This window comes from Trichosurus vulpecula, chromosome 3 (genome assembly GCF_011100635.1).
Source record: "Trichosurus vulpecula isolate mTriVul1 chromosome 3, mTriVul1.pri, whole genome shotgun sequence".
Lineage (NCBI taxonomy): Eukaryota > Metazoa > Chordata > Mammalia > Diprotodontia > Phalangeridae > Trichosurus > Trichosurus vulpecula.
The window spans coordinates 170,412,924-170,557,102 of record NC_050575.1 but is presented as its reverse complement, the minus strand read 5'-3'; the positions used below and the strand labels follow the sequence as shown (position 1 = coordinate 170,557,102).

Sequence of the window (144,179 nt, the reverse complement as noted above, 5' to 3'; positions counted from 1 at the left end):
CTGTCCTTTCTGGCCCCCCAAAACTATAGAATCGATTATTCAGGCTTCCTATACATTAGTTAATGAAGTCACTAGCCCAAGGTCGCACAGCCTGTTCAGTTCATTTAAACTAAACTTTCTATTCATGGTAGAATATAAGCTTCCTGAGGGAAGGCATTATTTCATTGTTTGCTTTTGCATCCACAGTGCCAAGAATAGCTCCTGGCACATACCAATCACTTAATAAATATGTATTGATTGACTGATGGTGATAGACTGCATCTGAAAACTCCCTACCAGGGAAACTGTCCTTGCTCCCTCCCAGCCACCAACCTCATCCAAAATTGTGGCTAAAATGGAAATCCATGCATCAAAAGGCTGTAAATTTAGAGCTTGAAGGGACCTTGACTGTCATCTAGTCCTGCCCTCTCTTCATTTTTCCGATGAGAAAACTGGGGCCCAGAGACTTATTTCAGGTCACTTGCAGGGCAGGCTGGGATTCAAAACCTATGTCCTCTGGTTCTGACTCCAAAACCGACATCCTCTTTCTGCTGTGCTTTTATTTATTTATTTTTGGTGCCTCTAAGTGAATTTAGAATTCATGAATGTATGGGAATGATTAGATTAGAAATCATTTAAATCAAGTGTCATGTGCTTTGTGCCAATCTTCATTCTCCTCTGATAGGGGATTCATTGGAATGGTCACAGTAACACGCTTTCACCACTTGTCCTAATAGCACGTCTGTGACTACCGATATCATACCCTTGAAGCACAAGAGCAAATTGAGACCCTGTTGAGAGTAGAGAAAAAGCCTCAAGTAACAGTCCTGTGTCCTTAATAGAGCAGACTTAGAACTTTTGACTGTTCCAGGAAGAAGTCAGCAGGGTCAAAAGTAGAAAGACCTCATTATAGAGCTTTAAATTATATTCTGGGATCCAGTTTTGAATTAAATCACAGGGAATAACATTTAGAATATGCCACTTCCAAACATCCCTGACGTTTATAATTCTTGGGAAAAACAGAATAAAATATTGAAATAGGAATTTCAGTTAAGTTTTATTTGCTCCTGCCTTTGTTCCAGCAGGGTTTCCTGAGAATACTTGGGAATCGTGAAGAATCCTGTAGAGAGTCCAGGTGGTCGACAAAGGTTATCTTCCTACCCTGCTGTGTCTTTTGCAAAATCAAAAAACTCCTTCCCTATAACCTCTCCTTCTGATTGTGGCAGATGCCAACTCTTTTCACAGAGTGGCTGAAATGCAGGTTGGGGGATGGGGAAGAGGATGACAATTGGCATTAGGTTGGAAGGAGTCAGGAGTGAGATTTAGAAGAAACACGTATCAGATTAGTCTTCGCATCAATGCCAGAGCTGTAAGATATCTTACAGACCGTTGTGTCCATCACCCTCATTTTATATACGGGCAAACTGAGGGCCAGGGGTAACATGGCTTGACCGCAGTGAGACAATTGGGATTAGATCCCGTTCCCTGACTCCCAGTCCAAGGTACTTTCCATTAGAATGTGGCATTTCCTTCAGTCAAGGATTTCTCCTGATTCTTCCTGAGGAGAAACCACTCAGATTCTTCTTTCTCTAATAAATGCACATATCTCTGACCTCAAAAGACCATACCAAGTAAGAAAGTGCTGCTCTTGCATTTCCTATTAATGTGCCTACTGGGAACTGGGCCTTCCTTGCTTACCTGCTGCAATCCATCTCTTTGTTACACACAAGCTGCCCTGCAACCAGGGTTGGTAATTACCTTCAATGCTTTCTTGACATTACTTAAAGCAGATTTCCTTCTGCAACCTGTGGCAGAAAAAAAGGGGAGGCTCAGCACTTAGTCTCACCTGGTTTTCCAAGTCCTTGGCATCTCTTTTATGCCCTTATGTTCTATTTTCTATTATAGTTATTGAGGAATTCCCTGAACAACTTGATGAGTTCATAGGGTGGTAAGCTTTTGTTTGCAATTTTGATTTTATCTTCCCACTGAGGGTATGGACATATTCCTCGGCACCTCCTAGAGTAGATATTTAACTGATGGGGAATGGATTCTGTGATTCTGTGAACTGATTGGCTCAGACTCTTGTGGGATGAGATACCTTTTTATAATGGCCTATTAAAGGAAAATAAAAGACCTATGGGCCCTTTTTTATCCATTTCATATTATCAATGAGACCCTGAGAGAAAAGCAGCACTAAAGAGAATCTGGGCCCAGAGATGTGGTAGAAGGAATTCACGATGGCTGCCCTGGGGCTGAGGTACCCGGTTGAGACACACATACTTTCTTCTAGTCAACATAGGAGGAGAGTTCCTAAACTATAAGGCCCTGGTTTCAGCCTTAAATAGGTAGAGTTATCACCTCCCAGTCATGTGGCCTCTATGGAGAGAGGAAACAAGTTTTGTTTTTTTGAGAAATTTCAAGAACTCTTGAACTCTAGGCTCCTAGATAGAGGAAGGGGCAGTTTCTGGACAGTACTGAGTACCTAAAGGCCAGACTAAGGAGTAGATTTCTTGGGCAGTATACTCTAAGAACTTAGCATTCTAATGAGAGAAGGGGTATTTCCTGAGCATTTCTGGCCTTTTAGAGAGAGAGATTTGTGCATTTGGCCTCAGAAAACTGAAATATGGGAGAACAAGGTATTTGGCCTTTTCCCACCTCTTTTGCCATGAATTATTTGGATGGAGCTGGTCTAATAGCTCTCTAGAAAAACCCAAGTTTGCTTTCTTTCTTGGGAAGTGCATTCCCCCAGCGTATTACTCTAAGGCTGAATGCCAGTATAGCTCTTGGGGAGTGGAAGAGGGGCTCATCAGAATGTCGGTAGTATGTTTCCCTCTTCTAGCAACTCAAAGTTCATTTCCAGCCCAAAGAGAATCCATAACACAGGATGGTATTGTGAATTTTTTGACATTTAGACCCTGGACAAAGGTGAGATGCACCAAAGAGTGAGAATAATATTGATTGTTTATAAGTTACTGTATTTCTTATATTAAAAAATTTGGAGTATAATAAAGGCTGTCCTCTACTGAATATATGCATTGTTATTTTAAGCATTTGGATGGGATCTAGGGACCCTGTTAGCCATATCAATAGAGTGCTACATACAAATTATATTCTGAGAAATCCCAGAGAGAACTCTGGATGCAGGCAACACAAGCCAAAAAGATTTGATTTGGAGAGTTGCCCTCTCCCTGGTGCTGGTCCATGAGTTAAATAGTCATTTATTCCTGTGTCATTTAGTCTAATTAAATTTAGAAAGCATTTATTAAGCACCTACAAAGTACAAGTACAAGGCACTATCTTAGGCACTGGGAATACAGACAAAAATGAAACAATTTTTTCTACCCTCTAGGAGACAAATTCTACCAAGGAGATAGAATATGTACACAGATAAATAAATACAAAATGTTCCCAAAGCAAATGCAAAGTAACTTCTGTGCTATATTCACCATATACTCTGTAAGTTATAGGAAAACAAGGACTATGCCTTATTTATCTGGGTATTCCTCAAGCACTGCATACAATGCCATGGACATAATCATTTTGACCAAGTTCTAGTTAAGAAATTCAATGCAAAAAATTCCTATTAAATTTTATCCCATTCTTGGAGAGGTTTCGCCTAAGGAGGTACAGAGCCTTAGGGCAAATCACACTAGACATCACCTTCCTCTTCCCCACCCTCCCCCACACACACATCCCTTGTGTACAGCTGAAATCTGTATTTAACCAGACTATGATCTCCCTAAGGGCAGGGGCTGGGTCTTTGTTTCTCTCTTTCCCCCTCCCTGCCCGCTCCCCCCCTGCCCCAGTCTCTAGCACTTATTAAGAAGAAGGAAATTGCCCCAGAGGCCCATAGATGATAGTAAGAAGGACCTGGGCAGTATGGAGCAAATTTTAAAGTCGATGTAGTGACTGAGTGATGGCAGCCAAAGGTTCAAGTCTGAAAGTGCCAATGGGGAACAAGAAACATGCCAACTCTTTCTCCTGACCCTGTGTGTGCAAGGGTCGGAGAATAGGAGGATGCCTTGAAGAGGGTGCCAACAGGTGTACTCTCTGCAGGAGAAAGCTAAGTTTTAGTGAACATCCAAAGATGGAAGGAATAGGAGAGGAAGAGGGCTGAGATCATAGGATCATAGATAAGGAGCTAGAAGGAACTTCAGAGGTAATTGAATTCAGCAGCCTCATTTTATTGGTGAGAAAATTGAAGTCTAGAGAAGGGAAGAGAAGTGCCCAAGGTCACACAGATATGAGTCAGGATTTGAACTCAGTTCCTCTGACTCTAAAACAAGGGATCTTTTTATTGCTCCCAAACAGAAGAAAGCTATTGCCAGGCACCACAAAAAGGGACTAGTAAAAGGCTAGGACTGAGTTTGATGAGGAAGAAGAGGAGGAAGAAGGTCATTAGTGGCAAGGTACATTCACTAAGGATGCCCCTCACTGAACCCACATTGATTCTGGGTATCCATCTTGGTGTGGACCCACAGGTCAGGCAGCTTACTCTGTGTGTTTGGGGGTGAGGGGATAGTGCAGCTTGCCCACCCTACTGGGAAAGCACACGGAGAGAGGATATGACAGTTTCAAGACCCCAAGTGGTTATAGTTTGCAGGTTGAAAGCGGGTCCACATATGCAGTCCAGCAGCTGGTGCTCAGAGGCAAGAAATACCTTCCTCTAGGGGAATAAACAGGTTCCCTAGTTAAGGATTCTAGCACCTGGGACATAGCACTGTTCACCTTATGCTAGTTCTGGCTCTGATCATTGAATTCCAGAACTGGAAAGAATCTCAGAGGTGATCTAATCCAGTATCTCACCCGATTTAGGAATCCCTTTCACAGTGGTACAGACAGGTGGTAACCCAGCCTCTACTAGGACATCTTAACAATTACAGCTACCCAATAATGGAATGACAGTGAGCCTATCAGCAACACGGCAGGTCTAATTGTTAAGGGCGGCTAGGTAGTGGAGTGGATGGAGCATGGGACCTGGAGTCTCGAAGACCGAAGTTCAAATCTAACCTCAGACACTTACTAGCTACGTGACCCTGGGCAAGTCACTTAATCCCTGTTTGCCTCAGCTTTCTCATCTGTAAAATGAAATAGCAGACCACTCCAGTATTCTTGCAAAGAAAACCCCAAATGGGGTCACAAAAAGTTAGATGTGACTGAAACAACAGAACAACAAAAATTGTTAAAATATTCTTCATATGCATAGGGTCATCAATTTGGAGTTAGATGGGACCTCAGAGTCACCTCATCCAACTCCTTTATTTTATAGAAGAGAAAATTGAGGGCCAGAGAGGTTCAAAAGTCACAGAAGTGAGTGAGTAGCCAATTCAAACCCAGGTCCTCTGAATCCAAATCTCCTTCCACAATGACTCTGTGCTTGAATGTCTCCACTGATGGGAACTTAAGACCTAGGGGGTCACACACAATTATTGGACAGCTCCAAGTACTAGAAAGTCCCTTATATTGAGGAAAACCCTGTCTCCCAGCCATCAGTCCTTGTTAAACCCTCTGCAGTCACATTGTCTAACCTCTCTTCCACATGATGGTCCTTCAGATATTATTGAAAGTAAATGAGAATGACATCCTCCAAGCATAGCTGCATTTTGTAATGCCTATGAAAGGTGAGAGTATTCATTATCCATTTATCTTTGCAAGGAGACACCATGGGGATTATGTAATTAAACTGCGTACATGAAGTTGCCATAGACTTCTTGTCCAACTTAGGTACTCATCATCTGGCAAAAGTGGGTCACACACTTGACTCCCCCTAGTTTTTGAACTTTTGCAAAAAAAAATTCTGATGAATCTTGTCCAAGTGAGCTCAAGGAGCAATGGTGAACTTTTCTCAGCTTTATGATCAGCACATTTCTGTAACAAAATACAAACCTGGAGGAAGAGGTTCTTGTATTTTTCCTTGTCACTTTTAGACACCAAATTTCTCCCTATCTTCTGAGTTCTGTTGGTGGTTTGTTGGTGGAGAATTTAAAATCATAGAAACATAATGCCACACCTAGAAGGTACCTTAGATCACCTAGTTTAAGCCTCTTATTTTACAGAAAAGGGAACTGAGGGCCACATCAAGGTAAATGACTTGGCAAAGATCACACAGTCAACTTATGATACTTAGGATTAGGACATAGGTCAACTGGCTCCCAGTCCTGAACTCTATGTGAATAAATGAATGAATGGAAACAGCATTTATTAAATTCTTACTATGTGCAAAGCACTGTACCTTTAAACAGTGATGATACAAATAGAAAAACTAAGACAGTCCCTGCTCTCAAGGATTTCACCTCCTAATGGGGGCGATACCATATAAAGGTGTTTTTATTTGCAAATGAAGTGGTGATGCTCCATGGTCCTGAGCTGCAATGGCCAAAGCAAATGATAATACATCTTCTTTAATGTCTTTTCCATTGATAAAATCAGATCTGTTTCTGATGTTGAACCGTTTGGCAGTACCAAGGATTTTGTCGATGGGAACTGTCTTTCCCGAGTCTTCACGAGCTGTGGCTGCTGAGGAGGTTGGGGCTGAATGAAGCACCTGTGGAAGCAGCTAGTTCTAAGGGCTGCTCCCCTGATGGATGGTGGCTTCAGGAGCTGGGCTGATTGCAATCGAGAGAGTGTTCTGTGGGGTGCTGCTTTTCCTGGAGTCATTGGCCCTGGGGTCCTGAGCTATCTTCACTGGGGTCTGATGAGAGGTGATGGTAGAAGTGATGGGGATGGTTTAACCTGCCTGGCATATGCCCCCTCCTGTCTCTCCCTTAGGCTGACTTGCTGCTTCAGCTAGGCTATCTTGTGTGCCCCATTGGTGACAGATGGTAGTGGGTGGAGTGGGGTTGGTGGGCTCCTTCTCTATTATGCCACTCTGACTGTCACCATGTAGGCTGTGTGGAGCCCCTCCAATGAAGCAGTGTTCTAAAAGAGCCCTTGAAGCCTTAAAGGGTCCATGAGTTCTTCTACGACAACATGTGAGATGCCCTTTCTCTGCCACACCTCCTGGATCTGGGTGTAGGGGATATCTCAGGTGAGGACTTTTGCCAAAGTGTTTACATATATCATCCCATTTGATCCTCATAACAGTTCTATGAGGCAGGTGCTGTTGTTATCCATGTTTTACAGGTGAGTAAACTGAAGCACAGAAGGGTTAAATAATTTGTCCAGGGTTTAGTAATAACAATAAGAATAATAAGAAGTCAGTATTTGAGGGAGGATTTGAACCCAGGTACTCCCAATTCCAACTCTAGAAGTCTCTACATCCCTTGGGGTCTCTGTTGTCCAATGGTCTTCCCTAGTGGGAATTTTGAGGGCTGTGGGGAATCTGGGTCCAAATGCCTCCCAGTCTTGTCCCACTCCCAATCCCTTGTGCTCAGATATGCAGCAGGGAATGCCTCGGACTAGGATATATGATTACCTCTGTGGAGGGTGACTGGACCAAGGAGAAAAAAATCAATAAAGTCAGAGGAGACAGCGACTGCCTTAGAGCTCAGCGATATTGAAAACATGCCAACCAAAGTCTCCTGAAGGAACACACAAGAAGCCTGCTATTGATTTCCCTTCCCTGCAATGTTCCCTGCCACACCATGTTCCCTGCCACACCGCAATGGGACCCTGAGTCCCAGAGACGATAGGACCTGACACGATTTTTCCATTCTCCTCCACGTTGCATTGGAAGGTGGAGATCGGCCCTCTCTCTCTGTTCGGCTAACAAGCAGCTCAGGTGTTGCCTGGCCTGGGAAAAGGATTGCCCTTCAGGGACAGAGGTTGAATTAGCTCCTGTGTCAGTTCCAATGGGAATTCAACACCAAGTCCAGCTTTTGAGTCTTCAAGGGATAAAGAATTAATGTGACCATTGGTGCTGTCTTGCTGTGAGCTGTCCCTTGGCCACCTCCCCAAGCTCTCAGCCCATTCTGCCCTGGGACTTAGGGAAGCCAACAGCCCCCTGGAGGGTATTGTGTTTCCACCTGTCTGTTTCCACCTGGACCTCTTTGGGTGGGGCCACTGCCTCACCACTCAGGAGCATGACATTTCAAAACCATACAGGAAATGAGGGCGATTATTTTTTACTTCCCCACAAACAGTCAGTGCTTCTGGCCTTGGTGACAATTTATTAAACCCTTATACTATCCCAGATAAATGGAACAGCTGAGTCATTTTGTGCATGGAAGCCCTGGGGACACAAACCAAGGTGGCCCTTTCAAAACCACGAAGGAAGTTCGCTTTGTCAAAACCTCAAGAGTGGTGCTCAAAGGGCTCCCCAAGGAGAACCTTTGCATGGATAGAATAAAGCTTGGTCCCCACCTGTCGTCATGGCAATTGGGAACACAGCCTGTTCATCCTGCCCCAGGCCATCAGGCAGAAGAAACGCAGCCTTTCTTTACTACTTCTTAAGATCAGTTGAAAGGTGCCTCTCAGACTCCCCAATCCAGTACATCGCAAGGTGAAAATTTCTAGCTGTTGCCCCCAAATCCCTAAAAATAGATTTAATGGAAAGGGGGAAAGACCACATCTTAAGTCAATCAACTATTATTTATTGATCACACAGTGATGCAGTGAGCAGAAAAAACTTTGTCTTCTGATGCCTGCTCTCAGCTCTCTGCTTATTTCTTTTTTATTCTCCCTTGGGACCTATGGTGTGGAGGAATTCCTGGTGAAGACACTATCCACCAATGAAGATCATCAATTACTCTTCCAATTAGTCTAAGTTCCAGTTGTCTGGGTCATGGAGATGGGAATGAGCAGCCCAGTATTCCAATGGCAGCATGGGTCAGAGGTCAGAGGTCAGAGGTGGTGGCTAACCTCGGCCTTCAAGACTCTCAGGCCAGCTCTGCGTCTTCAATGTGATGCTCCTACTCTCTCTGTTCTCATTACTCCGAGTAACCCTAGTTATTACCCTGGGCCTGAGTTCACTGGTCCACAAAATGTCGAGCTTGGACTAGAATCACAGGCCTTTAGAGCTGGAAGGGACCTTAGTGATGATTTCGTCTCATCCTTTCATTGATCTTATTACATTGACTGACTTATATAGTGCTTTAAAAACTGACAAAGTACCTTAACTACAGAACCTCGTTTGAGTCTCGATGCAACTCTTTGAGTTTGCTATTATTTTCATCCCTGTTTTATAGGTAAGAAAATTAAGGCTCAGAATAATAAAGTGAATCATCCAAAGTCACACAGCTCTTAAGAAGTGTCCTAGGCAGGATCTGAATCCAGGACTTCCAGACTCCAGCCTCAGCATTCTGGCCACTCTACCACACATTCTCTCCTTCTCTCTCTCTCTCTCTCTCTCTCTCTCTCTCTCTCTCTCTCTCTCAATTAATTTATTTTTAGTTTTCAACATTCACTTCCATAAGTTTTAGGTTTTCTCCCCCTCACTCCCCAAGACGGCATGCAATCTGATATTGCCTCTACACATACATTCCTATTAAACACATTTTCACATAAGTCATGTTGTTTCTCTAGGCTTTTTGCATCCCTTGGCTTTCCCCCCCTCTTGTCCTTACGCAGTTCTTTCCTCTGCCCACCCCTCAGCCTCCTCACGCCCTATAATAACTTAATTAGATTCCATTTTCCTGAGCAGTCGAAGAATGAATCAGCAACTTTCTTACAAGGCCTAAATTTGTCACAAGCCCCCAGGTGGCTTTGTGCCTAATCCTTGGGGAAATTAGATTATGGGATTAGAAAAGGAATCAGAAAAGTGACTTCTAAGCTGTTCCCATCTTCCTGGAAGGGCACAGGGAGTCCTGAGTCCCTGCCATACCCCTTTTTCCCTCGGGCTGAAAGACACAGATGGTCTGATATTACTTCACCTTATTTTCCCTCCCTCTGGCATTCCCTAATGCCCCTGCTGCCGGCTGTTAAAACACAAGGTCACGGTCATGTTATTGATCGCCTTGGAGCAGGGATTGAAAGACCTCGAGGAGGTTCGGTCAGGTTTTTTAAGCAGGCAGGAGGTAGGAAGGGACAAGCAGAAGCTGGCAATTCAGCGTTTCCCTTTCCACGCACCAGGGTTTCACTATAGATCAATCAGGGCTTATGTTGCTACAACTTGTCAGGTGAAAGCCCAGGAAAGCAGATGAAGGGGATTCTGTGATTAATAAGGAGGGTGGATGCGGGAGGGGGAATGGGAGAATTTTTCCTCAGGCAGCTACAGTAGAGCTCAATCTGCTTGTACCTGGGCTGCTTCACCGAACCTCCAAGACACCTAGAGATTGTAGCAAAAGTTTGGATCTGGGGTGAGAGACTTGAGGTTTTCTGGTTATTTGTCTCAGTTCTTCCTGTTGCCTTAAATGGTCCCTGGATCACAGATTTTCAAACCCTTCAATTTACAGGAAAGGAAACAGATCTAGAAAGGTTAGGTGACTTGTCTGAAGTCATGAAATTAGTGAATGCCAGGGCCAGGATTAAACTCGGGGTCTTTGCTGCCAAATCTAATGCTGTACCACACTGCCTCCCCAGATAAAGAGGCCTGGGCTCAGCCAGGGCAGGAAAAGCAAATCTTTTGATGTTTATCTAAGAAGTACCCAGCCAGGGGCTGTGCTTTTCCCAACTAAGTAGCATGGGGTTTGCAGCCTGGGAGCTCCAATTGCCAGTGAGAAGACTGAGAGCACCATGGCCACTGAGGCAGAGACAGGTGGGTAGGCCTATGGAGCGAGTTAAGGAATCTAGTGCAGTGGATCGACTTCTAGGGTTGGAGGTGGGAGGAGCTGGATTCAAATCCTCCCTCAAATACTGACTGCCTGGGTAATTCTGGGTAACTTTCCTCGTTTTCCTCATCTGTAAAACGTGGATAATGGCAGCACCTACCCCACAGAACTATTGTGAAGATTAAATGAGATTATGTACATAAGCATTTGGCAAACTTTAAAACACAATTTAAGGTCAGCTTTTTAAAAAGCTGGTATATTTATTATCACCACCATACCAGCTATACCCAGAGCTATAACTAGCTACTTTGGCACCTGCAGGAAGCAGATACATTTTTAAGACAAATTTAATTTGTGAGCATATAGGAAGAAAGCACTGTTATTTTAAATAATTATTCTCCTTACCTAGGGACTAAACCTTAAGTGCTAGAAATGCTTCTGTATTATTGAAGGAATTTAAGTGCTATTAACATCTTCTAAACTTTGGTGCCCTTTCCCCACCCTAATTATGTCTTTGGCTATACTCATGAACGATGGCCTTCACCCCTTAGCTAACCCATTGACATAACAGAAACTGAGGAAGAAGCCAATGCAGAAGAGTAATGAGAAGTACATGGACCTTAGAATTCATCTGATCTAACTTCATTGATGTGTCAGATAAAGAAACTGAGACCCAAAGAGAAGGCCCTTGCTCAAGAACACACAGCTCAGTGGCAGAACCAGAAATCAAACCCAGCTCTTCTTTTTGTCACATCGCAATAATAACTAATTTCTAGAATAGTTGAGGGGCAACTAGGTGGCGCAGTGAGTGGACAGAGCCTCAGGCATGGGATTGGGAAAACTCATCTTCCTGAGTTCAAATCCAGCCTCAGACCCTTCCTATGTCCCTGTTTGCCTCAGTTTCCTCATCTGTAAAATGAGCTGGAGAACCCCTCCAGGATCTTTACCTAGAAAATCCCAAATGGGGTCATACGGAGTTGGACATGATGGCAAAAATGACGGAACAACATTGTAGTCGAAGGTTTGCCAAACACATTCCTAACAATAATCCTATGAGGTTGCTAATAAAGACACATTATTACCCCTGCAAAGCTAGGACCTGGATTCGGGGAAGACCTGAGTTCAAATATGACTTCAGGCACTTTCTAGATGTGTGACCCTGGGCAAGTCACTCATCCTCTATCTGTTTTAGTTTCCTCAAATGAAAAATCCAGATAATAATAATATGTACTCCTCAGGGCTGGTGTGAGGATCGAATGAGATATAAAATAAAATGATTGGCATAGTATGTATCTGGCACATAGTAGGTGCTTAATGTTTCCTTCTTTCCTCCTTCCCTTCCTTCTTTATACAGAAGGGGACACTAAGAATCAAGGAGGTTATGTAAGTAACCCAAGATGACAAAACAAACAAGGGACAGAGTCAGCACTGAACTGTCTTCTGATTCTATGACTCTAATGTTCTCCTTGATGTAGTGCTTAATCTCCCAAGCAGGGGCAAAGCCAATGATTCCTTTCTCATCCCTCCTTTCTTCCCTTACCACCTCCTTCATCTGTAAAATGAGGGTATAATAAAATGAGGATAATAGTGCCTACCTCCCAGGGTCATTGTGAGGATCAAGTTAGTTAATATTTGTAGTGTGTCTACCACATAGTAGGTGTTGTGTAAATGCTAACTATTATTTTCAGGAGGTAGCTAGGTGGCTCAGCAGATAAAGCACTGGGCCTAGAGTCAGGAAGACTCATCTTCTTGAGTTTAAATCTAGCCTCAGACATTTATTAGCTGTGTGACCCTGGGCAAGTCCCTTAATCCTGTTTGCCTCAGTTTCTTCATCTGTAAAATGACCTGGAGAAGGAAATATAGCAAACCACTCCAGTATCTCTGCCAAGAAAACCCCATGTAAAGTCATGAAGAGTCAGACAGGCCTGAACAACAATATTATCTTCAGTATTATTATTATCATTGTTAAAATGAGGTAGTCAGACCAGCCGACCTCTATGATCCATTCTATGTCTAAATGTAAATCTATGATCCTACTAAGTTTTAAGTTTATTGCATTTTCTTTTGTAGTGAGTTCTCCCTCTGGAGCTCAATGTCCTTTTATCTTTTCATGCTACCTATCATTATTTGTGCTGTCTTCTTTTCTCAGCACTTCATTCTCTTCTCTTCCCCCAGGCCAATTTGGCTTAAGACCCAACAGCCAAGAATCAATTCTTGGAATGTTTTCATATTCCTTGCCTAGGAAGGGGTAGGCACTGATAACTAGCACTGTTCTCAAAGAACCCACTACTTCTGGCCTCTGCATGATGGGAGCAACCTGTACCCAAAGGAAGTTAGGCTACTTTTCCCCCTAAAAGACAGTGAGACTGTCATAGATACCTAATTGGTCCAATTACTAAAGTCTGAACCAATAATGAGGCTTCCTGGTTTCCTAAGTAGAAAAGCCCAGCCCACAAAGGATTAAGTGCTCTTCAGGCTTGAGATGCCCTCCTAACTGAGGTTCCACCACCCTGACAAATTGGGCAGAGAGGAGCTATGCCCAATTCAATGCTGCATCCTTCACAAATATCCTTTCATGCTTTTGTTAGGAAAACTCCTTTTTGTTAGATGGTCTAGGAGCATCTCATTTCATTCTAGTCCCAGGAGTGAACCACTGGACCAGCCTGGGGTGGGCCTGGCAGATAACCTTGACCATGGTTAGGTCTATGGGGATTAACTCAACTCTTTTGCCAGTTGAACTTAAACAGCAAGGTGTGTTATTTGAGAGCCATAAAAACTACCCACTCCTGAATACTTTTCCCTGGCCAACATGCCATGAATAAAGCTGGACTCCTCGAAAGCCATCCTCATCTGTACTTCTGTGTCTTTCTCTCTTCTCCTCTTACTGAAATTCTATTCATCGAGTTCAAACACCATCTACCGCAGGAAGCCATCTTTGACTACACCAGCCCTCATTGATCTTTCTGTCCTCTGAGCTTCCATAGCACTTAAAATTATGCCATTCAAATCAGTACTTAATTACACCCAGTCATGTATTATTTATCACTGTTTCATATGACTTGCTTCCTTAAGTAAGCTACTTAAGGGTAGGGAGCATGTTTCATAATTTCTGTTTCTCCACAGTGCTTAGGGACATACAGTAGGCACTTAATAAATGTCTGTTGAATGATTAGGTAGATCCCACTTGTCAACAGGATTCTCCATGGAAGCTTTGTATATAATGTGATTTTTAAATATCTCTAGGTTTCTAAAGGAAGGAAGAAAGGGAAAAAAAGAATTGAAAGAAGACAGGAAAAAAGAAAGAATGAGTGGAGGAAAGAAACAACTGTTTATCAAGCACCTACTATGCACCAGGTGCTTGTGTGAAGTGCTTTATAAATTATTTCATTTTATTCTCACACCCCTACGAAGTAGATGCTATTATTATCCCCATTTTACTGTTGAGAAAACTGAGATAAACAGAGGTTAAGTGACTTGCCTAGGGTTACACAGCTAGCAAGTATCTCAGGCCAGATTTTAACTCAGGTCTTCCTGACTCCAGGCCCAGTGCTCTCTCCACTGTGCCAACCAGCTGCCAGATTACCAATATATAGCTGTTAATTTTGTGATCCTTTCTTGCCAAGCTCTCTTATATGATAACAGGTAATAGCTTTGTTATAAGTTATGGAAATTTGTTTGTTCCTTCCCACCACCCCAATAGATCTTCTGCCCCCTTGGGACTCTCCTTCCTTCTGATTGAAGAGGAGGAAGGAAGACATCTCATCATTTCCCAGCTAGCCCAAGCCTCCTGGGCCTCCCCCCTCTCAGTTCCTTTTTATGTGCTGTCTTCTCCCATTAGATTGTGAGCTCCTTGAGGTAAAGGACTGTCTTTTGCCTTTCTTCGTATTCTCAGAGCTTAGCCTAGTTCCTGGCACAAGAAGGTACTTAATAAATGTCTATTGATTGACTGGTCATTATTAAGGCAGAATAATGGGATCCCAATCATTTATAATAATGAGTTCAGTGTCTAGGTTACAAAGAAAATCTCACTAGGTGATAGATGCAGTAGGGTAATGGTTTAGGTGTAGGGGTGGTGAATGAAGGTTTCAGTGCAGCTGAAGGATCATATGTCTTTAAAGCCTTTGGAAAAGGCAATCTCATAAGGGAGTTGTGAGATTCAACAGAGCTGTAAACCATAATATGAAAATAATAGAATTCTAGAATCTTAAAATCTGACCTGGAAGAGACCTTAGAATGTAGAATGTCAGAGCTTGAAGGGGCATTAGAACATAGAAAACTAGAGCTAAAGGAAAGTTCAGAATTTGCAATGTCAGAACTGGAAGGGAACTTAGAATATAGATGGTCAGAGCTAGAAAGGATCTTACAGATTATTTAGTCCACCCCCCTTGTTGTATAGATGGGGAAACCGAGTCAAAGGCACCTATCCCTTGAGGAGCTGTTCATCTTCAAAGCAAAACAATTATTAGCTTTTCATGAAATGTTCTTATTTGTTTGCACGTCAATAAAAGCTGATCATTCTTATGGTTGAACTTCTGTTTATGGTTAAAAAAAAGTTGATTTCTTCTCTCCCCTCCCCCCTATAACCAGTGGAGTACGACAAACCATCTTGGAGCTGCAATTGAATCGGCAGAAGCTCTCTCATTACTAGCTTGCAAAACATAATTACGGATGTAGAATAAATTACATGTTAACATGGATGATTACTCCCTGTTTCTCCTGCTATCATTAAGCAGCTGAATAATATGGCCAGATGCTCTGAAACAGACTACTGACTTCAGAGCCGACAACACCAGAACCATAATGGCTCTACATATTAGACACTGAAAGAAAAACAGAGGATTAATTTCAGCACTTAATTAGAGTACCTCTAATCTTTCCCCCTCCCAGAGCCTCTCCCCCTTCTCTTCTTAATTTTTCCCACATCTGCTTCCAGGACATATCTTTCTGGAAGGGGGTGGAAAGGGTGTGATATATGTCTGTATTTATTTCTGAGAGATGCCTTTTTTAGGTCCTTATCTCTGTTGGATGCCCCTCCCTGCCACATGCTACGTTTGTTGCTATGGAAGGAAATCATCCACATTTCTGCTCTCCCCTTCTCCCAAGTTAACTCCCATCTCTTTGCCCCAGTTTTACTTTCTTAGCGATTTAATATTTTTGTTTCCAGAGAAACAAAAGATGGATGTAGCCTGGATTTTCCAGGTAGCCTTTCCTTAGACATTTGGAGCTGGAAGGAACCTCAAACATCATCTTGCACAGTACTCTCATTTTAAAGATGGGGAAACTGAGGCATGGAGAAGGGAAGTAATTTACATAAAATCATATAGCTGGCTAATTGGTGGCAGAACTGAGATGAGAACCCAGGTCTCTTACTCTCACCCCAGAGATCTTTCTGCTACATTGTATGACCTCTCAATGAGCAGGATGAGGGCTCCTAGATGTCATCCATGCCAGCTAAGAATATATCCCCTGAAGAAATGATTCCCAGAACAGCTTTGGGATCCAGTAATTGCCATTAGGGAAGTCTTAATGAGGTGTGGGGGTGGGGTGATGCTGGCATGGAGGTGGTCATCTAGTGGAAACAGCTGTCAGATTCAGTCTCCACTCTACAACCCATTAAATGTGCTAAGTCCCTTAGTCCCTAAGTCTCTGGGTCTTTTCTGTTCCTCCAAATCTCAGTTCTAGGGTCACCTCCTACAAACGGCCTTTCCTGATTCCCCCAGCTGGTCTTACCTCCCACTCCCAAGTCCCATGTACTTGCTTCATATATATTTTATATTTACTTATATGTGCACATGTTATTTACTTTTATAGAATGTTAAACTCTCTGAGGATGGAATCTATTTAATTTTCGTCTTTCTGTTCTGGGCATCTACCACAATGAATGGCATTTTTAGTAGATGCCTAATAAATGTTTGTCAGTTGAGTGAATTCACAGATGTGTAGAGAAATAACGCAATAATAACCCATGCTCAAGAAGTAGGATAAGAGATTTTTTGGCGGGGGTGGGGGGGGGGGATGAGGAAAGGAGTCCATACCCTGTAAAGATAAGTCTCTTTATGGAAACTTTTTCCTCTGCTAAAGATGAGCAACTCATCTAAATTTAAAGTCTTAAGAGTGTTACCCAGGGCACTGAGAGGTTAAATGACTTGCCCATGGTTACACAGCTAATGAATGTCAGAGGCAGGGCTTGATCTCAAATATTCCTGACTCCAAGATTGGCCTTCTAGTCACTAAACCACATTACCCCTCAGCGTATGAGATATATACGGCCTCTACTATATTGGATGTATCCTCTATGTAGGTCCTATGGAAGACCATTGCCAGGAAATAGGATTCAGTGATGTACAAACACATATAAAGAAATTTGCAAATGTTAAAGCACTATATAAATGCTAGCTATAATAATAGTTATGATGATTACTGCCATAATCATTATTATATGAGAATGAGAAGATATGGCTAGGTTATCATCTACCTAGAGGAAGGGAATACACACAATGATGACATCATGGGCCCATCCATCATTGAACAGAAGAAATTGTAGTTATGAGGATTAGAGCAGATGAGATGAAAGGTGTAGTGTCAATTCCCCCTCCTCACTCCACTCCTTTTTATTTCTCATATGTAAAATGAGGGAGTTTTGCTCTATCAATGTTTCCCAACTTCCAGTCCATAAACCAGCAGACATACCTATAGCAAATTCTTTTCAGTTCACAAAATTTCTACTATTACATTCCTCCTTAAAACTTACAAGCTCAAACAAATGGATTATTTCTTCTCCATATTTCTGACTATCCTTGGTTCCCCATCCATGCTCCCTGAGACATTCAGAGACACGAATGGCACTGTAATTGGAGAGTGCAGACTGGTCCAAGGTAGAGAATTTAAGTTCATGTTGCTATGTTGTCTGGGTTGTGAATTCCTAGAATGGACAACTTCTAACTTCCCTTTCAGCCCTTTCATTCTATGAATTTATAGGTAAATACATCTCAGGCAAAAAATTCTCTCCTAATGTGATCTCTGTCTCTCTCTGTGTCTCTGTCTTTATCTCTGTCTCTCTGTCCCTCTCTCTCTGTTTCTGTCTCTCTCTGTCTTTCTCTGTCTCTCTGTCTCTGTCTTTCCAACCCCAGTCTCTTCTGTTTCTCTCTCCCTGTTTCTGTCTTTGTCATTCTCTCTCTGTCTCTGTCTCTCTGTCTCTGTCTCTCTCTCTCTCTGTGTGTGTCTCTCTCTGTTTCTCTCTCTCTCTGTCTCTCTCCATCTCTCTCTCTCTGTCTCTGTCTTTCTCTCCAACCCCAGTCTCTTTTGTCTCTGTCTGTTTCTGTCTCTCTGTCTGTCTGTCTCTCTCTGTCTCTCTCTCTCTGTCTCTGTGATTTATCAATCCGGGAGGATCTACATCTTTCTCCAATCCAGATGAGCAAGTGTTATGCAACCTATAGAAAAATCAAGTGACTTTCCTAGGGTCTCATAGCCAGTATGCATCAAAGGTAGTTCTTAAGCCCAGATCTTCTGGTGGCTCCTTGCCCTGCCAGCCACTACAGTATCAGGATCATTATTGTTTTGTAAATGCTAAAGCACAAGGCACACACGTGAGCTCGCCCCCATGAGCTTGCCCCTGTTTGCATCTTTAAGGTGTCCAAGCCTGGAAGCTCGGAAAACAAAGCCAATTCCCTAAATCACGCTAGTCTGCAGTGTGTGCAGTGGGCGAGCTTCTGCCTGAATTTAGAAGGCAATCAATTTATACTCAGAAGGAGGAGGACGATCTCTCCTCTGAAACCTCTCCACTAGTTCGCCAGTAAATGTTCGCCAGTTCTATAATGGTTCTAGTAGCCAGTGTTTTCTATTTGCCATCCATTTTATGACTTAAGAATGAGAAGGAGCATGCATATTTCTCCCCGTCAGGAAATCAACAACCCAGGCTCCCGCAATCAATTAAAAAACCACATTTTGCTGACTGAAAAAGAAGCCAAGATGTCACCTTCAGAAGGTGTGTTTTTACTGCGGGGAGTTCAGGGCTGGGTGCCCCAGCAGCCTGAAGAGATTCCCAATCAGTTTGCTGAGGGGTTGAGAAATGACGGCTGGTTGAGCACAGCCAGATGGTTCCAAAGACGGGCTCTGCTGCCCCTCCTTGTGGCACCAGGGCAATGATCAGGAGAACACCGAGGTTGCCTGTGCCTCAAGGGTAGTGCTTCCCCTGTTTAAGCTTCAGTTAACTCCTCTGTAAAGTGGGTACAATATTACCTCTACTACTTAGCTGTTGTTGTGAGAAAAGCGCCTGGAAAAATTTACAGTCATTTAGAAATGTAAATGGTCAACAGTATTATCATGTGTGTTTTTAAACTATAGAGAACCTGCCCTGCGTGAGTGCCTGATCCCCATGATAATTTACTCCACTGTGGCTGGGCTTTTCCCCCTCTCTAACACACCCTTTACACCCTTCCCTCTTGGTTCTATTCATATTGTTCGGGGAATCCTTTTCTTTTGCCTATCCAAATTCTGACCAGCTTTTAATACTCTCTTTAAACCCCACTTCAGTTCAATGAAAGAAACATCATCTATTAATACCATATTATGTGCAAGATATTGCACTAGGCACTAAAGGTAGAAAGACAAAAGGAGATGTTTCTTCCCTCAAAGAGTTTAAATTTTGCTGGGTGAATGTAGCAAAAAAAAGTATAAAGCATTGTAAACTGAGGCAAGAGAGAGCACTGACAGCAGAAAGGATCAGGGAAGGCTTCACAGAGGAGTTGGCTTCTGTAATGTTAATGTGATTGAAGATCTTCTCTGCCCATTAATAGGCCTCATGTGTAGCCCAATAAGGGAAACTTGATTAGGGGAGGCTTGTTGTATAGAAAGGCCCACATCTTTTGCTAATTTCTAATTAGGCACAGGGTCACAAGAGTTGTAATGTGCTCTGGCTCTAAAAAGGGTAAATATATACTCTGAAGTTAGCATTTTGCTTTGGGGCTTACTCACTGGAAGAATATTTGTGTGATTTGTCCAGATGAGATTCTGGGTAGTTATTAAGGAGCCCCTCTGGCTTTGAAAAACCCAGATGTTGGTGCTTCTCTTTCTGGTAACTACGTGTGTATTGCTATGGTCAGACAGTTAGAAGCCCTGTCTGCTGGTCTTTATTTCTCTGTTTGTAATTGAGGCTTGTAATTTCTGTTTGTATTTTCTCTGAAGTTCAGGGTGCTGACTTTCTCCTCCCTGAACTAAGGGAATGATATATATGTTCAATTAAAGTAAGATTGTTGAACCCTTTAAAGTTGCTTTCCTTTAGAAAAGCAAATCAAAGAACTTATGCTAGCAGCCCTCCTGTGCTGGTGTTATTGGTCATACACCTCCACAGCAGCTGCAAGTAGCATTGTTGTTACAGCACTTTAGCTGGGCATTGTAGGAAGAAAAGAATTCTGAGAAGGGGAGAGATGAGGAGAGAGTATACTTTAGACATGGGGGGAGAAGGTAAGGTTGAACTTTTGCCTTTTTTTGTATCCCCAGTACTTAGCATTGTGTCTGGCATATAGTAAATGCCTAATTAATGACTGTTTGCTTGACTTATGTGAAAGCACATAGGCGGAAAAGTGAGTGTATTCAATCTGCTGCCAAGTCCTGTTGATTTTCCCTTCAGAACAACTTTCTTTTATACACCCTTCTCTCCTCTTACACTGCCACCACCCTGGTGGTGGCCCTATACACCTTGCACCCAGACCGTTACCACAGCCTGCTGGTTTGGTGTCCCTGTCTCAAGTCTCTCACAGCTTTAGTCCATCTTCTGCAGCTATCAAAAGGAGCTTCCTAAATTCCAGGAATGTCCAAGTCACCACATTATTCAATAAACTTCTGTGGCTCCCTATTACCTCCAGGATCAAATTATAAAAATATCTATTTGACTTTTAAAGCCCTTCATACCCTGCTCCTCCTCACTCCTATACATCTTTCTAGTCTTCTTACATCTTGCTCCCTACTTCCCTCCATGTACTCTAAGATCCATTGACATTGGCCTGCTTGCTATTCCTCACATGGGACTCTCCCTCTCCCCTCCCACTTTTCACCTCTGTCTCCTGGTTTCTCTGACTTCAAATTTTAGCTAAAATCTCACTTTAGACTGTGAGCTTCTTGAAAGCAGAGATTTTGCATGAGGGCCGTTTTCCATGCTAGGGAATGTTCAGAGCAAAGGTTCAAAATATAGGAAAACTAGCATTATGGGTAAGAAGCAGAAATAAGGAAAGCTTAGCTGGACAGTAGAATGCAGTCTAGAGCATTCAGGAGGAGGAAGTGATTATCAGTCAGTCAATAAGTATTTATTATGTCCTTTCTATGCACCAGGCACAAAGCAAAATGGTGGGGATATAAAGATATGCAGAAACATGGTGCTGACCCTCAAATACAGCAGCAAGATCAAGAAGAGTTAGGGTTAATAAAAGACCATTGGATTTCTTAGAGAGAACAGTTTGAGTCAAGCAGTGAAGTTATAAAACAGACTGCAAGGAGTTGAAGAGTGGGTGGTGACGAATTGGGGGCAATGGGTGGAGATGATTCTTTTTAGGAGATTGTGAAAGGGAGGAGAGATATTGGATAATTGCTTGAGGGGATGGCAGGGTCAAATGAGAATTCTGTTAGTATGGAGTACCCTGGGCATAGACATTGTAGACATTAAGGAAAGTGCTAGTGGATTCCAAGAGATTGAAGATAAAAGAATGAGGGAATAGTCAATGGGGCAAACTTCTGGAGAAGGCATGAGGGGATGAGATTAAGAGGGGTTGATATTGCCAAGGAGAAGAGTTGCCATTTCCAGATCATCTCCATGCCATGCCACCTGCAGCTCAAGCCTCTTCCTACCACCACAACTCAAGATCCCCCTCTCAGCCCCTTGGTTCTGACTGCTGAGCCTTCTCCTTATTTCACCTAATCCCAATTCTCACCATACTACTTCCTGGCCATCTCCATGCTATGTTGATATCCATGCCTTGTCCCCTCAACTCCTCCCCTCTCCTTCCAACTCTAGCTCTGAGAACACTAATTAACTCAACTCTACCATGCCCAGCAAGGAACTGTCTATTAATGACCTTATAACACCATTCACCATTCCTCTGATTGCTAGTCTAAAACACTCTTCTCTAGCCACCACTCTCTTATACATGTTATCCTCCTTTATTTGAACAGGAGCTATGCTGCATACTTATATTTTTATTCCCAAGGTTTACACATTATGTGGCAAGCATTTAATATATGGTAAGTACTTCATATTTTTTTCATCCATCCACTTATTCCATTTCTGACACTTACTAGCTATATGACATTGGGCAAGTAATTTCTAAGTTTAGAAGGTTCTAGGAGGATAACTTCTAATGCTAAGCCTCAGTTTCCTCATCTGTAAAATGAGCTTAGCCTCTGTGACTTCTAAGTTCTCTTCCAGTTCTATGATCCTAGGTGAAGATGAGGTGGTGTGAAATGTAGAAGTGAGGGGAGAAAGCTCCTGCCACAAAATCTCAGGATTTTCAGTGAAGTATAAGGTAACATTCTCTATTGAGAAGATGGAGGGAGGGAAGTGGTTGGTGGTTTGAGAGGAGAAGGTTTGGAAGAGTCACTGTGGAAAGTGTGATGGAGGAAAAAATCAGAGAAGAGTGAGAGGCTTGGTGGGCAGGAGAGAAGGCTCAATTGGGCATAGATAGCATCAAGCTATGGTGGGCCCAATCAGCACAAGTGTGTGATTTCATCCTTAGCATTCAGTAACAGGCACACAAAAGAAGGCTGGGGGCACTGATCCGGGGTCTTAGGTATGGAAAGGGATGAGTGAGGAGAAGACAAGAGCCTCAAGGGGACAGGATGGTGTAAAGTTGAACTGGTTAACTAAAGGGTCAAGATTGAAAAGGGGAAAAAGTGTGATCAGAGCCAGGGAGATGGCCTGGGAAAATAGCGAAGGATGGAATGATTGGAAGCTTGGGTGATAAGGAGCCATGGGTCTCGGAAATAGGCTGAGGCATGGTCAAAACTGGTTATGGCCAGATAGAGAGAGAGATTTCAGAGTTGTGGATCGTGGAGGTAGAACTCTTGTGGGGGATGAAGGGATCAGGGGTACGAGCATCCCTGCATGTGACTGAGGTGGAGGGAAGGAGCAGAGATCCTAAGAGATAAGGAGGTGAGTAAACTGAGAAGCCAGAGAACTTGAGAGGACAACAGTATATAAGCTGAAGTCCCCAAGGATGAGGCTCCTCAAATGACAAGGAAACAAGGCCCTTTCCTGTCCTAGCTGTTCTTTCTAGCTTATCCATGCCTTTTTCAAACCGAAGTACTCAGAAGTGAAGAGAATACTCTAGATGTGATGACCAGGGCACAGAAGTGTAGATGGATATTATCTCCTTCTTCCTGAAAACTATCAAATAAGGGGAAGTGGAGAAACATTCCAGGCATAGGGAGGGGCCGCCGGTGCAAAAACATAGAGGTAGAAAATACAACGTAGTATATAAGAAATAGTTTGGCTGAAATGTGCAGTGTATGAGAGGAAATAATAATTAGAATTTAAATAACACTTTAGGCAAAAGACTGGATGATGGTGACTCCATCCTGTGGTTAAAGATAGTTTTATCCTTGACAACCCATTCTGAGTCATACCCTGTTCTCCATGACATGCTTGTGTCATGGGACCCCAGCACTCAGTGGTTGCCAGATCCTACCACAAGGCCTCTAACTCCAGCCCTAAGGCCTTTCCGTATCCATTTCATTGATGTTTAAAACATTCAACTTGAAGGTGAGTTAACCCAATCCTGACCATAGCATCTTGCACCCAGCAGATGCTTAATCAATGCTTCTCTTGGAAGTGAATGAAAGAAGCCCCACATTTTACAGATCAAAGAATAAAGCATGGAGACTTGTCCAGTCAGGAAGCTGATTAATTGAAGGCCCCTACTCTGTTCCAATAAGTCTATTTGATATGATCCTAAGTTCTGTGTATCTGGCCCCAGAGCTGTGAGCTGCAGATGTTAAGATCACTTGTATAATCACGGGAAGCTGGATGGAGGTCCTCCACCCTTGTTTTTCCTTGTCATGATGGCCAAGCCCAGTGTGGCGGAGGTGACTCAACTTCATGGAAAGTCCCCCAAAATTATTTTTGTGCCTCTGGACCATTCTCTCTTGTCCAACATGAGCAGGTGCTCATCTTGTGACCTTTTTATGATCATCTTTTGACCACCCAGTCGGTGGAGATATTCCTTGCTTTGTGACTCTGCTGATATATTGCTTTGCTTATTTTAGCTTATGTGTCATATGTCAACCAATGAAATTATTCTGTATCTGGTATGGCTGCTCTTGAATGTTTACATATCAAACCCTATAAAAATGGGGTCCTGGAAGGAGGGGGCATCTCAGATCGTGAGAAAGATCTGAGGTCTGCTTTGTTAGAGAGGACCATGGACCTTTTAATAAAGTGCCATCGGCTCAGAGCTCTACCTCAGTTTCTCTTATTGTAGGCTGGCTAATTTTTATCCCCACACCACCATCTCACAAATCAGGGACAGGCTTTTGACTCTCAGTAGAGGAGTCAAGCTTTCTTTCCATTGTACAACTGGAGAATGTGTGTTGCCAATAGAGCACCAGTGTTATTCTCAAGTTTGAAGAACCCAAGATTTAAAAGGCATAAGAAGCAATGGCCTCCTTTCAGAAGCTCTGCTCCCTGGAGCTTGGGCTCTGGGCTCTAGCAATCACCATTGCTATAGATGTCACCACTGACCTTCACCCGGCAGCTGCATGGCCTCTTGCCCTCTTTGTTAATAATACGTTCAGCTCTAAGCCACGTTTCGGTTCCTCAGCCTGGACAGATAGTCCCCAAACACAGCCTGTTAATTTAGCCTTATTTAATTTCAGCAGCAAAGAGATGATTTTTACATTGACTCAGGGGGACACTCCATGTATATGGATTGGGAGCAGAGAAATGTGTGGAGATTAAATCCATCAGAAAAAAAAATAAGAAAAGCTTAGCCAAAGAGCAGCAAGGGAGTTAGAAAACATGGAAGTATTGAAAGGGAGTAGAAACATTCTTTTGTTTCAGCCTCGTCCTCATTTGGCAGAATCTGTGCAAATGATATTTTGACCAAGTCTTGGTTCAAGTAACACAAAATCAAAGGGAGATTTTGATTAATTTGGGGATTATTTCATTAACTTTACAATCTTCTTCACCATTGCCATTCTATTCCTCCTCCTCCAATTCCCTGTTACCTGCTAGGCACTATACTTAAAACGAAGACTATGAAAATGTATAAGACACTATCCCTGTCCTCAAGGGACTAATCTAATGATCCATATAGAGAATCAAAGTGAATTCCATTTTTAGTTATACCTAAATTAACTCAGTTTGGCTGATCAAGGACCCTGAGAATGCCCAGTTCTTAGCCATCACATTGGGAACTCTGTAGTACCAAAACATATACACAGACTCCATGCCTCATATCCTTTTCTTCCTTATCCCTACCTCTTAAAATTCCTGCTTTCCTTTATGATTCTTAAGGGACTCCTTGCACAAGAGTCTTTTCTTATTCCTCCCAGCTGGTAGTGCCTTCTCCTTTAAGATGACCTTGTATCTACTTCATATATGTTTTATACACACACATGTCTTTGGCATATATGGACGTGTGGGCATATTGTCTTCCCCTCTAAGATGTAAGCTCTTTGAGAGGAGGGACTGTTGTGTCCCCAGCAAGAGTGCATAGTAGGTGCTTAATAAATACCTGATTCATTTACATACATACAGGGAATCTCCGAATTAGAAGCAACCTCAGAAGTCGTATAGTCCAATCTATACCTAAGTAGGGATGCCTTGAGATCTGGATGCATGGCCCAAAGTTAGACCTCTGGGCTGGTTGACAAGGACTTAAGGTATTGCCCCTTCCTCAACTGATTGGTCAAAAAACATTCTTCACAGTAGATGGAAGACCCTTTCCTGGGTGTCATAGGAGATGTGGAGATGAAGCAGATGTAGCCCCTTCCCTCAGGGAGCTGACATTTTGACTGAGGAGACATGTACTTGAAAAGATAACTAACAATACTAGGCATTCAATGGATCGAACATCTATTAAGCTGCCTCTGTGGACTATATGCAAAGGGCCAAATAAATGATACAGTCAGAACTACAGGAGTGATAGATAATAACAAACCATTATCACAATGAAGAGGCAGGGCCATTGAGCTTTGAGAGGAAGGAGGCAACAGCTGCTGCCTCAGTAATACTCCTGCTCCAAGGCTCCCTAACATCAAGACATAAAAGCAGAGAGCAGAACAGACCTTAAGGCTAGTGTTCCTACTTCAGTATTTATACTGTAATTGTAAAATTGAGTGTGAGTGAGGCAGGAAGGAGAGCCTAAGGGCCACAGGAACCTGTCATGGAAGAGTTTGGGGACTGCTTAGTTGGATGGGACTTTTCAATGGGTCTATTTGTGATCCCATGTCTTGCACATATCCCTAGCACAGAACCGTGTTTTAGGCTATGCTTTAAGGTAGTTAAGCTCTTGGTCACAGTGACCACCAAAAGGCTGAGCAAGAATAAGTCCAGAAAATCTGCAGTTGCTGAATCTTTAACAACACTCATAAGTACCCTCTCTCAGACATGTTTGCATCAGCGGTTGTAGGACTCAGTCAGGGGTTTATGGGATGCTGTGGGGGTGGGGTGGGCAGAAAAAGATTAAAAAATGAATCCCACCCTTGTTGCTCCTGATTAGAACTGGAAAGTCTGAGATCTCAGACAAAGGCCTGATTCAAGACAAGAGATTCAGGCATCTCGGTTGGTGCCCGAAGCACCAGGACTTCAGACACCAGGCCTATTGGAGAACTGAATGAATATTACACAACTGCTATGGATTCTGGCTGTCTTTATCCCACAGGAACATCTCCCGACACCATGCCTTTGCACTGGATATCACCCCCCCCACACCGCACATCCCCACCCCTACCCCTGTGTTTGCAATGTTCTTTAGTTTCCCTGGCTTCCTTCAACACTCAGCTCAAATCTCAAATTTCTGCCTCGCCTACCACTGCTAGTGCCTTCCTTCTGAGATTACCTCCCATCAATACTGTATATGGGACTGCTAGGTGGCATAGTGGGTAGAATGCCAGGCTTGAAGTCAGGAAGACCTGAGCTCAAATTTGGCCTCAGAAGCTTACTAGCTGTGTGACCCTGGGCAAGTCACCTAACCCTGTTTGCCTCAGTTTCCTCATCTGTAAAATGAGCCAGAGAAGGAAATGGAAAACCACTCCAGTGTCTTTGCCCAGACAACCTGAAATGGGGTCACAAAGAGTGGGACATGACTGAAAAGAGCAAGCAACAAAAATGCTGTATACATTGCATATAGATGATTATTTGCATGTCATCTCCCCCATTAGAATGTGAACTCATTAAGAGCAAGGACTCTTTTTGCCCTTCTTTGTATCCCCAATGCACACCACAGTATCTGGCACAAAGCAACAGCTTAATTCATGTTTGTTGTTTGACTGACTGACAGCTCAGTAGCAACAGAACTGGTAAATTTGTGTCTCCGGTCCCTGTGAATCAATCAGGCAGCCTCGTGAAGCAAAACACACACACACACACACACACACACACACACACACACACACAAATATAAAAAAAGAAAAACCTCACCCTTTCCCCCCTATTACCTCTCCCTGATCTCTGCCCTCATCAACTCAATCTTCCACTAGGCCAGTCCCTTTCCTCTTCTGCCCACTCTTTCTGTTAGGCTTTCTGGAATCCTGCTTTTATTGTTAACGAACATTCTTTCATCCTGGATTTCTCCTCACACCTTCCATCTTGCATTCACAGAATCCTCGCTTCCTCCAGAAAGCACCTTTTCCATTGTTCTTTTCACCTTTGCTTATTTCCCCCAATATACTGGACTGGGAGAAGGAGCTGGAATACTTGATCTCCACTGCCATTTCTAGACTTTTCCTCTGCTGCTATCACTAGGGAAACTCTCCTCCTGTGAGTTCAGTTCATCTATTTAAATCAGAAGTTCATGGGTCCATGAACTTTTTGAAAAATATTTTGGTAATTCTATTTCCATATAATTGGTTGCCTTTGAGTCCTACACATTTTTCAATGTATTTTAAAGCATGATTCTGATAATATTATTCTAAGAAATACTCTGAGAAGTCCATGGGCTTCACCAGCCTCACCGGGCTGTGTCTAGGATACAAAGTTATAAGCCCCTGCTATATCATCCCTTCCAGATTCGTGTTGTTTCAATCTTACAACCTTCAGATTCAGGATACAAAAAGTTCTGACAGGTAAGAGAATTGGGGGGAATCTACTAAGATGAACTTCAGTGGGGAATAAAGTTAAAGTATTATACTTTGGTTCAAAAAAAATCAGTGTCACGAGGAGGAGGTGGGAGAGCCATGGTTAGACACAATTTTACCTGAAAAAAGACCTGAGGGTTTTAGTGCATTGCAAACATAATATGACTCAGCAGTGTGATGTGGCAGCTAGAAGAACTAATGGGGTTTTGGACTGCTCTGAGAGGCATAGTTTTTAGGAATAAGGAAATAATAATATAGTAACTCTGTACTTCTGTGCTCTGGCAATCTCACATCTAGAATATTCTCTTCAGTTCTGGGTACCACAGTTTGAAAAGGGTATGGATAAGCTGCAAAGGACAACTAGATGGAGAAGGACCTTGTTTCCTTGTCATTTGAAGAGCCTCATACTTGGGGACTTCAACTTACATACTGTTGTCCCCTCCAATACTCTTGCTTCTTGGTTTACCCACCTCCTCATTTCTTAGGATCCCTGCTCTTTCTGTCCACCTCAGTCACATACAGGGATCCTCGTACCCTTATCTTCATCCCCCATAAGAGTTCTGCCTCCATGACCCACAGCTCTGAAATCCTTCTATCTGGCTGTAAACTCCTGCTCTTCCAGTTTTGCCTGTGCTTCAGCCTATTTCCTAAACCCATGGCCTCTAGTCACTCCTTCACACCCTGTTTTCCCAGGTCATGTCCCTGGCCCTGATCTCACTTTCCTCCCCTTTTCAATCCTGGCCCTTTAGTTAACCAGTTCAATTTTACACCACCCTGCAGCCTTGGGGCCCTTGTCTTCTTGTTTTCCCCCCACTTATCCCTTTCCAAATCTCACCCCACATCACTATTCATATCTATACCTGCTCATCGGTTCCTATGAAGTCAATTCCATGACTCCAAGGCTGTGTGAATAGTACCCAGTGAAAAAGAGTAAATTCAAGGAAGAAGGTAAGATTTTCATCAGTGAATAGGAGATAATCTCCATCTCTAATTTGATAGATTTGTGAATACATTTTCCTTGACAATGAATTTATAGAAATAGACAGAAATAAGCTATAAATTTACTCACTCTTTGAAAGCCAGTCAATCAATCAGTAAGTAAATATTTATTAAGAACCTACTAAGTACAGGCACTGTACTGAGGATATGACAAAAAGCAAGTCAGTCCTTGCCCGTGAGCAGTTCACAATCTAATGGGGGACAGAGCATGAAAAGAACAATGTGCAAACAACCTATATACAAAACAAATAGAAAGCAATCACCACAGAGAGGGCACTGGAATTAAGAAAGATTGCAAAAGGCTTCCTGTCAAAGGGAGGATCTAAGCTGGGACTTGAAGGAAGCCAGGAGGTGATGGAAAGGAAGGACATTCCAGGTGTGGGTGACATCCAGAGAAAATGCCCAGAGATGAGAGATGGAGTATTTTGTTTGAGCAACAGCAAGAAGATCAGTCTTATTGGATCATACAATACATGGGGGCAGGGGTAGAGTGTACGAAGACAGGAAAGGTAGGTAGGGGCTCTGCTCAGTTGTGAAGAGCTTTGAATAGCACTCAGAAGATTTTGTATTTGATCCGGGGGGTGAAAGAGAGCTGCTGGAGTTTATTGATTATGGGGATGATTATGGGGATGCTTTAGGAAGATCACTTTGGTGACTGAATGGAGGATTGACTGGAGTGGGGAGAGATTCAAGGCAGACAGACCCCCCAGGAGGCTAATTTGATAATCCAGGTGTGAGGTGATGAGGACTTGCAGCAGGGTAGTGGCAGTAGAGAATGGGGCATACGTGAGAGATATTGGAAAGGTGGAATTGACAGGCTTTGGCAACAGATTGGATAAGGGGGAGGTGAGAGATGGTGAGGAGTCCAGGATGACATCTGGAATGGGAGGCTTAGAGAACATGACTCTTAGCGCTTCTTCCAGTGGGACAAAGGTAAGCAGCAAAGGTGTATGGGGTTCCCTACTGAGTAGCTACCAGCACCACCCCAGGGTTAGAAGTAAAATACCTTCACCTTATCTTACCACCCTCAAACTGTCATATTATTTCTCTCCTCTTTTAGAGTTAAACTCTAATAAAAAAAATCAAATGAACAAAAACAAAGCTCTCTCTATATGGCATCTCTATTTCTTCACTGCTCACTTCACTTCTGGACCGTTTGCAAATCTGGCTTCTGACCCTATCACTTGACTAAAATGGTTTTCTGCAAGGTCACCAGTGATGTCTTAGTTGCTAAATCTAATAGCCTTTTCTGAGTCCTCATTGTTCTTGACTTTTGTGGAGCATTTGACACTTCTTTTTGGATACTCTGTCCTCCCCAGGTTTTCATGACATTTCTGTCTACTTGTTCTCTTGCTACCTATTGGACTGATCCTTCTTAGTTTCCTTTGCAGTTATTAACCATATCTTACCTTCTTCTGTGTGTGGGCATCCCCCAGGTCTCATTCCTGGACCCTTTTCTCTTTCTTCTCTATATTTTCTACTTATTTTATCATCTTGCATGGGTTTATCTATCTATTCATCCATCTTTTTTCTCCTCCTTCCTCCCTTCCTTCTTTCCTTCCTTCCTTCCTTCCTTCCTTCCTTCCTTCCTTTTTCTTTCTTTCTTTCTTTCTTTCTTTCTTTCTTTCTTTCTTTCTTTCTTTCTTTCTTCCTTCCTTCCCTTCTTTTTCTCTTTCTTTCTTTCTCCTTTCTTTCTTCTTTCTTTCTTTCTTTCTTTCTTTCTTTCTTTCTTTCTTTCTTTCTTTCTTTCTTTCTCTTTTCTTTCACCTTTACATGAAGTGTCATAAGAGTCTCCCAATTGGCTTCCCTGCTTCCAGTATCTCTCCTCACCAACTTTCCCTCCACAAAGGTGAAAAAGTAATATTCCAAAATGACTGGTGTGACCATATTTTTCCCCTTGTTCAAGAAGCTTCACTGACTACATATTGAATCTGAGATAAAATATACCCCCCATTTGATATTTAAAGGTCTTCATAATCTGGCTCCAATTTAATTTTCTGGATTGATTTCCCATTACTTCTCACTCATCCAAGTCAAACTGGCTTACTCTGTATCTTGGAACCCCTAACTCTCTTCACAGATCATTTCAAGGGTCACTTCACGCAAGAGGCCTTTCCTGATTCTCCTGGTTGCTAGGGTCTCCCCTCTTCACTCCCCTCAGTTACTTTGTTTTTCTTACAAATATATTTGTATTTTCTCATATGTATACGTGTAGGTTTTCCTCAGTAGTATATAAGCTCCTTAAGGGCAGAGTCTGCTTTGTTTTTGTATCTTCAATGCCTACCATAGTGCCTGACATGTAGTAGGTGCTTTATAAATGGGTTCTTTGTATTGTGTTGAATTAGGTAGCTCTCAGATGAGTGGGCATGATATAGCTGACAACATTTTACCCAGACAGCTATAGACCTTTGTAGCTTCACTTCTCTGAGGAGGGGATGTTCTCCTCTGGATCTTATTCTACCTGGCAAGAGAGGGAATTTCAGGGATACCACAAAAAACTCTACTCTGGAAGAGGAGGAGTATTTCAGGGCCCTCCAATAATAGAAAACAAAGTGACTCCGAGGGTGGAAAAGCTTTTGTAGGTAAAGGAGTTTTCTCTGAGAGGGAGACCTTCAAGGACCTCTCTGTACGTGCTGCCTGAAGACAGGAGGAACATCTGGGCTCAGGGACTCTAGGACAGAGCACACGCAATGTGCTTCTCTACACCATATTAAATCCAGATAAGGTGGCTGTTGATCTCCTAGATGACCCCAGGCAGCAGCCCTGGTAATTGAGCCTGTAGACAGTGATCTATTGGTTCCTCTCCATGCCCTTACCAAATGAATATGACCTAGGTACTAGAATTCCAAGGAATGGTTTTGATTCTATTGCCAAAGAGTGGATTATTCAAACACCAACCCGGAAACTTAGGCTTTCCCTGTTTTTATTTGTTACCTATAGGAAGAGATGATCTAAAGACACTCTTTAGTGCCTTTAGCAAGATGCTTAGCAAGATACTCTTTAGTATCTTTAGCAAGACACTTAGTTTTCTTGTCCTTGCCCTGACTCCCTGATTTTGGTAGCACCTAGCTTTTGTAGGATGTGAAGCCAGAAAAAAACCTTAAAGATCATTTGGTTTGATCCAATTTTGGCTTAATTAATTTTACAGAGAAAGAAACTGCTGGTCATAGCAGGGAATCACTCGCCCAAGAACACACCCACAGTAAACAGAAGAACCAGGCTTTGAATGCGGCTCTCCTGACTGCAGGTACAGTGCTGTTTCCATTATCCTATGCTGACCTCTTGAATTTGTATTTTTAAAACCTCATCTGGAATCCTCTAGCAAATGTATTTTTGGAAACCAGGCTTCCCAGAATAAGCACAGATAGAACCCCTTCTCCAGTCAGAACCCTGCAAAAATGATGAGTTCCGATGCCATTTTAAAACCTCAGCCCAGCTATTGAGATTCACACGCATGGCCTCAAGTTGCTGAGCTGCAATAAAGTTTAATTGAATGCCTCCTTCCAGAGAGGACCTTCCTGAGTTAATGTCAGCTCCTCTGAATGACCCGATGAAGTCGTAGTTTTTCTCTTTTATTATGGCATGCCACAGCCAATTTAGGTGGAAAAGGAGATGGCTCTAAGTGAGGGAAATGGGCTCCCATGCTGATAAGAAACCCTTTAACGTTTAATTAAAGGAGACAGTGCCTGACTAAAAAGGTAACTGGTAAATGGTAAATTTCAGAAATGGGCAGATAGACAGCCCCCTTTTTGCGGTGTCTCTTTTGTCTGGGGGGTAGTCGTAAGGTCTACAAACACAGATTTGGGCAGAGAACAAAACAAAATTGTTTTTAGTCTATCTTGGTACTGAACACTAATGTCCTTGAAGTAAGGGGACCCTGGAGAAAAAGAGATAGAAACAAAAGGAAAGGAGGAATAACCTGAGAATTCAATGAACAAAACTGGAGCACTGAGCCACATACAGCCACGACATCATTCTTATTTTCAAGCCGTTAGCAGGAAGGAAGCAATCAATAGGGACATTGCTATTTCTTTTCACAGCATCAGTGACTAACAGCTGGTGCTGTGGGCCTCCCCCTTGGGGCTTGGCATAGGAAGCAAGAATAAGGCCTCGGGAGGGATGAAGCTTTAGGCCTCCTGGCTCTTTGGGGGAACCTTTGGAGAAGTTGCTGAGATACCTCCCAGCAGACTTTTCAGAGAATCATAAGATTTCCAGCTGAAAGGGACTTAGGAGGGAGACCATGTAGTCCAACTCTTTCACGTTAGAGAGGAAAAAAATGAAGGGCCCAGAGAGGGGGAAGCAATTTGTCTCTCCTGTGATAGGGGATAAAGTAAGGACCAGAAGAACTGAGATATGAACCCTTTCCTTCTGATTTCAAATGCAGCTCTTTTGCCACTATCTTACATATTAAACTGCCCAAACCCAAGTCTCTGTTGAGAAAGGGTGACCAATTAAAGGTTAAGAGGTCTGTGTTTGGGTCCTAGTTCCGCCAATTCAATTCTGTTCAACAGACATTTAGAAATATCTGCTCTGCTCAGATCCACTGGACAAGATAGATGCCAAGATAAATAAGAAATGGTCCCTACCCTCGTGGAGTTTACAATCTGTTTGCAGTGACTTCAAACAAGTCACATCACTTCAAAGGCCTCCAATTTCTTCCTTTGTCAAGAGGGGATAAAAATTCCTCTACTACTTAAATTGTATGGCTAGTCTGAGAATCAGCTGAAAGAAAACCCTATTTAATTCAACAGGCTTTTATTAAGTGCCTACCATATACAATGACAAAAATTAGAAATGGTCCCTTCCCTCAAGAGACTTATTTTCTCCTGGGGGATGCAAATAATTAAACAGAGAAGTAAATGTAACACCCTCTCTGGGGTACCCCACCCCTAACTCAAACTCACAGGTTGGTTCCCCTAGGAAGCAATTACCTGAGGTCCAAGGTACTCTCTGGGTCCACAGTACTAAAACTATAACTTGAGTCCCCATCAGTGTGTTTACCTTTAAACACTCAGCCAGTTGACACAATTAACTCAAGACAAATGCATTTTTAAAAATGTCATAAACTTATAAACCCTAGATACACTCTTCCACAAATAAACACAGCATCCATGAGAACAGTGAGCACACAAATAGAGTATACTAGAAGAGAGCGACAGTAGTAGAGAACACTACTTGCCCTGCAGGCCCCGGATTTTTTCCCCTCTTTTTATGTTGTCCTCATGCTATGGTCCCTGAACACAGCATTATCTGTTTGGCAGATCACTCTACTGGGCTTCTGGGGCTCCTCTTCAAGTCTCAACTTGACTCTGTAGTTGGACCCTCTAGACCTACTCCATACTCAGCATGGTATTTCACAGGTGAATTGCCCCACCAAAAAACATCTTTGTTGATGAGAACAAAGGTTAGGGAAATTCTTCCTCCCTTTTGCCCCATTCCCCAGACTCTAAAAGAAGTTCAAAGTAAAAGATAAAAAGTGATTCCCCTTTAAGAGTTGGGGTCTTCCTCCACAACTGGCAATCTTCTTGATTGCCAGAAATGATTTCCAATGTTCAACCAAGCAACTCTGGTTTTTGCTTTCTCCAGAGCTGACAAGATTGCTTTTTAAAAGCCACCAGGGTTGTGGCTCATCCTTTAACCAGCCAATGGCTATTTGTTCCATAATTCCATTAGGTTTGATTGAGGAACTTCTTCATACATTTCAAAAAGGCCAAGAAAGGTAAATAGTTCTCTATACTTCCTTTATACTTTTTTTACAAGAAAAATTGAGGAGGCCGTAAATGCTAACAATTAATGGAATCAGGAAAGGCTTCATGGAGGAGGTGGCATATGAACTGAGTCTTGAAGGTAGCTAGGGAGGCTAATAGGTAAAGGCAAGGAGGAAGTACATTTTCAAGCATAAGGGACAGTCTATGTTAAAGGAAAGAGGATGGAGATAGAGCATGGAGTTCAGCAAGTAGCAAATAGGCCAATTTGGCTTGAATACAAAATAATATGAAATAGGCCTGGGAAGAAGGTAGATTGAAATTAAATCATAAAATGCTTTGAAGATGAGGAATGGATATTTTATCCTAGAACCAACAGGGAAATATTGAAAGTTCTTGTCTTGGAGTATGGTGATAAGTGGGAAATTATATGGTCAGACCCATGCTTCAGGAAAATTATTTTGGTGGTTGTGCAGAAGATGGATTAAGAAAGGGAGAAACTAGAAGTGACAAGTCCAGTTGGAAGGTTGTTAAAACTGTCTAGGCAAGAGGTGATAAGGATCTGAACTGGATAGGATGGGGTGATCATATGGGTGAAGAAAAGGGAGTAGAGGTAGTATCAAGATTACCTGGTAACTGAATGGACATGAAAGGGTGAAGGGGAATAGAGCTTCAAGAATGACCCTAGAACACTACAGAACCTCCACAGTGAGATCTACAGCCATTAAGAAAACATCAGCCTAGTCATCTACACAGGAACAAACAAGTCGATGAAGAATAAATATTGTCTGGCCGGTGACAGGCAGCTGTATTGGCAGGATGTTGAATTAATCCATCACTCCACCTATCTTGGACAAGCATGGAAGACAATGAATTGAATAGGAGGTGGAGACCATCTGGATCGTTTGGGGGAAATTACTCAGTGTTCTCAGTGATCCCAAGTTGCTTTCTGTTGCTGAAGTTCAACTTTTTAATATAGTGCTCTTCCCGTAGTGCTATTTTGCCACAGATCATGGAATGCCACAGTCTCAGGAGAATAAAAGTCTTAGATGACATAAAGGACAATGAAATGCTATCTGCATAGTGGGTATAAGCTGGGTGAAGCAGATTACCGGCAATGATAGGTACAAGGAAGTGTCATGGAAGACCTCATTAAATATATCGACGACCGGATAAAGAGGTGATCCAGTCAAGAATGAGTGATAATAGAGGGACCAATAGAGTTTTGCACTGGTATTAACAAAATATAAAAACTCGGAGGAAGGCCTCTAGTACATTGGATAGATTCTGTATGGAATATTTAGAAAAAGATATGGACAACAGTGGTATAGGAGAAGGAATGGATAGGTTGCTTGTCTTCTACACCAGTGGTGGAAATACTCATACCAGTAGATCACAGAGTGAATGAAGTATAGAATCATCCTTATCACAGTATCTATAAAATGCAAAAAAGAACATTATGAAATGAACCTTTTTTCAATCTGGAATTTTGCTTTTAAAAGTGACAGAAATCTCTGTCTCTGGGTCAAAGTGACCTAGAGATTGCATTGCTAGGAGCACACTGGAAGGAAGTTGAAGACAGAAAGAAAGCCACGACATACAACAAATATTCAACACTAGCATTTTTTTGAACACTTTAGCAAAGAACTGGAAATAAAACAGATGCTCATCATGAGGAATCACTGAACAAAGCATGGTGTGAGAAGATAATGGAGTACTACTGAACTAAGAAATGATGACTATGAAGAATTCAGAAAAGCATGAGAAGACATAGAAGTTGATACAGAGTGAGGTAAGAATAACCAGGAAAATAACATAAGCAATGACTATAACATTGAAATTCTAAAGAAAAAACAAAAGCTTGTGCTGTGTAATTATTAGGACCACGTCTGACCCCAGAGAAAAATTAAGAAACTCAACTTCTCTCTCCTCTTTGTAAAGAGAGCTGTGAAATACTACATACACTGTCAGCCATGGTTTATATGGTGGTTGATTTTACTGAAATGTTTTTTTCTCTTTTTTTAATCTTTGTTACAATTGATGTCCCTTTGGTTGCAGGTAAGGGATTTGCTCAGAAATGAGGGTGATGTATAAACATGCATAGAAATATCGATAAAAATAAGATTTTAAAAACTTAAATGCCCCCTTTCTTCTCTGCATCAGTATACTAATACTTTTTTTTAAAGAGCCTCCATCTACACTTTAGAATTAAAATACTGCATGCATGTTGGAGAGAAATTATTAAATAGCATATTTTATCCTGAGGTCTTAAGCACCATCCTAAGAAATTTGCCATGCTGCAAATGCCTTTAGGCTTTGTGAGGTGACAATGCTCTTTAAGGTAGGACCCAACTTAGAGTTGTGATCAAAGGAAACTGTGAACAATCCTCTGTGTGGGGGGGCAGTAAATTATGCTTTTGTCACATTCAATCTCGCTCCCCAGTGAGAGAAGAGATGGTAAGATGTGGATTTATATGGGGATATTCTCCAGAAAGCTTTAAACTTGATTTCCATTCCTACTCTAGGACATTTTTATAGAAATTAAAGGTAAAAGGGACCTTAGGGATAATCCCATCTAGCCTCTTCATTTTACAGATGGGGAAACTGAGGCCCAGAGAGAGGAAAGTGCCTTGCCTTTTTTTATTTCAATTTTATTTTCAGATCCACGACACAGATCTTTCTCATTCATGTATCTTTGGGGCTTGTTGTTATTATTCAGTCATTCAGTTGTGTTTGACTCTTCATGACCCCATGGACCATAGGGCTTTCTTGGCAAGGATAATAGTCTGGGCAACACAACACACACCAACTCTCTTTTCAGAAGAGAAGATTTTAAGGCACTTGAGAAAACAAACAAGTGGATCTGTTTTGCTGCTCCTTAAGAGGAATACTGTACGCCTTCCCCAAATTAGCATCACAAATCAACACAATTCAGTCTAAAAAATAAGCAGCATTTTTAAAGCTGCGAGAGGTAACAACTGCTCTTTTGGGAAAGCAGGATGTGAGGAAAACCCAAGGCTCCTGTACCCTGGCAGTGGGTCATGCCATCAGCCAGAATGCCAAGTGAGGTAACAAGTGAGGTAGAAACTTTTTGACAAGAGCTTGGAATGAGATTTTGTCCAATTCTATTGGACTGAATAAGACCCAAGGGATGTTTCAGACCAACGAAATACCTGGTGTGACCCCAAGGGCTCTCTGAGCACATTAGCAGGCCAGTCAGCTGATACCAAAGGGCCTCAAGGCAGCTTATGAGGAGACAGAGGAACATGGTGATGGTGGTTCAGCATGGAGTCAAACCTCAACTCTGGATAGACGTCACTCTTTAATATATCTTAATCTTTCTGTAACTACTGATATGCATCCAAAGGAAAACCATTGGAAAGTAAGAGAAGCAACAACAATCATTATCCAAACGTTTCCCACAAGTCACGGAAATGTGAGCTAAAGGACCAAAGAGTGAGCAAAATGGCTACTCTCTGCTGCTTTTCCTTACATACTTGGAGGGGATAGCGAGCCACAGCAGGATTTGCTGAGGGAACATAGCTCACCTGTGGCACTGGGCCGGGATTCAGAGCATCATGGATTCAGGGCGAGGTGCCATATGCATCCATCTGAAGTAGAGATTATTGAAACAGGCTCAACTTGGGATGATGGCTGCAGGGATCTGGCATAATTACACAGGCAGTACTTAGCGGAGCCAGGATTTGAACTCATGTCCTTTGACTCCATATCCAGGGGTTTATCCACTTCACCAGTCTTTCTCTTCTTTTACCAAACTGGTACATGGATACAAGATTGTAGTTAGGATTGGAAGTCTTAGGGTTGGTGGTTGTTTATGGCTAGAATTAAAAAGGGTCTTAGTCAAGATTGGGAGGATCTTATGGTCAAAAATGAGGCAGATCTTGCTATAAACATTAGCATATCTGTAGTTGGGAATATGGTCATGATTGGAAAGGGTCATGATTTGGTCAGAACTGGGAGCTGTTTATCATCAGGTTGGGGGGTTCTTGGTCAATTAAATTCAACAAGCATTTATTGAGTATCTACTATGTGCAACATATTGTTGTAGGTGTTGAAAATACAAAGACAAAAAAGAAGCAGTTCCTGTTCTCAAGGAAATTACTTTCTAGTGGGCACAACAGACAAAGATATAAAAGGTATGTACAAATTAATTTGGGTTGGACAAAGAACATTAAGCAATTGGGTCATCAAGGTAGAGAGGATGTTTGTGGTCTGGGTTGGGGAGGTCTTTGTTGGTGGTTAAAGGTATTAATGGGTGGGACTAGGAGATTTTTGTTAGGGTGGGGTGCTTGTGGTCAGAGTTGGGGGGTGTTTTGGCCAAGGTTGAGTTTTAGTGGGATTGAGATTGCAGTGCTCTTCATCAGGATGGTGGGTATTTGTTGTAAAGTTTGAGTAGTCTTGGTCACTGTTGGGGCTATTTTTTTTTACTAGGCTTAGGGGTAAGGATCAAGCACAGAGCAGGGGGAAAGAGCGACATACAAAGTCTGTAGTAGTGATTGGGGTAGCTAGGTGGCACAGTGGATAGAGTGCTGAGCCTGGAATCAGGAAGACCTGAGTTGAAATCTGGCCTCAGATATTAGTGGCGTGACCTTGGACAAATCACTTAACCCTGTTTGCCTCAGTTTTCTCATCTGTAAAATGAGCTAGAGAAGGAAATGGCAAACCACTCCAGTATCTCTGCCAAGAAAACCCCAAATGGGGTCACAAAGAGTCAGACACAACTGAAAAATGGCTAAATTACAACAAAGGATTGAAGGGAATCATGTTAGTTCCCTTTCTCCCACCTCAAGCTCTGGAACTAATTTCTCACATCAGACTCATTTTTTCTGTCCTGTTGCTCCCAGAGGTCTCATAAGATAATCTTAGGCTGGGATGTTGTACTTGTAGGAGTATGGGGACAAGTGACCTGGGTTTAAGTGAGGGAGCTTTGCAAACTTTAAAAGATGATATAGATGCCAGCTATTATTATTAGCTTCAACACATACCAGATGTGGGCTCTTGTTTAGTTAAGCTACTTAACCTCTTTAAGGCCCAGTCTCACTGTCTGTGAAATGGGTATAACAATGCCTTCAAAGCCAACCTTACAGGGTTATCTCGAGAGAAATGCTTTGGAAGTCTGAATGTACTAGAGAGAAGGGAGTTATTATTCCGTCCTAAATTAGTATTAGCTTCATAATCCACTCGCTATGGTTTGGCTTCCTGATAATGAAAAGGCTCTGAGCCACTTGAGATACATTTCCCACCCAGCAAGATATGACCCAGGGCTTCAGCAGCACTGACTCATCAGTATCTGGAGAAAGTACCCTTATTGTTCAAAGAACAGCCCTTGACACAGCAGCTCTGACATACTATTCTCATGGCCCTGTTCTCTTTGCTCATCTGGGAAAGAAAAGGCAGGTGATTCACTACTCTGTCCACAGAAATATAAAGGACACACTTCAAATCCAGGACTCTACAATTCACAGAACAGGAAAGGCATAGGTCACTTTACATAATACCTTTTTTCACTTTGACCTCATTTGTGAGCTGAAGGCAGAAGATGATTGGAGCCGTGTCGCTTTAAAAAAAATATAGATCTCTAGTAAAAAAAAATGAGAAGCAAAGATAATAAAAGCTAGCATTTATATAACACTTCAAGGTTTGCAAAGCACTTTATAAATATTATCTTATTTTATCCTCACACGAACCCTGGGAGGTAGGTGCTATTATTATGACCCCCACCCATTTTACAGATGAGGAAACTGAGGCAGATAAGTTAGTGACTTGGTCAGGACTATCACGATAGTTGGATTTAAAGTCATGACTGTAGGTCCAACACTCTATCCACAGCACAATGAAGTGAATAGAGAGAGATCCTGGGGCATCAGGAAGAGTTGCAATTTGTCTCACTCCTGACATCTACTGACTGAGTCACCCTGGGCCAGCACTCAGACTCTCAGAGTCCCATGCGATTGTCTAAGACTAAGTTGCAGAACATTTCCTGATTTGCATGGGAAGAGGGAGTTTTCCTCACTGGGATTCCATACACACTAGAGCAAAAAAAATTTTTTTAATTAGGCATTAGAAGAAAGGTTTATTCTTGTTTGGGCAAAATCTTTTGTTCTACGTTGACTTTGCAGAAGAGTTGAGATGAGTCATAGAAAGTTACCTACTTTAAAAAAGAAGAGTTTCCTTTGTTCTAATTCTCAACGATTTTGTGAACAAATTTGTTTTACCTTATCACACGTTTATTGATTTTTTTTAATCTTGATAGCCTTTCCAGACTAAAGAGTCCTTCTTATTTGGGTTTCTCCTCATGGGGAAATCAGTCAGTCAACAAACATTTATGAAGCACTTCTACATCGGGCACTGTGCTAAAGCCCTCTGTCCTTTGATCATCCTTGCGTTTGTCTTTTCTCTGGAGCTTCTCCAATTTCATTGCATCCTGTTGATGCACCTTGATGATGCCATTTGATACGGTTGCTTTAAATAACTGTCCTGTGTTATCTCCTGCATCCTCTTTACACAGAGACATTTGCACTGAGATAGTATCCTCAAAATCCAAATAGGGCTCTCAATGTGTGTTCTAGACTTACAACTCTGACTTTAGACATTCCAGAGTACAGTTGAATTTTGATTCTGGGGCAAACTTTTAATCAAGAAAATTGACTCATAGCCTTTTGATAGAAATCTATTGGCTATGGGAATCTTGGAGACACAAGAGTAGACAAGTTTCTTCATGTAATTTCTGTAATGTGTGTGTGTCTGTGTGTTCAACACCATAGCGAAATTTTTGCCCCTAGAAAACCCATACATGAATATTGTGAATCTATCCTAGACTCATCAGACCATTACTTAGTCTATTCATTTTAACAGTTATTTATATATTGGTTTTGACTGTGTAAAGGGGAAAACTGTTTCAGAATCAGCATGTAATTATTCACATACAATACTTGCCTCCTGGTGCCTCCTCAGACTGATCCCTCATGCTGGGCCCCAGATGAGAGGCCTCAGAGACGTGCCTTATGACTTTTTAAAACTCAGAATTTGATTTTAATAACCAGAATCCACAGCAATTCTCCCTGATGTAGGAAACTTATATGCTGGTCTCCTTTTGAGATAATTTGTAAACAGAAACGTATGGAAATGTCCATGGAGCACCAAAGTTTTAATTGGAGCTTCAGCACATAGTTCAGCAGCATTGTTATTCTCTAATGTGGAGCTTTTCACTAATGAGGCACTAATTAAGGGGTTAGGAGTCTTTTTCCTTTTGGTTCCCCCTCCTCCCCCTCCTCCTCTTAATGTCATCTGCTTTAGACTCTTCTAAGTTCACTGCTGGAAGCATTAATGTAGGTCAGGCTAGGAACTGAGAGATAGTGCAAGGGATCTTTGAAGCTTTTGTCTAATGAGCTTGGATGGGCATTCATTTTGTGCTACCAAGAAAAACACAAATGTGAAAGCAAGAGAATGATATGGAAATAAGCATTTGAGAAAAGAGGCTTGGAAAGAAGGTATAGAGAGAGAGAGAGAGAGAGAGAGAGAGAGAGAGAGAGAGAGAGAAAGGAGAAAAAACAATCTAAACAGACAGCAAGGCTGAGGAAGTGGTCTAGAGTATAGAGAAATAGTGATGTAAGAGTTTCATGACTTCCAAGGGAAGAGTTTTTTGAGAGGGCATTTTCTTTTTACTTATTTATTTTTAAAATTTAACTTTTTCAATGAACACAAATTTATTTTCTCTCCCCTTCCCAAGAGGATCATTTTCACCAGTCTTATTCAGACAGATAGAACAGCCATGAGTCAATTAATTAATCAGCAAACTTTGCTAGATTTCTACTATGTTGGGTGCCAGGGATACAAATACAAAGAATGAAACAGTCCTTATTCTCAAGGATCCCAAGTAGTTCTCAGCAGTAAGACTAACTGCTTCTCTCTGTGAATAGCCCTTCTTTTCCCCAGGCTCTTAGGAAAGGATTGCTCAGCCATTATGTCCAAACCACATCTCACGGAATCTCTTCCATAATCATAGGTTTCTGCTTAGTTCCTACTCTTTCCATCATATTTTCCACAGGATGAGCAGCTAATGCATTCATTCTTTGTAGAAGCTCTCAAACCCATTATGAGAGTCTCTGCCATGGAACCAGATGAGGCAATCCATCTGGTCTCAGTGATTCCTACTCCTGATTGGTTTGGGTATTTAAAGGCAGCAAATCATGCTTCCAGAGCTAAGCATCCTAAGAACTGATATTACTGAAGTGGAATCAACTGGCTTTGGCACGGGTCTCTCCAGTTTCTCTGCTCCCATCCCCATGACCACCAACTCAGATTAGGTTCTTGCCACTGCTCACCAGTAATGTCATTAACTGGTTTCCCTGCCTCCAGTTTATCAACTCTCCAGCCCATCCTTTACACCAGTGGTGCCAAATTCAAAAAGAAATTGGGGGCCCTACCAGACATAAGGATCCCTGCAATCTGTACATTGACTTAGTTTTAAAATGTAATATTATCTATGTTTTATTTTATTTCACTAATTGCTTCCCAACTGCATTCTTCTCTGGTTTGGGCCACACTCAGGAGTGTTGTGGGCCACATGTGGCCTGTGGCATCTTTGACCCCTCTACTTTACTTTACACAATGCCTAATTTCATTGCTCTTCCAGTCAAAACCCTTTAGTGGCACCCCACTGTCTATGAAATAACATGAATTCCTAATACTTGAATTCAAGACACTAGGATTTCATTCCAACCTACCTTGTCAGTCTTATCCCACATTTCCCCTTCGTGTGTTGCATGGTCAAATCCTCTACTCTGTCCCCCCTTTTCTGGCATTTTCTTTCATTGTCTTGGCTCACATTTTCTCCCATGCCTGGGATGGACTTCCCACCATGCAATCTCACCTATCGGATTTCCTTTCTTCCTTTAAGACCTAGCTCCAGACCTACCTCATTTATAAAACCATCTATGACTTCCTCTACCCTCTGTAAATGGCCTAATCTCCCTCTATTTTTTTCATATTACTTAGTCTTAACATGCCCTTTGCACACACCATGTTTTGCCTTGTACTATGCATGTCTGTCTACATGTATTTTCTTTCAAGTTAGATTGTAAGCTCCCCGAGAAGGGCTATTTGTATTTATGTTTTATCTGAAACACCTAGCACAGGTCCTCATACATGCTTAATAAATGTTTGTTGGATTGAATTTGGGTTGTAATTCATTTACTACAGACCTTTTGTTACTTTAATGAACTCCATCAAACAAAAGTGACCATACAATGAGCCTAACTACAGAAATCCCTGGAGATGGGTTAGCCTAGTTCTTTTTGGTGCTGGAGGGCAGAACTAAAACTCAAGTGGAATCAGGCAATTGTGAAAAGTAGAGGGATCAAACACAGGCCACACATAGCTCACAACTCTCCTAAGTGTGGCCCAAACCAGAATAAAATGCAATTGGGAAATAATTAACAAAATAAATTAAAATAAAGTAAAACAGATACTATTACATTTAAAATTAAATAAATATACAGATTGCAGGGATCCTTATGTATGGATGTGGTCCCCATTTCTAATTGAATTTGATATCATTGGTGTAAAGGAGGGATTGGAAAGCTGCTAAACTAGAGGCAGGAAAAGCAGTTACAACATGTACCGGTGAGCAGTGGCAACAATCTAAGCTGAAGTGGTGATCATGGTGATAGAAAGGAGCAGAGAAGCGAGGAATAAGTTCTAGTGAAATGGATTTCAGCTCAATATAAGGAAAAACTTCCAAACGAGAGCTGTCCACAAATGGAATGGGTGGGCAAGTTCCCTACCTTTGGAGTAATGTCATTGGAAGCTGGAGGAGGAACACTTATCCTGGATGTTCTATATACAATTTGTGGTTTTGGTTGGACTACATGATCTTAGAGGGTCCCTAGAATCTCTGATTGCAGATGATGGAAGAGGAGTATAACTTGCTCAGGGTGACAGAACATGATCCATTGGAACAGACTTCTCAGGGAATGAAGGATTCAGGAGGCACTGGGCAATATGGAGCTTCTGCCAAGTCTTCTGATGCTTTATAGCTGCTGAGCCATGCTTTTCTAAGTGGTTGACTAGGGGAAGTGTAGATAAAACTACCTTCTGGCATATCAGTGATTATGTTTAAAAAGTAAGGGACCAAGGATGCCTTAATAGTCACTGCAGAATCAAAAAAGGAGAAAGCCACGTACAGCTCAGTTTCAGTGAGCCCAGATGTGAGAGGGTGGGGGTAGGGGTGTATGGTGGAAGTAGTGGTGGTGGTGAGAAGAGGCAGAGAATCAATTGACCTTCATAGGTTCACAGAATCTGAGTGATGTCACTGAGTCTGGATCCCTACTGTGGTCCACATAATAGAGCCATGACATTTGGTAGGAGCTGGCATGGATGCATCTGGGCTCGATGAAAAGCTGTAAGTGACCCTCAAGTATCCTAAATAGTGACAAGGGAGAGGTTCCCCAAGGGATCTTTTGTCAGTGGCCTGGAAAGAACAATAAACGCTTGTCGATTGATTGAATGGAAGGTTATTCACATTTTTTCCCAGGAGGGGCAGGGAAGAGCAATGATAGTGATGATCAAAATTCACCTTTATATTGTCTCTAGGTTAACAAAGCCCTTTTCTAACAATAAGTCAGAGGGGGGCAGGGCAGGGTGGGTAGGACAGGGCAAGTGTGATTGCCCTCATTTCAGAGATGAAGAAGCTGAGGCTTAGAGAGGCCAAGTAATTTGCTCTTGATAACATAGCAAACAAATGACATAAACAAGATTTGAAGCTATGGCTTCTGACTTTAAGCTCAGACAATGGTCTGATCAGAGAGAATAAAAGTCCCAGGATTCAGTGTTGCTAGGCAGACTGTTGGTGGATAGCTAGTCTAGCCTCCTTCCTTGGGGCTGGGGTCAGCTTTTGCCAAAGCTGGGGCAGGAAAACAGCGGCAAGCAGTTCCATAACGATTCTGAAGGATGGCTCACTTTCAAATCCCTCCCCTCAGTAATTACAACAAGGAAAACCAGAACATCTCCTAATATTTTATTGTTTCTTCGTTAACTACGGGTAGTACAAAGCTTTCCTCTTTTAGAAAAAATGTAGCTTCCTTCACAATGTTGCACTCTCAAAACTTCTTCCTAGAAACTCCAGGTTCCTGAAAGACTCTCTTATCAATGGCTATGCTTTTTAGATACTGTAACAAGGAGAGAATTATTTCTTTCGAATATTATCAACATGAACTCAGTTAATTGTGTATAAGGGTAAACACTGATTTTTTTTTCTTTGTAGAAACAAAACCATCATTTATTAACCCAAACTACAGCATCGCATTTACAACATTCATTGCATAAACTGAACAGACAAAGTTGCCACCTCTGGTAAGTAACAGACATACATTATACAATATATTTGCTGAATACATAATTTCAAACAATACGGGTACAACAACTGTTCAGAATACATACTCCAACCATTGGGTTTAATAAGTACTAAGACAAAGATCCAGGAGCTACCTTGGGTCTCAGCACAGTTAATCTAAGAGACAAAAACACAGTCGAGAGACAGTAGCTGCAATGGAATGCAAGGAAAACTAACCTGTGTTAGTCTCACCAGACACCTAGTTTGGCCCCTGGGCTTCTCTCTCACTTAGACACAAAATTCACACCCATCAAAGTTGACCATGATCTAAGAAAAAGTCCATGCAATCCAGACAGAGGGACTGTTCTCCAAAGAGAGTTATCCAACAGTCATTGCCTTCCAACAGTACAAGAGTTGGCTAGAAGGGCACAAGGGAGACGGGGAAACATTTTGACCGCAGTTCCAGCTGCAAATGTGTGGTTTTCTTCTGAAGTCTGTGGCAGGCCCGTATTCTAGAAACACAGAGGTAACGTTCACCACTCTAACATCATATTAATCCACATTGCTGATGATTCTTTAAAATTATTATTACTTATTAGTTATAATTATTTTGGCAGTTGTTTGATAGGAGTTTTCTTGTGGGTTAGGACTTTGCCCTGAAACTAATGATCTGAGGGCCCTACAACTCATCAGACCGGATGACATGGAAGAGGGTGACATTGTAAAGGGTCTGATGCCCGTTGTTCCACGCATAAAGGGCCCTGTCTTTTGGGTTGTAATCCAACATGGAAATATGTGAGTATTTGTTCTGGAATGGGATGTCAATATATTCATAGGTTGAGGCATTGGTCTGGTATGCATAGTGGACCTTGGTGCCTCCTGAGTAGCCATTGGTGACGTAGAGGGTGCCACAGATAATGAAGGCCTCACCAGCACTGCGCTTTGGGTAGCTGGTATTCCACGTCTGGAGGATCTGCAGGGTGTTGGGGTCCAACTTGCTGATCACTATGTTCCCCGCATTCTGGTTGGTGGCATAGACGGCCCATAGTCCATTCTCATCCACCATGAGATCAATATCTGAATGTCCTCCCCAGGCATAATGGTACATGTTGTTGTAGCCAGCATAATCCAGGCTTCGGGTCTTGAGGATTAATTCTGTTTTCAGGTCAAACCTGATGATGATGTGACTTTGGAATTTATTGAAATAAATAGACCCATTGTAGACCACCTGCCCTGTCCCTGACCAAGGGTGAGGGAGGCGGTGGGAGGTGAAATTGTCTGTATTCATAAAATCAATCATGGATTTGTACTCTCGGACAAACCGATTGTTGTGATAGCCATCCATGTACCAAACCTGGGTGAATAATAGACACCATTAGCATGACAAGAGACAAAGAGGACACACGAACACAAACACTGAGAATAGATTTCCTCCCCAAGCAGGAGCTTGAGAAATTGATTTAGAAATTAGACAACCAAATATTACTGGGAAATGGAACAGGGAGAGTGTAATTGAGACTAAATGACTTGATTGTACTTCTTCAATCTCACGTCAATCTTCTTAGATGAAATCAGAATGAAAATTTAAAGCTCTCCATGATGTGGAACCCAAAGAGCTTTCTGGTTTAATTTCGTAGTATTCCCTTCCACACCCTCTCTGTTCTGACCAAACTGGTCTGCTAGCTGTTCCCCATCTATCACATTCCATCTTGCATCTCTTTGCCTTGTTTGTCTCTTTGGGGCTCTCCATGCCTGTCTTCCCTTCTATCCCCACCTCCCAGAATCCCTAGCTTCCTTCAAACCAAAGCTCAGGGACCACCTTCTACACAAGGTGGTAGATCCTCTTCTGGATCCCCTCACCCCAGTTAGTGTGCTTTTCTTGAAATTACCCCATGTAACTTGCTATGAACATTGTATTTATTTTTCTCTACCTAGGTTCTACCTCCCCACTCCCAACCCCAGTAGAATATCCGCTCCCTCAAGGACTTGTCCCTCTGATATCCCCAGAGCCTAATACTTTGTCTTGCACGTAATGGATAATTGAGTGGAACTGAATCCTCCTAACTTAACTCTAAGTGAACCTTCTGGCTTAGAAAATCCAGGGAAACTAGAGAACAGTTCACTGGCCAACAATGAAACTTTTTTTTCATATAGGTAAGCTATGTAATTCACATAGGCAAAGAGTGAAAAAGAAATTCAAAGCAGCTCAAGAAAGCAGACTTGTGAGGTTTCATATATATGTGCATATACATACACACATGCATTTGTAATATATTCATATTCATATATACCACTGGTAGGCAATGATTCAATACATTTGGGATCTGAAAACTAAAACCCATTTGACGATGAAGAAAATTAAAAACACAGCCTGGGCTCGAGCTAATCACTTCCTGGCAGCTGCATAGTTATGTGGTAACCTGTTATCAATGTCATTGGGAAGGACAATTCCGCCCTTATTCCAACTGGGCTTTATGTGTGGTGTCCTCTGCTTACCGCCAGCCACATCACAGCAGCCTTTATTAAATTATGTTGTCTGCTGTGTGGAACTTCATTAATTTGGCATTTAGTATTATATGAATGCAATCATTCATTGTCACACCCAATCCATGGGAAAGTTCACATCGGTAGAAAACTAAAGCTTCTTCAAAAGCTTTTGAGCTGATGGGAGCTGACCGGGATGGCAAAATTCCTGCTTTCATTTGGATTGTTGTGGAAGAGAGTTCAGATTATGGCTTTAATGCAAGTTGACTGGGAAAGTGTCTAGACTTTTTACAAAATGCTTAAGTCATTTTCAACCAATATGGGAGCAAATTACAAAGCAATGCAGTTAGGGGGAGAAAAATCTGCCAGGCTAATGGCATTCTGTATGCATCTGTCTAGCAATAAGACAGCTGCTTTATCCATTAGGAGCTATGTTAGCTGCAGGAGAGATTAGGAATGCAGCAGCTTTCAAGTTCAGCACTGTATGTATGTTAACTATTACAATAAACTACCTCAACAACTCCTAACCTTGTGCTAAGGGCATTCACTCAGGTGCTTTAAAATTTTTTTTTAATCAACATTTTTCCTGAGTTTGAGTCAACTACTTTGATCACCACTGTAACAGAGACCAATCTGTGGCCCCTTTAGCATTTGCTATAATGGGTAATGCTTTGAAGATTGTATTAGGTAAAATCTGCACAGCACAAATTTCATTTTTGTCCCTTGTGACCTTGCAAAATGTGACAAGGTGTTAAAATGGCCTGGCTCCAAGTCCTGGAATTTCTCTTGTTTATACAACTTCACCCATGCCTGTAGACCTAAGTCCCACCCTGGACCCTGGAGCTAATGTATGCCTCTATGGCTTGCCACTAGACTCCTCTGACTTCCTGCTGGGGCCCCTTTCTGGTATCTGCCTAGATCACTGGCCATTCCTGGATAAATCTGTCTAGTGTCCAGGGTTCCATCAGGACCCATCTGGCCCACCTATTACCCACCAAGCTCTGGTAATGACACAAGGAAAATCGAACATGTCAGAACCTCCCCACAATATCTGCTGTGTAGTGTAATTCAGTATAGAGTTTCAGTATAGGGTTTTCTTGGATCCCATCCAAAGTGATTTGTTACTAAAATATCCCAAATCTGGCTCTAAGGCAGTATCATCTATAAAGATATGCTTATCCTGGTCTCTGCCTTCACCCTGGGCACACCGTACTTCCTCACTATGTACAAATTCTGTTCATTCTTCAAGGCTCAGCTCCAATCCTACTTCCTCCATAGAGCCTTTCATTAATCACTCAGCAATCATTTATTAAGCACCAACTACAAGGCAGCTTCTTTGGCGGCCTTGAGGATACAGCCCTGCCCTCAAGGAGCTTACGGTCCTTCAGCCTTTATTGAGTACTGAGCTCCTACAGTACATGCAATCGACATCACTAGCACAGCATGACATATCATTATAGATTCCTTTGTGTTGTTCGTTGTCATTTCATGTTGTACAGTCTGGGTTCTGCTGGCAATCTCTCTGTATGAAACACCAGCCAAACCAGAGAAGTCATTCCAGGAGGTGTCTGCCAAAATATACAGCTGTTCAGGTTTTCAGTTTTAAGGTATGTTTTTTTTTTTTAATTTTCACAAAGAGTTTATAATCTTACCAAAAAGCATTCTGCAATTTCTGTCTTCCACATAGACCCCATACAGGGCTGAGCACATGAAAGGTGTTTGGTAAAACATTGATTTATTTTATTTAAATTATTTACTTAAATTGCAGGGAGCACTGCAGTAGAGGCCCCAAGGCCAACAGGCTGATGAACCCATCTTGAATTTCCATAGAGGCAGCTAGATGGCACAGTAGATAGAACACTGGGCCTGAAGTTAGGAAGTCCTGAGGTCAAATCCAGCCTCAGATACTTGCTAAACTGTATGACTCTGGATAAGTCACTTCATTTCTGCCCTCCTTATTTTCCTTAAATGTAACATGGAGATCATAACAGCACCTCCCTTACAAGGTATTGTGAGGATAAAATAAGATAATATTTGTAAATCATTTAGAACAGTGCCTGGCACATAGTGAGTACTTAATGGATGCTTGTTCCCTTCCCCCTTCTTATATATAAATAGATCTGGGACAGTGACATCCTTGTAAAGTATGTTTATGGTTCAGGATAGAGGGATGCCCGAAGGCCCATGGAATGGGAGCCAAGAAGCCATTTAGAAACCCCTCTTCTTAATATATTTGGAAACTAAGGCACGAATAGGGTAAGAGGCTTACCCAAGGTCATCCAGTGCATTAGTGAGAACTCAGGGACTGAAAGCCAGGTCTCAACTCCAGAGTATATGTAGGCTGGCGTGAAGAATGTGGTTTTGCCATTACAATGACAAGAGAGGACAAATGCCAGGGAACAGCTGAGATGACACAAGATGTGATCAGAGCATGCGGGAGGCTGGTGTTCTTGTGCTAGGCTCAGAGGAATCACATTGCATCAGAGAATGGTTTCAGTTTAACATGTTTTTCAGTCACTGCTGGGTGACTGAAATTCACTGAATAGTCACACTCTTGGAGCCTCACAGCCAAGGATACCAATCCCTTTCATATAGGTTGGTCTCATTAATCCTCATACCTTCTCAGTAGAGTGGAAAGAGATAATTCTTTCCAAGATCAAGTGACTTGCCCAAGGTCTTAAATCCAGTGGTCTGACATCCATCCCTACATTCTTGGCTGGACATCCAGTTACCATCACATAGATATGTGGACACCGTTCAAGAACCAAATGCCACTTGCTCAGACTTAGCCCCAAAATGATCCAAAATGTCTTTAAATGCTATGTCTCAAGCCAAGAATGGTAACACCCTCATAGGCTTGTATGATGTACCTTGGATGTTGGAGGGTCTAAATCTGGCCTGGTTAGATGCCTTCAACAAATTGCCCTTCTTCACTCACTTATACTCTCAAAAAGCACAGAAGGCAGTGTAACGTTGGGGGGAGGATGTAAACAAGGCATTTTGTTCGTGAATATCAGGCATATGGATAGTATATTCATAGTCATATTCATCAGAACACATCTGCACTGAATACGAGTAAAATGACTCAAACTTCGGATTAGTCATCATTACACAGAACACTGATGGATTTTGTTTCTTTTTTTAAAGACAAGCCAGGATTTGGAAAGAAGAGCAGGCTTGACCTTCTCTGGTCCAAAAATCCCAAGGAAAGCTATTATCTTTGTGTTCAAGGCCACATGCAGAAGCTGGCCCAAATACAGAAACGTGCTAATCCTCACAAAGGCATGCCTGCTTAAGTCGAGTAGGATGGTCCCTCCCTAAACTCAGGAGAACCATTAGAGAGGGTCAAAGAGTGTAAAAACATTTGAAAGAGGACAATTAGCAGTTCAAATGTCAAACTGAGTTGCAGTAAGCGGAACAAACAAAATAATGAACCTGTTATGAAACACCATTCAGGCCTAGAGAATCTCACTTAGATGATCAAAAAGAAAGAGAAAGGCCTGGAAACCAGTTGGGTTGGCGGGGAGTGGGGCTAGAGCGGGGAAGGATGTTTATTATGCTTTGTTCAAGTGAGAACTAGTAAATAGCCTTAGTGGTTCCAAGTGTCCCTAAATGTTTCTCAGATTAGAGCAGGAGCCATATGATCATTCCCAGGGAATGTCATAGTGGACAGAATGCCAGACTTTGAATCAGGAAGACCCGAATTTGAATATGGCTTCAGACATGAACTAGCTGCGTGACCCTGGGTTAGTCACCAAACCTGTCTCAGTCCTAGTTTCTCCATCTGTAAAATGGGATAATAATAGCACCTATTTCACAGGGTCCTTGTAAGGATTAAATGAGAACTCACATGTAAAGAGTTTTACAAATCTTAAAATGCTATACTCATGCTAACTACTATTATACATGAAATAATAGATGGTGTTGGACCTGAAGTCAGGAAGACCGGAGTTGAAATCTGGCCTCAGATACTTACTAGTTGTGTGACCCTGGGCAAGTCACTTTAGTGTCTGTCTATCTCAATCTCTGCATATGTAAAAATAAGAAGGAATAATAACAGCATCTGCCCCTGGGGATTGTTATGAGAATAAAACAACATGATATTTGTAAAACATTTTGCAAATTTTAGAGAGCTATATAAATATTAGCTTTTATTATTGCTCTTATTATCAATTGCCAGATTTCCATAAGGCCAGAAGATCGATTAAGAAGGCAGATCAAGAGGTAGGCAAATCTGTGGCAGTGACAGCCTTGCAAAGCATGTCCAGGGTTCAGGACGGAGGGGCCCCTCAGGGTTCATGGAGTATGAACCAGAAAGGACTCAGTGGTCATTTACTTCAACCCCTCCATTTGACAGGCATAGGAACCAATGCTCTAAGAAAGTAAGCAACTTAGCCAAAGTTGTCCAGTGAGTTAGCTAGTGACAACGTTAGCACTGGTAGTCAGCTCTTTCCCCTCCACATTAGGTGTTCTTTTCACTATCCCACAGATCATTCAGGTGCACTGCACTAAGGTTTATCCTCATCTTTATTGTCACTCTTGTGACATAGAACAAGCATGACGATCCATGTCATTTACATGGACAACCAAGGATTTTTAGCAGATGCTTTTGTCATCATTCCCAGAATGGTAATGGGCAGTCTGGGAGTAGTGGTACAGAGGTTACTTGTTTCTTTCTATGGGTCTAAGATGTTCACTAGCCAAATAGCCCAATGGAGTTACCTCTCGTTTTAACCAAAAACGAAACCCCCAAAAATGTCAACCCCAGAATAAAGAGTTTTTCAAACATCCCTTGAGGGTCATGGTAGCAGCAGCTCTGCTCCCTAACTGCTTCCTCATCTCTGACTCAATACTTCTATATGCATCTAAATGGGAAGCTAGACTGAGGCTAAAGGGTACTATCTAAGCATGTTTAATTATAATTTCAGTTAGCCCCATGTCAATCAATTGCTTTATGATAATATTCACCGTCCTTGTGACTTCCTTGACCAAAACATCCCTCCATGGGCACTCACTTCCCTAAATCTGTTGTCTCCTCATACCAGAATATAAATTCATTGAGGTCAGAGATTGTCTTGCTTTGTGCATTTGTGTCTGCAGTGCTTAGCACAGTACCTGAGATGTAGAAAGAGCTTAATAAATGCCATTCATTCATTCATTCACAACCATATTATTTTCCTTTGATTTGCCACTAATAGAAGGGTATTCTATCACTTGGGTTGAAAGAGGAAGCCAAAAGAGTAGGAAATCCATACTCCCACCCTCTCTATTCAAATAAGAATTTCCTCTTTTTCATTTCATTATTTTAAATGCAGACTCAATAAAATCTTTATTAAAATCAAAGGCCACCTTCTCTCCATATAGGAAACTAATCTTCATCTATCTTAAATTGTACTAAAGTTCTATATAGTCTGGCTGACTGAGCACATGAATTTTTTCTTCTTCTTCTAATTTTTCTTTTAATTGTCACTATGGTCTTCATCTGCTTTTCAATTAGAAGGGAGTATCTTAAAGCTAAGGCCAGAAAGAGAAGGTATAGGCATCTGTTGCTGCTTGATTCTGGCACCACCAGATAAAGCTGCATTTGATGAAGTCCACACAAGATTCAGAAAAAGATGCTATTTAAGAGACTTTCCTAAGTAACTGGTGGATAGGGTTTGATCTCCCTTTTGATTAAGCAAACTCTTGTCATACATTGTCATTGTGGTTCAGCACTTAACATCAAGGAAGCTCTGCTGTTTGGAAGATATGTCTTGATAACAGGGTCACAGAGCTAGAGCTAGAAGTGATCTTAGAGGTCTTTCCATCCAACCCACTCATTTTGCAAGTGAGGTAACTGAGGCCCAGAGAGATTAAGTGCTTTACCTAAGATCATGTAAGCAGTAAGTGGCAGAATTGGTATTTTAACTTAGGTCCTTTGACTTCAAGTTTGGGACTTCTTCCATGGCATCATGAGAAAGATTTCAATTAAATGAACTGAGAGAGAAAGCAAAATTTTCACAGTCTTCTCCACAGGTTAGGTTGAGAAAGTCTATAGTCCAATAGTCTCATTAAACTGTTTATTAAAGGAAAAGAAGAAAAATATGGCACAAGAAGATCTCTTTAATCACAGATTGAGATTGTAAGGGAATAGCCTATTAGAGAAAGATGTAGTTGCTACATGATCCTTATAAAAATTCAGATAATCGAGATAAGCCTTAGGAATACCTTAAAAGTTTTTAAATGGGAAATTCTGTCCCTTACTTACTGCAAGGTGTTATACCATTTCTAGTAATGCCACCCCACTCTTCAAAAACAAACGTCCTGGTTTCAACACTTTCTGTAGATTATAAGAGTTCTGAATGTCACAGTGTCTGGTGGGGGAAAGATTGAAACAATTTATGGGAATCTATGAAGAGTACTCAGGATGCTATCATCAATGCTGGGAGTATTTAGAGTCAAATCAAAAACTGGAAGAAAGACAACCTAACAGAGAAGAACTGGGGAAATGAGGAGGAAATAGCAGGGAGGCAGATTTAGTCTCAACAGGAGGAAGAATTTCCAGGAAATTAGAGGGGCCCTGCAGTTGAACAGATTTACCTTGGTAAGTCAGGAACTCTCTGTTACTGGAAGTATTCAAGAAGAGGTTGGATAAAGACCTATCAAGGATGCTCCAGTGGGTGGGGATCCTTGCTCTGGGAAAGGAAGTTGGACCGGATGGCCTCTAAGGTCCCTTCCCACTATGAGATTCTATATCTAGTGTCTAAAGGTCTCTAGCATAAAAATAACTTGTTTTAGTGGCTAAAGACTAAAGCAGCGTTATGAAGGTCTAGAAGCTAGCTGAACTTAGAAATGCGATTAGGATTTGAACACTTCCAGTTTCAAAATTTTTACTGCCATAAGGCCAAATCAGAGGTAAGAAATGAACAGTTTCTCTAGAGGCTAGGCATACTCAACCTTTGCATGCAAATCATTTTGCTCAGCTCCCTCCTCCTCTTGGACAAAAGCCTTAGTAAATCATCAGCTGGTTCTTCTTAGTCAGTGTCCCCGCCCCAACCCCCCCCCCCACCCTTTAATCTGTTTGTTTCTGTCAAAGTCTCAGCAGATGCCTGAAGTTTCGTTCCATTCCATCACACCCCAGAACCTAGATTGATTTTCAGCTAGTTATTGGCCTCCTGCATCTTCATGGTCAAAATTGGATGGGGAAAACTGAAAAGATTAAAGCAACACAGAACAGGAACAAGCGTGTCTCTCTAGGCAGTAGGTAATTGTTCCAGATCGATAGAGGGGGCCTGTTGATTTTGTCAAATGACAGAATATGAGATATCCATGTGACTGCTGGGCAAATCAAGAATAATTACCCCAAACTCAGTGCTATCTTTTATCCAGCAAAAAGTAAGGCAATAGGGGATAGTTAATTCACTAATAACTCAAATCAAATATGAATGGCCACTCGTGTTGTTTAGTCGGTTCCAAGAACTAGGTGAAGGCATTCAGCCAACTCCCTCTACTTTTGCAGGGGTATTTCAATCCAATAACTTCTCTTCTCTGTGATGGCAATGAAGTCATCATGTGGATGTTCAATATCTAATTCTCAAATGAATATATCACCTTGACAGATTTCTTTTGTATGACTTTACATTTTTGGTTCTAAGCAAAGGGCTGTGACTTTCAGTAACTTCTTCATACATTGTATGAGGAACTAATATAATCTGATCAGTGCTCTCATGCTGTTGGAATACACAAAAATATACAAAGAGTTTGAAATAGGTTTCAGCCAAAACCCCGAGGCATATTTTCAATAAAAGCTATGATCAGTCAATCCATACATAATTCTAGACATCAGCTCATCTTTTCTTTTGCTAAATTGACTTTTATTTATCAGTGGACGAATCTCCTCACTTGATTATTTTTCATCCCATCCCTGAGGATCTGAGCTCCCGTTAGTGACTTCCCTATCCTACGCACTTGTTGACTCAACCTATTAAACACATCATGCTCCTCCACACTGCTAATAACTCAGACATTGGTGGGGTCTAAAAGTTGTCCAGAGATAATGGAATCATTGATTTAAAGCCAAAAGAAACCTGAGAGATCTGAAACCTCATTTTAAAGATGAAGAAATTGAGGTCCAAAGAGGTTAAATGACCTTCCCAAGGTTACATAGGTAGTAAGTAGAAGGATTGGAATTTGGTCCTCTGACTCCAAATTCACTACTTTTTTCCACTGTATCATGCAAGAGATCCAATCTATTAGTAATAATTTATAATACAAGAATGCTTTAGGTGAAATTAATTAAAAAGGAAAACGGTACAAAATGGTAGGGACAGTTTAATCATGCCTCCAAATAACTGAATACTAATTTTTTTTTTTCTGGAGAGAACAAATGTCATGGTTTTCCATGAAGGATGCACACTCCAAGAAGGCAGGGACTGTTTCATTTTTGTCTCTGTATTCCCAGCACCTAGCACACTACCTGGCACACAGTAAAAGATTTTAAAATGCTTTGACTTAATTTTCATGACAGCGTGGTGAACATTTAAGAATGTCACAGATTTGCATAAATAGGATAGTTCCCTTTTTTTGTGTACGATTAAGATCACTGAAGCTGTTCTTTTTGGTGGAAGTTATAAAATCAAGAGAAATGCAACATAATTCCAGGAAAACATGTTAATTATTGTTCCCTCATCCATTCTCTTCCATAAAGGAGAAACTGCCAGAATATTGTCACATCATTCCAAATGCCACCAACTCTAAATAATGAAAACCATGAATGACAACTAAGCAGATATGTATAAGACAGGGCAATAGCATATCATGGGCATGGCTAGATGGGGTACTAGGATCCATTTGTATCTACTAAGAGATCTTTCAGAGAGGGCCTAGTTTATCCAGAAATGTAAGCAGCTCCTTGTCTACTCACTTAAGAGTAATAATGATATGAGTTGTCCATTTCCTCAATTTCTTCATGAGCTCCCCAGAGAAAAGATAGGCTGGTTATGGAATTTCACCAGCCTGGTGAATTGTTTGTGCTTATTGGATTAACCCATTAGACAGAGTGGTTAGAGACATGGCCAATGTTTCATATCCCAAATAGTTTATGAAATCCACAGAGAGCTGCAGGCATTAAACTTGTTATCTAAGAAGTTTTTGTTTTAAATGAAATGACTGTGCATGAATTTCAGAGGGTGATAGCAGACAAATGGCACTTTAAAAGATCATAAAAGAAGCAACTATAGACAGGTAAAAAGCACGGGGAGAAATAGCCAAGGGAAAGACTATAAAAAAGATGTTTACAAAATGTCCACCATCGCTATTATGTGGGCTAGTTGGTGAAATACACTATTCATCATCCATTCTTAGTCAACAATCCTTCATCTCATCAATTCCCAAAGGAGCCCCAAACAAATAAGCAAGGGCCCAGCCAATCAAGACAAACATGGAACTTGTTTCTTCTCGTTTTCTGAGTTTTTCTCTAGGGGAAAAAAGCTGTACAGAAAAGAGCAATATCTTTTCTAAGTAAAAAGGAACATGAGTTTTCATCTAACCATGAGAGGAATAGCAAATGAAGGACAAATGAGATGTCATTAAAACAGAGAAGTCTAATGGATCTTTTCCCCTCAAGTTAAAAATGGAATGAAAAGGTCTTAGCAGGGGGTAGATTTTGACCTAGAATAGAAGAGTCCTAAAGGTGAATCCACTAAGACAGAGCCATGTCAGGAGAAGAAAGCTACAGGAAGATAAGTCCATTCCAGAGTGACTTTGTAGAATGTGTCCTTTTACTTGTGACAGGTTCACCTCTTTGCTAGATAGGAACCAGGTTTCTTCACTCTCTCCAGGGGTCCAAACTAATTACTGGCTCTGAGGAGATATTGGAAACAGCCTGAAAGATGTTTTTTGGTCTACTCACTTTGATCTCAAAAGCTGGTCAATTAAATTTAGAATGGACAAGACTTGGAGAGACCATTTAACTCAATATTCTTCAAATTCGCTTACCCCATAACCATCCTATGATTCACCCATTCACTCATGTTCCCTCATAACCTCTTCACTCCCTCCTCTGATAAAATCTCCAAGTTTGGGACAATTTCTTGCTTTCTAAAAGAGTAACAGTAACATATGTCTGTTTCCTTCACCTTAGAAATGAACATGAGTGTTCTATCCTATCTATATATCTAAAGCTGGGACAGTTGGATAGAGAAAAAGGAAATGAGGAGGAGGAGAACGAGGTGTTTATGGGAAGCTAAAAGTGTCTAGGAAGAAAGGAGGGGCCATGTTGAGAGCTCGCTTATGGAATCATCCCCAGCTAGATGGATCCCATCTTTACAACTCTACTGGCATCTTCCTACCAACATGTATCTCCGGAAATGCTTATCCGGTCCTTCTTCCTAGGCTATACTTAGCTTAAGCTATTACAGTTGGCTACCTTTCCTTAAAAGTGGCCTGAGATAAGGAAATTACAAATTCTACTAGATCCTGTGGCTTTGGGTCTTTTTTCTTAGCTAGTCCACTGTTCTAAACATCATTCCTCCTTAGTTGATTCCTACCCAAGCCATCTTGGCAAATGGTTTTCTCTGGCTGACCATTAGAGACTCGCACTAGGAGGAAAGACTAATGTTCCCATTAAAGTGACCCAGAACAACACTTTAGTTAATAGTTAGTGTCCTTTCCATGACCATACAGGACTACTCTTTTCAGAGGCCCCCACGGAGCTGTTTATTGAATTCTCATTAAATTGAATTTGCTTTCAAAGTGGACATAATAACTAAACTCGAGTGCTAGGAATTTTAGAGCTTGAGGGAGAGTTTTATCAGTTTCAAAGATCACAAATTGTCCAAGATCATACCTATAAATCTTAGCTAGCTCTGTTTTCATAGCCTCAAGATGAGATAATGAAGTGAGGTGGGGAGAGAGAATAAACTTACCCTGTTATCACCTTCTGGTGCAAGTGGGTCTGTCATCCAGGATCCAAACCTTGATCCAGAGGTTTTTATAGTCACTGGGTCACTGATCCCTGTTAATTTGCCACAAGCTGCAAAATAACATAATGCAGAGGAACAACAAGGTGAATTAGCAGCTGGGGGGCAAATGGCCTCACTCAAAGTCAATTTAAAACTTGGGATATTCCCATAATGGGTGGGAGGAGGTGGAAAGAACATTTCTTTCTCTTAGAGGTGGGAGAGGGAAGCTCTGCTTTCATCCCCTGCCATTAATCTGTGAATGGCTGCTGAACATTTGTTCATGCCCTTGTTTTTAATGGCAACATCCCTCATCATAGTGGCCCAGAGAAACCATACCCTCCCCAAACCAGAAGTGCTGCATTACCAGCAGAATAGTAAATGAAGCCAGATGCTGCTCAGGGGCAGTCATCTTGGTACAGAAAAGAGGTGGCTGCATATCAGCCTTCTGGAACCCTACTGCATCCATGCCAACTGCTTGACATGGGAGTGGGAGGGTTAAGATGCCCATTTCAACACCATTTATGTTTAAAACAAAGGATAAAGAAGCAAATCTTCCCCACCGAAGAACAATGATGCCCTTACACACACGCACACACACCACACCATGGACCAGCTGTTTCATTAAGTAGTTAGGGCACATTACTCTTTAAATATCCTTATTGATTAAAATTACCTACTGAGAAGAGACTGTGGATGCATGGACATCCCTGCAATGCTATTCTTGGCATTGAGTTGGGGAAAAGAAGGGAAAGAGAGGAGGCACTGTCTGAAACATAAGACTAGAGTCTGGAGCACTGCTGTGTCTACTCTAGGCTGTGCTGTGGGACCTCAGAGTGCTCACTCAAACTCTGCTTTGCCCCACTTAACCTCCAGGTTAAGGGTGAAATAGCCTTTCTGGGATCATGAAGCCCAACTAGGAAAAAGATAGGACAAAGGTGCCATTGGTGTCCAAAGGGCCCATGAAGCTGTTTATTGCATTCTCATCAAATTAAACTTGCTTTCAAAATGAAAATAACTAGACTCAAGTAATAAGAATTTGGAGCTTGGGGTGGGGGAAGAATTTCATCAGTTTCAAAAAAAAAAATTCACAAATTATACAAGATTGGACCAACAAACCTTAGCAAGCTCTGCTTTCAGAGCCCCAAGATAGTATAAGGAAGTGAGGTAGAGAGAAAGAATAAACTTACCTTGTCCATGCCACCATGGCACCATGGATAAAGGCAGCTGGGGCTGCCAGCACAGACTGAAAACCAGCCATTAATTTAATTCCATGTTTGGTAAAATGAAACAATGACAGTAATAATAATGAAAGCCCACCTTGATCTACAGAACCAGAGGGGACATTAGAATACAGAATGGCAGAACTGGTGGGATGTCACAATGTAGAAATGTCAAGACATTGAGTTTAGAACTAGAAAGCATGTTAGAGACCACCTAGTCTCGTCCCATATTTAACAGATAGGGAAATGGACACTCAGAGGAGGGAGATGAATTTCTAAGATCACATAGATTACTTGCAAACTAAGACTAGCAGCCAGGACCCTGACCACAACAGTCAAGGCCTCTATGTATTTAACACAATCATACTTCCTGCCCTATAGAGTTCTATTCAGATGTCACCTTTCACGTGAGAAGATTCCATGGAAATATCTTTTATTGGAAATGACCCCACCTTCTTGAACCTCATACAGAAAGCACTTTGTTTGGGGGATCTCTGATACACTTAGGTATGATGTACAGTTCATTCAGGGGAACAGCATGATGGAGAGGAAAGAATGCTAGGCTTGGAATCAGAAAATGGGTGGGTTCAAATCCTACCCTTAACAGGGCATGGGCAGAATTGATTTCATCTCTCTAAGTCTCAGCTTCCTTATCTGCACAGTAAGGATAATTAAACCTGGAGTACCCACCTCACAGGGTTTTTATGAGGATCAAATAAGACATTATCAACGGAAGAAATGAAATAAGCATTTGTTAAGCGCTCACTGTGTGCTAGACGCGTACTAAACACTTTACGTATTTCATTTGACTCTCACAACTATGGAGGAAATTGAGGCAGACCGAAGGTTCAATTCCTTGTCCAAGTTTCTAATGCTGGATTTAATTCAGATCTCCCAGACTCCAGGCCCAGCACTCTATCCACTTCTTTGTTAAAGACTGGAATTTTTAAGTGCCATATGCACATCAGCTGTTATTTAGTTTGTTCTTGCATCATCCCCAGTGCCTCGTACAGGCCTCTGAAGGTGCTTAATAAATGTATGTTAAATAAATAAACGAATGCCTTCTATTGTTCAACATGGCTTTGCTTTTTCTATCTCTAGGGCACAGATCTGTTAGGGGGTCATATGACACTATTCTGCAATGAAATTGTCTTCAGCCATGTGCTCTCAAGTGCAAACTCCCCTGGAGGACAAAGGGGTATAGGTTTAAGAGGCTGCTTCTGGAAAGTCTCCTCTGTTTTCCGGAATCCTAGGGCACTAGATTTAGAGATGGAAGAGACAGCAGAGATCTTCTGGTCTAATCCTGCCATCCTCCAACTTTTTTAAAAACATCTTACTTTGATTAAACATGTTAATTCAGAACTCTCTGGCTATTCTTACCAATCTTTAAATTCTTATTGCTGACAAAAAGTATAGGGGGAGATTAGTTTAGATTTTTGAAAAAGTATATGATACTTTTTTTAAAAAATGAAGGGTGGACAGGGAAAGAAAAAAATGTGAATCAACCATACAACTCAGAATTTAGAGATGGAAGAAATCTTAGTAAGAACCTTATCTAAGGTCAGTCCCTTCATTTTACAGATGAGAAAATAGAGAAGCCTGGAGAGGTTAAACAGCTTGCAAAATATCACATTGGTAAATAATGGAGGAAAATTTGAACCCAAGCCCTCTGATTCCAAAGGCAGGACTCTTCTCTTTCCATTGCAGGGACCATAGGAAAGGGACTTGCTATAGGATTCTTTCTCCTGGAGGAAACCCACTCTTGCTTCTTTTTTCCCTCCCTGAAGCTGTTTTTCTGTCTTTAGCCTTCAGTGTAGACCTGAATACAAATGGTCAAAGTCAGCATTGCGTCATTACCAGAAGCTCTCATTAGTGTGTGTACACAATAGTATGTAAAGTTCAGAGAAGATCAAGCATCTGTGGGAGAACTGGAAATTCCACCTCACCCAACTGCCATTCAGTCTGTACAATCCCTTTAAAGACCCACCCACCTGCCAAACCCAATCCACTGACAAACAAGAAGGGTACAAAACACAAGCCATTTCTCACATTGCTCAGAACCAGATTTCTGCTACAGCTTCCCTCTCACCCCCATTAGAAAGAGAAGGGGATGTCTCTATTAAATAACCTCTTATGAAACTTAGCAAGGGCTTGAAGTTCAGGGCCCTGAGCCAAGACCTGCTGCAACTATTTCTTGCATTTCAAGTTATAGATACAGATTTGCCCAATATAAGTGTGTTGGTGAAGTGGTATCTAGAAAGAAGTCAATTCAGAACACAATCAGAATCAACCTTTGAACCCAAATGCAAAACAAGTCTTTTTTTTAAAGTTGAGAAAAAATGAGTCATCTCTCCAAGCTGTTGTCTCATGGCTAGAGAATCAAGAAATAAACAAAATTGCCTTATGATGTGGTGTAGTGGAAAGAACACTGTATTGGGCCCATAAGACCTGGCTTCAAATGTTAGCTCTGCTGCTTATTTTCTTGGTGACCTTAGACAAAGCACTCAGCCTTTCTGGACTTGAGCTTCCTCGTCTATAAAATAGCATCTCTCTCTCTCTCTCTCTCTCTCTCTCTCTCTCTCTCTTCCCTCTCTCCTTTCCTCCCCCTCCCCCCACACCACAACCAGTGAGAAATGGTCAAAGATATAGTTCCTAATGCTATATCAGGAACTGTCCTTTGTACCTGGTCACAGGTTGACAGTGTGCTCAGAGGGTTAGACCACTGCTAGTGTTTCCCTATTCCATCCTTCCCTAAAGTGTGAAGTGTGTGTGTGTGTGTGTGTGTATGTACACACATACATACATACATACATACATACATACATATATATATATTTTCCTTTCCAACTTGAAATCCTATGACCCATGATTGATTCATGTATTTCTTCCCATGTCCAATCTTCATTTTGAAAAATAAATACATCCATTTAAAAATGACCCTTTCTCAATCTACTCCAATGTCACTTTAATCAGCAATAGGGGCCATTGCTTAAAGATTGTTAAGAACATGTTTAACCAAATCAGATACCGCGTCACTGATCTCTTCAATATCTTTGGACAAGATGTGAAAGGCCCAGCCGAGGAAGGAAATTGTAATCTCATTCGGTTCTGAGGCCCATGTCTATTCACAACAACTGACACCAATTTACCTGTGTAATCTCTTCCACATTTTCATGGAAGACTATCTGTAAAACAGGGCAAATATTTGGAGAGAGATGAAAATGAGAGGATTATCTAAATAAATACAAGTGATACTTTGAATTTGAGTATAACTAATAAAGGACTGGAAATCTCAGGAGAGGGTCTGGTTTCAGGACCATCTCAGATTAGTTCTTTCTCCACTGAGCTGTCTGAGGTGATAGAGCTACACTGAGTATTTTAAGAGAGAAGGAGAAGGATGAATATTTTGGAAATCACAGGAGTCAAACACTACATTCTATCTATATGAGTCATTTCCTCTCAGTCCTATTAACCTTGGGAAGATCCCAAGGCCATATGGGCAAGCCAGCATCTGCTGAGTAAAAACAAACAGAAAAAGGGAATTCATGTCAACTATAAGAATATGGGGCTACAAACTCTTCTACAAACTCACAGGATCAGTTCATATAAACTTTGCTTAGGTAGGGGCTACTCAGGGAGATGTCAGCATTGACCTAAAAATGTTTAAATCCTTAACTATTTCCCTTTCAAAGAAACTTTCCTTTATTGGCTAGATGTATGTTCTCTCTATGTATTGCTCAGGAAATAAATCTAATCATGAACCTCCAAAGGGTTCACTGATTTGATATCCTCAGGAAAAAAAACCCTGCTTCTTTACTACATTCTCACCCTGAGCATAATACTTTTCCCCATTAAACAAAACTGCATGAACTTTCAGCCATCTCAATTTTCTTAATCCCCAGAGCAAATAGAGCCTATCAGTGAAGAATCAGTCTCCTCCTCCCCATTTTTTGTCTGTCTTTCTGTCTCTATCTCTCTGACACTCTGCCTGTCTCTCTCTCTCTCTCTCTCTCTCTCTCTCTCTCTCTCTCTCTCTCTTTATCTCTCTCTCTCTCACACACACACACACACTCACACACACACACACTTCAGAACTAGTAAGAAACGTCCTTGGTAACTGGTCACTCGACAGCATGATCAGGGGTCAGGCTACTGCCAGTGTTTTCCTATTCCACCCTTCCCCAAAGTGAAAGATAAGCAGATTAGCCAACTGACCTCCAGAATAACCTTTTTCTTGTCTCCCTAGCTTTGTTCATGTTGTTCTGTATGTCCGAAATGTGTTCTTACTTTACCTCTCTCTGTTGAAATCCTACCTATCCTTCAGGTGTTGCTCACTTAAGACCTCTTACACAATGTCTTGTTGATCCTTTTAGCCAGAAGTCATCTTTTCAACTAACCTTCTATAGCACTAGGACTCATGGCAGTGATCACATACAGACCTGTGTGTTTATCATATGTGTATGTATATATATATATATATATATATGTATACACACACACACACACACACACATATATCTATATCTATCTATCTATCTATATTCTTGGAGATGTCATATACCATAAGATGTCAAACTCATTGAAGACAAAAACTATATTTTGCATTTATCTCCATATTTTTCTACACCATTTAGCATAATGCCTTGAACATAACAGCTGCTCAATAAATATTTGCTGAGTAATGGAAATCTTCCCCACTACAAAGGAAAAGGTATTATAGTTTAAAAAAAATTCAGCGCTTCAGCAATTGTTTTCATAATTTTTTACCTCCTTATATGTTCCAGGTCTTATGTCAAAGTGTGTGTGTGTGTGTGTGTGTGTGTGTGTGTGAGCATCTACGCTATAGCAATGAGGCAGGAAAAGGAAAATGAGAGACTTAAAGAAGTGTCAGAAGCAGTCTGAGGAAAGGGAGACATAAGACTCCAATCTCAGACACAAAAGTCCCCTCTCGGGTGAAAGGGGGCTTCTTGCAATCATTATGTTTTGTCCTTTGCTACTTCCCTTACCTGCCCAATTCTGAACCCACTCCAACAGATGAAGAGAAAGAGGCAGCTAAAGGCAACAGAAGCAAAGTCAACAACATCCTGGTTGCCAGAGATTGGGAAGTCTTTGTAAATGGCCTTTCTCAAGCATGGCATTTAAATGGCTCCAGATAGAGATGGCCTGAATATAGACCAGTCACCAGGGACCTAGGAAAATCCTCCATTTAAGCACACTGGGCTTTATATTTCACCATTTGGGCACCATTGTCCTCTTCCAAACTCTTCTCTCAAAAATTCTTTTTCTTGTGAATAGTCACAAAAAGTCATGAATATGTCAGTGTAAATAAGGTTACCAAAGGCTTTCCTCCCATTCAGGAGAAGCTGTGGTAGCAGAAAAACATTTTAAAGTGGGGAGTATGTGAGAAGACAGATGAGGAAGAAGGTAGATACTATAAGTGAAGGATGAGATGTACAAGACAAAATTCCCCACTCCCCAATTTTGCCCATGGCCCATTGTGCTCCATTAGCCTTTATACTGGACCACTTCTCCTTGAATCACTTGTATTTTCCTGGAAACCACTAATTCAAGAGTAAATAAAGGTAAACCCCACATGTCCTGTTTCACTATCCTATCCACATTATTGCCCACAAGCACAAGGTTGCCAGTACTAAACTGGGTACTTATTTTTGGTTTTCAATCCAATCTGGTTTCAGCCAAAGTCTTCTAGAACAATCAAGCTTTTTTTTTTTTAAAAAAATTTCACAACAAAGAAGCAAAGACAAAATTGGCATATTTGGTTCAGAAGATATCCCTCTTTTGTCTTATTAGTCCAGACAAAAAAGAGATCTGAGTTATCTTTTCGCTATCAGATAATACATTTAGAGCTAGAAGAGACCTTAGAGATATAACCCAATTTCCTCATTTACACAGAGGGGAACTGAAGCCCAAAGAGGTTGAAGTGAATTGCCACACAGGGAGTAAGTTGCAGAGAAAAGGTTCAAATCTAGGCCCCATCACTCCAAATCTAAAACTATTCCTAATTTATTTTTCTCCCACTAACTTGAGCATAGAATAAAAGGTATCTTCATTCAACTGTCCATCACAGAGCAGAGGATGAGTGACCACTTGTCAGGAGTCTACATGGAAAATTCTTATACAAGGTATGAAGCTAAATTAAATGACCCCCAAGGCTCTTGTCTTTTCTAAGATTATAGTATTCTAGAATGAAGATTCAAAGATGCTACAACCAATGGTTGTAACTGCTACCTACAACAGGGATGGTGCAAATCAGGGAGGAAAAGAAATATATTGAAATTAGTAACTTTGGATAGTGACCCCTCAAGGAACATTGGGAGTTGATTTTAACCACAATCCAGATACTTTTGAAAAAGAATCCAAGGTGGCCAAGATGGAATAGAATTTTCTGAATACAAAAGGCCAGAAAGAACATGCTTGAGGTCTAAATCAATGGGCTAAACACAGAGGCCTACCTAAAGATGTACTTTATTTCCCCAAAGGAGGTCTGATGACTAACAATCTCAGCTCCCTTAGGTCATAGGACTATCTTACTAGACCCCAGCTCTTCAGGAAAAGTAGTCAATAACTATCTGGACTTTCCATTCAGCCTTTTGTATTCCTTTTGAGTTTGAGGGATATTGTCGTACAGAAGGGTCAAGGAGGAGGTCATCTTAAATTCATCAACTTAATGATTTCTGAGTTCTCTTCTAGATCTAAATCTCATGATCCTTTATGATCCTATGTCTTCAGTAGGGTAAGAAATGTTCAGAACCTAAGAAGATCATCATAGGATTTAGAATTCAAGAGACCTTAGAGCTGATTTAGTCCAATTTCTCCCTTTGTTTTACAGATGAAAAAAACTGAGCTCCAGAGAGGCCAAGTTACTTTCCCAAGGTCTCATAATTAGGAAGCGGTAGACTAGGTTTCAAACCTCTGTCTTCTGATTCCAAATTCTGTACTCTGGCCACAAGATTATAGATCCTAGTCTCTTATTATACAAAACTACTCATAAAAACCATAGCAAAAATCAGAACAAATGGACCGAAATATGCCTTGCTAAGAATCTGATAAAGTAAAGGGTGATGTTCAGCCCTTGGGATTTGGGGGACAGATTCTGAAACTAGGCACACCATGATCTTCACTTTATCCCATGTGGATAACCAGTCAGACCAAAATGGACTGGATTGGACTTCCTCAAAGGCCTTTTACTGTTGGCTGACTAGCCCCGATGGAGTTGAAGGATAGAAGCTCCTTCATGTTTACTTGGAGGGCAATGCAGTATATTAAAAAGGGACTGGATCTGCAATCAGAGTACTTCAGCTCTGTGACATACTGCCTATGTGAACTGCAGCAAGGCCTCCCTTGGCCTTAATCAAATGAGATAACATATGCACAACAGCTGGAAAACTTTAAAGCTATAAATGTTAGGAAAGAAAGAAAGAAGGAAATGAAGAATGAAACCTATGTGCCAGGCACTGTGCTTTGCAAACATTATCTCATTTAATCCTTACACCAACCAGAGAGGTAGATGCTATTATTATCCCCATTTTACATTTGAGGAAACTGAGGCAAATTGAGGTTAAGTGACTTGCCCAGGATCACACAGCTTGTAAGGATATAAGGCCAGATATTATTATTCTTGTTGTTTTTTGTTATGTTATGTCTTGTTGTTATGTTGTTGTAACGTGAGTGGACTGAACTCAGTACTCTCTGAAGCCCTTTCTAGATTAAAACCTATGATCCAAATGAAATATCAGGTCCAACCACCTACATGCCTAGTCCCAAGAACACCCAAGATATAAACTATTTTTCTTTTGCAGCCCTCATCCACCCTTCTACTTAGAGAACTAAGAAACTAGTTTCAGATGACCCCTTCCCCGTGAGAATGAATGCTGGAGATGATGTTATGATGAAGTGTACTTTGCTTCCATTATATGGTTAGGAAAGATACCACTTTCATCAAATTGAAGGACTGATCAATCAAAGGGCTCATAAGCAGCTCCCAAATTAGCAAGTAGTTTGTAGCCAAGAAATCCCCTGAATTTAGACCTGAAGTTTTTGGTTAAGACATTCAATTGCTGACATAAAGAAATCCACTACTAGCCTTTATTACAAGATCTGAAGTCCTGCATTGTCAATTTTTTCTTCTGTACATTATAGGGATCCACCTTTCACCATTTCAAGAACACTCGACCTCAGAGAGCAACCCCCTTTCTGATCTTAACCTTCTGGTTAGCAAAGAACCCACTGGTTCAACTGATTAAAGAGCTGCTAATACATGTGACTCTCTTTTTAGCCTTTGAGAGTACACCCTGCCTATGGGGAGATGATGTAGCTAACCCTCCAGGTTCAGAGGTATGATGTCCTTGGGGCAAACCTATTTTCCATTTCTGTTCAATATGCTTAAGAAATTAGAGTAATAATAGAAAAAATATAAAAAATAGACTCTTTTCAGAAAAGAAAATCAAGAGATGTTAAGCTTGACCTCTTGTTTCCAAGGCTATTACAACCGACAGTTTCCAATTTGAGTCCTTGGTTCAGCTTATTAGATGAAGCTTAAAATCCCTGGATAGAGGGTTATTTTTAAAAATGGAAACAGAAAAACAAATTCAACCAGCTACTATTGATTCTTTTCATATATGTGTATATAGCAGGGTCAAGAAGTATCAGCAATATCGACCTTAAGAGAAGCTGAAGAAGAAAAGAAATCCAAAAGAGACCTAGTTAAGAATAAGTTGGTTCACTGCAGTGAACCTCTTTCTTGATTATGTCACACCAGGGAAGGGAGCAGCAATGCTCCAAGACTAAGAAATCTACAGTCAGACTTCACCTCAGCTAATTCTGGAGGCACTTGAATGAGTCAAGAGTGGTAAGGAGGTGGCAGCTTTGCAATAGCTTTGCAAATAACCTATTCAGTAAGCAAGACTGTAATGTTAGGCCACTTAAAACACTCATTTCCTTTGTCATGCACCCCCGGTACACTTCCCAATGAGGAATCCTAGCTAGAAAGATGTTCCACAGTTATTTGTAAAGCTAAAGTGAGTATCTCATATTACTATCATTTGGAATTTGTTTGATACTTGGATTCTGAGGCCAGTGAGCCATAAAAATGGGATTCAAGGGGAAGAGAAATGAGTGAAATCCTCCCAGTCTCAGAGAATGGGTGACCAGTGGAGGTGCCATTGATCAGATTTCAGTTCTAGTTGTTATATCTGATTCATCTCTGGGTTCGCCATGCTAGTTCTAACTAACTATATGTTTTTAAATGAATTGTTGCATCTCTTTTAGCCTCAGGTTTCCCTTCTTTCAAAGAGGAGTTATAATCCCCACTCTACTTAGTATTACGTGTTGTTCTATGAGGATCAAGGGGTTGTCATTCTGTTATCACAAAACATCAGACAATTACAAGCATTTGCTTCCTTCTTCCATCACTTCAAAGGCTACTTTAAAGCTATTCTCCAGCTTAGCCATTCAAAGATTGACACAGTATTCTATGTTTAGAGCCTGAAGGGTCCTCAAAGGTCATTTAGTCCCACTCATTCCATTTTAAAGACGAGAAAATTAAGTTCCAGAGAAGTCAAGCAACTTGTCCATGCTAGCAGAGCAGGGATTTGAAAATAGATCCTCACCCTCTAAATCCATTGCTCTTCCTACTGCTTCATGCATGTTTCATCAGATCTTCTACAACAGCATAAGTTGCTTGTTTATACAGTCTGATTTCCAGCATCATTTTATAATTCATATGAAGTTCTAAGAGAGATTCTAGACTGGGATTATTAAATGTAGACATTCATATATATTACTATATCCTAAAGGGTTAAAAAATCATAGGGGCCATTTCATTCTCTCTTTTTTCCCCCAAACCAATCCTTTCAGCAATCCATGGGTAAGCACGTGGGAGTCCCAAGATCTTAAACTACAAAATATATTCACACTAATGTCTAAAAATAGGTCCCAGCACAGATGGAACAGGCATGCATCATCCTGAGAGGGACATTTTCCCAACTTGGAAAAGTCCTTACATTTTCACCATCTGCAACTTTTATTCTGCTCTTCTCTATTTGTGTTGGTCATTGTGATTCTGGGTCATTTGGGGGTTCTATCTTCCCCAAATTTGCCCACTCCATAGTTAATGTGGCAAAAAAGTAGAAAACCACCCACTTGTGAAAGAAAATAATTAAAATCCTTATTTCTCAAGGGCTAAGAGACAGAATTGAAAGCCTAAAGAATGATTTCTATAAAGATTAATCTTAAAGGAGGTTAATAAAATGCATTTCACATGGGGACATGAAGTCACAGTAGTAATCTTTTTCTCCAGTGGAAGTCCAAAGATTATACCTCAGGTATAACCCATAATTCCTTATTTTAACCATACCTATAGAATAGTAGGACCTCAGGCTTGATTTTTGAAGTCACTTAGTTCAACCTCTTTATTTTACTGATGGAAAAAGTGTACTGTCCAGAGAGTCACTTGTCCAAAGCTACCCAGTTATTTAATAGTATAAGTGGAAATAGAATCCAAGTCTCCTGACTTCTAGGTCAGGGGTTTTGTTTCACTACGCCAAAGACATTTGCTGTAACTCCTTTATATGATTGTACTGAATTTTTTTCAGAGATGAGATGATGTTCTGTAGATGATAAAAACTAAACTAATTTAAAGGAAAAAAAATGCATATCTTATGATCTTATCCATATCTTATACTAGTGAACTGAAAATGTTGTGGCTTTTCTATCAGAAGTATCTTCAGTCTTGAGCATTTGGGCTTTTAAAAATGAATAAAAGGGATATTAAAAACAAGTGCCTACTCATGAAACAATATCTTTCTGCAACTCTGCTTTCTTTACCTTTGAGTGTATGCTGTCTCCCAGTTGACTAGTACCATGAGAGTGTCCAGAAATATTCTAAAATTAAATGTTCCCTCTGGATATATTTAGCCACTAGGTAGGGTATTTGGGTGAGAGTAGGGTAACTGATTGTATTAGAAGAGTAAGAAGGCAGTTAAAATTCTGAAGGAAGCTTCATTTCAAAGAGCGACGCTGCCCCCCCCCCCCCAACATATAGGGAAATAAAAATTAACTAGCACCTTATCCGGATGATCTCATAAGTAGGACATATCTAATCTTTACTAAGACTAAGACTTCACTAAGAAATCCATTGGAATTTTATATGTGCTACTTAAAGGTGATTTCAGCAGTTAACTTGCCAAGATGGTATTAAAGCACTGAACTGGAAAGTCAATAATGCAAGTGGGTGTTCAATCAGAAGGAAGAACGAAATTCGGTCCACTAATTTTAGGGATGCTTCTTGGAAACAATAGAAAGAGATGGAAGACCTTTTTTTCTTGCAAACTGCTGTTACTTGATCTAAACTTCCTTAGATGGTTCATCACTTCCTGCAAGTGAGGGAAACGTCCTATTTTCCTAAAATGAAATTGAATGTTCCCTGTTATTCTTCATAACCAAATGATGCTTAATTTATTCTCCTTGAGAAAGATGACTAAAATTGGTTCTCGAATTGAGAAAAAACTAGAGTTAGTAAGTGGTGTGCCTCTCTTCCTTTGTGTTAATTTTATACCTTATAGGCCCATCTTCTGTATTCATAGACTGTTCAAATAACATGCAGCATGTAATTTATGCCTGTAATTCTTCTTCTAAAAGATGTATAGCTAACTAGAGACTATGCACTAGTCTTGGCATAATATTTGGAAACCAAAACTCATTGAGTGGTTACCATACTTCACTCTCTGGGGAAAATGGCCTTGGGAAGACACCTGGGTTTGCATAATGGTAGGAGTACAGTATGGCTTTGCTAAAGCCAGAAGGGAGCTATCCATTTCAGCACTACTATCTCTATCTGTGCAATACACTATACATAGGTGGGGATGAGCCTGTCCCACCACAGGGTTCTGAGCCTACCTAATTTTTGCATGCATGCACGGAGCCTTTCTTCAAGATTTGACACTCTGCTCTGAAGTTCATCGTAGTCATAGGCGCCAATCTCCTCTTGCAGCTCGTTAAGCACTGACGTCAGATTCTGGACCTCCTCTTTAAACTGCAATACCAATTTGGCATCGGCTTTGTACTCTTCCAACACTGGTATCAAAGGCCTAAGTTCATCCATTTTCGTTTTTATTGCCTGCAAGGTCAAAATAAGCTTGGTTCAGTGCGATGCGTGCAAAAATTTGTAACACCCTGACTCGTCCTGGCTTCTCCCTATGTGAGTGCAAATGTGAATATTCCCCATTTTATTTTATTTTCATTTTTGGTCCAAATGATGAATTAGAAAGAGCATATTAAAACAGTCTACAGAACACCAACATATTTGGGAAAGGTCTTTATTGTCAGTTTTGAATGCAACATCTTAGGGTTACATGCTTTAGATCACATACACAAAGTTCTTTTTTTTTCTTTTTCAAAAAAAAATGCATTGACAAGGGTTCAAACTATTCATGAAATGCATCTACAGTCACATGCAAAAGGAACATCTCAGTTGGATTCAAGATTCCTTAATGATATGGTGCTAATTATTTGAAAATAATAATAAAATGCATGGTGCAAAAAGCTCTCTGGCTCTCTTTCATGGTTACATGGGAGTGAACTGCTTCTTCAGTCACTGCGGCATTGAAAAAACTCTTTTAAGTTAGCCCTGTAAGCAAGAAAATGAAATACTGTTGAGGAGCTAGCCCACCTGCCTTTCTTACACAGATAGCCATTAATAAACAAATATTCTTATGGTAATAATAGAAAAAACTTGCATTTAAATGCTGGAGTTAGCAGAAACAACCTGCTGTCACAGTTATTTAGCATGTCCTCACAACATTTAGGCTCAGATTTTTTAAAGCTATTGATGCATGCTAAAAAGGCAGTGGTAGTTATCTCTCTTCCCCAAGACCCACCATCATGATAGCCTTGTGGCCCCAAGAGTTTAAAGTAAAAAAAGAAGACCATGTTCTGAGACAGCAGCCAAGTGAAAGATTGTTTTCTCTGACCATATTTGCTATAAATACACATGCATTTAATGAGCCTGATCCTATGCCTAAGAAGAAAGTACTCTTCTCTTTTGGCAGGTGCATAAACTCTCACTGGTCAATTGGGTCAATAGAGTTCCATCTTTCTTCCAGTCTAAATCAATAACATACCAGAGACCTCAAAAAAAGTTCATTCACCTCCAAAAAGAACTTACTCATTTCTCAGCAGGATCAGGCGCAATATTGTTTTATTTGCTACATGGGTTTATCATTTTATTATCTGGTCATTCCACATGTTTAACATGCAGCTTTTTAGAGAGTTATTTCTTGCTTCATGCAGGGATTGCAGAAAGAAAAAGGAGTCCAAGAACAATAGCAACACACACAGGTGTGGGGAAAAGGGGAAAGACAGAAACAGGACACACAAGCAATGTTCAATCGAGAATGACTGCCAAAAGAAAGCTCTCTCTTTAAATGGGAACTCTTTAATTTAAATTAAGGTACATATATACCCTACTTGAGGTATATATGTATTTCCCATTTTAAATAATATTGAAAGCTGTATAGCTAGGAAGGGCTGGAAACCAACTCCCAATCCTAAGCTATCTGATGACAAGGTACCACTTACCTATGAAAATAGGAAAGAGCTTTCCTGATTACCCTGTAGGATAATAATTCCTCTCTGCTCTCTGCAAAGCTACAATATACCCTGTCAAGCCTAAATTAGGTCAGGCATTAAAATCCATGCTATATTATAGCCATTCCTGAGCAGGAAAAATTAAAATAATCCCTTCAGCTCCCCTCTTTATGAAAGTGAGTCACCTAAAGAGGAATGATAACTAAAGTTCTTTCTCTGAGCTACAATACCCCCAATAAGTAGAACAGCTCAGTCATGAGGATCTTGTGATTCCAGACAGGATTTGGTTCAGGTGATCATCCAGTAGGTATCAAGGGCTTCTGGTCAATGTCGCCCTGTTCGTTATTTCCCCATGTGTAGCAGGGAGGAGAAGGTCAAAACCTGAACCTCCTCTACCTTAACACTCACATAGTTTGGAAGGCTCTTTTCTGGGTCACTTTCTCTCATCCCTCTCTTCCCATAACCATTCCCTACTTCTAGAGGAAAGAGGAAAAAGCAAGACAGAAAGAACAAGCAGAGTTCTGGGAGAAAGAATTGGAAGCACACACCTTAAACTGCCTAGCAAGATGTTGCTTGTGACTCTCTTCCACTTGCTTGAATTTGGACTCCAACCCTTTCATCTGGTTTTCCATCTTCTCCACATATTGTAAATCTCTCTGGGTTCGCCTGTCCAATACCTCTATTGATTGAGACATGTTTTGCACCTGTCAAAAAGGCAAAAGGTCCAAGAAAAGAGCTGTAATGGCAGCCAGAAAGCATCACTGGCTTCGTAATATATGACAATGACCTTTTCCATTCAGTCAACAAACTAAGAGCATAAGCAGTACATGCATTATTTACTAGTTAATCACACACATCTGATATTGTTATGACCAGGAACTTGAAAACACTGCAAATTGGTTTTGTAAACATTTTGGTCTGTCATGCTTGGGAAACTAATCTGACAATCAGGAATGCAAATAGTCAAGTGTAAAATACACAAGCCTCCATTTCCTCTTTGATTAGTCCATTGCATGCAATAGATTTGTGTTTGCTTATTTATTTATTTGTTCTGTAGAAGAGAATCCAGTTTGGCAAACATAAATATCTAACAAAGATGAATAGTGTTGTGGGGTGTGTTTTCTCTATGTACAAATCCTGTTTATCTTTTAGTATACACTGAGTATTTCACTGCAGACATTGATTGCTTAAGTGCAGGATGAAGAAGCAAGGAAAAAGATGATGTCTTCACTGTTTACATATCAGGATTCTTCCCCATCACCACCCCTTTCTCCTCCCTGCCCCACCCCCATCTTGCATAGCATCTATCACGGAACACAGTATCATATGCATATGACTAGTCTGCAAACATGCACACTTGCAACATAAAGTCAAGAATCCATCACCCAGGCAAATGAGGAATTGCTGCATTATACCTTTACAGGCTGATCCAAATCTAGCCTAGCCTCAAGATGGAACTTTAATATTAAACAGGATTCCGGAGAGCTTAAAAGAAAAACAGTTTTCCTGCAGCCACTTGCTAACACATTTATTTTCAGGAAACTGGCACATGTGTGAAATTCTCTTCCAGGCTGTGTGGAGTCAGAATTAAGTCTGGGATTGCTAAACCAGCGGTTGGGTCATTCTGCCAGAATCTCATCCAATTACTAAGAAAGATGCCTTCATAATGGCAAGCCATTTGCCAAATGCTCATTTACAATCTGCCCTGAGCTTAAAGATGCAACCCTTTTAGGGGCCAAATTCTTCCTGCCTTGGCCCTCTTGCATGTGGCCAATGACAGTGCTGATAGTTTCCTTTCCTCATGTTCTGATTTTTTGCCTCAGAACATGAAAAACAAACAAGCTCTTGACCGAAAGAAAGCAGGCAAATATCTCCAGGTCAATGGCAAATGCATGGCCTTTTCGGGACAAGAGAATCTGTCTTGCAAACTTGACTCCTTAACCATATTTTGTTCATGTTACTTTGGAATGACCATAAGGGTGATGAGGATTTCTTCCTGTTTTTTCCTCTCCAAAGCAGTTTTCTTCCAATTTTCCCAAAGCAGGCATATTTTTGCTTTGTTGATGAACAAGTTTCATGTTTCTTTTTCAACTGACTTATTCAAGGACTATAAATTAACTAAGCATCTCCACTGAGAAAAATTGCCCTAGAGGCAATGTGGCGTAGTTGAAAAACTTAGTGTCAGAATACCTAGGTTTCAATTTTTACGATTCCCTTGACTAACTCTTTGATTATAAGCAAATGACATAATCGTTGACTTTCACTTTGCTATATATAAAATGAGGCAGTTCAACTAGATGACTTTTAAGATTCCCTTCAAGCTCTAGCATTCTATCACACTGAGTGAAACTCTAACACATCCCTGATTTCCCTCAGCTAGAAGGATCACTCCTTTTGAGCTCTTGTAGAAGGTTTTGCTCGTCATACAGCACCCATCTCATAGTACTGTATGTTACAATTGTTTGTGCCTTCTCTCTATTAAATTAAGTCCCTTGAGGACTAGAATGGTGTCTACTGGGGGTTTTGTGAAATTGTACACAATAGCTGTCCCAGAAATGTTTGTTAGATGGATGAATGGAGCCCTAGAATGAAAGTAAATGATCACCTTGGGGGAAAAAATTCCCTCTCTTCCTCATCCTGGAGAAAATAAATAAAAATGGTGAATCAAAACAAAACACCATTGGATAATACAACCTTGGTCTCAGGTACAGCGGCTAAAAAGCCTGGATTTGGGAGTGGACTGGCTGCTGGCAAAGCTAATTGGCAAATCACAAGTGCAAATCTGCCTCATCATTTAAGATTTCTGTCAGGAGACTACAAAGAAGAAATGGGGTTTTGCTCTCACTAGGGAAGAGATTCTTTGTCTCTTAAAATTGCATTAAGGCAGGATAACCATTTCACTGAAACCCTCAAGATTTTCCATTTTAGCCAATTTGAAGCATATTACTAAGCATATATGTGAAGGATCTATGTTTCATCAGCTCGAGAAATTCCTAGCTCTCCACACATATAAAGAGCAACTGATCTATGATTTAGGGGATAGATCCTAGGAAGTTGTCTAAGGCACCTAGGGATTATAGGACTTGTCCCTTGGTTGTATATATAGTATCAGGTGGGATTTTATCCTATCACTCTGTCCATTGCACCATCCTAACTCTTAAATTATAATGGCACATAATTATACATTGGAATCTTTCTAGTCCTTTGGAATTCCTACCATATTGATTGTCTGTACCATTCAGACTAAACTGACTGGCAACATGGTGGGTAAAATGATGGACTTGGCAGTCAGGAATATCAAAGCCTGCCTTGGACATTGACTAGCTTTTTGGCTCTAGGCAAGCCACTTAATCTCACTCACCCTTAGTTTTCTCCTCTGTAAAACAAGGCTGACAACAGTACCTACCTTACAGAGTGTTGAGAAGAGCAAATGAGAATATCAGTAAAGCATCTTGCATGCCTTTAAGCCCTATACAAATGCCAGTTGTTTTCATTATCAAACCCAACTAGACTGTGAGCTTCTTGAAGGTGCAGACACAGGAACAGTGTTTTATGTTGGCATATTCCACATCACTGAGCACCATGCAAATGGCTTAGTAGAGGATTCACAAATGTGTAAGAACAAGGCCATTGTGCCCTATTAAAGCTTACAACAATCCCTCCTGTTTACATAATGCTTTAAAATGACCAAAGCACTTTCATCCTCCATTGTGTCATCTGATCCCCACAATGACCCAGAAAGCTAGGTGGGATAATCATCATTGTATCTGTTTGACAGCTGGGAAAACAGAAACTCAGAGAGTTAAAGGACTTACCTCTCATTAATGGCACCGCTGGGCTGAAAACCCAAGGGCTCCTGTCTCTGGTCCAGTACATTTGCTACCATTCTATCTCTCTATCTTGGTAATATATGTTAATTTAGGGAGTGGTTGCATGTTATACATCATTCAGAGGCTGGGTACTGCTTCTGAATTGAGACTTTCCTTTTTCACATCCCTACTCTTTCTTATTGAATTTAACTTGCATGCTAGTTGGAGGGGAAGGAAGCTGAGTCACAGAGGTTATCAGGGTCTTGGATTAAACACGTGCTCAGATAATCTGCACAGAGGAAATGGAAAGCTGATTGTTGGCCTTTAGTATTTCCAAAAGCCAGTTAAAGATAGAGAGGCCAAGGGCAGAAAGGTTGTACACCCACACCCCCCCCCCCCCAACAAGTGCACCAAGTTCAGCTGAGAAAGAGCATCCACCTGTTCTCTCTATCCATCTGCAGCCTTCTCCACAGAAAGAAAAGAAAATGCATAAATGGTAAAATACCAGGTAGAAAGAAGGGATTCTAAATAAAGCCCTTTGCTCCTTTTTGCTAGCTGCAAATACTCACAAGAAAAAATAAACACTCCTTTCAAGAAAGGAAAAAATCTCAAAACACAAAATTAACAGGTTATGTCCCTTAAAAATAAATAGTACACTAGAAGAAAAAATAGAATTAATTTTCCTTTTCAAAATTACCCTCATGTAAGTTTAGCCAGAAAGGGAAATGGAATACTGGATAGAGTGCTAGATTAGGAGTCAGGAAGATCTGTGTTCAAACCCCACCTTGGACATTTACTAGCTTTATGACCCTTAGCAAGCTCTCAGTTTCCTCATTTGTAAAATAAGAAGGTTGAGCTAAATAGCCTCTAGCTTCCTTTTCAGCTCCAAATCTATGTTCCTATGATGTGCAGAGGCTCAGGAGGCAAGAGGATTACAAGTTGCAGGCTTCTAATCAGCCTCATTAAAACCTAGCCTCCAACTTCTTGCCAAGATCCAAAGCTCATCCCCATGCCTCAAGCTCTTGGGAATTTACAGTCTTCCGATGTTTCTAACAGTCTTACAGAAAAAAGAACAATGAATTTCGAATCTGATGACCTAAGTTCAAATCTCAGCCCTGCTAGTTATTATCTGGGTAACACTGGATAATCAATCAACGCAAGTATTTATGAAGCTCTTCCTATGTGCTAAACACTAGGGATAAAAAGAAAGTGAAAACAATGCCTAACCTAAAGGAGCTTACATTCTAAAGAAAGAGATGATGTGTACATAAATACATAAAACAAGGCATATTCAGAGGGAGGAGAGCTCTTAAGTAACTTTTGAATGGAAGGCACAAGCAGCTGGGGGAAGTAATGGGCAGCTGTGTTCTCTACTGTAAAATGAAGGCCTAGGCAAACTGATCTCTAGGGTTCCTTTAAGCTTTCAATCATATGAAGTCTTGTTCCTCTAGAAGCATGGAAAGAGGAAGCAAAGTTCTCCCTCATTACCCATTTCTCTCTAGAGGTAAACTCTCCTGGGACTAAACAGTCCCACTATCAGCTACTACAACACTGACATACAGATCTCATCTGCCCTCCCTCACAAAAACCCATTGGACCATCTCATCAAATATTCATGTACACAATGAAAATGAGCTCCTTGAGATATTGGGGGGAAAAGAGGTTTGCCTTCAACTAGAGGATCCTTCTCTCATCTATGTCCCCTTTTCTCTGCTGACACAGCCACCACCTTAATTTAGGTACTCATCACTTGTTTCCTATAGTATTGCAATAGCCTCCTAATTGATCTCGCTTCTTCGGGTTATTTCAGACTCCAATCCACCCTCCACACTGCTCTCAGTCAGTTTCTTTAAGGGCAGATATGACCATACTACTCCCCTACTCAAACTCCAGTGATTTCCTATTGCCTCTTGGATAAAACACAAAGTGCTTTGCTTGGTTTTTAAAATCTTTCACAATCTGACTCCCACCTACTTGCCCCCCAATCATTATACATGAATCTTCTTCCATTCTATAGTCCAGCCAAACTAGCTTTCTTCTCATTCCTCACTGGACACACCATATCCCACCCCCATGCCATTGCATAGGCTATTCTCCTTGCCCAGAAAGAAATAGTAAAATCACTTACCTGCTTCAAGATTCATGTCAAGCCCCACATTCTATATGAAGTCTTTCATGATGTCCCAAGCTGCTAGTGCCCTTCCTCCCCAAACTATCTTGTATTTATTTTTATATTATAGTATAATTTAAATATTTTATAGTATAGTACATTTTAAGTATGCTAAACATAAGTTGTATTTACCCTAAATGTATTTGTAGATATACACAGTGAATATTCCCTGACTCTCTATACAATTGAAGTTCTTTCTTTGAGGGCAGGAACTATTCCATTTTTTTCCTTTATTTCCTAACTACCTAAAACAGAACCTGACGCATTGTAGGTGTTAAAAAAACAGACAATTTTTAAATTCGCTGCTTGTTGACTTAGACTCCAGACCTGACATGCTTCCTCTTTGCTACAAAGCCTCACACATAGGAGGCACTCAATAGATGTGCCCATTTTTTTTATTGCTGATGATTTTAGTCAAAGATAATGCCACTTCTTTAGAATAAAAGACAGCTATAAAAAGTGGAGGGAGTGGAAGAAAAGGTTAAATTCTCAGCTGATTTACAAAAACTGGTTTGCAAGCACCAGACTAACAGATGACAGGCAGGAACCTAGGCCCAAATGCCTTCTAAGCACCTTAAAGTCTGAGGAAAACATGATGGATCTGGTCAAGATGCTGACTAATTGAACAGATTTGCACAAACAGAATAAAGAGATTTTTGAAATAATCATGTCATTTTTTTGTGACCCAATTTCCTCTGTCCATTCCACCAAACACCACATTATAGGAGTCTTTTTTCCCCTCTCTCATTCTTCCTTATTCCACTCTACAACCATATCTTATGTTTTCACCAGGTCCTCTTAATAGACCATGCTAGTCTCTGAATACTGAGCTGTTGATACAGACATTGATCAGTAGTCTATGCTAGATAAACATTCGAGTGTATATACGTGCTGATTCCCTGCCCTTCCCCCACACAATTTAAGCTCCTTGAGGCCAGAAACCATTTCATTGCTGTCTCTGTTTCTACGGCACCTAGCACAATGCCTTATACACAAGAGACACTTAATAAAGGTTTGTTAGATTGAATTGGAGTTGTTTCCAATATAGCAAGATGAATAGACTGCATTAAGTCATCCACACTCTCTTTCCTACCATCCCTTGTGACAAAAAAATATAGGTATAAGATGGCTGGTGGTTGGCACACAGAATTTGACTTTGCAACAGTCAAAGCTAACTACATACGGATCAAGCCATTGGCTTGACCTTGGTCTCCTTAATGGCATGCTTTTGCCATTGGCAGGTGCCAAGTATTTCAATTATCTCATATTCCACATTCTCTAAACCAAAACTCTATTAACTGGCAATGGCACACATAGTACAGTGTCATCATGTTCAAAATAATGACCCAAAGTCCAGACATCCTTTCTGAATAGATGAAGAAAACTTCACTGATAATCAGTCCCATTTTAGTGCAAAGAGCATTTTACTTTATTACAAATTGTTTTAAACGAACTTGTTTTACTAGATCTTAACATTTATATAGTGCTTACTATGCGCCAAGCACCATGCTAAGCACTTTACAATTATTATCCCATTTTATCATCACAATAACCCTGGGAGGTAGGTGCTATTATTATCCACATTTTACAGAAGAGGAAACCAAGGTGAATAGAAATTAAGTGACTTGCCCAGGGTAACTCAGTTTATAAATGTCCGAAGCTAGATTTGAACTCAGATCTTTCTGACTCCAGGCCCAGCACTTTGTCCACTGTGCCACCAAGTATAACATCTATTAACCCAAACAGGCTACTCTGACCACTCAGTAAAAAAGTTTACCCTGCCCACTTGAGAGGTGGGAAGCTACACTAATTAATACAATCATTGTCTATTAGAGTTAGAAGGGATTTCAGAGATTATCTAATCCTACTTCCCCCCATTTTACAGGTAAGGAAACTAAGGCCCAGAAAAGTCAAGAGAGAGTCATTAGCTGAGCCTTTCTCAGCACTTCACCTTCATCAAGTAATTCATGAAATAATGTTAACTCAGAACTCCCAGTTCCTTGAGAGAAGATGGGTGTTTTTTATTTTAATTTTTGTATCTCAACTAGCATAGTGTCTTGAACATAATAAATGCTTGTTGAATTTAACTGAATTGAATAGAATGGAATTAAATTCACGCTTTGGTCCTACTGATTCTTATTTGCCTAACATCATTATTCGCCCGCTGAGAGGATTTTCCTAAAATGAATAAGTTAGACTAGATGATCTCTGAGATTTCTCCAGTTCTAAAAATTATGTGTGTCTGTCAAAAATAAATGAACATCTGTGTTACAGTGGGAAGGGCACTGGATTTGGAGTCAGAGGACCTAGTTGTGAATGCCTTCTGGGCTTGTATTACCAAGGGCAAGTCTGTTAACCACTCTGAGCCTTAGTTCACTTATCTGAAAACTATGAATTGAGGAGATTGAAGTAGGTGATCTTTGAGGTTCCTTCCAGCTCTAAATTCTATGTCCCTATGCATACGCTCCTCAGGAATTGTAGATGAAATTCTAGATGAAGCCTCCTTTTCTTTACTCTTCTTCTAGTTACATCTCCCATGCCACCATGTTTCTTTCTCAAAATTTCTATTCTTTCCAAGTAGATCTCAGCTGTATTAAAATGACCAACATTTAGATATGAGCAATTGTAACCACCTAACCCTGTCCGGTGTATTTACCCATTTCAAATCCAATGCTCATGAATCTAAAGGAATCTCTATTTCATATTCAATGTAGAATAGTGTATTTTGGGACAAGAAGGAGAACTTTCTGATATCTCTCACTCATTTTGGATGTGTCATATGTGAAAGAACAAGTCTACTTTGGAAAATGTGAATCTAATCTCCAAGTAAAGGGCCTGGGCCATCTTTGAAGTGTATTGGCTTATACAGGTTGAATGCTTCACTTGTGTCTTGACATGACTTTGAAAGGATGAAGAGAAACACTCAGCTCAAGCAGGAAGCATACCATCCTGGAAGGTATTATATGGAAAGCCCAAATAGCCCTTTTTCCTTGGGACAATGGGGTGGTGACAGTGGTGGTGAAACCAAATCATCCCAGGTCAAAAGATCAAAGGTCTCTGAATGGTCACTTCAGGGTCACTATGAAAGATCATGACCGTTCCTTAGGCTACTGGTGATAAGAGTCCAATTTCAGTCCTTCAGAGTGATGTATTAATAACCACAGACTAAGTGATTCCTAAGCCCCAGAGTTTTACTGGGATGACTTAATACACTGCTTTACCAGAAAGGCATAATCAGTGGCAAACACCCAGCCCAGTCCATCACCCAGGCCCAGCCTTTCGACAGCAAGGGAAATTACATATCCTGAAGATCCCAATTAGGTTAAATCAGAATGTCAGCACATTCAGAGAAAACAGGATTTCTTCAATGAAATGGTTTTCCTATGCCTACACTAGATCTCACAGTTATGTATTTTAATGAGAATCTTTTAATCTCCTTAGATTGTAGATTATGAAAAACTAATCAAATGGATATCAGCATGAAAGAGAAAAACCACAAATTCCAGCTTCCTCACCCTGCTGGGCTGGGATATTTTACTCAGTCATCTTGATAGTGACCACATTTGAAGAAAACAAGAGGACTGGGCTTGATGAAAATGCCCATCTGTCTATCTCAAGGTTACCCACTTGAAATTGACAAACACGAGTCTGATGAAAACTCATCACATCACATAACATCATGTCATTTGTTCATTCATTCATTCGATCAATCAACAGATAGCTGTGAGAATGAGAATGAGTATGCCACAGAAGCTTTGCATCCAGAACTAATCCCTCCCTGATTCCTGTACTCCAACACAGATGCACACAGTCATGCATTCCCACACCCACCCACAGCTTACCTTTTCTAATAGCTGCCTCAGCTGTTTTGTCCTGGCATCACGGGAACACATAGTCTGCTGGGGGGCCACCACTGTACATATACACCGTCCCTCACTGTCCTGGGCTGAGCTGTACACTTGCCAGCTTTCCTCCGGGTTGGTAGGCAACACCTGGGCACCAGCAAGTCAGGACATGGAGCAGGGAAAAAAAAAGAAGAGAAAAATCTAAGGCAGCTAACCAATGAGTAGTGGACTACAATGGAAATGTATCCATTCAACCCAAATAAAAATAAATATAAAAAGAATATCCCCCTTTCCTGACTATTACCCCAGACTCTGTTCCACAAGAGTGGAAACAAAGGGATAAGAATACAAATTCTTAAATTTATACTGGATCCCAAGAAACACAGCAAAGCATAATTTCATTTTTTTAAAAAAACAAGAGTTTAGCTGAGAGGTTTTTAGAAAATGTAGAATTTTCTACCCAATCTGTTATGCCAAGGGGGGCAAGAATGGTGTGTGTGTGTGTGTGTGTGTGTGTATGTGTGTGTGATTTGTGGTAGGGGGAGGGAGAGAATCACAGCTCAGAGATGGGGAGCAAAGAAAATGTAACGTGTGGTTGACATTGTGTAGGCACAGCATTCAGAAATCAGAACTTGTGTCCCCTCCCCTTGCAAAGGCTAGCGGGGATACCTGGCTATTAGGGACACTGGCTCCATTTCTCCTGGACACTTAAATGGATGGAGTACAATTGCAGTAATAGCAGAGTACCCAGCATCCCATTAGTTGAGCTGTAATCAATGAGAGCCTTAGTGCTCTTCCAAGGTCCTGAAGCAAGGTAATTACTGCTTTGGCGAAAACACTTAGCATTTGACTTTTTTCCCCCTATCCCTTTCTGTTTTCCTCCCCCCTAACCTGCAAATTGTTTTGTGGGTTTTTAACAAGTTGGACAGAATTTTTCACAGTGCTATCCCAGACCATACCACAGTGACTGCCAGCTAGCAGCCTGAAGCCCACAGTAACCAATGACAGAGACAACCTTTCAGATTCGCGCAGATTTTCCTGTGAGGGAGGGGAGATAGGCTGTTTAAGCTAGAACCCTCAACAGTTCTAAGATCACACCTTGCAGCACTCAGGCCAAGTGATTACAGCTTGCCCAGAATTTTCCTCTAGTGTTATGGGGGCATGCATGTGGATGGATTTCCATTAGTTTCAGGTCATCTGGGGATTAATTTGTAGTTTTCCTCCCTGAAATCTGCACCACTAACGCATGTACATTCTTACCTCAAGCAGCTGTAAAAACTAAGGTGATAAGACAGTCGTTAAAGGAAACAATGTGATTCTTCTTGAAGCAAGTAAGATACTTAACTGTAGCATCTTTCTTGGAGGAGGAAAAGCACTAAGCTCCAAGCCAAGGCTATTAACTCTTCAACATGGAAGCACTAAGCAATGGCGAAGGGTGCCCTTCAGCTTCTCCTTTCAAATAAATGGGGGTCGTTTCCTTATAAAGAGGAAGTGAAGAGAGGGACTACCTCAGGCAGACACATTTTCCAGTAGTTCAAGACGTGCTAGAAAAATCTGCCTCCAATTTTACTTCACCACTATCCTTTATATTTCTCTCCATAATTGCCCTGAAAGACCTCTAAAGGTCCCTTCCAGATCTGACATTTTCTACGTGCAAATATTCTTTTCAGCTCTGGAAAATAAACCTTCACGTTATGATTTAATATTCATAAGCTCTTAGACTGTCAGTGGATGGGGAACTGGGTCTTTCACTCTGGCCACGATTCCTGGGAATTTGAGGGACTGCCCCCCAGAGAGGGACAGCTGCACCCTGCTTTTAATTAAAGAACCAAGGATTTCCATCTTTGCCATCTGCTCTCAGAAGCAGGGGTGGGCCGTAGGGGTATGTGTATGTGAAGGGGGAAGACGTTTGTTTTCCTGCTCTTCTCTTCCACACCCCAGCTCTGAGGAATCCTCCAGTCCCCCAGCCCTTCTGCTCCACCCGAAAGACCCCAGCACAGCCACTTTCCAACCTGTATAGAACGTGTTGTTATGCAACAGGAAAAAAAAGACGCCCCCCCCCACCCCCCTGGCAGGAGCTGAGAGGAAGAAAGCAACATTTAGACTCGAATGCAGAGCTGGATCAAGAGCAGTCAGACCACGGAGTGTTCATTCCCTCGCCTGTGCTAGCCTCCCACTCCCCACCACCGCAAGCTCCCCTGAACCCCATTCCCTCCCTAGACCCTGCCCTTATCTTGTCCTTCCAGTTTCGGCAGCCCAGGCCCCGACCTTGCAAGACAAGGCTGCAGCTCGATGCACACACGCGCACACGCACACACACACACACACACACACACACACACATCTATTTTAATGAGAACTCAAAGTCTATGGGATTTCACCCTGCAGCCCCCAGCCCCAGCTGAGGACCCTAGGCTAAGGCTTTGCGGAACGAAAAAGGCGCCAACATATTAGAAGCATCTGAAGCACAGAAGGCAAAGAGAAATGAAAATAACCGACTCCCTCGGAAAGTGAAGGAGCAGCGCCCCTCAGAATGTCACCACACACCCCCAAAGTGCTTGAATCCTCCCGCAAAAAAACCTTTCTTCACCATTGCTCTGCTTCTACCCCAGCCCCAGTTCTCCTCTGTAATTTCACACCCATCCCACCGCCTAGGGGTCCAGTTTTAGGGAAGGAGGAAACTCATGCAACGTGCCGGCTTGTTCCTATAGTCACAAGAGGAGGCCCCTTGGGGGTCGGGGGCGAAGGGGGCACTTACACCGGTGCTCCTATCCAGCGTCCCCCCACTGGCCGCGGTCAACTTCGTGGTGTTGAGCCCCACCAGCGAAGGCAGCGTCTGAGACATCCAGTTGGTGATCATGGCCATGGTGCTCAGCACAACCCCAATCTTGAGCAGCGGCACCGACATCGCGGCTCGAGTCGCCTCCTCCAACCAGCCTTCATTCTGAAGAAGTGGCTTGGAGCAGCGCGCTGCGCTCCGGCACCTCCTCTACCTGCCTCCGCTCCAGCGACGCCACTCGCCCCTTGGACATCGTGCCCAGCTCAGAGGATACGCTGCCTTTGCTCTCCGCTCCTGCCCCTCAGGCTCACTCTCCCACCTTCCCTCCCTCTTTTGCCCCCCTTTTAACCAAGAGGCTCTCCGATCTGGCACCGCACCGCGGAAAGGAGAGAAGTAGAGCGAGGTCTTCTCCTTTTGGCCAGCGCGGGGGGGGTTGGGGGTGGGAGGGGTGGGAGAGGCGCTCAGCCTGCGGAGACCGACCGGGAAAAGGCAGAGACGGACTAGGGCTAGTGAACCAGGAGGGAGGGAGAGAGCAAGACAAGGGAGGGCGGGGTGCGGCTAAAAAGCCGGCCACAGGAGCCCTAGCCTGGAGTGAGGACAGGGGAAAGGACTGGGGTTGGAGGGATTCAGAGAGGGGAGGGGGCTTAGATTTCTTCCCCCCCCTTTTTTTTTTCAAGATCCCACTCTCAGCCCCCCAGACGTCTCCCAGGTGCTGAGAATTGGCATGCCTGAAACTGACTAAGGGGCGGGTTGAACAGGGGAGGAGAACGGGTAGAGGGAGGATGGAAGGGAAAAAGAGGCGGAGACCTGGGGATTGGTGTAGAAAAACGCAATCTGATGTCAAAATGGGTGGATTTTTCCTCTCCTTTCTCCCTCTCGTTCTTGCTCCCTGCTTCCCTCTGGTGGTTGAAACGGAGACCTACATTAAGCGGGTTGGAATTACAACCTAGGCTTATCTGGGCCAGTGTCACTACTCTGGCATGCTTCAAAAATCTTTCTCTCTTTGTCTCCTCCCTCTTCCCCCACCCCTGTCTCTCCTTCCTCTCTGTTCTTCCGTCCCTCTCCATTTTCTTTCTTTTCTCTTTCGTCTCTCTTGGCTCCTTACCCCATTGCTTGATTTTAGGTATGGGCGGCAGGCTTTGGGCACCTCCAGCTGACATGGCCCAATCACCAGCTGCTCCTTAAACAGGAGACACCTCTCCCCAACAGGTACCCAGCCCTTCTTTTCAATAAATTTTTACCCAAGGGAGGAAGGAGCTTAGAACAGGGTCAGTTTCATTTCTGGCTGTTAGAAAGGAGTGGTCAGAGATGCAGCAAGGGCAGGGGATGCTCTGAGAGCTACAGGGTCTCTCCAGGTGCCTTGGCTAGGTTCAGTCTCCCGTCCCTTCTTCTTCTCCCCGCCCCATCACCTCATGTGCTGCACGGGACCGGGTGGTGGAAGAGGTTGCATCATCTCTCCTCTCAGAAGTTTTTTGTTGAAATCTGTGCCCTAGCGCCATACTCTGCCATCAATTCAGCAAACCACATCCAAGAGTTTGATTTACACCTCCCTCCTTCCTATCCCAGCTCACTAATGCCACCATAGATTCAAAATGAGTCCAGCTGAATGAAAAAAAAAAGATCGTTGGTAACTGGGTGACCCCAAAGATCTGGATTTCAGTGCTGGTTCTGCCACCAATTTGTCTTTTGAACTTAGGCAAGTCACCTTGGTTCTCTGGACCTCAGTTTCCACATCTGTAAAATGAGGGGGTTGGAATTTATGGGCTCTAAGATCTCCTCCAACTGTAACATTCTGGGATTCAGTCCCAGCCTTTCAGTTCCCTCCTTCCTGTAGTTTGGCCATTTGAATTGTTGGGAAATTTCAGGTGAGCAAAGGAATATATGATTCTAAAAGGGAAAGAAACTGGGGGATTCAAAGGGCCCTAAACATCCCAACAAAACCTGGTCCTGCCTGGTTATGCCTCCTAGTATGTGCATGGTAGTGGGTATATTTTTCATGGAGTCACCTTGTAAGGTGTATTGTGAAAGGTGTGATGGCCACTGAGCTGCAAAAACTGCCCTTTCCTGTTCCTGCTCTGAGAGAGAGTGAGAGAGAGAGAGAGAGAGATAGAGAGAGAGAGAGCGCGAGAGAGGGAGGGAGAGAGAGAGAGAGAGAGACAGAGAGAGAGAGAGAGAGAGAGAGAGAGAGAGAGAGAGAGAGAGAGAGAAAGAGAGAGAGAGAGAGAGAGTCTTGAGCTTTCTATGGGCCAGGCATTTGCCACTGATTCATCAGAACCCGCTGCATTGACACCTTCTGAAATCCCCATGTTAATAGCATTTTCAAATTTGCAAATGACCTCTAATCTGAGCTGAAAACTGATCTCCCTAAGCCCTTAGATCAAGGTTTTCCAATCATGTTGGCAGAGAAGACACCCGTATAACCCTCCCTGGTTTACTCTTTCTTTTATATTCAGGTTACCATTAAAATACTCCAAGCCTGAAAGGGAGATTAAAGATTAATTCTGCGGCTGAACGTAGCTAATGCTCTCTACATATAGAAATCCCATGGTCTGGCTCTGGAGAAATCAATGGACCCTTAGGAACATGTTGCTCCATCTGCTCTTAAGAATTCAAGGCAAAGGAATAATCCTCCTTGGTGTCTCTATTACCCTTTCCAAACTTACGGCCAAATAAGCCAAGTACAATTGGATGACAGAACTCTGACACAAATGGGATTTTAATGAAATTTTTAAAATTACATTGGCACAATCCTCTGCATGTGCATGCGGGTAGGGGGCTGGAGACTATCCACTCAGATAAACAAAACCAAACAATTTCTTGTTTAATTATGAATGTGATCCTGGCAAGCACAGTATGTTCGGGGTTGGAAGCTGAATTCCACTTGTTGGGGAATGGTGCCATCTTCCAGTGCAAATTGGTATTACAGTCTTTATTGTTTGATACCAAGCAGACCTCATCAACTAAAGAAATACTTTATAGGATTTTAAGGGCCAGTAGCTCACTGAATCTCAAAGATATTCTCTCATTTTATTTCATTTAAAGAAATCTCAAAAAGGAATCTAGGCCTGGATAATCACTCTTGACCTCTAGCTTCAAAGACTTGCAGCAACCACCGCATTTTCAAATTTCCCCAGCACAGATTGGACATCATCGCACCCTCTTGATACAGAACAATAATGCCTTAATTGTTTTGGATCAATTTGGGTGTTTCCCAGCTGGCATTAACCCAATAAAGCAAAACAAACCTTAATGGAGCACCTACTTGGAACCCGTAAATCTGAGGTATATGTCTGTGAGTAGACATAGAAACAATGTTCTAATCAGTGCAAAGAATTTATCATACCATAATAGATTTAAAGCTGGAAGAGACATCAGAGATCATTTAGTGCAAGACTTGCATTTTATAGATGAAGGAACTGAAGCCCGGAGAGGTTGAATGATTTGCCCAAAGTCTCACAGGTAATTCTGGTCTTAGTCGTGAAGATGAGGATTCAAGGGTCACCTCTGACGCTTACTGGCTATGTGACCCAGAGTAAGTCACTTTATGCTTCTGACAGCACTATAGGACTTGCTGATTAAGTCACAGAGGAGTTGCCACCTCTTTAGTACAATAGGAGTGGTTTCTAGGGCAGACAGAATCACAGATATTTCATGTATTTATGTACCAGTTCCTATACTAAGCTATGGAGTATATTGGGAAATCAAAGTGGGAGGAAAGTTGAGCAGAGACTACTTTTAAGCACTCATTAGCCCAAAGCTATTCAAAGTTCCCAAACTGCTTTCCCTTGACTGGGGAGGGCACAGGGAATAAACTTTAAAAAAAGTTCAGAATGTATTATTGAATAAAAAAAGTAACTTTTCATGCTCCCAGAGCTGAGATCCTTTGAGATTTAATTCCCAGATGATCACAGAGCTCTTTTCTTTCCTTTTTGAAAAAAACAAAAACAAACAAAAAAAACCAAAACTCCTCCTGACTTTCACTTTTGACTTTGTAATCACAGTGCCCATCCCTACACTTGGCAAATAGTAGGCTCTTAGTAAATTTTTTGATTGACACAAGTGTTTGTGATCTTGTCATACAGGTCATGTCTCACAAGAATTTACAATTGCTACTCTTCAAAAGAAGCCAACTTATTTAGCTGTGGTTTTCAATGCTGCACACACAGATGCTTCAGACAGGATTCCTGTGTGGGACAGAACCACAGTTAGCAAGGTGATTGCTAAGGTGATTGCAGGTCTTTTCTTAGCAGAGAGAAAGGTATATCAAAGTGTATTCCTGAGAAATTTGAGGGCTGCTCATCATCATCTTTGCTTCTCAGTGTGTTCTTCTGCATTGCTATGATTCTGACTTTAAAAAATCTCTCTCTCTGTCTATCTGTCCCTCTCTCTCTCTCTCATCCTCTCTGTACATACATGTAATATATGTATGTAAATTTGTATGTAACAAATTTACATACATATATTATATACATATACACACATGAAATTTGGCCCGGAAAACCACCAGTGGCTCAGTTTAGAACACAGACAGAATGTCAACAGGCACTATCGAGGTCCTTGGGACATTTGCTTTTCAAGGGAAGCCAGCATAGAGAAGGTTCACTGTCTCCAGGCCTAGGCTATTAGTCTCATTATTACAATGAAAAAGAATCGAATAGATAATCATTCATAGCACCTCAAGGTAAGGCAGGCTAATGCCCTCTAATGCAATTAGAAGTGTCAGCAGAGAAGCCAGCAGCAAATTCAATCTGCTTTGGAAGGATAGAAAGTTCCTTTAAAAGCAAATGAGGGCTTTTTGTAAAATGAAGGGAGTTGGATTATGCGTTCTGTGGTGTCAGCCAACATCAAGAACACCTAAAATGAAATTTAAATAGAAACCTCAAGTTTTCCTGCACTCAACAAGGTCTACCTGTTTTTACAGCTCCAAGACACCCTAACTCCCACTAAAACAGGCCTAAAAACCAAAGTCTGAAAGCCAATTCTATCATTAACAACAACAACGAAACACAATCATGGACAGCCTTGGGGGTAGGATGAGGAGCCAGGGTCTGGGGAATACCAGCAGAGGAGAGATAGGGAGGGGGGGGGAGGGAGGAGGGAGAAGAGAAAAGCTTTTACTGAGGATAGATTGACTTCCTTCCTACTTTGCCTAGCAAGGAACCATTTGCTCTACAATTCTTTGATTTATTAACAGTTATAAATATTGTCCAAGTGGCTCCAGCATTGCAGGGCAGCTAAGAAATACTGAGAGCTCCCTCTCCTCCGGGCATCTAATTGTTTTTCCACTAATACAAGGTAATGGGGGTGGGGTGGACTTTGTGAATGTTTTGACTTTGAGAAACTCAGAATTTAAGGTTTTATGCTATCAGAGGTAGGGTAGTGCAATGGGAAGAACCCACCAGACCTCTGCTAAATCCCTTCTCCTTTCTAGGCTTTAGTAATCTCATCTGCAAAAGGGGCCAATCCTTTCTAGCTCTAACAATATTCTATGAGATATATTTACAAGTCGTTACAAACTTTTTTATTCTCTGAGGCTCAGTAGTTCTTTATAAAAAAACACTATGACGATAAAATTGGTGAACATGGCATTAACACAGATGAGAAAAAGACTGATTTCGATTTACCATGAAGTATTCTTAGTCTACTGTCTACCAAGAGGACAGAAACCAAACTGTTGGCAACTCTACATCCAACTTCCCAAAAGGGGATCAGGTGGAAAAGGAGATATGGTATAACAGAGGGCCAACCTTGGAGTCAGGAAGACCTAGGGTTCAAATCCTGTTTCTGATACATTCTTACTATGTGGACCATGGGCAAGACATTTAGCTTCTTGGTGACCCAGACAAATCTCAAAAACCTAAGTTATTGACCATGCAGATAGGCATGAGCAGAAAAATGAAATTAAACGTTTAGATATAATTAAAACGAAACTGCTGTTCACCTGAGGGTACAGAATACACTGGAAATTCTGCACAAGACCAGGCCTCTCTCACTCCTTGCAATCTAAGGACCCATCTTCTAAATTATTTTCCCTACATTGGCACTAAAGAGTTACCAGAGTCAGTAGTAATAAAAATGGTGACATATCACATTTTATAGAGATTTACAGTTTTCAATGAGCTTTCACACATTCATTTAATCTTCACAACAACCCCATGGAGGAAATAGGGCAGGATTCCCCTTATTTTGCAGATGAAGAAACCAAGCCTCACAGAGGAACCAGTGGTCTGAGGGGTTCTTTCCTCTGTGCAACACTGCCCCTCTTGACATAGCTTTAATTTGGGGCCTTTAAAGTGAAAACATTCAGAAGGTGATTATTAACTTGTGTGTTCTAAAAGTTAAAGATGACATGACCATTAAGTTACAGAACAAAGATAGAAAATGCCAGGTTCTCTAGCTCCTACTCCACATAAAGCATTCTACTGTTAAACAGCTTTGATTATTAAAAATATCTTCCTTATGTTAACCTGAAATCTATCTCTTTGCAACTTTTCTCTGGAGCCATATGGACTAAATATCTTCCCTCATCCCCATGATAATCCATCAGATATTTGAATAAAGCAATTACATCACACCTCTGCTTAGTGTTTTCTTTTCTAAGCTAAACATCCTTAATTCCTTCAAATCATTCTTCTATGGCATGATTTTGAATACTAGTCTTTATCCTGGGTCTCCTTCTCTGTACAGGTGCCAATTTGTCAATGTCCTTCCTAAAACGTGACACCTGTAACAATAGAGACCCCAGATGGGGTCCGAAGAGCACAGAATCCAGGGAGACCACACTAGACATCATTTGGACACTAATGTTATCTTCAGCTGCATCAGTAGGCTGGTGTTTCCATTTTCTTTTCTTTTTTTAGGAACTAGATCACACTGATTTTTAGTTTGACCCTGCCTAGACCACCCTTTGTCACTTGCTAAGGAGGGAGGAAGGACAGGGTTGTGGGGAAATGCTAGAATTAATGGAGGGAAGCATGTCTAACTCAACATGAAGTGGTGTGTGTGATTTTAATTGAATTTTAATTCATACCAGAACCAAAGTACAGACTGTACAATATTGTAAACATACAGTAATACAAAAATACAAGTGTTTCTTGGACCTTTGAGGATCCCTGAGTGAGTACAAATAGAGCAGTTACACACATTTGAAAAATGTTTTAAAGGACTTTGTGACTTTAAGGTTCTGGTAGTTTTTGTTTTAAAAACAAGCTGCCACATCAGTCTTCTCTCACCAGGTGCTTTGCTGCTTTAAGAAGTGCAGTATCCTGCCTTCCTGCCTTGATTCACACAGTTCCTTAGGTCTGGAACACCAGCACCACCCTTCCCTGGTCACCTCTTGAAGTCCTACCCATCCTTTAGAACAGGGGTGACAAACTCAAAAATAGGGGCCACTAAACTGTACGTGAGAATCTCTGTGGGTAGGATAGTGACTTAGAAAATCACATATTAACACTACCTGTTCTATTGTATTTTTATTTATTTTAGTTAATATTTCCAATTTACATTTTAATTTGGTTCAGGTACCACTCAAAAGAGTTGTGGGTCGTGTGTTTGATACCTCTACTTTAGAGGCAGGAGTGTTTTGAGGTTCTAGTGAGATAATGGATTTAAAGCACTTTGCAAACCTTAAAGCTACTTAAATGCATGTGATGGTTGTTATTATTAGCCTGTAGTCACCAGGCTTCCAGTCTGGTAAAGATTTCATTCTCAGAGCCTGCTACCACACCCCTGTTGAGCTCAAGCCTTGTTTACAGACCAATACAGTGGTGTGCTGGCAAATATTTAATAACTGGGCTCTCCCCTATAAGATACATTCATATGTACTTTAAATTTAATCTGAATTATTTGCATTTTATTAAGTTTAGAAATCAACAAAATGAGAAATCGAGGGCTGATTTGTAGCAATTGCCAATTTCTGAGGTATAAATGCTCCCATTAAAAATTTAACAATCTGCTCCTCTCAAAACCTATTTAGAACTGGCTCCCACACACCCCTGTTTGGAGACCAATTCAAATGTCACCTCTGTGAAGCCTTCTATGATCTGTCCTGTTATGGATTCAAGTCAGCAAACATTTTTAAGCATCTACCACAGGCAAGGCATTGTGCTAGGCACTGGAGATATTAAAAAATAAAACCAAAAAGCAGCCCTTTCCTTTCATGAGCTTCGATTCTACTGCAGGATGCAAAATGGAAACAAGGCAAACTAATATATGATGATTTCAGAAGGGAGAGGAACTAACAACTGGCCTGGGGGCAGGAAAGGCTCCTCAAACCACCAAAGATTCTAAATGCTGGAGGTGAAAACCTTATAGTTCCCTGTGCACTTACCATGAATTATTTTTGTATTCTAACTATGTATTTGCGTTTCATTCCCTTATGAAGCTAAACTCTAATGAGGTGAGGGGTAATTTGGTCCTATTTAAACTTCAGATGACTCCCAAAACTTATAACAATGAGAATGCTTTAATAGGAACTTAATCAATGTTTCTTGGTTGATTGATTGACGCTTCAAAAGGCTATAACTTCATCATTCCCTTCCATCCCAAATACTTAGCCAGATATGGCCACAACTCTCAGATGGTAAAAACCCAGATTCTATATTCCAGAGGGCAGGTGCAGTCAAATACTCAGAGGCTGGTTCCAGGAATACTAAATTCCTGGAAACAGAATTGCTTACCCTAAACCATTTGCCCAAGAGACTCCTCTGAGTCATGCTAGGTTCTCTAAACATGCTGGAATATCACACAGACACCAGAATTGCTTCCAAAAGAGATGTCTAGGTGTCCTATTTCTTTCCTCTGATTCTCTATGACCCACTCATGCCATAATTTTTACCATCTGTGAAGTGAAAGGGTTGGACTAGATGATCTCCAAGGGCCCTTCCAATTCTGACATTCCATGTTCTAAAGTCCTTTCTGTATCTGGCATTCTGTGTTCCAACTCTGATAGTCTTTTTAAAGATACCTTTTGGCTCTGATATTCTGTGTTCTAAAAACTCTTTCTAGCTCTAATATTCTATGTCCCAAAGGCCCTTCTGACTCTGAAAATGTATTTTCTAGTCTAAGGTCTCTTCCGATATGAATCTCCTATGACTACTCTCTAACAGAAATGAAAAAGGACATGAACCTAATCCCTTTCCCTAACACTTAATACCAGTCACACCAGGACAAGTACCTGAAGTATATTCTCTAAGGTTAAGTTTTCTCTAGAACTTTTAACCAGAGAGCCCATTTAGCCTGAAAACAACAAAGAATCTCCTATTCTCCCTCCTCTCTCCTTAGGTCTCTTTAACCTCTCAGCCTGTTTCTAGTTTTGTACAAAGATGGGCTTAAATGCCCACTTCAACATGTTACAAGTGAATTTTTTTCTTGTTAGATAAGCATATTATCAGAGTTTTATCTCTAAGACATTACTGATACAACAGGATCTCACTGTCTCTAAGAAGTGTGCATAAGAAGCTTTTGCATCATGACATTTCTATGTGCTCACAGAACAAGCAAACAGCAGATTCTGTAAGAAATTCTCACCTAAACAGCCCCTTCCATTTAAATAGTGCTTTATAATTTACATAATCCAGTATATCTATCTATCTATGTACACTTATATATTTAAAACAGATATAGGTATATGTTTTTATATTTTTATCTAACCTCAAAACAAACCTGTAATCATACCTAAAGCAAGGATTGCTGTCATTTTGCAGATGAGGTTTAGTTAAGGCTCAGGGAGGAAATTGTCTTGCTTAAAGTCGTATTACTAATACTGTAAGGGAATAGAACTCAATTCTCCTGAATCCCAATGCAGTCCTCTTTCTGATACCTCAGATGGCTCCTCAAGACTAAATAATGGTGTCTTTCATCTACAAAGCACTAAGGATGGCAATTGGAATAATTCCATTGCCAAATAACTTTCTTTACAGTGGACTCATTATCTTCACTGTTATGTTTTGTATGCTATGCCAAGTGCAGTAAATGAGATAATTGGAATTATGGGTATTTCAGAAAGTTTGCAGACCCAGAGACAAATGTTCTATTTGATTACAGAAACTATTGCTTCTTACCCTGGGGTCATGGGAGCTGTGCTTTGCCTGAAATCCTGGGCTCCTAAAAAAATGCCAATCTAGTGAAGGGTCTATAGATATAAACTTCAGATTTAGGGTCATGGAGTTTTAGAGTTGAGACAAAGAGTTGGAGTAGATCTTTAAAGTTGCTTCCAGTTCTGAAGCGACATCATTTTGCCATGTGGGAAACTGAGATCTCAGAGTCACCCAGCTAGTAAGTGGTAGAGTTAGGAAAGAAGCCAGGGGTCCTGATTCTCATCCCAATTTTCTTTCTACTACAATAGGCTATTGGGTTGTTACCAAGTTTCAAGGTCAACCACAAGGAAATGATTTGGATATTCCACAAGATATCCCTGGGAAAACAGCTCTCAAAGGTATTTCTAAAAAGGTCAGATTTATTCAGTGTGTATCAGCTGCCTCATTTTGGCTGCTTTCTAAGTGTGCTGAAGCTGTTTGCTTCCCTCTTTGCTGCCTCTGACCTCTTCTGCTCATTTCGCAGCATTTCAAGCACACGCTGTGTTCCTCAAAGGCAAAATAACAAATAGGAAAAGGAACATTTTCATTTTTCATCTTCTCTTCCCTCTTTCTAGGCCCCATCTCCCTCCACTACAATTCGAATCACATTCATGTTGGGGAATAAATCCACCGGTTGTTATGACCTCATGGTTAGTGGTTTCAAAGTTGTGAACATCATTCAGGGCTGAAAATTGGCTTCTCTGACTGTCAAGGCAGCTTACATTTGCCATGGATCTAATTCAGTTTAGCTAGTAATTAGTTTTGTATTACTTTACACGGTGATGTTAATACTGATTACAAGGCCTGATAACTTTAGCAATAAATACAACCCAAGGCAGAAAATTACCTTTCTTTTTATTGGTGAAGGCTGAAGTTAGTGGAATGAGACACAAATTGCTTTATGAGATGAAGCAGCTGCCTCATGCTGCAGATTTACAATTTAATACCCCCACTGTCATTGTAGCCTTGCAATGAGGGCTATCTACAGCTGCTTAGTACTGTCCAGCCACGAGTACTTCCTTAAACCCTTAGAATTAACAGCTTGCTTAAGTCCAAAGACACCATAATGCCTATTAAAGGCTAAACTTGGAAGAGCCTTCCACCTCAATCTGACCTGTGCATTGTCTGGTACTAAATATCCACTTATCTCATTTTACCATGAGCTTCCTCCTTCAGATATCATATCTACAGGGTACCCACCATACACAGCAGCACTCTTAGACAGTGGTCTACATGGTTCAATTCCCCAACTGAGTTGATTTCATTCAACTTAGTTCACTTTAACAAATACTTCCTGAGCATGATTCTATTGGGTACAAGAAACCATGCTAGGCTGTTGGGATATAAAAATTTTAAATGGAGGTTCCTATATTCAAAGGGTTTACATTCTACTTAGTGGGGCAGGAGAGTGAGGTGTAATATATACCCATAACAGGTAGAGTGTGATGGAGGAAAAAGAGATCCAAATCAAATACTCTAGAATAATTTGAGGAAGGAGAGAACATTTTTATTTGGGAGAAACATGGAAGGCTTCATGGAGGAGGTGACATCTGAGTTGACCCTCAAAGAAAGAAAAGATAGGTTCTTAAAGGCAAAGATAAAAATAGAATACATCCCAGACCTGGAAAGATAGCATGTGTGAATGGGTATAAGCATGGAATACCATGTTAAATTAGAAAAAGAGCAAACTGGCTAATTTGGTTGAAGGGCAAAAAGGGTAGTAATTTAACATAAGGTCAAAAATGTAGGTGGGAGTCAGATTGTGAAGGTTCTTATGTACAAGGCTAAGGAGAATGTGTTATATTCCATTAAAAATTTGGAGACTTTTTTTTGTTTTAACATCCCCTTCATTTCCAAATCTATCCTTCCCCTCTCCCCTTTCCTGTGAGTCATTTTTTTGTGACAAAAAGTTTTCAAAAGGGGCGAAAAAGCATGTCAACAAAACTAATCCATCAATCAGCCAAGTCTGACAACATGTGATCGTCCCTCAGTTCTGTAAGGAAGGAAGGGAAATGCATTTTCCTGTCTCTTAATCTAGGACAAGCTTAGTCACCATAATTACATTTTTGTTTGCATATTTTCGGTGTGTTCAGGAGACTGTTTTATGTGAAAGATGAACTGGGAGGGGAACAGATGAACGTTGACCATGGTCCTGTGTTGAGTCCTGTAAGAGGCACAACAATGCATAAGGTACTATCCCTGTTCTCCTGGAGACTGTTGCCTAGTTCTACTTCATAGGGAAGGAAAAAAGCAATAATGGTTCACATTTTTATAACACTCTCCTTACAATAATTCTGTGAGGCAGGTAGTAGAATTGCTATCCTCATTTTACAGTTGAGGCAGGTGAGACTCTAATATAAAGGAAGTGATTTTCTCATGGTTTCTCAGGGAGTAGGTTTTTGAGGTAGTATTTGAACCTTGGTTTCCTTATCATGAGTCTTGTTTCACCCCCACTAAAATGGACTATATAGAGAGCTAGAAGGGACATTAGAGATCATCTAATCCAACTCCCTCATATGACAGGCGAGGAAAATGAGATATAGGGCAGCTTGTCAAGGTTATATGACTAGTGAATAGAAGAGCAGTATTTGAACCCAGATTTTTTATTCCAAAGTCAATATTTTTGTTGCTATAGGAATATACAGGACCTTGCAAATAGTAGGTACTCTATAACATTTAGTAATTAATGGATTTATTCAGCATAACTTCCATTGTCCAGAGAATAGACAGGTGGTCCAAATGTAACAATAAGGCCAATGAGACTGCCTGAATACTGCAAGGAGCATTTATGAACTAAAGACAAAATTGGTATGTTAACAGAGGATTGTCTTTGTATTGGCCAGGCAGCTTTATACCCTAAAGAAGAGAAGACTTGCGCTTGTGTGCAAGGGGTTCAGAGAGGTGTGGGAATAATGGCACCTTCAAATATCTGAAGTACTATCATGTGGAAAAGAGATTAAACTTGTATTGCTTGGCCCCAGGAGGCAGAACTAGAAGAAATGGGGAAGCAACTCATGTGGAGAAGAGGCCAGCAATTCTGCCAAACCACAAAACAACTGCCACCCACAGGGCAGGTGAGCCAGCTTGGCTGAAGCAGCAAGATATCCTGAAAGACAGGAGGTAGAATGGACCAGGCAAATCAAAGTGCCATCACTATCTTGACCACCATCTCTCCTCAGATGTTGATGGAGATAGCCTAGGACCCTGAGCCCAAGAACCTTAGGAATAGCAATGCTTTCAGCTCTGTACCTTTAGCCATCATAGTGGGAAGCAATCCCTATGGAGATGCAGCCTGGAAACTACTTTCAAGGTGCTGTAACTACAGCTACTGAAGAATCAGAAAAGAAAGTTCTTGTCATCAAAGTCCTTGATACTGTCAAGTGGGTCAAAACCAGAAACTGATATAATTTTGAGTGGAAATTGCATTAAGGAAGAGGCATTAACATCTGCTTTGCTGCTGCACCTTAAGGACCACAGGACTTTTCCATCTGACTTTTAGCTAAAACCCTCCATATATGTTGCCTCCCCCATTAGAATGTGAGCTCATTGAAGGCAGGGGCTGTATTGCTTTTTTATTTGCATCTTCAGTGCTTTGTTTTTTTCATTCATTCATTCATTCATTCATTCATTCATTCACATGGGTAAAAGTTGCAGGAAGGCAGATTTTGGTTCAATGTAAGAAAAAGCTTCCTAACAATTAGATGTCCTTTAAAATGGAACAGGCTGACATGGGGAAAAGTGAGTTCTTCGTCATTGTAGGGTCTTCAAACAAAGGCTGGAAGGTCACTTAGAAGAGTTATTATAGAGGTCATTTCTGTTCACGTACAGATTGGACTAGATAGTCTCTGAGGTACCCTTTAAATTTTGGGAGTTTATGATAATCAAATCTCCTACCTTGTTAAAATCTTAAATGTGAGAGAAAGTTATTTGCATGTAGGCCACTATCTATCAAACACATTTTTATTCTTGGTCTGAACTTGAGATTTCATCAATGTGGGAACTTCTGGCATGGAAACTCCCTCAAATGACACAGACCAGCAACTCTTCTGCATCTTTTAGTCTTTGAGATATGCCTAGGAGAATTGAGAAGACAAGTGACATGCCCAGGGCCACACTGCCAGTATGCATCAGAGGAATCTTTAACAGACCTTTTAACGAATGTCTTCCTGACTGCAAGGCCAGCTCTCTATGCACTATACAATGCTAAGCTGCATCTCAATTTTAGATCTGCCTTGAAGAGGGAAAGGAAAGAATAAATGAGCACAACAGAATAGAAAACAAAAGGATAAACCTTCACTTATCAGTAATGCTTTGTCTTCACTTCCCTAATACTAGCAAGTGTCTTTCTTTCTTTTTTCCCTTCTTTCTTTCTTCCTAATTTGAGGCAGTGCTCCCTAGGGGAAGCTCATACTGGGCATAAGAAAAGAAAGGAAACTCCTCCAGGGGTATACTCCAAGGAAGGTCTTCTAAATGAACTAGAACCAAGCTCTTTCACAGGTGAGAGATTCAGGGGTGGCAGTCAAGAGTATATGGCCTGCCTGAACCAACTTGGGGGCAGCTGTATCTGGGGTTAACTATCCCTGGGGAATAAGCTTATGAGATAATTGGAGAACTTAGGGGTGGAGAGCAAACTGATCCATCAGTACTTCTTTCTGCATAGAGTGATTTGGAGATTATGGGGCTGGGAGAGTTACCATTCCATAGCTATACTATAAAGACATGGGTACCATTTCATTTTAAAAATATACGTAATTGTTATGAAGTTTTTTCCTTACATTCATCCAAAACCTATCTCTCTGAAACTTTCACCTGTGTTTTTTTTTTTTCTATTTCTGCCCCTTGGACCAATTATAATAAGTCTAATCCTTCCTCCAAATATATCACTCCCTAGAACAGGATCTCAAACTCAAATTTAGATTTCTGCAGGGTAGGGTTTTGGGATTCAAGAGACATTTTTGGTAAAATCTAGGAAGAAAGGAGGAAGATAAGGTATTCAATTGTGTATGGCAACCCTGCTCTAGGTGCCAGACTTGAAATTTCAGGGCAAAGGGAAACTAATCCACTCTGACCAAGTAGGGAACTGACCATGGTCCTGAACTCTTGGGCGCTCGCCTAGTTGACAACCTCAGATTTGGATTTCTACTACAAATCACTTCAGGGTCAGAGGGAGGGAAAGAAGGATGGATTTGGTGGTGGGGTGGGCTTGGAGAGGTTTCAAATGAGTTTAATGAGAGCTCAAGAGGGTGAGAAAGCACATTTACTACCACAGAGTCACTGCCCTTAATTAAGGTTGATTTGAAAGTTTCTCCTAGAAAAGAGAACCTCTGAAAAGAAGCTATAAAAATGTCCTTGAGGAAAGAGGATGATGGTGATAAGAAAGTCATTGTGACAGGGGATGTCCCCAAGTGAGTCCAGTACATTCTGTCCTGCTAGTTTCCCCTCAACTAGTTCCTCAGGGTAAGTCACAGCCAATGATCACCTGGGAGCAGGACAAGCTGAAACTAAATGAGGAAGCAGCACAACTCTGCTTAGTGACTGCAGGGAGCTAAAATGCTTAATTACAGTTCATTCTCATTTCCTTCCAGAGCAGTTCTTTGTAAATCTGACCCTGCTTGTAGCCTTGGTGCATGTGTGTGTTAGAGAGAAGGAGAGGGGGAGTGAAAAAGGAGAGAGGGAGGGAGAGAGAGAGAGAGAGAGAGAGAGAGAGAGAGAGAGAGTGTGTGTGTCTAGTGTGGAAATAAGCTGACCCCCTCTTTTGCACTTTTCATACTAACCCCTTAAAAAATTATTTTGCTTTGAACCCAAAACTCATAAATAAACAGAGCTAGTTGGCAACCCAAGCCATAAAATCATCGACTCCCAGCATGGCACAGACGGAGGCATTAAAGGACGTTTAAATGTCACCCTAAATCAGAACAACTATGAAAGGTTCCTTGGTTGTTTTATTTACACACACGTGCCAGGTGTATATTCACACCACACACACACACACACACACACACACACACACACACACACACACACACTCCGCCCTTTCTTATCTATTGCATGCACCTACTGGAAACATGAAAACAGATAAGTAATGCACACAGTATATTTACTGGATATATACACATTTAGATATCTCCCAAGTGATTATATTGGTTGGCTTGGAATGATACACACTGATAATTACACAGCATATACACATACTTAATATTGCATATGTGCCCATCCACACAAAGCCCTGAACATTGTACCAATAACAGACTTCTTCATTACCCGCAGCCCTTTCTAGTCTTGTGTTTTAATAAGCAGAGACAATCCTCCTTTGTCCCCACAGTGATTCATACACTAAAAGGGGAATTGAATCCAAAGCCAAATGAGGGTTATAGGGATATGAATGTGTTGGCAGATGGGGATGGTGGCCGCGGTGTGTGTATTTGTGTTGGAGATGATGGTTAGTTCTCAGTGTCTCCGGAAATGCCAAGGCTAGGGTTGGTGAAAGCCCTGCCCTCTTCCTCGCTTTGCCTGCCTTATGTCTGGCATGAGAACTTTTAATTGGGGAGGTGGGTACCTTGAACACCCCCTCCCTGCTCTCCCCATCGGATAATGGAGAAGACTGTTAGCCCACCTGGGCAGGGCATCAGCCCCTGGGCAACCTGCCCTCAGTCTTCAAAAGCCTGGGTCCCAGCCCCCGCCCGCTGTTCGCTCCTTGCTCCGGGCTCGCGGAGGAAGCGGTACGCTGGCTGACCTCTAAAGCGGGCTCGGGATCCAGGGAAGGGGGAGGGGACGGGGACAGGGACGGGGGCGCAGGGGATCGGTGGCCAGCAGGCACCTGCTCCCCGACTTTCTCTGGCTTCCCGAGGGGCCGGGCGGCTCTAGCAGGAAAATGGCGTTGGAGAGACCTACTTGAGTGAGTTCAGTGCCCATCAGGATGAGGAAGAAGAGACTCAGAAGCTTGCTTGCCGGTCGCATCTCTCGCTCCCAGCTCCAACCTCCGGGCATGCGGATCCCCGGTCCTTTGGCGGCTGCGTGAAGTCGCTCTTCTCGGCGTTGCTGGCTTTTCTATGATTTTCCCTCTCTTCCTCCCTCAGTCCCTGTGCTGTGCCTTTCAGCACCCGGAGACGGCAGAGCTAGGAATCTGCTTTGCAAAGCCTCCACTTTGCATATTTATTATATCCCCAGTTTCTCCCCTCGCCAGTCTCCTGGGCTAGGGCTGGTTGGTTTTTTCCCCTCCTTCCCTCTTCTAATGGCTCCCCTGATCGCGAGGCATTTGCGAAGAGGGATGCACTGGAGCACGAAATGATGGGCTCTGTCTGCTATGCCAAAAGTTTGCTTGGAAAAGGGGGGAGGGGGCGGGGTGGCGCAGGGAGGGCACACACAAAGCGCGCGCGCACACGCGCGCGCGCACACATACACACACACACACATAGACACATACACATACACACCCGGGAGGTAGCAGCTGGAAGGGATGGAGGCTGAAACAGGATGTGACATCAGAAAGGCGGGGGAAATTTAACTCAGCTCATCCAGGCAGCGAAGCAAGGCAAGGCACAGAGGAAGAAAGAAATCAGCATCATTATTGTCTTCACTGCAGGTGGGAGCAAATATATTGGGGGAAAGACCTGGAACCTCTGAGGGAGAGAAGGGACAAAACTTGGTTGGGCAAACAGCTCTAGGCTCCCAGGACCTGAAATCAGGAAGTTTAGGAGCAAGGGAGAGGCCTCCTGGAGGCAGGGGAACTTAGTGATCTGTGGGGTGCCACTCTGCAGATGGCATAGCTTATGTATCGAGTTAGATTTCCCTAGGTGGCTTACAGCTGATACTCTTAGGAGTGATTGGGACATAGCAGAAGAAATCACACAGAATGTCAGGACTGCAAGGAGACCTGAGAGACCATCCTGTCCCACCAACTAATTCTAAATGGATCAAATGAAATCATGTATATAAAGTAATTTGTAGTCTTAAAGCCATATAAAGACATGTAGCTATTCTTAGACATGGGGAATCTGAGACCTAGGGAGGAAAGCAATGTGTCCAAGGTCACACAAGAAATTAGTTGTGGAGTTGTGGTATTGAGACTAAAATTCAAGTCTCTTGTCACCCAGTTCAGTAAATGATCTTTTGATCACAAAATACTAACAGGAACTCACTAAATGCCTGATGGATCATAGCAAAAAATGGTTGACATTTATATAGTACTTTAAGGTTTGCGAAGCACTTTGTGTGCATGTAATACCTAACATTTACATAGTGCCTATTATATGCCAGGTCCTTTTTTACAAATATCCTCTCTCCTCACAACAACCATGGACAGGTAGGTGGCACATGGAAATCTCATTGTCCTAAGTTCAAATCGAGCCTCAGACACTTACTAGATGTGAGACCCTGGACAAATCACTTAATCCAGTTAGCCTCAGTTCCTCATCTGTAAAATGAGCTGGAGAAAAAAAAATGTCAGACCACTCCAGTATCTTTACCAAGAAAACCCCAGAGTCACAAAGAGTCAGGCACAACTGAAATGTTACAGATGAGGAAACTGAGGCAAACAGGTTAAATGATTTGCCCAGGGTTACACAGCTAGTAAGTGTCTAAGGCTGGATTTGAATTTAGTCTTCCTGACCCCAGGTTCAGCACTCTCTGGGTATTTTCATTCCCTCCAACCCCATTACAGATGTGCAACTGAGAGTGAGAGAATTTAAGGGTCTTTCCTAGAGTCATACAGCTAGTAATTGCCCAGGGCAGTATTTAAACCCCAATCTTCCTGCATCCAAGGCCAATGTTCTATCCATTAGTACACCATGGATGATTGATAATGATGATTGATGAGGTATTAACTATGGGTGTGCAGAGCATAAGGGATGGCTCCTAAAATTTGGATTTGTGGGTCCAACTCCACCTCCATACCCATCTCTGAGCACTTCATTAATAAGCAGTAGGGAAGTAGCTATTGTCACAAGTGTTAAGGAAAAGGAAAGAATAACAGTGATGTTTTCCCAGGGAGTAGCTGCTAAACTCTGGAGATGTTGCATTAGTGATAATGCACATTGGAGGTTATCTATATCTGTGGCACTAGAACCAGGCTCAACTCAATGACATTTCAGAAAGAATCTCCAAGTTCACTTATAATGACCTTGAAATATCTAACCCCTAAAGGGACCTTGAAGACTATAAAACCTACCAGATGTAGCTACTCCTTGTGTTGGGATTCTTTTGTCTGGACTGATCCATCCTTTACAATCCCAGGAATCTCTTACCCCTATTTGGTTACATTGTAGTTCATTACCTCTATCCATCAACATACTTGCCCTTCATTAGGAATAGCACCTTCTTCTTCCTCCCCTTCAAGGGCTGCCTCTGTCCCACCCATCGTAGAATACTTTTAGGGACATGGGAAACTGAACACCACCAGAAGCAAGGTAGACATACAAAACTTGTGTAGAACTCAATTCAGCAAATGCTTAGTGACAACTATTGTGTGCAAGAGCTTTTTCTAGGTACTGTGGGGGATACAAAGGTGACTATGGAATAATTCCTCTTCTCAAGGGGTTCATAAGCTTGGAATAAAGATAGTTAAGTTAAAAGAATCAGAAATTCAGAATTGAAAGGAATCTCAAAGGTCACGTTATCCAGCCTATACCTGAAAAAGAATCCTCTCTACAACACAACCAAAAAGTAGTAATCTAGTCTTTGCAGGATCATAAATGGGCAGGAACTTGCTACCTCCATGGCCAGGCACTCTCCTTGTGGAGAGCTCTAAATTATATGAAGGTTTTCATATAGCAAGTCTAAATTTGACTGTCTCCAATTTCCACCTATTGCTAGAAGATCTGTTCTGCTGGGTTCCATAATGTTAAAGGAGAAGCTAGTGATCATTTAGATAATTTAGAAAATGAGGTAATGATCCCAAAAAGTCAGCTTGGTTTTATCAAGAATGGTCCATGACAACTAATCTTGATGGAACTTGGATTGAATTAAAAACAAGTCTACTCTCACTACTGTATTTCAATCCTTCTGGGGACTATATTGCCCTAAGTCTTTTTCAGGTTTCAATGAATCTTCATGTGGACCTTATCAGTGTCATTCCTAAAATGTGGCACCCAGAGCTAAACACAGTACTCAAGATTTGGTGTCACCATAGATGACTATAGTAATACTATTGCCTCCTTTTTCCTGGATACTATACATCTCTATTCAATCTAAGATCACATTAACTTTCTTGGATGTTATCTCCCAAATCTTCAGATTTTTTTTTTCAGACAAACTGCCATCAAGGCATGTCTTCTCCATCTTGTGTTTGTGAAGTTGGCTTTCGAAACCCTGGAATAAGACTTTATATGTTAAATGTCATTTTGTTTAGTTCAAACCAGTACTCTAGTCCTTTAAGATATTTTTGAATCTTGACTGTACTATTTAATGTGCTGCTTTGCCCTCAGAGTTTTGTGCCATCTGCAGATTGGACAAGCATGACACTTGATGAGCTAGCCATTGATAAAAAGTTTAAGTAACATGAGACCAAGCACAGATTCCAAGGGCAGTCCACCTTCTTCTAAGTTTATATTAAGCTCTTCATTAATATCTGACTGCTCTTTGGGTCTAGTGATTCAACGATGTAAGTCCATCTAATTTTACTATCAACTAGTCTACAGGGTGTTCCTAAAGTCTGGGCACATAGGCAAAAATGCACATTTTCAAGAAATGAAATGAATGAAATTTTCAACATTTTCTTTAATTGGAATATTAACAAATAACATCTTCAATGTGATTTCCATCATTTGTGATGCAAAGGTTGACGTGCATTGCAAGATTCACGTGAACTCGATGCAATAACTCCACATTGTCGCCAATTTTAGCACATTCACTCTTCATGCATTCAATCAAGTGTGTTGCATCTGTAATTTTCATTGAGTACACCTTCTCCTTTAGCATACCCCAGAAAAAGAAGTCAAGGGGGCTAAGATCTGTTAATTTTCCAGTTAGATAAAATGTTGTTGAAAATTTCATTCATTTAATTTCTGGAAAATACACATTTTTTACTATGTGTCCAGACTTTAGGGACACTGTACAATTCTCCAGCCTTTTTTATAAGAAGAGCAGGAAAAGGTGTTTCAAATAATTCTTTAAAGTATATCAAATATTTGATAATATCTTGGTATACTATCCACAGCTTTACCTTGTCCAAAAAGAAGAGGGAAATAAGGTTACTTGTCATGGACCGTTCTCCATGACTCTTTGGGATTGTACTTCATTTTCTGAGTGCTCACTCGCTATTCCTTTACTAGTATTTTCTAGATACAAGGATATAGGAATATAAGTTGTTTGTTCATCTATACTTTTCAAATTCCATTTTCATCATATGATCATAGACTTTGAGGCCATATGGTCCAATTCCCTCATTCTACAAATAAGAAACTGAGGCCCAGGAAGTTTAAAATTAAAATTGGTCCTTTTTGCTATTGCACCACACAATTTTCCATCCTTTTTTGGAAATGAGAATAATAACACTAAAAATAGCAATGAAAGAAGATACAAGGAAGAAATGAAAGATAAAAAGGAAAGAAGAAAAAAAAACAAAACAAAAGAAAGAAGAAAAGATAGAAGGAAAAAAGGAAGGAAGCAGACAAAGTGGAAGGGAATAGAAAATGCAGTTCATCTGGACTCCTTGACTTGAATTCATTAAGGGCAGATAGGTGTTCTCTTACTGTTTTCTTACTTATATTGGGCATCAATTCTTCATTACTCCTATTTGTTATGTCCTTTCCAATTCAATGCTTCCAATTTCTTCTTTATAGAAGAGAAAACAAAATAAGAGTTGGAAAACTTTGCCTTCTCTCATGTATCCGTTAGCATCATCCCATGCATGAATTGAAAAGCAGTCTTGCACCTTACTTGCAGGTACAGCCAGGTGCTGCGGTGGCTAGAATGCTTATCTGGAATCAGGAAGGCTCATTTTCTTGAGTTCAAATCTTGCCTCAGACACTTAACTGGGTAAATCACTTAACCCTGTTTTCCTCAGTTTCCTCATCTGTAAAATGATCTGGAGAAGGAAATGGCAAACTACTCCATGACCCCTGAATGGGGTCATGATTAGACAACAGCAACACCTGATTTTGCTCTCTTCTTTTCCCCTAAATAGTTAAAAACCAGTTTTTGTTGTCTTGACCCTTCTTTGTTAACTTCAGTTCATTTTGAATTTTAGCCTTCCTGAAACTGTTCTTACCAAACCATGCCATGCTTTTGCATTCACCCTCTATTAATTGACCTTGCTTCCATCTTTTTTACATGTTTTTAAAATTGATGTTGCTTAAGAAGTTTCTTGTGTGTCTCCAAACATTTTGAATCTCTGAACAATTTTTTTCCTTCCTCATTAGAATTGTTTCTCATTGTGTCTTTTCATTATTTAATTCTCCTGAATGTCCCATCTCTTCTGAAATTCCCAGTGGAATTTTGGTTCATGGGGTATCTATCTTTCCACTGAACTCTATGAAATATATTCTCCCAAAATGTATAAGTGAATGTCATCATCTTCCCAACTTTCCTAGTCTTTAACACAAACTCTAAATGGAATGGTCGGCCACATCTTCCCTGAAGGTTCCATCAATTCCACCCAAGTAAGTAATTCTATGACTGAGCAACAACAAAAGTAATTCCTTCTTGTTGGTGAAAAATCAGATCTTAAGTATAAGTCCTCCATGCCAGTTCCTCCCATTTTTAAAGAATTAAGTTACCATTAAGCCAAGAAATTATTAGCTGCTTTGCTTTTGGCAGATTGAGAGCTTCAGCAGATGTCCTGATCATTGAGATCCTTTCCCCACAACTACTTTATCATACTTCTGTGGCAGGATTCTGATCTATTTCTGAACTCTTTGACTATTTCCACTTTTTGTCCTGTTGGTCTGTAATATACTTAGTTACTATTTCTGTTTCTGTCTCCATTAATTTACACCCATATGTTCTCTCTCATGCTTCCTCTTTTAGTTACTGGATTTCCTCATGGGCATAATCGATCAGCGTTTATCAAGCACCTACTGTGTGAGACACTCTGCTAGCTGATGGGGGATACAAATGCAAAGGATCAAGGATCTTACAGTCTCCTTCAGGATGAAACAGGTACACAAATAAGCAAGTACAGGGTATTTGAGAGGCAATATAACACAGTGGAAAGATCCTTGAACTTCTAGTCTTAAGTTGTTGTTCACTCATGTCCAACTCTGTGTGACTCCATTTAGGGTTTTATTGGCAAAGATACTGGAGTGGTTTGCCATTTCCTTCTTCAGCTCACTTTACAAATGAGGAAACTGAGGCAAACCAAGTTAAGTGACTTGCTCAGGGTCATACAGCTATGTAAATATCTGAGGCCACACTTGAACTCAGGAAGATGAGCCTTCAGGCCTGGCACTCTATCCATTGTACCACCTAGCTGCCCTCTAATCATGGGATCTGAGTTCAAACTCTCCAATTGCGTCTTACTACCTGTATGACCCCTTTGGCAAGTCACTGAACTCATCTGAGCCTCTGTTTCCTCAACTGTATAATAATGGGGTTAGATGGATAATTGCTGAGGTCTATTACACTTCTATATCTACGTTTCTTTGATTTAATTTCAAAGTGATTTGGGGGTGGGGGTGCGGGTGAGAACAAACAGTAACTGGAGTAATAAGAAAAGGTTCTGGAAGGAAGCAGCACTTGAGTAAATCTTGAAGGTTTAGGGAAGGGGAGATTTGATTTCCCAGACTCCCATCACAGTTGATGTGGTTACAATAGATAAAGAGTTGCTGATAAGATAACAAGCCATTGGCATTCTTTAGAAGCATGAACACCTGATGGAGTCAGAATACAGATTGAAGCAGATAGAAAAAGGCAATCAAACATGACCCGAAGTAGCTTCAAGGAGTGGGACCCCTCTAGCTCTAGCAATTGAGAGTTGAACTATAAAGAGGAGCCAACGATGGGGGCTTAGCTGAGCAATTAGGCCAGCAGAGACACTGCACTAAGGGGAGAAGGAAGGGATGTTGTAAGGACTCCACTAGGAAAGAAAGGCCTTTGAGAAATTGCTGTTCTAGAGTTGTGAGTTACCTTGCACACATGTATTCCATATGTGTGTGCCACACTACCCGTGTATTCTAAGCATGTGTCTATCCTTCCTATGGATACTCTGTGTATTTTTAGTTGAGTATGAGGTTTATGGTGTGTGTGTGTGTATGGGGGTGGGAGTTGTTGGTACTAGAAAATACCTTTGTTATGAGATAATCTTGTCTATAGATGATTTTAAAGAGTAAACAAATTGTGATGGGTTCATGAGATATAGTATTAGGAGTACAGACTGAAGGGTCTGAATAGCACCCAGAATCTGAGATAGCAGCCACTGTTTGGGAGCCTAACCCTCAAGTATGAATATGAGTTGCAGGAAGTAGCCCAAAGGAAGTACCATAAGAAAAGGAAGGGTCCCTAGAGGCAAAAGTAAGAGAGAAGAGAGCATGTTAGTCATGTAGGACAAACTTGCTAAGGCATTGTGGTAGGAGATGGGATGTCCTATACAGGTAATAAGCCACTTAAAACATGGTTAGATGCCGTAGAAGAGGTGGCAATGAATAAATACACACACACACACAGGTGTATATATATATATGTGTGTGTGTATACACACACACATATATATATATATGTGTGTGTGTATACACACACACATAGTTATATAATATACATATAATAAATATATAATTAATAAATATAAATATACATACATACATTTACAAATATATAAAACCATATATACATATACTTGCACATACATACATACCACTTGGGCATTTTCCATTAGTATCAAAAAAAATTCTAACCTCTCCTTAATGCTTTGCCACACCCTTTTACCATCCTATTTGTTTATTAACATATTTTATGGCAATAAAAGGGAGATATTTTTGGGTATAATGTGACTAGTATAGAAGCTATGGTATTGTAAAGGGAGGGAGACATCACTGTGGGCCATGGAGTGTGTGTGTGTGTGTGTGTGACATGTGTGAGTGCACATGCAAGCGTATGTAAATACATACACATTGGATGATGGGGAATCAAGGAAAACATTAAAAGGAGATAGTGTTTGAGCTGGACCCTGAAGGAGGGGTACAATTTCAAAGGCTGGAGTTGGTGGAGAAGGTATTACAGGCAGGACAAATAAATAGTAAAGGGAAGGAATAAAGACATGGAGTCTAGAAAGCCCTGAGTGTAAGGAATGAAAGATCATCCCCCAAATTTCTCATGCCCTTTTTCTTGGCCATTTAGCATCCATTGCATATTCAATTCAACCCAATAAAGAAGAATAGAGGAAGGTATAGATTATGAAGGTGTACCAGCTGAGGTGGCCAAGGATGATAGATGGTAGAAGGATACAATTTTTGTCTTAGCAAGTGGTAATGATGTTAATGATAATGGTTAACATTTATATAGCATTTAAGGTTTGCAAATTGATATATATATATATATATATATATATATATTAGTATACACATACACACACTATATATATATATATGTATATAAAACTTCATTTGATTCTTATAATATTATGAGGTCCTATCATTATTCCAATTTTACAGGTGAGGAAACTGAGTTTGAGGGAAAATTACTTTCTCAGGGTCACACATCTAGTAAGTGGTAACTGAATCATGGGGCCAAGGGAAGCAGGAGTCTGTAATTTGTAATTTGTCAGCCATAGGATAAAGATCCATTTGAACAGGGACTGCAGCCTCCAGGGTCACGTTATGTGTGATCATGCCATTATTGTGCCATGGTTTGGCACTCCAAACCCTGAGGAACTGGGGTTATGGCCATCAGAGACTTCTGTCCAGGCATCCAGGTTAGCCTCATGATTAAGTCCTATGGGGAGTAATGAAATCACATTTGAACCAACCCTCGAACTTCATCCAAAAATAACAGGAGACATAGCACATCCTGAATGCTGAGCAAGTACTAAGTTCAGTCTCTGTGGCCCCAGAAATGCTGGCCCTCTCTCATCTTTGATGCCCTGAGGCTTTGAATCTCTGATGAATACGTGATTTGCCTCTGGTATAGGCTTGCCTTTACCTCTGGCTCCATGAAGCTTGGGAATCTTTGAGACCAAGCATGTAGCAGAGGAGAAGGAAGATTAATAATAACAGTAGTAGTGATAGTGATAATTAGTATTTAAGATTTGCAAAGCACTTTATGTCTGTTATCTCATTTAATCTTCCCAGAAGCCCTGTGAGGTTGTTGCTATTATTACCTCCATTTTACAAATGAGTAAACCGAGGCTAAGAAAGATCAAGGAACTTGTCCAGGGTCACACAAGGAGCAAGTGTCTGAGGCAAGATTCAGTCTCTAATTTGCCTGACCCCAGGTCTAGTTCTCATTTCACTGTGCCACCTGAGGGCCAAAAGTGAATAAGACATAGTCAAGGAGTTTGGGCATACCTGCCAAGATGCTTAGGAGGTGAAAAGACTGACAAATTGAAGATTACCACAGCAGTTTTCCAGGGGAATTGGTCACAAGAGTTACCAACAAGCATGAAAAGGATTGAGGATCTTATTTTCAGAAAGTATGGAGGGCAGAGAGAATTTTGCAATCACTTGTTTATAATGTTTGTCTTTCTACTGGGACTGAGTAATAGTTATCTATTCTGAAAGTGCAGGTGGGTGTCCTTTCTAGAAGAAAATCTAAGAGATTCAAGGAATGTTTTTCATTCTCCAGGTTATCAGGGGAAAGTAAGTGCTCTTTTAAAGACGTCAACAACAGAAGGGCTTCAATGTAGAAAGAAGAAAGGTCTGAAGAGACAAAGTTCTGTGTGTCAGGTTCAGTGGATTGAAGATTTAGACAGGGGAAAAAAGGGCCACTGAACAAGTCTCCTTCTGAAGACGGAAGAGCTTGTTGTTCAAGAATGAAGCAGCTACTGGTTCTCCAAGGACTGATGTTGAGAATCTTCATGAAGTGTTTCCAATGCTGTCAGACAGGAGAAGGATCATCCAATACGGGTCAGAGGAAGAAGAGATGAGTAATAATGAGTAATAAGTCCTCCTGCTGAGGACTTATAAGGCAGTTATTTGCTGACCTAAAAATAAAAAGAAGAAAGTTTGCTATTCTTTTAAAATATTTTGAACAATATTTTATTTTTTCCCAGTCACATGTAAAAACAATTTTAAACATTTTTTAAAATTTTGAGTTTCAAACTCTTTCGCTCCTTCCCTCCCCTTCTTACTCTTTGAGACAGTAAGCAATTTGACATAGGTTATACATGTGCAATCATGCAAAACATATTTCCGTATTAGTCATATTGGTGAAGAAGAAAACAGACCAAAAGAAAAAAAACAGAAAAAAAGTGAAAGATAGTATGCTTCAATCTGCATTCAGACTCCTTCAGTTCTTTCTTTGGAGATGGAGAGCATATTTCACTATAAGTCTTTTGCAATTGTCTTAGATCATTGTAATGCTAAGAATAGCTGAGTCATTCACAGTTGATCATCGTATACTATTGCTTTTACTGTATAGAACATTATCCTGGTTCTGCCCACTTCACTTTTTATGAGTTCATTTAAGTCTTTCCAGTTTTTTCTGAAAACATCCTGATTGTCATTTCTTTGTTTTTAGTTTTGTTTATTTTATTTTAAATTTATGTGCTTATCATTTCTTATAGCACAACAGTTACTATTCCATCACAACGATATACCACAATTTGTTCACCCATTTCCCAATTGATGAGCATCCCCTCAGTTTCCAATTCTTTGCCACAACAAAAAGAGCTGCTATAAATATTTCTGCAAATATAGGTCTTCTTTCTCTTTTAAAAAATCTCTTTGGGATACAGATCTAGTGGTGGTATTGCTGGATCAAAGAATCACAGTTTTATAGCCATTTGGGCATAGTTCCAAATTGCTCTCTAGAGTGGTTGGATCAATTCACAGCTCTACCAACAGTGCATTAGTGTTCCAATTTTCCCACATCTTCTCCAATATTTATCATTTTCCTTTTTGTCATATTAGCCAATCTGATAGGTGTGATATGGTACCTCAGAGTTGTTTTACTTTGCATTCTCTAATCATTTAGAACATTTTTTTCATATGACTATAGATAGCTTTGATTTCTTCATCTGAAAACTACCTTGCATAACCTTTGACCATTTATCAATGGGGGAATGACTTGCATTCTCATAAATTTGACTCATTTCTCTATATATTTGAGAAATGAGGCCATTATCAGAGAAACTTCCTGTAAATTTTTTTTCACAGTTATGATTACTGTGTATTTTCCTCTGTCCTATTTTTACCCTATTTATCCTTCTCTCTCTCTCTTTCCTCTTTCACCCTGCCCCTCCACAGAAGTGTTTTGTTTCTGACTACCATCTCCCCCGCTTTCTATCAGCCCCCTCTTTCTCTAATTCTCTTCTACTCCTACTTCCCTGTAGGGGAGGATAAATTTCTATACCCAACTGAGTATGTATGTTATTCCTTCTTTGAGCCAATTCCAATGAGAATAAGGTTCACTCGTTGTTCCCCAACCTTCATCTGCCCTCTACTGTAAAAGCTATTTCATCCCTCTTTAGGTGAGATAACTTACCCCATCCAATGTCTCCCTTCCCCTCTCTCCCAGTGCATTCTTCTTTCTTATTTCTTAATTTTACTTCTTTATATATCACCTCATCATATTCAACTCACACCCATGCCCTCTGTCTATGTATACTCCTTCTAACTGAGAAAGTTCTTAGGTGTCACAAGTACCCACGTAGGTATATAAGCAGGTTAACCTTATTGAATTCTTTATGATTTCTCTTTCCTGTTTACCTTTTATGATTCTCTTGATTCTTGTATTTGGAGGTCCAATTTTCTATTCAGCTCTGGTCTTTTCATCAGAAATGCTTGAAAGTCCTCTATTTCATTAAATATACATTTTTTCTTCTGAAGGATTATACTTAGTTTTGCTAGTTGGGTGATTCTTGGTTGTAATCCTAGCTCCTTTGCCCTGTAGAATATCATATTCCAAGCCTTCTACTCCTTTAGCATAGAAGCTGCTAAATCTTGTGTTTTCCTGCCTGGGGAGCCATATCTGAATTATTTCTTTCTGGCTGCTTGCATTATTTTCTCCTTGACCTGAGAGCTCTGAAATTTGGCTATAATATTTCTGGAAGTTTTTGTTTTGGGGTCTGTTTTAGGAGGTGATGGATAGATTCTTTCCATTTCTATTTTACCCTCTGGTTCTAGGATGTCAGAGCAGTTTTCCTTGATAATTTCCTGACAAGATGATATTTAGCAGTTTTTTTAATTATAGTTTTCAGATAGTCCAATAATTCTTAAATTATCTCTTCTCAATCTATTTTCCAGATCAGTTGTTTTTTCCATTGAGATATTTCACATTTCCTTCTACTTTTTCTTCTTGTCATTTTGTTTTATTGTTTCTTGATGTCTCATGGGGTCATTAACTTCCAGTTGCCCAATTCTAATTTTAAGGACTTATTTTCTTCAGTGAACTTTTGTACATCTTTTCCCATTTGGCCAATTCTGCTTAAAGAATTCTTCTTTTCAGTGAATTTTTGTACATTGTTTTCCATTTGACTAATTTTGCTTTTTAAGGACTTGTTCTTTTTATTGAATTTTTTACCATTTGGCCTATTCTGTTTTTTAAGGTGTTATTTTCTTCAGTATTTTTTGTGCCTCCTTTGCAAAGTCATCAATATTTTCATAATTTTTTACATCACTCTCATTTCTTTCCCAATTTTCCTTTGCCTCTTTTATTTGATTTTTAAAATTCTTTTTAAGCTCTTCCAAGAATTCTTTTAGGGCTTGAGACCAATTCATAGTTTTCTTTGAGTAGATATGTAGATATTTTGACTTTGTTGTCTTCTTCTGAGTTTGTGTTTGTTTTTTTTTTCTGCCACCATAGTAATTTTCTATGGTCAGGGTTTTTTATTTGTTTGTTTGCTCATTTTTTTCTAGCTGATTTCTTGACTTTTAACTTCATGTTAAATTTAGGCTTTGCTCCTAGGTTATGAGGGACAATGTCCTGAACTTCTGGCTTTTTGTGCTGCTGTTTTCAGAACTAGTTGGGGGGGTGGTGTTTTATAAGTTTTCTGTTCTTCCAAAGTGGTATGTTCTAAAGAGAGATATAGTCACTGTTCTCCTGGCCTTTGTTCTCTTCTGTGAGAGATCACAAGCACTCTTTTTTTCCTTGACCTATGACCAGGGTCTTGCTCCCCTGTTTGCTGCAAGCTCTGGTGTGCTAGTATTCCTCTTTACCCTGGGACTGCGACCCAGAACTATGTATGGGTAATGCAATAGAGTCCTGTTCATAGTGCCAGCAAAGGACCCCTTGCAATCTCCTTCTGACAAGTTTTCTGACCCCCTTACCAACTATGGGCTAAGAGATCCGGAAGCCACCAGTGTTGATTCAGTCACCTTCAAGTCCTACTGCTAGCTTACCCAGGTGAAGGCTTGTACTGGACTGTGGTCCACTCTCACCCCAGGGAGACAGACCTTTTCTGCTGACCTTCTTAGTTGTCTTGTGGTGGAAAATTATTTCATCCCATCCTTTTCTTGGTTCTGCCACTCTAGAATTCATTTTGAGGCACTATTTTCCAGTTGTATGGAGGAGATCTGGGGAGAGCCCAGATGAGTCTCTGCCTTCATTCTACCATCTTGGTTCCATCTTGGGTTTGCTATTCTCCTAAGGAATGTCCAGGACATGAAACAGAACCTTCCAAGATTTATCAAATCAGCTGACTGCTAGCTATTTTGGGTGATTCATATGGGTGCAAATAATACTGCAGGGAAGAATCAAGACAGCATTGCTAAAGATTATGAAGTCTTGGTCAAGAAACAGAAGAACTGTGATGTTTCCATTGCTTCTTAACAAGGTTTGGGTAATGAATTAGTGATTGAGTGGATGATGTCACAGGACAGGATTTGAATTTCTGGACCACACCTTAAAGTATAGGAATAGAGACTTTTGATCACTGATGGAGTGCAAATAACAAGAGCTAGTTTTTAAAAAATGGAGTGTGTGTATATGTGTCTCTGTGTGTCTATATATATGTCTATGCCTGGATTCTTAGGGGAAAGAGATGTTTCCTTAAAAAAAAATAAGTGAAATAAATTTTTAGTGTCTACCATTTCCCCCTCAAGAATTTGGAGCTGTATGTGTTAAGAAAAGATCCATGGCAATACTTTTGTGAAAATGTAGTACTTTTAAAAGTGTTAGTTAAATTATTTTTAGAGTAGGAATTATTAGTATGCAGAAGAGCAGATTTTGTGTCCAGGTGGATGGTATTAACAAATGTTTTGTTGGTTTGGTTATAATGAATTCCCTATAAAGAACAACCCTGTGGAACAAATGTTTTCTCTGGTCTCTGGCTATGTAACAGTCACATTATAGGAGAAGATACCTAGCATGTGCTTTTTTGTGAAAGGTAGGAGGCATATAGAACTGAGCTAATCTTTTTAAAAAAATGATATATAATTGATTCCTACATGTAGTGTATTTTAGAAACAATACTTGTTTTCTAAGTTTTACTGACATATTTTGTTTTTTTATCACTTTCATTTATAAATTTACCACTCTCCTTCCTCCTATGCAGAAAGTTATCCCTTGTAAATTTTTTTAAAAAGGCAAGGAAGTTTAACAAAACTAACCCCATATATCAGTGAAATTTGACAGTATCTATAATGTTCCATACCCATAGTCCCTAGTTAGGCAGCTAGGTTACCCAGTGAAGAGAGCACTATCTCTATCTTCCTGGAGTCAGGAAGACTTGAGTTCATATCTGACCTCAGACACTTACTAGTTGTATGACCCTGGGCAAGTCACTTAACTAACTCTTTGCCTCAGTTTCCTCAAGCATAAAATGGTGATGATAACCCTCAAAAGACTGTTGTGAGGATCAAATGAGAGGCTATGTGTAAAATCTTTAGCATGGTGTCTGGCACATAGTAGGTGCTATATAAATGTCCATTTCCTTCCTCCTTCCCCATTCTCCACCAGGATGGGTCACTTTTTCTCCTCTTTTCTTTCTACAATACTGAGTTTGGGGTTTTTCTATTGTTTTCATTTTTTCTGAAAAGCAATATCTCCTCAGGACCAATTTTAATCACACAGTAATTATAGTAATTATGTCAGGTACAAAAGAATCTTTTATAACCTAAGCAAAATGAAGCTTCATCATTCTTTATTCTGCTTTTATATGTTGCTGTAATTTTCAAGAAAGTAGGTTCCACTTCCTATAGATCAATAAGTGTGGTGTTGATGTCTACCAAAATTTCAGATTAGGTCTGAAAAGGGAGATTATAATTGCTAGGAGCCAAAGTAGATGCTTTCAAATCATGACAGATTAACCTTTTTCAGGAGTTTACCATACAGATGAATTAGGGGAATGCTGCATCTTGTTGTTTCTATATCACAGCATGTTTCCGATATGTCCCCTTCTCCTCCTTCATACAGCCACCACTCTGGTGGGATGCTCTTATCATCTCAACTTGGACAATAGGCTTCTGGTCAGTCTCCCACTTCTTACTGCAATTCTTTTCTTATTCGGCTGCCATAGCGGTTTTCCTAATGCACAGATTTGACTATGTCATTCCCTTCCAACCCCACCAAATAAACTTCAATGGATACCTATTACTTTCAAAATCAAATATAAAATCCTCTGTTTGGTAGCAAGGTGAACTAGAGATCCTAAGGCAAGGAGGTGCATTTGACCTTGCGATATCAGTGACCTTGGTGCAATGAGACCTATGAATGGAATATAACTGTGAAAATGTTTACTTCGTTCAATATGAACAGACTAGGTAAAAGGGGAGGGAGGATGCTGAGAAAATTTGAATATGAATGGTAGATTTATATGAGGAAATTTTGGAACCAGAGATGGGAAGAATGGTACTGAAAATTTGGGTTAAAAAGTCCTGGATACAGAGGCAGAATTGATATTTTAATTAGACTCATCACCCAGACAGAAAGAGAAAACGGATGAAGAATTTGGGAAATAGATCAGCCCCACACTGAGGCATCCTCAATACATACTCTATCATGCTATACTCTAATATACTATATCATGATTTTCAATGATGGGTAATTTCAATTATTTAAACATTTGCCGGTGCTTTCTCTTGGTCAGAAACAGAGCACCTAAAACTAACTCACCTTCGTTGTAATTTTATTCTTCAAAAAGTAGAGGAACCAATGAGAGAACTATTTTTAACCCAATTCCCATTGACAAAGTGGAACTAAATTTTAGGTTGGAAATTATGGAAACCTTGATAGGGAGAAAGGATCACTCCACCACAGAAGTTGTGCTGGAGTAAGAAAGGAAAGCTGGGTATAATCTGATATGCATCCTACATTTGGGAAAAGCAGATTTCCAATGATTCAGAAAAAAGAGCAGTTAGGATCCCTTGGATTAGAAGTCTACAAGGGAAGTAGTGATGGCCAGAAGGGATAGGAAACATTTAATAATGAAATTCTAAAGACCTAAATAAAAAAATCCAAGTGAAAGAAAAAGGAATGGAGAGTACAATGTGGACTCATAGAAAACTCAGTGACCAGGTTATATTTTAAAAGATTTAGATTTTAAAAGAGCATGTACAGAAGATGGAAGCAAAGGCAAGCAAAGGATGATATTTCTGTGTTCTCTACTAAGAATGATTTTTGGACTGGAGAGCACAGAACAAAATAATTAGTAGGGATTTGAAAATCAAGACAAGGAGGGGGATATTTAAGGAACAACTAGCTGCCTTTGATGAGCCCATTTCTATAGGTCTAGGTGAACCAACTAGATGCTGAATGAATTGTTGGATGTGACTGTTAAGTTAGTCAGTGATTGATGAAAGAACCTAAAAAATGAGAGGGATGCTATTTTTGTAGTTGTCATTCAGTCATGTACAACTCTTCATGACCCCATTTTGGGGTTTCCTGGCAAAGATAATGAAGTGGTTTGCCTTTTCCAGCTCATTTTACAGATGAGGAAGCTGAGGCAAACAGGATTAAATGACTTGCCCGGGGTCAGACAGCTAGTAAGTATCTGAAGCCAGATTTAAACTCAGGAAGATGAATCTTCCTGATTCTAAGCCCAGTGCTTAATCCACTGCACCACCTACCTGCCCCAGGAGGGGTACAGAACTGATAAAAGCAAAGTCATAATTCTCAAAAAAGGAAAAAGAATAGAATCTGCCTACTCTAGATAGTCCAGAGAGTGTGACTTCCAGGTAAAATTTTAGAACATATTAAAAATATGGGATATGGAAATTTAGAAAAGAAAGCAATAAGCAAAAGGGCCATTACAACTTCATCTTCATTTCCTCTTATTTTTACAGTATTACTGGACAATCAAGAGATTACTACAGGTGCAATTTACTTAGATTTTAGCAAAGCATTTGACAAAGTATCTCATAATGTTCTTGTGGACAAAATGCAATAATGAGAAAGAACTAGGAAACAGTATAATGAGGATTCAGAATTGGTTGAGCGGCTAGATCCTTGGTAGTCATTAATTAGTAATCAATAACAGATTAATAGTCATTAGTGGAAGGCCTCAAGGGGACTATGCTTACCCCTGTGTTGTTTAACATTTACCAATAACTGACATAAAGGGCTATATAGTATGTTTATCAGGTTTGCAAGTGACACAGAGCTGGAACAACTAACATGCTAGATGACAGAAACAGCACCCAAAAACATCTCAGCAGGGAAAACATAGGGTTAAATCTAATAAAATTTAATAGGGACAATTGCAAAGGCTAACTAACATGGGTCCAAAATTCACCTCCGACAAGTACACAATGGAGGAGGCATGTTCAGACAGTTATACATCAGATAAAGAGCTGAGATTTTTAGTGGACATTAATATGAACCTATTTTTTTTCTCTCCACACACCATTGCTTCCCAAAGGGCAGAACTACTAGCAGTGGGTGGAAGTTCCAAAGAGGTGGGTTTCAGTTTGATGTTAAAAAAAGCTTCCTAACAATTAGAATTGCCCAGGAGTGGAATTGGCTGCCTTGGGAGGTGGAGACTCCTTTATCAGGGAAGGTCTTCTTCAGGTGAGGGGCCGCTTGTTTGGGATATTGTAGAGATAATAGGATCATAGATTTGGAATTGGAAGGGACCTTAGAGACCACTGAGTCCAATTCCCTCATTTTACAAATGAGGAAACTGAGTCCCAGAGAGATTTAGGTGATTTGCCCAGTGTCACAGAGATAGTACATGTCAGGATCAGAATTTGAATCCTGACTCCAAGTCCAACACCTATCCACTGCAGTAGACTTGTTTTAAGTATAGCTTGGGTTATATGGGGTGGAAATGTCATCTGAAGTTCCCTTTTTACTCTCAGATTCTGTGAAACTAAATTGGATTGAAGTTGAATGAAATGGAGGGACATCAGCAGGGTTCCAGCACCAGTTCTTTGTATTAGGTGAGTAAGCCAAGATGAGTCTAACAGAGGAAAGAGAGATTTCCACTAGGCATAGCTAGCTCAAGGTAAAAGAATAAAATTGGTATAGTTTATCTTCAGTCTTGCTCCCTCAATTTTCTCTTTCCACCTTTCCTTCTTTCAGGCTTTTTTTTTTCTTCTCAAAGAATAGTGCTCTCATCTTGCCTGATCCCAGGCTCCCAGGTGAGTAGCAAAGTGTCTCATTCACATTCCAGGTACTAGTGCCTGGTTAGGTTTCCAAGTAGGGGGCTTGTGAGGGTGGGTTTACATTTTGAAAGAGAAGCTTGGAGAGCAAAGTGCTTATCTGGAAGGGACAAAGCCTTAACTGTGGGATTTCAGGCACAAGGGAAGGTATATCAGGGAAATATTGCAGGGGGAGGGAATGGGAGAACCTTCTTGGAATCACAGAAGGCAAAAGCATATTCCATTTGACTCAATTCAATTTAATTCAATACAACAAACATTTATTAAGGGCCTCCTTAGCATGGGAGGAAATTCAAACTTCAGAGAAGACTTAAGTCCTCACCCTTATAGAACTTAGAGTCTAGTTGGGTGGGGAGGGGGAGGGACATAATAAGTGGGGCGGGGATACAAAAGCTACATTCAGGTAGGCGGCACAGTGGATGGAAATGCTGGACTTAAGAGTCAAGATAGACTGAAATTCAGATCCTGTCTCAGATACTTTCTAGCTGGATGACCCCAGGCAGGTCACTTAACCTTTCTCAACCTTGGTTTCCTAATCTGTAGAATGGGGATAATACTAGCACCTACCTCCCAGAATTATTGTAAGAAGGAAATGATATATGTAAAGGGTTTTGCGAACCTTAAAGTGCTATAGAAATGCTAGCTAGTATGTGATACAGATAACTGGAATAGCAAATAGGACATGATAAGGGCATACGGTGGAAGCGCTTGACTGTGTGAGGTGTTAGAGGGAAAGATTGTTACTGACTGAGCAGGTTGGAGGTGGGGAATTTATTATGCAAGATCTTCCAGAGAATCATTTTCACAGGTTCACCCAAGACTGAAGGTTTTCTCAGATACCTTCTCCTCTTCATCAACCTTTTCTCTCCCAGAACTCACTGGGGCTGTGCTTTCAACGAGTCATTTTCCCTGCCTCTGTCTCAGACAGTCAGCTCAATAGGCTGGCCCAGTTTAGAAAGGCAGTGCCTTCCCAGGCTGCCCTCAAGGCCACGTCTAAGCACTGTCAGCATTCAGCATCAATGAACAATGTGATATTAAGAGTGGAAAGGACTGAGGCTAGGCAGAGGGTAAAATGCATCCAAAACCCATGAAGTTATACAATATCAGAGATTGGAAGGGCCCTCAGGGGTCATCTGGTCCAATCTCTATCTCAGCAGCATCTTCTCTATAGCATCCTCAATAATTTGTGGTTCGAGCTCCTCTTTTTAAAAAAAAAATAGCATTTTATTTTCCCCAATTACATGTAAAAACAATTTTCAACATTCATTTTTAAACCTGAATTCTAAATTCTTTCCTTCTATCCCCACCCCCCTCATTGAGAAGGCAAGCAATTAGATATTGGTTATACATGTGTAGTCATGCAAAACATATTTCCATATTAGTCATGTTGAGCTCCTATCGAAGAAGTGACAGGAAACCCTGTCTTCCAGGTTTGCCATGTGGGGACTACTTGGACCTACCCAGGATATTAGGTTTCCTTAGGAGATGGTTTTTTCATCTTAGCAGTAAAGGACGTGGGAGATATTTAGACCATTCCTTTCATTATCTGTTTCCCTTTTAAAGTTCTGCTCGGTGTAAAATAGATTATATAAGGCATTTGGAGGTTATAACATTGAGAACCCGTGATCCTTTCTGGTGTGATAAAGTCTCATAAGCCAGAAAGAAAAGATTACTTGAGGTGAAATTGATAACCATCTCTCATCCTAGACGTTTGTTGTCTTAGGATTGTTGGTCACCACCATGCTACAGACAGCCATAATGCATTGGATAGATTTGAAGTTGGGAAGACCTGGGTTCAAATCCCACCTTGGAGATTTACTAGCTATGTAACCATGGGCAAACCACTGAAACTTTCTTAGCCTCTGTTTCCATATCAGTACAATGAAGAGTTTGGCATAGATAATTCCCAAAGCTTCTTCTAGCCCTCAAACCTACTTCAGCTCTTCAGAAGAAAAGGTCTTCTCAAATCACCTTTGGAGAAAGATAATGAGATGTATAATCTCCACTCTGAAGGTTAAGTGACTTTCCCAAGAGGCTAAAGAGGTAGGTGATGTAAGATCTCTGAATTCTTTCTATTGAGAAATAAACAGCATTCTACAGGACTCGATAAAGTGGAACTTGGAAGTCTTCTATTCCAGCTGCAGGGTAGTGACCTATCTCACTATATCTGGAGTTTGCTAAGAAGGAAAGGAGTAAAGAGGTGACACTCTCTACTTCTGCCTAGAACAGCAAGTCCCAGTCCAGCTACCCACCCACCTCCCCTCCTGCTTTCTTAATGACAGCAATCTGGGTGGTGATCACAGGGAAAGAAACCATTTTCCTTCCAAGATACCTTTGAAAACTAACAAATCAATAAATATCATGCTTCTTTAAGAGAAGTCTCCCAACCACAGACAGCTTCTCATTAGAATGTGACACGGCAGTTGCTAAGGCAACAGCACTTACTTTTTTTCTCTTTTTTCCCCCATTTCTCCATGAATTACCAAGCAAATTGGCACAGCCACTGAAACCAACATGAGTTATCAAGGCGTCTGTTCCTGGAGCCCTCAGGCTGGCAGCATTTATAGACCCTATCTGGAAGAGAGAGAGAGAGAGACAGAGAGAGAGAGAGAGAGAGAGAAACAGAGAGAGAAAGAGAGACAGAGACAGAGAGACAGACAGAAAGACAAAGACAAGAGAGTGACAGAGAGAGACAAAGACAGACAGACAGAGACAAGACACAAAGAGTTCCAAATCCCACATAGCATTTTCACTCACATCTGGATTTTTCTTACCTTCCTTTCCACACAAAAGCATTCTGGCCATGCAAGTTTATAAGATCATAGATTTAAAGCTGAATGGGACCTTAGAAATCATCTAGTCTGACTTCTAATTTTAGAGATGGAGAAACTAATGTCCATAGAAATTAAATTACTTGCCCTCTAACTCCAGGTCTATCACTAATTTTGCTGTGCCCTAGGTCCTTTCAATTTCAAGCTTTGACTTTTTTTTAGTAGGGTATGTATGTCACGTCCCATTCTCATACATAGATATGTTGTTTGCGTTCTCTATGTCAGTAGCAGTACCAGTGGCCATCCAAGTATCTCATGTGGCTCTTCAGAGCTTCTTGGGGGAAGCAAAATGAGCAAGCATGAAGGGTGGATGTATAGTAAATAAAACAAAACAGATTCTATCCAGAGTAATGACCAATTGGAATGTGCCTTGAGGAGAGTAGCCAGGATGATGAGGAAACTTGAAACTATGTCTTATGAGGATCGGTTGAAGGACCTAGGATGATTAGTCTAAAGAAGAAACATATGGGATCAAGAGGGAGTGGAATTAGTATTTTCAAATAACTGAAAGATTGTGATCATGTCAGCTCACATTTACCTAGAACTTAAGGTTTTGCAAATCTCTTCCTCAAAACAACCTAGTAAAAGTGATAATAAAATTAGCTGACGTTTATATATACGATGCTTTAAACTTTGCAAGGGGCTACAGGACACTTTTTCCCCCCAGTAACACCAATAAATGATACTGTGCAGGGCAGAGTTAGCCACTGGTACTCAATCCTTTCTGCTCCCTACTAGATAGGGTCAGAGCCAAATCCTTTGCAAGTCTTTCCTACCTCCTCCCTGAGGGGTGGTTTAGGGTGTGATCTTTACTCTGGCAACTACCCTCTCCTTCCTACTCTTTTTCTCTCTGGAAATTTAATCAGCCATACCCTGGTACAAAATCAGCTTTCCTATAATTTCAGAGGCTATATAATAGCCCTGAGGCCCACAGTGGTCCCTTTCTCTATTTTACAGAGTTTATTTTGAAAGAAAAATTATTTATATAACCATAATAGCCTAGAGCTCCATCCCCAATTAGGAAAATTCCTAATATTCAACACAGTTTGGCTCACTCCCCAAAATAAAATTTTTGTTTCTTTTCAGCTAACCCCACCATTTTTCATGTTTGAGACAAAAATTAGGACACAGAAAAGGTTTAGATAAAAGAAGCAAACAGTATATTGTAGTACTGTCACTTGACAAGTATGGGGAGGGGAAATTGGAGAAAGTGCAAACCTTTTATTAAGAAAAACTTTTCTCAGTTTTTAAAGACATGCATGCAACTACTAGATTTAGCCCAATTCTTCTGTTCCAAGATGCCTGATAGCTTTTTTCAATTTTTCACTTCTCTGCTGTAGTTTAGGTCTCAATTTACTTTCTCCTTTTAGCTTCTCCTTTTGCCTGTTGCATCTGTGCAACCACTTCTTTCTAGCTCATCTTGTTAAATCTTTGGCAGATCTGGGGATGACATCTCTCCATTGCTGCTCCTCAGCTTTTATGTCCTCATTCTTCTCAGTCTGTATTTCATAGAATGTGTAGACTGTGTGTGTCCCTTTAAGAATGCCTGGAAATGACTGAAGTCTTCCTTCAGGCTTGAGGATCTCAACAGTCCTGAATTACTCTCATGAAATGCTTGTCTCTCTAAACTTCATCTGCCTATTACCTCTCATTCAATCCTTATGGGCATCTCTGTGAGAGAAGAGTATAGATAGTATTGTCCCAAATTTATACATGAAGAAATAAAAGTTAAGTAAAAACAAAGTGATTTTTAAATGATGAGATAGATAGTACATGTTAGAGACTGGAGTCAAACCTATGTCTCTCCTACTCCTGAGACTAATAACTCTTTTGTGCAAATATTATGATCACAGTTTTAGAAACAAGATAATTGAAGCTTAAGATGTTTTCCTAAAATTCCACAGCTAGCAGGTATCCAAATCAGGTTCAAATTGAATTCTCCAGATTCCAACATGTTCTCTTCATTATGTGAAAGAGAAAAATACTTATTTTTATGGCTCCAAAAGACAAATGAAAACCAGTTACAGGAAAATAAATTTTGACTCAGATTAAGGAAAAACTTTCTAATAATTAGAGATACCTCAAAATGAAATGGATTAACCCCCTCGTTTGACAGGTTCTCCAATTATTGGAGGGCTTCAAGTTAATACCGGATGCTCACTCATCAGGGAAGTTATAGAGGGGGACTCATGCTTCCTGTAGAATTTGGACAAGATGATTTCTAGGACTCTTCCAACTCTGGGATCCATATTGGCTGTGTGACCCTGGGAAGGTCATAAACCTCTCAGTGCCATGGGAAACTCCCTAAGACTATCTAAGTTGCAAAGAAGATGTTTCACTACAACGATAAAGGCAGTTCCTCAGCAGGAGCTGATGAAACCACAGGTCTTGTAAAAATAAATGTTATCTCACACTCATAGAGCTCTTTGAGATCTGTAAAGTGCTTTTTATATGTCATTTCCAATCCTTTCCTGAACCCCCATTTGCCAATGCATTTTCTTAAACATGTATGGATTTTGTATATGATTTGTATACATTGTATGTATACATGTTGTACATTCTGTACACATTGTCTCCCTTTAAGAATAAAACTTCCTTGAGGGCAGGGACTGTTTCATTTTTTTCTTTGTATCCCCAGTGCTAGGCACAGTGTTACTAAATATGTGTTGATTATTTGATTAATTTCACTTGACCCTCACAACAACCCTGTGAGGCAAGAGAGGGAAGCAGGGAAGATTGTGATATATTGTAGATTTTAAAAATTCATCCAAAATGGCGAACATGTTTTTTTTTTAATTTTTGTGCTTACTTTTTGAAAACCAAGAGAGCCATCATATCTCATTCCCTGGGGGCTCTAGATCATGAGGTGATCTAGATCTAGAGATTTATTGGACAAGTTCTAGAGCTGAGAAATAAAGAGGTCATTGAAATATATATGTCAGCAAGTTAACAGCTTTAGCTTTGAGTTGGGGGAGGAAGACGAGGAAAAGGTTTTTGCACATACGCATTTTGCTACCTATTACCTATCCTCTGAAAGACCGAATACAGCAGTGATTGCCTATAAATCTTCCCTAGTTTCTTGAAAAACTGAAAATGATGCTGATCTGCTTGGGAATGTAATTCATGTTTTTGTGCTTACACACAGAATTGTAGAATGTCTAACCTGGAAAGGGCCCCAGAGGTAATCTAGTCCAACCTCTCAAAGTATGGTTGGAGAAATGCAGGCACGGAGAGGAGCAGTGACTTATGTGAGACCACAAAGCTGCTCCATGGAGACAGAGGCAGGACTGTAACCCAGATCTCTTTTCTCTTAGTCTGGGACTCCCACTGATTTTGGAAATGGCCCATCAAATTACACTTCCCCAAATGGAAGAGTAATAAAAGAAAATGGTAGTTTCCTGTTTTGTAAACATACCTCAGTCTTATTTTTAGTTATTGTTAGCCCTTTGCCATCTGTCTTTTATTTTTTTTATTGTTTTTTCATCTTTTTTTGTTTTTCATTTGCCATGGATGTGAGGTCAGGCACTGAGGCAGATAGACTTCAATGCATTCATTGATGCTTTTGAGAGCCAAATAGGTCAGCACCACCAGAAACATTTGAAAAATGACAATATTCAACTTCCTTCCCTGGAGGGGAAGGATGTGAAGTGCTTAAAGAGTAAAGGAGATTAAGCAGATGAAATAAAAGTTTCACAGTCTGGAAAAAGAAAAAAAAAACAAGCCAATTTCTATAGTTTCTATCTTCTATGAGAGCTATGTCAGCATAGGCCAAGTGAAATAGGAATATTAAAAGAATTACCAAGATAGCTCAGGCTCCACACCTTCCAAAGAGAAATGCAGCAAGGAGCTATATTGGTAGATAAATCAATCAGAGCCCTGGAAATAATTGATTAGCTCTCCACCTCCATTTGGTTTGCCCAAGTCAACACAGAGTTCCAACTGTGACATTTCAGCAAAATAATAAACAGTTCCTAGATGTAAGAGTTGAATCATAGAACTAGAGACTGTTTGAGTTTATATCTTGTTTGGTGATGTAGCCCACTGAAAGGGTGACTCAAGAGACATTGCAAAGGCAATTACTGACAATTTCATGAACATCACTCCAGATTTCCCATAAAGTTGAGTATTGAGTTTCCCTTAAAGGATAAGAAGAGGCCAAAGGGAGGTTGAAACAAGAAGGAAGAGAAAAAGTAGGGAAGAGCTCCTTAGAGGAAGCCAAGGAAAAATCCTCATGAAGTTTAACTCAGTGATTTGAGAAAGATAATCCCCACCATTATAACTCAGGGCTCTTCTGAGCATAAAAGAAAATAGACTAAGGCCATGGTTGCCAGAGGCAAATCATAGAATGTCAGAGTCCAAAAGGACCTTGATACAATTCCTTCATTTTAAATATGGGGAAGCTGAGGTCCAGAGAGGGAAATAAATTACTTAATTAGAGATTTTTAGTCTTTTAAATTTTTGTACTAATAACCCAAAAAACTCTGCTTCTAAATTGTACACCTCTGTCTCTGACATCTTGATATATCCCACAGTGTCTACTACATATTAAGTGTTCAGTAAATTTGTATTGAATAAATGGAGCTATTTGTTACTGAAGAAAGCAAGCTTAATCATAGCCAAACTCTAGCCCATTTAGTAATGACTTGGAAGGGTTTTTTTTTCTTTTTAATTGGGAACATATTTCCCCTTGGGCACAAATTAACAGAAGATGATTTTTTTAAAAAAAATTTGCCAATCTGCAGTTAGGACCAGTTGAAGTAAAGTAGCAAAAACTCTCTTTAGAAAAACTGTTCCTAGAGTATTAAGTTCTTGAGACCCTATTTTAGGAATTTCCTTTTGTTGCACAGTAAAATTTTTTTTCAGCCTCTCGTTTTTATTTTGAATGCATCTTTGTATTTTACACATCTTTCTTATAGGCTTTGTTTTCTTATCCATTTTGCTTTTCTCTTTCCTTTTATTGGTTTGTTTAATCCATTTATATTTATGATGAAAAACTTCTAGGTTTTTCATTTTCCTGTATTTATTTATTTTGTATTGATATTTGCCCCCCCTTTTTTAAAGAAAAGACTTGGGCAGGAGATTAGGATGAAGGCTGGAGTAGAAGGGGTATGGTTTACAGGGGATGGCTGAAAAGTGAGGTTTCAGGCATTCCCTTTATCTATTATGAAAGACAAGGCTACTGAACTACAAACAGCAAGCCCCCTCTTCAATCCCATTTATGCATCAGTACATTTATAGAGTTCGCCCCATGCTTTGTTGTAGTTGTTCAGTCATTTCAGTTATGTCTAACTCTTTGTGACCCTATTTGAGGTTTTCTTGCCAAAGATAATGAAGTGGTTTTGCCATTTCTTTCTCCAGCTTATTTTACAGATGAGGAAACTGAGGGAAACAATTAAATGACTTGCCCAGGGTCACACAGCTAGTAAGTGCCTGAGGCTGGATTTGAACTTAGGTCTTCCTGACTCCAGGCCCTGTGCTCTATCTGTTGCACCACCTAGCTGCACCCAATCTATACTACCTTTGTCTTATTTTTTCTTTTTTTCTTCATCAGAGTTTTGTTGTTTATTTTGTAAGTCTTTCTTCTGATTAACCTTACTAAGGCCTACATATCCTGCTTCTAGATATATGTCTTGTCTACCATCCTAGATTGTACCATCATTCTCCAATGCCTTTGCTTCTGGGTATGAGATGCAGTCCTGTTCACCATTCCTTGCCTGTACCATCTTCTCATAGACAACTCTAGTTGTAATAATATAATTAAAATCAAGTCAGCTATCAATCAGTTACCTGCAATGTGTATCTACAGGGTATCTCTGAAGTCTGGATACATAGGCAAAAATGCATATTTTGAAATATTTGGAACATTAACAGACCTCAGCCCCCTTTACTTCTTCTTCTGGGGTATATTAAAGAAGAAGGTGTACTCAATGAAAATCACAGGTGCAACACACTTGATTGAATGCATGAAGAGTGAATGTACTAAAATTGATGGCAATATGGAGTTAGTTATTGCATCGAGTTCACATGAATCTTGCAAAGCGCATCAACCTTTGCATCACAAATGATGGAAATCATCTTGAAGATGTTATTTGTTAATATTCCAATTAAATAAAATGTTGTTGAAAATTTCATTCATTTCATTTCTTGAAAATATGCATTTTTGCCTATGTGTCCAGACTTTAGGAACACCTTGTAGAAGAATGCCTTGCTCAGTGCTAATTCTCTATTGTTCTTAAAAAAAGAAAGTGGAAGGAGGTGGGGCAGACACTGGTATAAGGAACTCCCAAAGGAGAAATTCTCTGTACCTGAATACTGGCACTTGTTCTGCCACTTATTAATCTTAAAAGAGTTGCCTGGGATATCGCTGCTGGGTTGCACAAAAGGTAGCTGTCAGAGATGGGACTTGAACTCATGTCTTCCTGACTCTGTTATGCTTTTGAGGCTTTATACCACATTGCCACATTGCGTCTCTTACAGTCTAAAACACTTCTAACATGGTACTTGAAAAGGTTAGTACTTACATCTCATCATACGAAATCCATGCACTATTAAACAGAAATAAATACAGTATGTCCACACATTCTTCTGGAATGGGTTTTTTCTTCTACTTTTTTTTTTATTACCAAATACATTTTGTTGATGCCTTTTGTCTTGGTATCACACATGCTACCCTCATCCTCTCCAGATTGAACTCTCCCTTGTGACAAAGAAAGCCCAAGGTTGTGCCCTTGTTGTTCCTTCTATAGATTCTTCCTGTGACATCAAAGCCTCCAGGAATCAGTAGAACAAGTACAGCAATTTAGCCAGGAGGTGAATTTTCACAGGGAGAGGTAAGGTGCCTACCTTGAATTTACAGTGCCGTGTGAGTTGGCGGTCAAATCCAAAGGACCAAGATTCTATGAATGACGGGATGGTGGGTGAAATCACACCTTCTTTTCCTCCTTTCTTTCTGCATAAATTCAATTCAGTTCAATTCAAATCAATTCTATTCTACTCTATTCAACAAATCTTTAAGTGCTTCCCCTGTATAAAATGTCATGCTAGATGCTGGGAATACAGACCAAATAAAAAACCCAATCCCTGCTCTCAAGAAGCTTGCATTCTATTGCAAGGGATATAACCCACACACAAATAAATAAATATAAAATAATTAGAGGAGAGTGAGGGTGATGACAATTACAATAGAAGAAGAAGGAGCGCTAGCAACAGGCCTGCCCGATGTTCTCTGCACAGGACTTTCCATCTCCTGCCTTGGTGCTTTTGTACAGGCTGTGCCCCATACCTAGATGCTCTCCCTTCTCACGCCTGCCACCCCAGATTCCTAGTTCCCTTCAAGTCCTAGGTCAAAGGTTCACTTCTTATAAGATACCTTTTCTGATGCTATCAGTTGTTAGGATTCCTCACTCCATCTTGAACTTATGCTGTAATCATTTTGTATATATTTAAAATGTACTTTTTCTGTATTTGCATATATTATTATATTCATTTCTTTGAGTAAATGTTATTCTCATTCTCCCTCCCACCCACTCTAATAAACGATTTGAAGGCATATAGACAGTTAACTTTTGTCTTTATATCTTCAGTGCCTAGCACAGTGCCTGGCCCTATAGTAGTAGGTACTGCAATTGAACTAATGGACCCTTTCATTTTTCCCATTCCCGATGCCATCCCATATTACCTCACGCTTGATTGCAATGTCTTCTGTTTGGCTAGTCCCTTGTCACCAATTCAATCTCTTTACAATGTCAGATTCCATTTTTTGAGACACCTTTTTAAATGTACAAATCCTCCCATTACCCTGCTCAAAAATCGTCCATAGCTCCCTAATACCCATAGGTTCATATGGCTTAGAACCAGAAGCCACCTCGAAGATAATTTATTTCAACCCCTTCATTTTGGGTGCAATTGATGGGCATACCAGTTTCTATCTGCTTCCCAATTATCATCGCCCGGGCTGGTGATAGTTTGGGGAGGAGGGGGGAAGAGATTGATGGTGATTGACAAGATCATTCCTTGACCCTCTCATTTGGAGTCTGGGCTCCATCATCATGACACTCTGGTCACTCCTCAGGACTAGTGGTACCCTCACTCAGAGTAAATTCTTCATCAAGATAACAGAGTTATGAGGAAGACAGTACCCAGGCACACTGGATTCTATGCTCCTTCTTCCTCCCAGTACTCTGGAATTCAAGGCTTTTCCTCCCACAAATAGGTAGCAAGGAGTTATGGCTGTCACGGTTCAGGGAGAAGAAAGGGATGTTTCTAGTTTTTGTTGCTTTGCTATTGAAACTGAGAACTCCTGGGAGGGTTCCCCAGGTAGCTGTACTGACTAATTAAGCCACCTTCATGGTTCACAGTAGAACCTGTGGCAGGAGAGCTGAGACAGATCCCAGGGCAGAGACAAGACCAAGGCATTGTGGAGGCAAGGATGGAGCAGGACAGTTCTGGGATCTACAGTAAAACCTAAACCCAGCTGTCTGGAGCCCTGTAACTCACCCCCGTTTCATCACTTTCACTGTTTTAATTTGGCTGGTTTTCTCTACCAAAATTCATTTTCCCTTTAAACTCAATTTTCACAACTTGTGGATGTGGAAGGAGACTTGAATTTGGATCGACAGTTTCTTTGAAATTTTACTATGCCTACTAGACTATATGGCCACAGAAAAGTTGAGAATTTGCCTAATATCAACATGGAGAGAGAGTACTTAACCTTTTTGTGTCCCAAACCCCTTTGGCCGTCTGGTGAAGCCTATGGACCCCTCTACAGAATAATGTTTATAACAAAACACAGAGGAATGTAAAGGAAATCAATTATATTGAAATTAAAATGTAATTTTTCCCCCATTCAAGTTCATGGATTCCCTAAAATCTATCCACGGATGGGGAGAATATCTGTCGATCCCATGATAAGAACATCTGATATAGATAGAGGGCTGAAACTGAACTCAGAAATTTCACAGACAAGTGAGGTAGGGTGAGTCATTGAGATATCCATATTTCCATAATGCTGAGCCATAGCTTTCAGTCCTTGTCTGAAAGAGCTTCTCTCTTGTCTCTCAAAGCCTTTGGAATCCGGAAGCTTGGTGGGATTGGCCTGTCTATGCATGTTTCTTGGAAGGAATCTTTTATGGATACCACGAAAGGACCTTGAAAGGACCACTGGGCTGTTGGCTGGAGTGCCACTCCAATTTGTGGTCATAAGTAAGAAACTATAGTCCCTTGCTGGTTAGTGGCAAAGTGACGTCCTATATATGTATGGGAGGCAGAACATAAGCCTTATTCTACAATTTCTACAACTTCTACATCTTCTACAGCTATCACAGCACCTCCTGCATCGCCTATTGGACCCACTCCACATCTCCATAGCCTGTACCTGGGCCACATATGGTTGAAAAAATAGGAGCTCAGAGAGGTTAGAAAACTTTCTCAAGGTCACACAAGTAATAAGTAGCAGAACTAGGATTTAAAAGCAAAATTCCTAATTATAAGTGGAGTCTTCCATCCATTCTGTCAAGTCCAAACTTCTTAGCATGGCCTTCCAGTCCTTCCAGAGTCTGGCACTAGAGTCTCCAATTTTATCTCCCACAACTCCCCTGCACAAACATTGTCTGCTCCAGCTAAGTGGGCCTCCTTATTGTATATAAATTTGCTTTCTTCCCTTAGCTCTAGTGATGTTACTGCTTTCTTGCTCTGTTCTGAATTCCAGGCAGACTTTCTTCCCATCTCTAAGAAAATTTATCTCACAGCTAAATGAACGTATTTATTTTGGTCAATTCTCAAGAACTCATCTCTTTGCATGGGCCTTGTCTCATACAAATGTGATATTAAACATCTATATGCTTCTCACCCCAGTTCCTACAGTCCAAGGGAGAAGCCCAAACCTTCTTTTCCTGCTAGAATATGAAGTAGAGGCATGCTGCCAGGAGCAGGTAGGGGAACACATTTTATCAGTCTTCTGAGGGGGCAGCACAGGTGGAATTTCTTTTATAGATTTTTGACTTTGGTGTTAGTTGATTAGGGGGAGATATAAAGGAGTGTTTCAATCTGTTATGTACTATTTTTTAAAAAAAAACTTGTTTATTAATGAAAATATAACATAAGAAAAAAAGGATCCAGGGTTGACATTAATTCTTAGTATCAACCCTGAACAACATCCCAGTTTATCCCCCAATACTCTCCCCTACCCCCCACCACACACTTTTCAATCCTAGGACATTTCTAATACTTTTAAAACTTCTTTTTTGTCCCTTACAGTTTGGAACTTTGTGAGCAAACTCCTAATAAGCTTAATTATGACTATCTGTGGAATAGGCAACAGAAAGGCAGGTGGGGGTGGAGACTGGGTTTCACATGCCAATATAACCATGCAGCCCATGAGAAGCATTGAGATCTCATGTCCAAACTTGCATTGTACCCTAGATTCATTCAGCCCTTGTCTTTCAGTCCAAGCATGTCCAAGATTTATCTTCAGGCAAAACACAGAGATTTAGCATATAGAGATCAGGACTATAGTTCTGTAAGTGATATGTGAAGGCAACCCTGAGACTGGAAATGGATTTGCCAGTGAAAACAGCCCTAGAAGGCCTTGACTCCTCATCATGAGAAAGATGGAATTTGTCACCTAACCAAGAACAATGTGACACTTGGACAAATCATTTTACTTTCCTGGACCTCAGGTTTTTCACCTATATGTAAATGGCACTGAGGGCCCCCAGAAGACTCCTCTAGGTTCCAAGTACTACAGCCATGAAGGGAAATGTTAATTAAAGAGGTGCCCTATAAGCCAAAAGAAGGATATTGAAAATGCCCAGCACAATATTACAGAGTTTGGGTAGATGTGAAATATTTACTAATTCATGTGAGGGGACAGACCGCAATTCATGAGATTTTTGTCATTTATCTGAGACTATTCTACGATCTCTGGGGAGACAGCTGTTGGGGAGGACATCTGGAATTGGCAACGAGGTCCCCCCAAAGAGCTACAAAGGAGGCTCAGAGCTAACCTTGCAAATGGAGACATCATTTGAAGAAGCTGAGGGATGGGTGGGTGGGCCTCCAGGTGCTACAAGAAACATAAATAATAATATTTATATTAAATAATTTATCATTAAATTCATATTAAATAAAAATAATATCCAGGTGTGACAGATAATATGAATAATAATCCTTGCCCTATATGTATCACCGGGTCTCCCCTGCACTTGTCACAGAATTTGGCACTCAGTAAACCTCAATAAATGTTTATCGAATGACATCTTGATGTACTATTAAGAAAATACGTGTATTGTCCTTCAAGCCAACATAAATGCCTATCTTAAATAAAAATACCAGGATATTTTAAGAAATGAACTTGGAGAAAAGTAAAGGAAACAAGTTATTCTCCCTGTTCCATTCAAAGGACCTGGCATTCTGTTAATGTGAAGCTCTCAAGGTACTCCTCTATGGACCTCCACCACTTTCCTCTAGCACTTCACTTGGCTGAAGTAGTTTCCACCATGGCTAAAGGAGGAAAGCGTGAAACACACCAAAAGGGCCTTTCATCTTAAGACAGTGCCTTTGATAAGTACTGTGGAATGACAGCCAAGGCCCTGTCTTTCATATGCTGTAATGTGGAACTGCCCGAAGATGTGCACACCCACTGGGAGACAGCAAAGGGAAGTTTTACCAACTCCTAATTGAGAGCTCACCCCATAGCACAGAGAGTCCAGCTTGACTCTAATGTGCAGTCATTTTGCTGTCTTGGAGCCAAAGGAGCTGCCTGACTGATAGGGTGGGACTAGCCTTTGTGGCATTTCCTCCCAGTTACATCTTAGCTTTCTTTTTTGACACCCAAAGTGAGCAAACTCTCAGGGAAAGAACGCTTCTCTTTTTTGGTGTGAGGTGCTCTGAGCTTCTCTCTACCCTGGGGGAACACAGTCTTATAGTCTGAAACTACCTTTGTACATTAATGGGTGTCAGGAGGGCCACGTGGTAGTGTGGAGAGAGGCTTGGGAGACTAGATGCCAAGGTTCTAGTTGAGGCTCTGATTGTATTCATCATGGGACCTTGCTGGAGCCAGCTCAGAGAGTTATTTGTTAAATTTTCAGTATGAGCATTTGCACCTCAGAAACCAGCAGATACTGCTAATCAGGATGCACATTTATTGTTTTATTGTCTAAACTTAAGAACATTAACAAAAAATGTGAATAATATAGACTAAACTTAAAAGTTAAGTCCTTTAGTTTTCTGAGTTGGCTGTTAAACATTTACTAGCACACCCCTGAGTAAAATAATTTCCTCTCTAGGCTTCAATCTCTTCATCTCTAAACTAAAAAGGTTTAGGAGATCTCTACATTTCTGATATTCTCCCCATTTTTTCATAAGTCAAGATCTTAGCCCTAAATGACTTTGCATGTGGTACTGCTCCAAGGGGAAGTTCTGTAGTTTTTTTTCTCTATTCTCAGACTGGCTTCTTCCCACATCCAGTTTTACCATTCCATAACGTACTCCCTTGGGAAAGAAAAGGGCGCAAATTGTACCCATGCATACCCTTCGACCCAGCAATACCATTACTAGGCCTGTATTCCAATGAGATAAAAAACAAAAAGGAAAAGGACCCACTTGCATAGGTCTTTTAATGGTGGCAAAGAATTGGAAATCGAGGGGATGACCATAAATTGGGGAATGGCTGAACAAGTTGTACAGGGTGTTCCTAAAGTTTGGACACATAGGCAAAATGCATATTTTCAAGAAATGAAATGAATGAAATTTTTATTTAATTGGAATATTAATAAATGACATGTTCAATACGATGTCCATCATTTGTGATGCAAAGGTTGATAACGCTTTGCAAGATTCATGTGAACTTGATGCAATAACTCCACATTGCCATCAATTGCCTATGTGTCCAGACTTTAGGAACACCTTGTAGAGTATGATTGTGATGGAATATTGTTGTACTATAATAAATGATGAGCAGGATCCTCTCAAAAAAACCTGAAAAGACTTGCATGGACTGATACAAAGTGAAATGAGAAGAACCAGGAGAATATTATACACAGGAACAGCAATATTGTGCAACGATCAACTGTGAATGACTTAGCTATTCTCAGGAGTGCATTGGTCTAAGGCAATTCAGAAGGACTTGTACTGAAAAATGCTATCCATCTTCAGAGAAAGAACTGATTGAGTTAGAATGCAGATCAAAGCACAGTTTTTGTTACTTTATTTCTTCTTCTCCTTCTTCTCCTTCTTCTCCTTCTTCTCCTTCTCCTTCTCCTTCTCCTTCTCCTTCTCCTTCTCCTTCTCCTTCTCCTTCTCCTTCTCCTTCTCCTTCTCCTTCTTCTTCTTCTTCTTCTTCTTCTTCTTCTTCTTCTTCTTCTTCTTCTTCTTCTTCTTCTTCTTCTTCTTCTTCTTCTTCTTCTTCTTCTTCTTCTTCTTCTTCTTCTTCTTCTTTTTCTTCTTCTTGTTCTTCTTCCCCGTGTTTTCTTTCACAACATGATTAATATGGAAATATGTTTTGCAAGACTGGATATATATGTATATGTATTACATATATAAAAACTATATCAAATTGCTTGCCTTCTCAATAAGTGGGATGGGGGAAGAGAATCTGGAACTCAAATTTTTAAAAAATATATTTTATTTTTCCCCCAATTATATGTTAAAAGAATTTTTAAATTTTTTTAAGTTTTGAGTTCCAAATTCTATCCCTCCCCCTTCCCTGAGATGACAGATATAGATTATATAAGTGCAACCCTGTAAAACATTTCCATTTTAGTCATTTTGTACAAGAAGACTCGAATAAAAGAAAAAGAATGAAAGAAAGTAAAAAATAGCATGCTTTGGTCTGTATTCAAACAATATCATTTCTTTCTCTGCAGGCAAATAGTATGCTTCATCATTAGTCCTTTGGGATTGTCTTGGCTCATTGTATTACTGAAAATAGCTAAGTCAATCACAGTTCTTCGTTGAACAATATTGCTGTTACTGTGTACAGCATTCTCCTGGTTCTGTTCTCTTCACTTTGCATCTGTTAGTGTAAGTCTTTCTAGGTTTTTCTGAAATCATCCCACTTGTCATTTCTTATAGTACATTAGTATTCTATCACAATCATATACCACAGCTTGTTTAGCCATTTCCCAATTGATGGACATCCCTTCGATTCCCAATTCTTAGCCATCACAAAAAGAACTGCAATATTTTTGTACATATAGGAAAGGACCTGTATATACAAAATTATAGCAGTTCTTTTTTTATGTCTTTGGGATATAGACCTAGCAGTGGTATTATTGGATCAGAAGGTACGAGTAGTTTTATAGCCCTTTGGGTATAAGAACCCAATATTTTAAAAAATGAACTTAAAAATATTTTTCATGTAGTTGGGAAAAAAATAAAATATTAAATAAAAAAGAAGTCCCTACAGCACAGACAGATTTGAAAGCCTTTGGTGAAGACGTTTATACCCATTTTGGTTCTACTCTTGTCTGCATTTACCGATGTCATAGTCAGCACTGGCCCAAAAGGGGATGCTCTCACCATTGCTGCTGCCACATTCATAGTTAAGGCCATGATTTTGGATACTCCTGTGCTATTTCCCTCTACTTACCTTATTCTTTTTCCCAGTAGTCTCCTAATCTGCTCTCTTTCAATCAGTGCCGATGCCCTGGGTATCGTACACCATGGGAAACAAAGTCATTGTTCCTTTCCAGGCAATGTCTATACCTTGGGTGTAGTGTACTGGGGGCAATAAGTCCCTTCTGTATTGGGCATGTCCGTAAAGCAATTGCATCATAGCATATAGCACTGCAAGGAACCTTAGAGATTATTTAGTTTAGCCTCTTATTTTATAGATAACTGAGAAGTGATTTGTCTACAATTACACAAACAGCAAAACTAGGATGAAAACCCAGGTTCTCTGACTCCAGATCTAGGACTTTTATCCTCTAGTAACATATCAGGAGCACAATTTTCTTTCTTTCCTTATAGGCAACTGGGGTTAAGTGACTTGCCCAGGGTCACACAGCTAGCAAGTGTCGGAGGCTGGATTTGAACTCAGATTCTCCTGATTCCAGGGCTGGTGCTATCTCCACTGTACTACCTAGCTGCCCACAGGAGCATAGTTTTCAAAGCTGTGTGAGAGTTTCAAACCTTTCCAAAGGCCCACAATGAAATGCCTTGTTGTGGGTCTAGTTGGGCAGGGGAGAGGGCAGCAAATACTGCCACTATTCATGTGCCAGGGCTTTGTTGATAAGCAAGCTCATGGGAAAGGAAAGGGATCAATTTAATTATTGGTGAGAGGTGTCAAAATCATGGTCCAAGAAACCTTACCGCACAGTCCATAGACAGAAATTCCATTTTTCTAATCAGTATATTAAGAGCAGGCTGGGAATTAGGCAAGATGATATTAATGTTTAGGTGGGGTGGGGAAAGCATCAGTCATCTACACCGACCTTGGCAGAAGCGCTGAATTGCGAGGAAGCATGGAGGTAAGCTTTGCGAATAAGATTCTGTTTGATCAATGGTAATGGGCCTGGATTTAGCTTAAGAAGACCAACAGTCCCTCTGGCCTCTGGCTGAGGTGGAAGATTGGCATGCCTAGATCTCCTTTCCATTTGCCTGACTGTGGGACTTGTCTCCAGATAAACTCCCCACCCCACCCCCACCCCCACCCCCACTCCCTCAGGATTCAGTTACCAGGTCTGGCATCCTTATTCAAGGAAAAGAACTCTCCCCAGGGTCCTGTCATTTCATGCAATATATTTTGTTTTGTTACAGAGAAAGCGTATTGATTGAACAGCTCAATTCTGTTAGCAGGTGCAGGTCAATTTTCTATTCCAGTTTGCTGCATGGAGTATTTATTCTTTTAGTGGGCTACCTCTGAAATTGGCCTGTGTTTCATCAGTAACAGAAGAAGGTGTCTTGAATTTGGTAGGTCAACTTCTCCTCCCCACCCCTCACCTTTACCAGCTGTCTCCAAGCAGCTTCCTCTTCCAGCAGAATGTCCCCCCACCCCTGAAGGAAAGTAAGCTATAGGAGGGCACGAGTTGCTTCACTATTGTCTTCACATCCCCATCACTTAATAAGGGTGGGGAACTTGTGCCCTCAAGGCCACATGCAGCCCTCTAGGTCTTCAAGTGTGGCCCTTGGACTCAAAGGGCCATACTTGAGGACCTAGAGGTCCACAGATTCTGTCAAAAGGCCACACTTGAGGACCTGGAGGGCCACATGTGGCCTCGATGCCCCAGATTCCCCACCCTGACCTAGGACAACGCCTGGCACATGTGATGGGCTGGATGAATGTTTGTTGAATGGAGTTAAATGCTGTGCTGCAAACTGCAGAAGGACAACTGGTAGAAACTTTAATTAGCACCCAGCCAAATTCTGGAATGTGATGGGGGAGGAGGTGAAATAAAAACATTCTATACTTAGCCAAGTTTCTACTGGAATTGATTTTTCAGAGCTTAATGGGGAGTGTGTAGCCGTGGAAATGCTGGATCGTGTGTTAGGCGGAGAAAACGATGGGCTGTGTTTGCTCCCTTGAGGTTACTTTATTTTGCCAACTGCTACTGCTCCAGTGCTTCCCCAGGCCAGAATTGTAGCTTGAGCTTTAATTTCCCTAAAATGTTCCACTTGCCTAATGCCACCCATGGTGATACAAACATTATATTTTATGTGGTGAAGTCTCCGTGGCCGTTGTTTTGCCTGACGCCGAGTATCTTAGTGCATCACTTGAATTAGGGTTATTTTTTCACAGTCTCTAAACTCTGGTGAGCTCTGATTTCCTGGATCCAGTTTTAATTTGCTCTCTTTATTCATCCCAGTCTGTCTTGTAATCATCTATCAAGGCTCTAGTTCTCACAATGATGCTTCAATTATCAACACTTTTGATTTGGTTTTATGACTCATCCAATCAATGGTGAATGAAGAAATGGAACAAGGAAAAGTGGAGCCGTGCATCACGTGGGAAAGGAAAAAGAAAAAACAAACAAATCAGAGATGATAAAACTTCAGTCTAGGGCTCCAACATCGCTAAGAAAATGAAGGTTCCTAATAAGAGACAAGTGATTTACAAACTGCATTGATGAAGATAATAGCTGTTCTTTTGTTCCATCTGGAAACAGGTATTCATTGCTTATGTTAAACCTGTTTTACTCTGAGGCAAGAGCCTGTCAGTTTTAATTAGAGCTGTTTGGAGGACTTAAATCTTCCTGTTTTATAGCAACTTTTCATCATCTCATCTTGTTGTCTCCTACACCCAGACAATAACTTTGTTTTTGAGAATGGGACAAACTATGGAGGGAAAAAATTGCTTACATTTTATTCAATTGAAAGATATCACACTGGAGGAGAATGTCACACAGGGCCACTGACCATGCAAGACGGGCCCCCCAAAACATGCTAAAGTTGGCAAAGTTTGATTTTGTAATATCTGTCATCCCCCATGACTTTGCATTTCAAACCCCCAACCCCTCCAGCATCCCATTCACTCAACTACTTCCACAACCACACAATGCCCATTAGAATAAAACAAAACACAGACCGGCCAAAATCATAAAAGCAAAGACATGAATGGCAGCTAGGTAGGGTAGTGTATAGTTAGCCAAAATTAGTCAATTAGCATTTATTAATCATGTACTAAGTTCTAGGAGCTGAAGAGACAAAAAAAAAGCCAAGTTTCTGCTCTTAAGGAGTTCATAGTCCAACTGAGGAAACCTGAAAAGAAGCTACAACAAACAAGCTAGATACAGGACAAATTGGAGATAATCAATAGAGGGAAGGTACTAGAATTAAGGGGGATTAGGAAAAATTTCTTGTAGAAGATGGAACTTTAACTTGGACTTGAAGGAAGCCAGGGTAGAGATGAAGAAGGAGAATATTATGGGCATGTGGAATAGCTAGTGAAATATTTGGAGTGTGTAAATGGTTATGGAGCTGAACTTAGAGCCAGGAAGATCTGAGTTCAAATTCTGCCCCAGACATTCCTTAGGTATATGATCCGAGGCAAATCACTCAATTTTTCTCGGCCTCAATTTCCTCATCGCAAAATGTGGATAATAATGGCACTTACCTTACAGGGTTGTTGTGAGGAACAAATGAAAAGTGCTTTGCAAACCTTAAAATGTTAGTTATTATTATTAAAAAAATTTTGGAGATCACAGAGTCTTGATCCTATGGTAAGTGCCTTCTAATCACAGCTTGACATTTGACTGGGATAGTCTAAGGCATGCCCAGCCTCCATTTGATTCTGAGAATTCAGCTTCTCCCAAATACCCCCTTTTGAGTCCTGTGGAATTGCTGTACTTTTTTCATTATCACCTTTTATAGGTGGTTCGAGTTGGTGAAATTGTTACTGATTGAAAAAGCCACTGATGGATTTCTTACTAGTGACTATCAAACAATCAGTTAATTAGCAAGCATTTGTTCATTATCTTCTATATGCCAGGAATATAATATCTTGGGGATATAAAGACCTGTGAAACAGGCCCTGTTTTCAAGGAACTTACAGTCAAATGGAGGGAAGAACATGTATATCTTCAAGTCTACACAGAATGTAAATAAAACAAATACATGGTGACTTGGGTACTAGCAGTTAGGGATGGGATGGGGAATCAGGAAAGGCTTCATGTAGAAAATGGCACTTACAGGTTTTGAAGAGAACCAACAATTCCAAGACACAGAGGTGGTGTGAGAGTACATTCTAGGTGTGATGGACAGCCAGTACAAGGCAGCTGAAACAAAAAATGGGGCATTGTGTGTGAGGAAGTGCCAGTAGGCCAGTATGGCTACATGGTTGGGTGCATTAAGGGGAGTACCGTAGTAAGAATACTGGAAAAGTAGGAAGGAGGCTA

At 40.8% G+C, this 144,179-nt stretch overlaps 1 protein-coding gene across 3 annotated transcripts; it reads right to left on the bottom strand.

Annotated features, from left to right (window-relative positions):
* Window positions 1–45,637: 45,637 nt before the first annotated feature.
* OLFM1 (olfactomedin 1) lies at window positions 45,638–104,363 on the bottom strand. 3 transcript variants are annotated; one of them, XM_036751901.1, is made up of 6 exons: window positions 103,785–104,363; window positions 84,036–84,185; window positions 74,763–74,918; window positions 72,526–72,745; window positions 59,354–59,460; window positions 45,638–47,319 (listed from the first exon to the last, which is right to left on the bottom strand). In XM_036751901.1, exons 1-6 carry the CDS (start codon window positions 103,878–103,880, stop codon window positions 46,645–46,647), a joined length of 1,404 nt encoding a protein of 467 aa, XP_036607796.1. In that variant the 5' UTR covers window positions 103,881–104,363; the 3' UTR covers window positions 45,638–46,644. The 3 variants fall into 3 exon arrangements, with proteins under 3 accessions (XP_036607796.1, XP_036607795.1, XP_036607797.1); XM_036751900.1 differs by lacking the exon at window positions 103,785–104,363 and adding an exon at window positions 86,797–87,552; XM_036751902.1 differs by lacking the exons at window positions 45,638–47,319; window positions 59,354–59,460; window positions 72,526–72,745 and adding an exon at window positions 72,929–73,255 and having other exon boundaries at window positions 103,785–104,222.
* Window positions 104,364–144,179: the final 39,816 nt, after the last annotated feature.

Bases quoted from the DNA above. Each gene is read 5' to 3' on its own strand.
- OLFM1 (XM_036751900.1), bottom strand. From the start codon at position 86,946: ATGTCGGTGCCGCTGCTCAAGATTGGGGTTGTGCTGAGCACCATGGCC. The intron at 74,919-84,035 runs GTAAGCTGTGGG...CCTTTTTGACAG, and splicing joins TGAGGCAGCTATTAGAAAAG to GTGCAAAACATGTCTCAATC. The intron at 72,746-74,762 runs GTGTGTGCTTCC...TTGACCTTGCAG, and splicing joins ATCTTGCTAGGCAGTTTAAG to GCAATAAAAACGAAAATGGA.